The following is a 144,179-nucleotide window of genomic DNA, read 5'->3' as shown; positions in this document are numbered from 1 at the left end:
TTAGTTAGTGTCAAATTTTCCTCTACAGTAATAGAAATACAATATTTCAAGATCTCTCCTCACACTCTTCTTTTCTCTCCCTCTCTCTCACATTGTAAAGAAGAAATTTACTCAAAATACATATATTGCTGGGCATCAGTGGCTCACACCTGTAATCCTAGCTACACAGCAGGCTGACATTTGAGGACTGCAGTTCAATGCCAGCCCAGGCAGAAAAGTCTGTGAGACTCTAATCTCCAATTAACCACAAAAAGCAGGAAGTGAAGCTGTGGCTCCAGTGATAGAATGCTAGCCTTGTTCACAAAAGCTCAAAGATAGCACCTAGACCCAAAGTTCAAGCAACAGATCGGGCAAAAAAAAACAAACAAAAACTTTTAATGTGTATGTTTTATAAACCAAAATAGTGAAAGCAGCAGAATTTAAAGTGGGCTTTGGTGCTGTAGAATAGGATACCATGGCTCTGGATTCTACTTGACTCTTCTGTAATCTTCTGTAATACTCTTTCCATCTTCCCACATCAGTTCTGAATCTGAGTGTCCAACTCTGCAGCAGACACACACACACACACACACACACACACACACACACACACACACACACACACACACACACACATCTTGTTCTTCCTTTCAAGTCTTCCTCATGCCTTTGGCAAGAAAGAACATAGGAATCAAAGCATTTCCTTGAAAAATGGAAGCCAAGATAAATCCATTTATTGTAAGAACAATGGAGATGAAGTTTCCCCTGGGATCATACTCAGCATAGTGGATGGGAATTTCTTCCACACTGAGTATTTGCCTGAGGTTAGAAGATGAGTATCCATTAGCCATTCTATTAAACATGAACATTCACCAAAAAGCAATCAACTTGTGTTGTACCTCTGCAAAGGCCCGTTCTCCATAATCAGCACTACAAATCCTCTCTTGGGCCAGAGTTTTGTTTTGTTTTCACATTTTTCCAGTTTTCCAGTAAGAGGCTCATTCCACCAGCAGAAAACCAGACCACCCAGCAACTTGCTGTTAGGTCTTGCAGAAACCTTTTTTCCTCTTCCTTGTGTTATATTGTGCCTCCAGTCCATCTTCACTAGCAAGTTTATCCCGTTCATGACCCACATTTTGAGTTGCAGTTTTTATTTAATACAACCTATGGGAGCAGCAGTGCATACTAGAATACTCATATGTCTATGAAAAAGAGAACTAAACTTGCTTATGCTCCTAGTACCCAATATTTAATCATCATATTCTTTTCAATCTATCTGGCATTTAAATTCAAGTGCTTTGATTAATCTGCTATTGTGATTAAGTTAGACCTAACCAAGTCCTGTTGGTGCCACAGATCTTAATTATTCGGTTTTTCCTAATTTCCAGTAGTTGTACAGAGGGCCATCAATTCAATGAGTCAATTTATGAGTATAATGCATCTACAAACCACAGGTAGTATGTGATTATATGCATACATATTTTCCATCGTGAGTGTCTTCTCTTTTCTCTCTTGGCTACTTTTTCTGTTGTTGTTCACGGTATTGGGGATTGAACTCAAAGCATTGCACTCTACTATTTGAGCCACACCCCCAGCTCCTTCTGCCTTAGATTACTTTTCAAATGGGGTCTTGCTAATGATTGGCCTGTGCTAGCCTCAGACCACAGCCTATGCCAAGTAGCTGGGATTACAAATGTGCACCACCATGCTTGGCCCCTAAAATACTCATCCTTAGTATCGGATCTTGGGTGTCAGTAAATGACTTTGCTTCATCCTTGGTCCTGACTTTAATTCTGCATGACTTTATACCCTAGGTTCACTTTGTTTTGTGGCTTAGGTCTCAACTCTCTGACTGTAAACCACTGTAGTGGTTCACTTCAAGACATTTCCAGGTCTTCAGAGCTCTGCTTGCTGTTCTCTTCCTAACTACACAGTTTCTTCCTTTTTGGCATCCACCACTGTCTTCAGTAAGATTATCCTGCATCAGCCCTCACCATCAGTCAGTCTAGAAATTTGCATCAAAAGCAACACCTCCACAATCTTACCCTGAAACCTGCTGACTGGAGCATGGTAGAAAAGCATTGGTTATTATATGCCCAGCATCCGACACAGATAGGCACATATTAGATTCTTTATCGACACATAGCAACTGAATGACTCTCCAGGACAGTCACAAAAGGAAGGTATTCTACCATCTACCCACATAATTAAACCAACAGTTCTGATTCATTGGCAAGACACCAGACACCTCCTCTGTTATTGACTTTCCTGCCTTGCATTTTCCAGGCACGCCATGCAGCATCGAGTCCTCACACACAAAGAACGCGGTGGATTTATCTTGGTCTCATTAACATCACTTTCTGGGAAGAAAACATCCCATTGAAAACCATGCAGCTGCCCTGTCTGGGTGATTGTTATGAAATCTGAAGTTGTTCAAAATAATGGTTAGTAAAAGAAATTAGAGATGCTTCTGGAGATCTGCTGTCTTCATTATCTTTCCACACGAGAAAGAACACTGGGCTGAGCTACTGTGCACAGGCCTGTCCTATTAATTTCCTAAGGCCTCCGTTTTCTTAGGTGAGCTTGCACTAATCTAGTCTGGCTGTCATAACGAAATACCAGAGATGAGAGGCTTCTGAACAATACAGATCCCATTTTTTTCCTAGTTCTGGGGATTGGAAAGTCTAAGATGTAGGCGCTTCCCCGGGGTGTCTGGTAAGGGGTCACTTTTTCATGAATGACAGATTTTCCTTGACTGTTCCCAGGGTGGAAGGGGCCCACAGCTCCATGAGTCTCTTCTCTGAAGGCACTCATTCCACGTCTCTGAAGGTCCCCACTCATGACCTCATCACCCCCCACATGCTACACCTCTTAGTACCATCACCCTGCAGCTCAGGGCTTCAGCCTGTGAATCTGAGAGAAGTACCCACACTCAAACCAGAGCCTCGCTTTAATAGGACTCTCAACCTTGACATCAAATATTCCCTGCCTAAGACAAAGATGTAGAAGTAAATATATTTGGAGGGAAAAGTTCTAGAATATGTGGTTCCTTGGGAAAATACAATTCAAACAGCATGGCCAAGATGATTCTATTTCTGGAAAAAAAAACTATAAGTAGATCTGGAAAAAAATTTAATAATATATAAAATGCCAACAGCAAAGTGAATGCATCTTAAGCATAAAGCTTAGAGAATTTTCCCTTCTCGTTTTCCCAGTTGACTGCAAACCAGGAAAAAAACATTTACATTCTGAGAACTACAAGAGATGCCCTTCTGCTCCTCCTCAGAGGACTGTCTCCTGAAACCTTTAGTGGGTGCCCACTTGGAGAGATGTGGGGGTGATTTTCTATCTATCTTACAAAGTTCTGTTGCTTGAGTTTTCTACATTAATATTACCTTATAGTCATAAAAATAGAAAATTCAGTCAGGTGCTGGTGGCTTCCCCTGTAATCCCAGCTACTGGAGAAGCTGAAATCTGAGGATCACTGTTTGAAGCTAGCTTGGGCAAGAAAGTCTGTGAGACTCTTATCTCGAATTAACTGCCCCCCCCCAAAAAAGCTGGAACTGGAGTTGTGGCTCAAGGGACAGAACACTAGTTTTGAGCACAAAAGCTCAGGGACAGCATTCAGGACAAGAGTTCAAACCCCAGGACTGGCATACACACACACACACACACACACACACACACACACACACACACCAGCACATTGCTGGGGCCGGGCAGTGTGCAGCCATCCAAAATCAACGTGCAGTGAACCAGTCACAAAAGAGTCGGGAGAAAAAAAGATCAACCTGCAAGATGAGTTACGGGTAGAGGGTGATGGATAGATCTGGAGCCCCAGCAACCTCCTGGTTCCTGGGGTGTGAGTTCCCACCAGGAGCCCATCTCGCTGAGACAGCTTTCATGTTCAACAAGCCTTCCTCCACCTGCAGCACCACTGACCCAAGAAAGAGGGAGACGGACAGAGGGAGTGGTTGAGTGTCTAGGACCTGCTTCTCATCCCCGGGAGTGGACACATCGCCAAAGAGATGTATCAGAAAAGGACAGACGTTAAGACCCTCTCAGGAACTATCTGGAAGCTTTCTTCTTGCAAACATGGAGACACAGAAGTGTGGTCCCCCAGGTCCCTGGATGCACAGGTGATAGAAGGACATTGAAAATCTCCATTCATTTGGCTCTTGTGATTCCAGAGATTTCTATCCTTCCTCTACAGGGCTTCTGCAAGCACATTTGTAGGTAAATAAACAAGCAAGCAAATAAGTGCCCATGAAGAGAAACTACAGAATAAGGGATCTTGTAAGAAGAGATGGGTTTCGGTCATGTGTGAGCTGGAAAGCCACTGGGGATCTCTGCATTATTGAAGAGCCACCACACAGAGGGGCGGGCTTGCGGGTAACTGAGCCCTCTGGTGTCCCAGTGGCCCAGCTCATTTAATCTCATTGTCACCACCTGAGATGATGAGTCACGACGGAATTTCTAAATCAAGTGCAGTTGGCAGTCGATCAGACGCTGGGGCTGACATTCCCACCCAGCCTGTTTTTGTAAGCTGTGAAGCACTTTCAAACAATTCAGGACCCATTTCCTGAGAGGATATTCTCTACTTTCCAGCTACCCCTGCAAACTTCAAGTCCGCCTCAACCCACCTTCAACTGGACAGGGTGAAGATTCTGAAAAAGGAAACAAACTTTTCTCCAAGTTAAAAAAAAAAAAAAAGCCAGGCGCCAGTGGCTCACGCCTGTCATCCTAGCTACTCAGGAGGCTGAGATCTGAAGATCACAGTTCAAAGCCAGCCCAGGCAAGAAAGTCCATGAGACTCTTATCTCCAATTAACCACTCAGAAAACCAGAAGTAACGCTGTGGCTCAAGTGGTAGAGCATTTGCATTGAGCTGAAGAGCTGAGGGACAGCGCCCAGGCCCAGAGTTCAAGCCCCACAACTGACAGAAAAAAAAGCAGTGCGGGGGGGGGGGGGGGGAGTTTATTCCATAATGACTTATTTCCCTTTCAAAGCATTCTCCAAAAGACTTCATACATGCAAAGTACTGATAGTCAGAGTGAACAACTTGATGGTTTTGTTTTTGTTTTTGTTTTTTTAGCATGAGCACACCTAGGTGGCCAAACCAAGATAGAGAACATTTCCTGCACCGCCACCACTCCATGTCTGCTCATCTCCCCCAAACAGAGCCACTGCTGTGACCTCCGACGCCGCCCGGAAACTGGACTCTGGCCACAGTGTGTGCTTCAGTGAATCGGAAGGGTCACATTCCTTCCATGTTATACTTGAGAGATTCATCCTTGCAATGATAGCAGGAACTTCTGGATTCTCATGAGAGCTGACTATTTTCAGCCCCAGCTCACGCATTCATTCACTTATTCATCCCTTCGTTCTTTGTCATGTTGATGGTGCTACCACGTGTCCTCTGGGTTATGTCTGGTGGTGAGCACGGGTGCATGTGTTGGTTGGGACTCTTCCAGACAATCTGTCTCAGGTGGCTGGGTTGGTGGTGACTTCCACAGCAGCAGGACCACATTGAGGCCCTCGTCTGTTTATCGGCTTGTGGTTATCATTTCCATGCGGCGCCGACCTGTGATGCCTTCCATTTACTTCTGAAAATTCTACTGTCTTTCTTGTTGTTTTGATTTTCCAGGAGTTTCTTATGTCATCTGTGATGGAAGTTGTTATTCCTCATACATTGTCTTGCTCTGTAGCTTATTTTATTCTCTTAGTGATATGTTTTAAGAAAACAGTTTCCAGTTTCAGTCATGTTCACTGTACCTACTATTGAAGGATCTGTCTGTATGATGAGTGCCTTTTCTGCCTGTTTAAGAAAACCTTGTGGAAGTGGCGCTGTGGCTCAAGTGGTAGAGCACTCGCTTTGAGCTGAAGAGCTGAGGGACAGCACCCAGGCCCAGAGTTCAAGCCCCCCAACTAACAAAAAAAAGGCAGAAGTAGTCTAAGAGTACTAATCTTGAGCAAAAAAAAAAAAAAAAAAAAGAAGCTCAGGGACAGTGCCCAGGCCGAGTTCAAGCCCCAGGACTGGCAAAAGAAAAGAAAAGAAAAGAGAAAACTTGTCTCCAGGGGTGTGAACACAGTTAGTGCTGATATTTGGGACTGGTATTCGGACGTCACGTGAGCTAGATTCCAGGTGGCTTGAGCCACCTCTGCTGCGCTTGTGTCGTTCTGGAAGTGATCATTAGACTGGGGATCACACAGCTGGAGATTCTGCATGCGTGGCCCGTCTGTGAGATGCCCACGCATGGCTGCCACCCTGCCCAGTGGCCAGCATGCAGAAGGAGTAAGAATAATTCTGATGGCAGCAGAGGAGGCCTTCTTAAGTGTTCTAAATGGATTATAGCCTACGTACACAGACGACCAATTCCCAGATAAATGGCCATTCTCACCAAGGGCCCAGCTTGCTTAATAACCTGGGTGAGATGCCCTAACCATGCGTGAGTGAATACGTCCACGACTCAGCGAGTAAAATCTTTTCTCAGGAGAGTTGTCTAGTGACAATACCCGAACTTTGGGAAAGGTGCACAGGGAGTGGGAGGCTCAGCCCACTGGACACACAACATGTATTCGAGAATGGTGAGTCACTCACCGCACAGAGGGAGACCTGACAGAAATTCATGCCACACACACACACACACACACCAGACACATGGCTCAGCAGAGCCGTTAGCAATAAATGCTTTATTTATAAAGAGGAACAGTTGAAATGTGGAGGGAAATGATGACATGACTGGATTTCCTGGAAGACACGTGGACAGAGCCATGGAACACAAGGTGCCCTTGGAAACTGCACGGCTCCGTTTTGCATAAATGCCTGCCGGGACCTTTTGTGCTTCAGAGCGACTTCAATTACAGTAACACCAGAGAAGGGAGCCAAAAGCATTTCCTAGAAAACCCTAATGTTTTCCTGTTAGTGCAAGTCAATGCGTGAAAACCAAAGCACACCTCATGCTCCAGCTCAGAACATGCTATACACAGGCACGCACGCACATACGTGTGTTCTTGTGACCTCAGTTACTGGATAAGGATGTACAGTGGTAGACCACTATTCAAGTAATACAGTGAGGGAAGGAACGAACAGCCTTCACAGAGAAGTTAAGACACGTGGGTTTCATGGACCTAGGGACATGGAGGGATGGGTGGGGTTGGAAGGATGAAGGGGAAGGAGGGGTATTGATCGAGTTGCATTGCACTTGCAAACAGACATGTTGAACCGAAAACCCTTTGTATAACTACTTAAATTTAATTTTATACTTAATTTTATTTTTTTAAAAATGGACCTCAAGCCGGGCGCTGGTGGCTCACGCCTGTAACCCTAGCTACTCAGGAGGCTGAGATCTGAGGATCGCGGTTCAAAGCCAGCCAGGGCAAGAAAGACCGTGAGACTCCTATCTCCAATAAACCACCAGAAAACTGGAAGTGGCGCTGTAGCTCAAGTGGTAGAGCGCTTGCCTTGAGCTGAAGATCTGAGGGACAGCACCCAGGCCCAGAGTTCAAGCCCCACGACCGACAAAAAAAAAAAAAAAAAAAAAATGGACCTCAAAAGAGCATTCCTAAGTTCTAGAAGACCAAAGACTTCCACAAGCTTTGTCCCAACCAATTAACAAATCAAACTCTTTGGTCACTGGATTGCTATCAAGAAAAGCAATTTCCTTTAGAAGTTAACGCTGCCGCACGAAGCTTTTCCCGTGAGTTATGTGGATGGTGTCGGGATTGTGGTCTTACCCCACAGTCACCGGGAAGCCGGGCACTGGTGAGAGAGGCCAGGGGAGAGAATGGAAAGTGTTTAGACACCCAAGTCTCAGTGAGGAAGGCACATCAGACATCATTCATGCAGAGCCGTCTCAAAAACCCAGGCCTGGGGGGCCAGCCCTGAGATCCGAGTCACTTCGGGTCATTCATTCATTCATTCATTCGTTCATGTAGGAAAACATGCCAACATTTATTTGCTAAGGTGGTAGCTCACTAGCTAAAGGATCTCTACTTTGTTTCTACCTGGTTCTGCATAGACCACCACCAGAAAAACCAGGCAGGGGGTTCTTCCAATTTCCAGAATCTGCTGGGCGCACTGGCAATTTTTTCTTTTTATACAGGCAAGATGAAGAGTAGAGGATGCTGGGGGCAGGGCAGGCAGGCAGGAGAGGCCGGCCACGGGGCCACAAGGCCACGTGTTGGGCATGGCCCGTTTTGCCTGCAGGATGTGCACCTCTGAGGTTAAAGCACCAGTGAGGTTTTTTCCCCCTTTGGGGGCTGGATGCTCACCAGATGGGAAGGGAGGATGTCTTCCTGTGACATGAATGGCTGAGCCAGAGGTAGTATGGTTCAGGCTGCGAAGGGACTGCACGGGAACCAACCGTGACACTAACCCAGGAGTCCACCCTGCCACCCAGCACCTGCTCTAGCCTTAAGCACAAAATATCTCAGGGATAACACCCAGGCCCTGATTTCAAACCCCCCAACCAGCAAAAGAAATAAACCAAGAAACAAATGAAAGATTAAATTGTAACATATTAAAACAATTAGAAAGATAAAAATCTTTTAAATGTAATTTACAATAGCATCAAACATGTAAATACCCATGAATAAATTGAATGAATAAGGTTGGTACTTTACCATGAAAGGTATAAAACAAAGAAATCAGAGTAGAGCCAAATAAAGCTAAATAAAAACACAACAAAGCTTATAGATTATACTCAATACTGATAGTTAGATTCAACACAATCTCAATTTAAAAAAAAAATCTTAACATTTATTTATAGGTTCAATGCAATTCTAACTTTTAAAAAATCTCACTGGATCAGAGCTTTGTTTGGGGTTTTGTTTTGTTTAGGTAATGGGAGAATTGGGGCTTTTGGGGGGGTTTGGGTTTTTTGGGTAAAAACTGACATGATTCTTTTTTTTTTTTTTTTTTTTTTTGGTCCGGTCGTGGGGCCTGAACTCTGGGCCTGGGCACTGTCCCTCAGCTCTTCAGCTCAAGGCTAGTGCTCTACCACTTGAGCCACAGCGCCACTTCCGGCTTTTTTTCTTTTTGCTTATGTGATGCTGTGGAATTGAACCCAGGGACTCAGGCATGCAAGGCAAGCGCTCTACCACTGAGCCACCTTCCCAGCCCCACTGACATGATTCTTAAATGTGTGTGTGTGTGTGTGTGCAAAAATAGAAGATCTGGATTAGCCAAAGCAATATGGAGTAGGAGGAAGTGGAGGAACAGAAAGAAAGAGAAGAGTACTGATGAAGATACACTCCTCAGAGGTCAGAAGGCTGGCCTCTTGTTACTCAGTTCTATGGTATTTCAACATAAATCAACCCAGGCATGCAAAATGATACATCCATAACTCAGGCTATCGTCATCAAAAGTGTCTTACATTTATAAGGATCTTTTCTGCCAAACAAAAATAATATTTTATTGACATTGCAATGCACTCAAAATAGTTACTATTTTGCCGCTCGTCCTCTAAAATTGTGAATTGCCCCAATGACACACTGAATCTTCATAAATTCAATTTGAAAGAAAAGTTCCAAGGTGTGATCACTAGAGGTCGCCCTCCTGACTGTGGATTGGGTTTTGGTCTTTGTTACTAAGGGAAGATGTTGGAGTCAGCATGGGGCATGGTGGCAAACACCTGTGTAGCCAGCAGGTGGCACCACAACCCCATGGATCCTTGATTAAACAACTCCCACTGATAAAGAACCATTCCACATCTGTCGGGGCAGACTGTGCTAACTTCACTGTGTTATACTTGAAGGCAACACTATTAACTTGTCATGCTAGTCCATCACGCATACAACTCACTTCTCTCCTTGGGGAAGAAAACAAAATAGGTTGCTTGAAATAACAAAGCATCTAAGGAAGAAAATTCCAAGAGAATTACAGATCGAAATGACAACTCAAATTGGATTTTAAGGTTCTCTTCTTGGTGGTGTTCACCCAAAACCACGATCACACCTACAACTAGGGGTGTAAGCAGTGCCCACGGCTTCCTGTGTCCTGCATTGTCCATCCTCCAGGTGTTCCCATCCTTGGAGGTCAGCAGAGGGGGCCAGTACAGCCTAGATGTGACAGAAGAGCCCAGAACGTGAGTTCACAGCTTTTTATACCACATGAAGTTCCTCTCTGTCATCTGAGCCCAAAGCCTCCGCCCACTACCTTAAGAGGCCTTTCTTACAGCGCTGGCTTACAGCAGAGTTCTCCATCCTAGGCAGCTGCAGTCCTGGCACACTTGCTTGATGGATCTGGAAGTCGTCTCGATTGCTCACTTCCAAGGACAACTTCTATTGCAGATGTGGTCTTCGGCCGCCCACCCCGGGGCCTGGTGTAGGAGGTGCTCTGCTAACAGCTGGTTTCATCAGGAGCAAAAGCCTTGCCCGTAAGGTGTGATCATGGGGATACATGTTAGCGTTATGGGGGGGGGTGAGGTTTACTGGGGACTGGAACTCAGGGCCTTGCGCTCACTAGTCAGGTGGCCGTACTCCTGAGCCCTGCCTCCAGCCCCGGAGGGGAGGCCCCCCCCACCGCTGGGGTGTGGGTCTGAACGGCCATCCGCCTCCCCTCAGGCTTCCCACGGTCTCTGGGATCGCAGGCTCCCTCCACACACCGACTCCTGAGGGCTTGTCCTCTCAGGCTGCCTGGCTCCACAATCCTCCCAATCTCAGCCTCTCTCCTAGCTTGGGATGACAGGCGTATGCCACCGCCCCTGGCTATGCATTGAGGAGGGGTCTCATAAACACCGCTGCGTGGAGCTGCCTTGAACCCTGATCCTCGTGTTCGCTCAAGTAAGTGGAATGGCAGGCTCGAGCCCCAGCGCCTGGCGGCGTTCTCGTATTTTATAATGATGAGTTGTGAAGTAATTAAGACTTCCAGTTCCTAGTGTACAAGCTAACTCCGTTTGTCCACACTGGGGAAAGGGCTGGGTCTCGCCACAGGGTGAAAAATAGACTTTGGTTCTCTCGAAGCCCCTCCCTCCATCTGTGGTGTTTTATGACAACTCCAAGCAGAGGGTGACAATATCCCCTCCCTGCATGCAGGACATAATTCTCGTCTGTTTCACACTTAGCACTCTAAAGAGACTACTAATTAGAGGGAGGAGGAGGAGGAGGAGGAGGAGGAGGAGGAGGAGGAAGAGGAGGAGGAGCCCTTCCATGTTCCCTGAGTCATGTCTCCTCCAAGGTTGGTTCGTCCCTCGACGCTGTCAGCTCCAGGATCCGTGCTCATCATCACTTCGCCAGCTGTGGGCCAGGAGGGTGAATCAGCTGGCAGGCTCTGTGATTTAGCCAGTGTCCTCTTGTCAGATGCCAGGGCAGCCCTGATTGGCCCAGACACGTCATCCGAACTCTGCAGGTGCCACCTGTTTTATGAAATGTCTTTAAAGCAAATGGGGGAAAATGGGTGCCAGAGGCTCACACCCTAGCTACTCAGGAGGCTGAAATCTGACGATCACAGCCTGGGCAGGAAAGTCTGTGAGACTCTATCTCCAATGAACCACCAGAAAACCGGAAGTGGCATTGTGGATCAGGTGGTAGAGCACTAGCCTTGAGCTGAAAAACTCAGGCCCAGAGTTCAAGCCCCATGACCAACGAAAAGAAAGAGAGACAGAGACAGAGAAGGAAAGGAAGAAAGAAGAAAGAAAGGAAGAAAGAAAGAAAGAAAGAAAGAAAGAAAGAAAGAAAGAAAGAAAGAAGGAAAGAAGGAAGGAAGGAAAGAAAGAAGGAAAGAGAGAGAGAAAGAGTAAGGAAGGAAGGAAGGAAGGAGAGAAAGAAGGAAGGAAGGGAGGGAAGGAGAGAAAAGAGGAAAAAAGAGAAGCGGCTGTTATTCTTTGCATCAGTATGTTTATTTTAAGCATCATCTAATAGACCTGATTTCTAGTTTGCAGGTCACATTTCGTCTTTTCTATGATTATTGTATATCAGATTCCATCTTTCCAAAGCAAGCTAAAATGCTGCTCATCTTTCCTCTTCTTTGTTGTGATGATATTATACCCTTTTACCATAGTTAGAAGTTATCATATCAATTCAGAACAAAAAGATTAAAATAAGAAAAAAGCCTATGTCCCTTCACCAACTTGAACCAGAAGTCTCAACACTGATTTGATTTTTGAAGGTAAATGTGTATCCTTAACTAATGGGCTTACATTATTTATATATAACTAAGGTACTATTTTTTTTCTCAAACTAGTGCGTTTATTCTTTTTTTTTATTGTGAAAATACCGTAGAGAGGGGTTACAATTACATGGGCAAGGTAATGAGTACATTTCTTATCAAGCATTGTTGCCTCCTCCTTTGTTTCCCCTTCCCATCCCTGCCCATCTTCCCCCCCACCCCCCCACCCCTACGCCAAAGTTGTAAAGTTTATTTTTGACATAGTATCTTGTACATCTCATTGTTGCAATGGGTCCACCTGTATCCCTATTTAAACAATTTGTTTTTTTCCCTTCCCCTCCACAAATTATACCAACATCAAATACAGTGAAAACAGGGGTTATACCGTGGGAGAGGGACATACAAAGCAACAAAGAAATATCTTATAAATATGTTAGAAACAACAGCAAGAAAGAAAAAACATTTTAATCCTTATCTTGGGGTTCATTTCACCTAACATCAACTTATCTGCCCGTTTCTGCTTGTCTCAGACATATACTAGTCATTGCAAATAAAGGAAACCATGGGACCTATGCTAAGGTACTATTGAGCCATGCATAGTGGGTAATGTCTATAATCCCAGCACTTGGGAGCCTGAGACAATGTTATGTGCCAATGGGCAGATATCACTGCAGAAACCCTGTCTCAACAATGGAGGAGCAAGGAAGGAGCTCAGTGGTAGGGCATCACTGCCTAGAGCGTGCAAGCCTGGGTTCATTCCTCGCCACCACCAAAAAGAATAGGAATATTGCTCAGGTAGTATTAGATCTTACAAAAGTACAATCCGTCATATTGTAGGCAAAAGCACATCGCTGTCGAAGAGTTCTTTTCCACGTGCTTGGGGATGGATCTGGGGTCTTGCTCTCTGCACTGAGCCGTCTCCCTCGCCTTAGTTCTGTTGTAGTGTTTGTTGATACTGGACTCGAACCCAGGCCTGAGCACCAATCCTTAGCCATCTTCAAAATGTTTTGAAGATTGATAATTCACATCTGAAGACTTTTTAACACAAAAGGTCCATGCCATGCTAATTTGTGAGGTGTCAACTTAGAATTTTTCTCCTGTAACGCCTTATAGTCTAGAAAGATCCAATCACTTCTGGAAGTTTCCAAATGTGGCATGCTCTTTCAATTCTTTGGTTTTTTGTTTGTTTTGTTTTTCTTTTTTGCTGTTTGTCAGTTGTGGGGCTTGAACTCTGGGCCTGAGCGCTGTCCCTCAGCTCTCAGCCCAGTATCTTTGTGTGTTTTTAAATGCCATTTGAGCCAGGCAGCTCACATCTGTATTTCTAGCCACACAATCTGAGGATTGAAATGCAGAGCCAGCCCAGGCAGGAACGTCTGTGAAACTCTCACCTAAAATTAACCAAAAATAAAATAAAATGGCTGGGCATGGAGTTGTTGTTGTAAAATACATTTATTCCTTTCCTGTGATGGTTGCTTTTTATTTTACTTTATTGGCAGATTTTATTCAGAGAACTCTTCCCTGTGTCGCCCAAGCTGGCCTTGAACTCACCATCAAGTGAGTTAATACCCGCTCCCATGTGCTGGGAATACAGATGTGCGCACGATGGCCAGCTATCTTACTGCAAAGGCATTGGTGCTGCAAAGTGTCATCATGACAGCAGCCTTCTGCAGACTGATCAGCAGATATTCAGAACAAATGCAGGGGCGCGGCCGGCAGTGTGAGCAGCCTCACTCCGTCACGTACTTAGCCAGTGGGCAGTGAGCACCCAGATGTCTGAACTCCCCTTTGCTAAATTGGAAGAGACACAGTTGTAAAACCCCAACAGCAGGCGGAACCACACACCAGTGCTGTGAGCGGCCGGCCAGCCGTCCTGTCGGTTAACTAGCCTCTCTCTGGGAAGCCCAACTTGATTGAAGCCTCGGCCGCCCGCCCGTGTTCAGTTCTGTTTTGATGCTAATTTGCCTGGCTCGCTGGAGCATCTGCAATTAAAATGTTCTATGCAATTGTTAGCAAACCACTCTGTGAGATGAAAACCAGTTTTGTTCAAACCAAAATATATGGGGGGGGGGAGGAGAGAAGGAAAGACAGAGAGGGAGGAAGGCGGAGGAGAGGGAGAAGGAGAGACAAAAATAGTAAAGCTATCTGGAGTGCCAGGAAGCTGTTAGGAGCTGAGGGCTGGCCTCAGCTTTGGAGAAGACCCTGTCTCAAGCAAAGAAAGCCCTGTCGGGGGTTAAGTGGATGTAGGAACCCTGAGGTTAAGGAAAACTGGCTTAATGCTAATGTGCCTGTCGGAACTGGAGGAGTCAGCCCCCGGAGGGACTGAAGTTGAGTGGAGGGGCTATTGGCTGAGCCCAAGCCGCTTGGTGCTTGCCCCTAGAGTGCGTCAGATACTGTACTGCCGAGTTGTCCAACTCATACAAAGAGGAGGCACAGCCAGACTCCAGATTGTTATAAGTTATTTGTTTTTTTGTTTTTGTCGGTTGTGGGGCTTGAACTCTGGGCCTGGGCGCTGTTCCTGCACTCTTCAGCTCAAGGTGAGTGCTCTACCGCTTGAGCCATAGCATCATTTCCAGTTTTCTAGTGGTTTATTGGAGATAAGAGTCTCATGGATTTTCCTTCCCGGGCTGGCTTTGAACCATGATCCTCAGATCTCAGCCTCCTGAGTAGCTGGGATTACAGGCATGAGCCACTGGCACCAGGCTGTCATGAGTTATTGTATCACACATTCCAAATAGTAAGAAATAGGAAACGTCTTTCTCCATTGTCCTTAAGTCCCCTCTGAGAGCCACCCCACCCCCATACCCAAACATTTGATGAGGACAAGGGAGAGAAGGACAGATCCCTAACTTTGGGGCCAACGAAGCAAATATGGTACCAGGAAGTTAAACCAGCTAAACCACCCCAGTCCTCGCATTTGGCAAGACACAAACATAAGGAAAGAAAAAGAAAATTTTCTTCAAAGGGAAATATGAGACGGAAAAAGAGCCTGGGCACGGGCCTGCCACAGGGAAGGCCGGAGGTTAGCCGTGCCCGCCATCTTGGTTCATCGCCCTGGTTACAGAGCTTGGCCACTCGGTTCAATAGTGATGATCGGATGGCTTTCTGATGAATGGGCCTTCTGTTTTCTGTCAGGTTTTGACAGTCTTTTGCCCTCTTGGATTCTTATTCTCTTGGAGCCCCCTGTCCCCATTTCATTGTCAGACAGGTTTTGGTTTATCAGTGTAACCTGCTGCATTGTAGAAGCCACAACCGGGAGTCTCTGCTGCCAGATTGCTGCCAGACACAGCCACAGTGTATAGTGCCTGTCACGTGATGGCAGAATGAATCTGAACTGTCATCTGTGATAAATGTCACAAGAACCAGAGCCATATCTGTAACAGACATCCTAAATTGGGGCCCAGCCGCCTGAACTTCATTCCTGGTTGTTTCTTTGGTCCACAGAGTATGGATTGTAAGTAAATAGAACTCTAAACAAGCTTTCGTGTAAAATTTGTATCTGAGGCTCTCTTACACAGTCAGATCTGGAATTGTTTTGTCTCCTGTAATTCTTGGCAACTAGAGTTTCTGTCTCTTTTATAGGGCTAGTTTCTAATCATGTGCCGCTGTCTATATTAGATCTTCAGAGAGACTCATAGACAACCTAGGACACACACACACACACACACACACACACACACACACACACATACACACACACACACACACACACACACACACACACACACAAACTTACCCAGATGGCAAGAACTAGAGCTTGAGATCCTCCTGGATCACATTCCCAATCAAAGTCGCTCAGGTCCTCCTAACCACAGCTAAACATATGGAATTACAACACCAACTGAAGAAAGACGGCATTACCACAAAAGCAGAATTCATGGTATGTACTGATTGCTATTTCAAAACCAGCCTCTTTCAAAGGAATAATAAAGGGTTTTCAGCAATATAGAGCAGGAATGGTCAGAAAGCATAGCCCGACGGAAATATATGACATGAAATGTAATTATGGAGACCAGGAACTAAGTAGGTAGCAAATGTGAAAAGGAAAAAAAAAATGGGTGCTCGCTTTGGCAGCACATACACTAAAATTGGAACGATACAGAGAAGATCAGCATGGCCCCTGCACAAGGATGACACGCACATTCGCGAAGCGTTCCACATTTTTTTTGCGGCTTTGTATGTCCCTCCCCCACAGTATAACCCCTGCTTTCACTGTATTTGATGTTGTTATAATTTGTGGGGGGGAAGGGATAAAACAAATCGTTTAACTAGGGATACAGGTGGATCCATTGCAACAATGAGATGTACAAGTCGTTATGTCAAAAACGAACTTTACAGCTTTGGTGGGGGAGGAGAAGGATTGGGGGGGGGCCAGGGGAGGATGAGAAGGGATGGGAAGGGGAAACAAAGGAGGAGGTTACAATGCTTGATAAGAAATGTACTCATTATCTTGCCCATGTAACTGTAACCCCTCTGTATAATATTTTTACACACACACACAAAAATGGGCCCAACTTGTCTTACCTAGAAGTAGGGTATACTACCATCCTGAACTCACAGAGCTGAGGATTTCCTGGGTTGCAGAACTTTTGAGATAAAACCAAGAAGTCTCAGGGAAACGCAAACTAAAAAAAAATAATAATAAAGAAGTCTGAAATTTCTTGAAAAGTTACAAAAGCTAGCAGTAACACTGTCAGCACTTACATAACAGGAAATCCAAAGGAGAAAAGATTTTAAGAAATAATAATGAGTAATTTTCCAAAATTAAAGATCTGAGATCAGAAAAAGTCTAAACCCTCAAAGAAGTGGATATGTTGATTTTAATCACCCAAGACAGGGGGAAAACTTTTAAGGCATCTGGGGAAAGAACAATGGGCTGGGAAGGTGGCTCAATGGTAGAGCGCTTGCCTTGCATGCCTGAGGCCCTGAGTTCGATTCCTCAGCACCACATAAAGCAGAAAAAGCTGGAAGTGGTACTGTGGCTCCAGTGGTAGAGTGCTAGCCTTGAGCTGACAAGCTGAAGGACAGTGCTCAAGCCCAGACTTCAAGCCCCACAACCAGAAAAAAAAAAAAAGCTTACAAAAGCCCAAGCATGAAATATCAGCAAACTTCTCAACAGCATCCTTGGTGGCAGCAAAGCCAGTGGTCATGATTTTGTTTTGTTTTTTTTTAAAGTATTAAGAAGCAACAAACCTCAAACTTAGCATTTCATTCCACTCAACTTTCTGGACATGAAGTATACAATAAGTACACTTAGGTATAGAAGACCTCAGTAAATACACTTGGGTATAGAAGACCTCAGTAAATACACGGGTATGGAAGACCTCAGTAAATTTGTCACACAAGGTCCCCTCGCAGTGAGCTGTTGGGGGAAGATATGTTTCGGTGGGAAGAAAAAATAAATATCAGAGCATATCAGAACATATATGGACATACAGGCATTTAAATATCTTGGTAATGCCTGTATACTATGTTCTAGAGGAAGAAGCAAACATGTGTAGTGTAATAATTCAGAGCATAAATCCCCACTCTGAACATAGCAAGGGCTGAAGAGGATTGAGAAACTGGGCTGAGAACAGATAAAAGTAGATGTTGATCCGCATAAAGAATTAATAGAGAAAACTGCAGGGCACCGGTAGGGCATACCTGTAATCCTACTTCTAGAATCAGCCATCAGCCATTTCTCCAAGGAAGAGGGTTCATTTTCTTTTTTAATTAGACAGTGATATTAGAATCTAAGATCCTGACATTAGAAGTACTTTTTGAAGGTTCTGGAGTATTATTAGGTTATATTAAGGCAATAGACTCCTGGAAGTGTGTGTGTGAACCCAAATATGCATACTATTTATAAATTTTCCACAGACAACCATCCGTATCTGTTAATATGATGTTGCCAACCCTAATCCATCACTACACACATGGATCATTCCAGACTTTTCTTCTTGCTTATGTTTAAACTCCCACTCAAACATCCACTACCCGTTCATGTACTTAATTTTTCCAAGTAATGGGTACATTAAATTCAGTACTATTTTTATGTTTTTTGCCATTATTTTCATGTTTTTTAGTCTGTGTGTTTATAATAGCTAGTATAATCATGTCTGATATTTCTGGACTTGTCTATCAAATCATACATATTCTATATCCCTCTTAGTCAAAGTTTGACTCAGCAAGTCTTAGATGTTCAAACCTGGCATATTGCTTAGAAATGTCTCAGCCTTGATCAGATCCTGGCCAATGACCCCTGAGTCCTTAGAACTTCCTGCCTTAGGGGCTGGGAAGGTGGCTCAGTGGTAGAGCGCTTGCCTTGCATGCATGAGGCCCTGGGTTCAATTCCTCAGCACCACATAAGCAAAAAGAAAAAAGCCAGAGTGGCACTGTGGCTCAAGTGGTAGAGAGCTGGTCTTGAGCTGAAGAGCTGAGGGACAGCGCCCAGGCCCAGAGTTCAGTCCCCACGACTGGACCCAAAAAAATAATAATAAATAAAATAAAGAATTTCCTGCCTTATTCAAGAGGCGTTATTCCATGTGTGGAAAGGGAACAGGGAAATCTTCCCTGGATAACTAATATGTGCTATTTTTTTGAATGCATTGTTTAGTCAGACACTGATGGCTCACTGCTGTAATTCTAGCTACTCAAGGAGGTGAAAATCACAGTTCAAAGCCAGAAAAGTCCACGAGACTCTTACCTCCAATTATCCACCAGACAATTGGAAGTGGTACCGTGGCTCACTTTGAGCAAAAAAGCTCAGGGTTAGTGCTCAGGCTCTGAGTTCAAGCCCCATGAAGAAAGAAAAGAAAAGAGAATAGAAGAAAAGAAAAAAAGAAAAAGAGAGAGAGAGGGAAAGAAAGAGACAGAGAAAGAGACAGACAGAGAAAGAGGGAGGGAGAGGGAGGGAGGGAGGGAGGGAGGGAATGAAGCAGGCAGGCAGGCAAGAGCAAAGCATTGTTCATTGTGGTGCTGCACCAGTCAGCTTATGCTGACACTGGTTTGATCTGTGGTGGGGCCTCAGGTCGTGCTGCTGTGGTGAGTGGTCTGTGGTGGAGCTGGAGACAGTGTGGTCAGCTAGGGGACGCTGTGCATCTACATGACTGGTCCCCTTTGCCTGCAAAACTGCTGGCTATCAAGGCTTGAGGAAGCTGTCTTGGACAGCTACCCCTAACTTTGCGGGATACAGCATTGCTGAAAGAACGAAGTGCTATCCCCTGGCCCCAAGGCCCTGAGAATTAGAAACTTGTGCCTGAATTTCCCTAGACATTCGCGGATGGGTCTTTTGCCTTTACTGGCTTGAGTCTGTATAGTTACAAGGTAACAAACAAGAGGTAACTATAAGTAAAGTAGTTACTCTGATTTCTGTTGAGAGATTTCCTGGTTAATAATTGAACCCAAGTGTAGGTTTGGCGTTCTACTGACAAGGATCACACATTTTCCGTATTTCATACTTGATCCTTCTAAACTTATTGGCTGTGGGCACTTTGAACGTTATTTTGACAAGGATCTAGGTGGGGGAGTCTTCCACGAAAGAGGGCTGAGTTGTGTTTTGCAGGCAGGCAAATTTCTTGCTTTATTAGAGGGCACTGAGTTGTTCTTGGGCCAGACACGACTCTATGTGTTCAACAAGATTTCTCAAACATTTCCCAGCTCTGGGGTTGTTTGGCTGTCATCTCCTAAGTCGTTTTCTCTGCCTGACTTTCTGTCCCATGCTGAGTGCTGCATTGTACCATAGTTCTTCCTTCTTCTGGTTTAAATTTACAGTGTTTCAGTTAACCATGGTCTAGAAAATGTCTAGAAATAAGCAATTTATGAATTTTAAGTCGCATGCCATTCTGAGTCGTGTGGTGAGATCTCCCACCATCTCACCTGCCCACAAACCAGCCTTCTATCCCGAATATCTGTAATAGACGTGCCAGCGGCCCATAATGCCAGCCAGTGGATGTTTCAGTTACTACACTGACAACTTAAGTATCATGGTGTTTGTTTCCAATAGCTGTCAATTTCATCAATAAAGTCTCCAAAGGGCAAGAATAATGTTTGGAATTTTAGAAATATCAAAGAGAAGCTGCAAAGTGGAAGCTTTCATTTAATAAGAAGCTGTGTGCAGTAGTGCATGTCTATAACCCACTCAGAAGGCGAGAGGAAGGCAGCAAAGGAGCGAGTCTGAGCTATGTATCAAGACCTTGTTTCACAAAACAAACTCAAATATTACACACACAGCACTAGGATGTAGCTCAGCAAGCAAAAAGCTTGCCTAACTGCAATGGGTTCGATTCCCAGTACTAAAAAAGAGAAGACACCCCCCCCCCCAAAATACAGCTAAAAACACATTAATAAGGACAGCAAACATCATATGCTGTGTTTGCTAAGTGTAGACACTAGAAACAAATCTTCAGGAAATTGTGAGGATGGAAGAAGAATTCTGTGCTCCATTTCACGTTGTGTCTGAAGCAGCACAAGTTACAGCCATTGTGTGTGATGAGTGCCAATTCACATGGAAAAGGCTCCAGTGTTTTACGTGGAACACACGGCAAATGGGATGGCAGTGCACTGTACCAGAAAGCACCGGACCCACACAAACCAAGGCACACGCTAAGGCTCAGCCCTGATCTGCAAATGTAAGGAAGATAACGTGCGTTTTGCCACTGAGGTTCCAGCATCCCCTGGGTGTCTTGGAACAGCTCTCTCAGATTAAGGGGACCACTGTATTCAGACAAAGCCTCAAGGTGGCCCCTATGAAGACGGCTGGAATGCTCTCTTACTTACAGCCCGTTCCTCCTCCACCCTGCAAATCCCACCAACCTCAACCCTTCCAAAACCTGGTCTCTGTCTCATCAACTCAGTCAGACTCCTAAGTCTGTTGCTGGGCACTGGCTCTCTCACTCGCATTGTGGTCCACGAAGAACGGCCAGGTAGAAAGCAGAGTTCTATTGGATCTAAAGGTGCTCATGTACTTTATGCATTACCTAGTCATATATGTAAAAAGGCAAATGTGGCCCCCCCATACTCTATCCTGGCGGGACACAGAATGTGATCTACTGTTCTATTTGCAGGGGATTGTTTAGATTAATTGCACTGTGTAATACAAATTCTGCATGCATATAGAAATGAATTTTTGAATGCTTATGAATTCTATAATGTATTATGTTATTCTGTATAGATATTTATGTCAACGGTAATGTTTTTTCTCAGTTTTTTGATTTTTTTCTTCTCATGCATCAGTTTGGGCTTCCAGGAATAAGAATTGGTAATAATAGATGTTCCTTCTCATGTTTTAAAAGGACTACTTAACTAATTTCCATGTTTGTGTCTCAGTGTTGTCTAAGTCCTACATTGTGGTTGAGAAAAACACTACATAATTTTATGGTACTACAGATGAATGACTGCCTGACCAGCCTAGCTAACCAATCAGGTGCATGTATCCTTTCCACTAACATATACTTGTCTAGCATACAGGTTGTCCAATCAACTGATCATGTGACAGGGACATGTCCCCAGTCGCTGGGCTTGCAGTGAGAATTGTGTGGGTCTGGGTAGCCTGAATGGCAAAGGTTTCTAACCTCTGTAGCATTTGCATTGCTCCTGCATACAACTACCTGCTGCTGATATAGGCCTCCATCTTAAAAGACTGAGAGTGAGCTATGCAAGTCATTACAGCTTAATTTAGTAACAAGTATTACTGTAGAGTGATTACGTGTAGACATGTTAGCTGTCACCCGGTGTGTGTGTGTATGTGTAGGGTTAGGAATCATCCATTGCCAGGAACCACTGGCAGTAGTGTCACCGGGCACATGAACACAGGTGCTTGGGACTGACATTGCCAGCACGTTCAGCTCTGTAATGTTCTCCTGTTTTTAGTGACATTTATTTTTATTAAATAAATTTTATATAAAAAGGAGTGCTTCTGTATGATTTTTGCTGTAACTGATTTTTTAGATACAACAGAAATTGAAATTGAAGTTGTCTTTTACTAGTTTATAGTCTGAGTAAATGGAAAACGCCTTTCCAATAATGCTGATTTTCTGATCTCCAGAACCTGTAAGTACTTGATACAGCAAAAGCAGAAAATTGGTTCTCTTTCCTCCTCCCCCTTGCCAATGCCAGGTCTTGAACTCACTGGCTCAGTTCATTCACAGCTGGTACTCCACCACCTGAGTCATGCCTCCATGGCAGGTTTTTACTGGCTATTTAGACAGAAGAGGCTGCCTGGGAAGGCTTCAAACCATGATCCTCAGATCTCAGCTTCCTGAATTACAGGATTACAAGTAAGTGCTACTGGTGCTTAGCTGGCAAACTTTTTTTTTTTTTGTGGGTCGTGGGGCTTGAACTTTGGGCCTGAACACTGTCCCTCAGCTCTTCAGCTCAAGGCTAGTGCTCTACCACTTGAGCTACAGTGCCACTTCCGGTTTTCTGGTGGTTTATTGGAGAAAAGAGTCTCACGGACTTTCCTGCCCAGGCTGGCTTTGAACTGCGATCCTCAGATCTCAGCCTCCTGAGTAGCTAGGATTACAGGCATGAGCCACCAGTGCCCGGCTTGGCAAACTTTTTATGGTAATAGATGTGATTGCTAAGAATCTTGAGTTGGGGAGATTATTCTGATTTGTCTGGGGGTAGGCCCACATACATTGGCTCATGAGTAAATGGCAAGGAAAGCAAGAGATGTGAGAGGAGTGCTGAGCCAGGAAACTACAGCAGACTGGGATTCCATGCAAAATTCCACCTGTCCTGATGATATAGGGAGGGCTGATTGACAAGGAATTCAGGAGGCCTCTGGAAGATAGGAAGGAAATAAGACTCACCCCTAGAGGGGGATGGGAAGGTGGCTCAGTGGTAGAGCACTTGCCGTGCATGCATGAGGCCCTGGGTTCAATTCCTCAGCACCATATAAGAAAAAAGCTGGAAGTGGCACTGTGGCTCAGGTGGTAGAGTGCTAGCCTTGAGCTGAAGAGCTGAGGGACAGCGCCCAGGCCTAGAATTCAGGCCCCACGACCGGACCCAAAACAACAACAAAAGACTCATGCCTAGAGCCTCCAGTTGAGTTCAAAGCAGCCTTGCCAAAATCTTGATTTCAGCCCAAGTGAGACTGAACTTGGACTTCTGATCTCCAGGATGATACATTGGTGTTGCTTTAAGGTAGTACAGCTTAAGAAGTTGTTAGAGCAGCAGTGAGAAATGAATATACTATTATGCTTGGGGATTTATTACAGGATTTCCTTAGGGCTCTAAGAGCAGTCCTTGGGAGGTGGCTGATCAGGCTGCTCCCAGGTGCCTGTGCGTGCTTCTCTTGCAAGGACACAATGGGGTCTTGGGGCAGCAAGTCCCTGCCTGGAGCTGGATTATGCTTGTCTCTGAGAAACTTTCTACTTGCCGTTTTTGGAAAAGGAATTTTTCTCATAGTTCCCTGGGCTATAGGGAGAAATGTCTTTATTTCCATTTCATTCTAATTCTGCATTGTGGTCCTTTGAGGGTCCAGCTTGACATGAAGAGACTCTCCTTTTAGATTTCTTCACTGAGCAACTCTAGGCTTTGCCCAGGAGGCTATAAGCCTGAAGTTCAAGTTCACATGAAATTCAAGTTTACATGGAATGAAGTTCAGGTCTGCAGAGAAAGTGTTCCCGAGGCAAAATCAACTTGGGGATTGTGCTTGTCTTTCTGAGTTTTGCGTTTAACATTTTAACTGATTTTGTTTCTTTTGGCCAGCATTTGATGTTTGTTTTCAGTAGCAGGACTGGTTTTGAGTTCATCATATTGCAGAAATCTGTTAAAACTTTTTATACTCTGAATTTGTCCAATCCAACTTTTTGCTCATTTGACTCTACAGTCTTTTCTTCCTTCTGGCTTCTTCTTGCTATGTTTTCTTTAAATATAATCTTATTTGCAATTGATTTTTTTGGGGGGGTTAGATTTCTCTGATGATTGCTTTCCTTTCAGTGACTTTACCTTGTCAGTTGCCTGGCAGAGAGCCAACCCATTATCAACTTAAAACACTCTCGGCTTGAGGTTTTCACATCACCCAGGTATTGTGAGTTGGACCACAAGCCTGTTAGAGGTCTGACCTGTGGTCACAAATATTCAGGAGAACGTTTCCCCTATCTATACTTAGTCCCAATGTCATGGCAGGCAGAGATCCCCGCTTCCCTTTCCTACTAGGTCTGCCACCTCCCTTCCCATTCCCAGCCCCGTGCTAGTGATAACGTTTGGCCTCAGTTCTCTGCAAAGTTCTCCTGCGATTCTGTATAATCTGCTCACCTTGAGCCCCACGCACTTACCTTGATCAAAGCATGGGAGGACGAGGCCAGAGCCTGACCAGCAGAAACTGGTCAATGCCCTGGCTTTCTGGGCTTGCTGGAGTCTCGCTTCTGTTTGGGCTGCTGAGGGTTGCTTTTCCTTCCTACTCAGTGACAGACTTTTAAAACATAAATACTTAAAATATTGACAGATGAGAAGTACTTTGAGGGGGGTTAAGATCTGCCATCATATTAGAAATCTATCATTTCAAAATGTTGGCTGTTCCTAGGATACGGAGGAGATAAAAGGCCATGGCGCTGGGTCCTCCTGACCTCCAGGAGTCTCACTCACCCTTTGGATAAGATTAGGTTGTATTCTACTACCCGTTCCCACCCTGGAGGGTCATTTCTTCCTCCTTCACCTTCCATTCGCTTTTATAACTCTTCATTACCAGTGCACTCTTCCCTACAAAGAATTTAATGTGAGAAATAAGACAAAGTGACACGGCACATACCTTTTATGGGTCAGTTGTGGGGCCTGAACTCAGGGCTTGAGTGCGGTCCTTGAGCTTTTTCCACTCAAAGCTAGCATTCTACTACTATGAGCCACAGCACCACTTCCGGTTTTCTGGTGGTTAACTGGAGATGAGTCTCATGGACTGCCTCCTGAGAAGCTAGGCTTACAGGTATAAGCTACCAGCACCCAGTGACACAGGAAAGTTTGTGTGTATGTGTGTGTGTAGGTACTTGTGCCTCATGCCTGTAATCCTAGCTACTCAGGAAGGTGAGATCTGAGGCTCATAGTTTGAAGCCAGCTTGAGGAATAAAGTTTGTGAGACTACTTTTTTTTGTTTTTTGTTTTTGGGTCTGGTCGTGGGGCCTGAACTCTGGGCCTGGGCGCTGTCCCTCAGCTCTTCAGCTCAAGATTAGCGCTCTACCACTTGAGGCACAGTGCCACTTCCGGCTTTTTCTTTTTTGCTTATGTGGTGCTGAGGAATTAAACCCAGGGCCTCAGGCATGCAAGGCAAGCGCTCTACCACTGAGCCACCTTCCCAGCCCCAAGTTTGTGAGACTTTTATCTCCAATTAATCATCAAAAAAGCCAGATTGAGGTTCAAAGCCAGCCCCAACAGGAAAGTCTGTCAGAATCTTTTTGTGTTGTGCCAGTCATGGGGCTTGAATTCAGTATACTGTCCCTGACTTTTTTTCTTAAGGCTAGTGCTTTACCACTTGAGCCACAGCTCCACCTCTGGCCTCTTTGTACTTAAGAGATAAGAAACTCATGGACTTTGCTCAGGCTGGCTTTGAACCTTGAGCATCAGATCTCAGTAGCTGGGAGTACAGATGTGAGCCACCAACACCCAGTTTAGGAGAATCCTATCTCCACAAAACCAGCAAAAACTCGGAAGTGGAGCTCTGACTTAAGTTACTGGGAATGACAGGTGTGTCCACCACACCCAAGCTTTCAACTTCCCTCGTAGCTGTGATAATAGGCCTGTACTACCACACCCAGTCATTGGTTGGATGAGATGTAGTCTAGTATAATTGTGATCCTCTGATCCCTACCTAGCTAGGATTATAGGGTTGAGCGTCACTCGTAGCCACCATCAGCTTTTAATACTTCCTGTTGGATATACTCCATTTTGTTTCTGTACTTTAAATTGTTAAAACATCCCAGAAAGTACATTTTCTGACAAATCTCAAATTTTCATTTCCCAAATTGGAAGAGTATGATTAGTTTTGGCTAAACAATGCTTGAGGTTTTTCCTCTGGTTAAAAAAAAAAACAGTATCAGGGCTGGGAAGGTGGCTCAGTGGTAGAGCGCTTGCCGTGCATGCCTGAGGGCCTGGGTTCGATTCCTCAGCACCATATAAGCAAAAAGAAAAAAGCCGGAAGTGGTGCTGTGGCTCAAGTGGTAGAGTGCTAGCCTTGAGCTGAAGAGTGGAGGGACAGCGCCCAGGCCCAGAGTTCAGGCCCCACGACCGGACCAAAAAACAAACAAAAAACAAAAACAGTATCAGGTGCCAGTGGCTCATGCTTGTAAATCATAGCTACTCAGGGAGGCTAAGATTTGAAGCTAGCCTGGGCAGGAAAGTCCTTGAGATCCTTATCTCCATTTAAGGGGGAGGTGGGGGTGGTGGGTGGGGAGGGAGATGGGGCCAGAGGAGTAGCCAGAAGTGAAGCTGTGGCTCTAGTGGTAGAGCACTAGCCTTGAGCAAAGCTCAGGGCAGCAGAGTTCAAGCTCCAGGGACAATGCCCAGGCCCCCAGTTTAAGCAGTAGGGCAGCACCTAGGACCTGAGATCAAGCTCAGGACCAGCACGTGTGCACACATGCATGTGGGCGCATACACACATTCCAATAGCCAGTAATTATCAAGTTGCTTCTTATACATACGCACAATTCTTCCAGTTATACTGAGCTTCCCAACAGAACTAGCCAGATAGTTAATCTTTTTTATTTTTATTTTTTGTCGGTCCTGGGGCTTGAACTCTGGGTTTGGGTGCTGTCCTCAGCTCTTCAGCTCAAGGCTAGCACTCTACCACCTGAGCCACAGTGCCACTTCTGGCTTTTTTCTTTTTGCTTATGTGGTGCTGAGGAATTGAACCCAGGGCTTCATGCATGCAAGGCAAGCACTCTAGCACTGAGCCACCTTCCCAGCCCCCATGAATTCTTTTAGGCTTAAGCTAGCTCAGATTCGTTCCATGTATTAGGAGAAGCAGAATCCTAACTACAACATGTACATGCATACCATATACAGTATAGAGGAATATTGACATTTTCACATTGTGTACAAACTTTGTGTCTACTTTGCCCCTGGATGTCCTATCTTTCACTTTGTTTTTGACACAGGTCCTGCAATCCCTTTGCCGGTGCTGGACCTGACTGGCAATGCCTCTGCCTGCCTAGAAGCTGTGATGGTGGGTGTGGGTCAGCTTACCTGCTTTCCTTCTCACCTTGAGTCCCCTTCTGCTTCCCTCTTCACCCTCCCCCCCCCCCCCCACATTAAGCTATGCCCTCTGCTATCTTTTTGGACATGGAAGCTTTAGTGGGTCAAATTTGGTAACATGTTAACTGACTTGTTATCTTGTGTTGCATTTTAATCTCAGGCTCCAGTTATTCAGTAACCACTGCTCTCAGGTACAATTGAATAAATACTTCTTATTGGCCAGAGCAGGGAGTTTTGACTATGGAGAGACTGGCTTGAGCACACCAGCATGCTTTAGGTCATGGAATGACTAAGAGACACAGCTTCCGGGGTCAGCTATGAAAGGCAGCAACCATGCTGAACGAAGCCTCACTCTCGGGAGGTTGAAAGCCCTGCTGGCAGCTAAGCTAGAGAGGAGACCACCTTGGAAGTGCCAGGAGCTGGGGGTGGCAGGCAGGGCCTCCGGGCCCTTAGAAGAGTTTCTCTTGTCTCAACAGCACTTGGAGAGTTGTTACGGGGATTTGAGGCGGCAGTGATCCGATGTGATGGATCTGGAAAAGGCCTTTTTGGGTACTTACTGTCTGCAGAATGAATTATGGCGAGCTAAGCCATAATTAGTTAGCAGGCAGATGACCACAGCTCTGCCAGGGAGGCACTCAGGCAAGGGGAGGTGCTGGTGCTGGAGATTCAGAGGGTGGAAATGCCCAAATCTTACTGTTCAGATGAGCTCTTACCTGTTAAGTAGTCATCCCATAGTCAAGCTGTCAGTGAGTAGATTTAAGACTCTAAAAACATCAGAGCCTTTTTCCCCCCACCTTCACGTGGCTCAGAGCTGGGCTCTTAAAACCTACGTGGACTCAAATAGGGCCCCCGGCTTAGACCTGCAGTCGTTTTCAGCTCCCTCTTTGGACAGAACTAACTTGGGAACAGTGTTGAAAACTGGCATTCAACAAGAAGACAGCTGGGGACCCCAGCAATACACCCTGAGCTTTTTTTTTTTTGTAGGTCGTGGGGCTTGAACTCTGGGCCTGGGTGCTGTCCCTCAGCTCTTCAGCTCAAGGCCAGCAACTCTACCACTTGAGCCACAGCGCCACTTCCGGTTGGTTTTCTGGTTCATTGGAGAGAAAGAGTCTCACGGACTTTCCTGCCCGAGCTGGCCTTGAACCGCGATCCTCAGATCTCAGCCTCCTGAGTAGCTAGGATGACAGGCGTGAGCCGCGGGCGCCCGGCCGACAGACACCCTGAACTTTTACACGTCCACTACGCGTTCGTCCAAGGGACACAACGGACACGACTCACTTCGGACCCCGGTGCCAAGGAGTGAGGGCCGCTCTGCGCTCTTAACCCACCCGAGCCGCGCCGTGTGCACCCTGTGGACCGACCTCGGGCCGAGCGCCTTCCCCGGGAAGCTCGGGCTCCTCTGCCGCCAGCTCCGTGCCCCCGCCCCGCTTCCCGGGTCCCGCACAGTGCCCGGGGACCTTCCCGGCTGTCCACCGAGCTCGGGGAGCAGCGGGACGCAGCGGCGGGCGCGGGACGCCGCAGAGACCGAGACCACGCCGCTTCCTTGGCGCCCAGGCCCGGGCTCCCGACGTTCCCGCCGGGACCTCCGGGGCCACCGCCGCGGCCGTTTGCTGCTTTTTGTTGTTGTTGTTGCGGCGGTCCACCGCGCCGCAGCCTCGCGCCCGAAGCCGTGCGTGCGTGCGTGCGTGCGTGCGTGCGTGCGCGCGCACGCGGGCAGGCGGGCGGCCCGGACTCGCGTCACCGAGCCCGCGTCACCGAGCCGAGCGCGGCCCGCGCCGCTCTGGCCCGCGCCGGCTCGATGGTCTCCGCGCGGCCCCGGGGCCCGCGCGGCCTCGTCGCCAGGGGGCGCGCTGGCCGGCGCCGCCGACTCGGAGGTGCGCGGCCCGGCCGGGTCCGCCATATTGGATGCCGCAGCCGCCGCGGCCAGCGCTTCCTCTTGTGTCTTCGCGGTGCGCCGCTGGTTCCTGCGGCCCGAGCGGCGGGAGAGGCGAAGCGAGAACCTCCGGGAGGAAAAGGAAGAAGGAGCGGGGTGGGGCGCGCGGGGACCCGGGCCTGAGCGCGGGACACCGAGCCCGAGCGGGGCGGAGAAGAGAAGGCGCCGCGCCAGCCCCTCCCCCGCCGCGGCCCGCCCGCCCCGGCAGCCCGCGCCCAGCCCGCCGCTGCGCCCGCCCCGCGGCCATGCCGGGGCCCGGCCGCCCCTGAGGGAGCCGCGCCCGCCCGCCCGCCCGCCCGCCCGCCCGCGCCCGCCGCCGCCGCCGCCGCCGCGTCCCCCGCCGGCCCCGTCCTGCGCTTCCCACCCGCTGCGGCGGCCGCCGCCTCTTCCGCCGCCGGGCCCGGGCCTCCGCGCAGACAACATGGAGGCCGTGAAGACCTTCAACAGCGAGGTTGGTACCGCGATCGGGCCTCCCTCCTGCCCGCCCCGGCCCGGCGGCGCTCGGGGTTCCCCCCTTCCCCCCCCCCCCGGCCCCGCGCGGAGGGTGGGCGCGGGCCTTCCCGGGCGGGGCGGCCGGGCCCCGCCGCGGCGGGGGGGAGGGGAGGGGAGCGGGCAGCGCCGCCCCGCGGAGGGCGGTTCCGGGGCGGAGAGGTTCCGGGGCGGCCGGCGGTCCGCGGGCGGCGGCGGCGGCGCGGGTCCCAGGCCCGGCCCCCCCCCCCCGGGACCTCCCGCTCCCCCCCACCCCCAGGCCCCGCGCGGCACGGGGCGCGCGCGCCGGCCGCGGGACCTCCCTCTGCAGACCTTCCCGGCCTGCTCCGGCCGGGCTGCTCGACGGGGCCCGGAGGACCCCGGAGGACCCCGGGCGCTGGTGCGCGGTGGTAACCCGCACCGCTCAGTGCGGGAGCGGTGGCGGGGCTCCGTGATTCCTCCCCGCCCCGTGCTGTCATCACCCATGAGAGGGGAGACTCGGTTCCCGCGGGCTCTTCCCGGTCCCACCGGAGCCCCGGGCTCGTCGATTTACTTTTCATGTTTTGTAAACATGCAGGTGTGGGGTTTTCTCTGTGTAATCGAACTTACCGATCCGGAAGACAGACTTGAATACACAGTCTACATGGCTGTTAGCATGCATGTCCGACGTGTGTATTGCACGTGCACGTGTAGCGCACGTAACGTGCACATCACACAGGTGCATATGCGCACATACACTCGATTGCATATCGATATAGACACATTTAGCGTTTGATTTCTTTTGAAGATGTGATTTCAGTTTAGTTGCCACATGAAATGGAGCAAGTACGCATCCGGACAGCATTATTTCTTACCTTTAACTCTTAAATGTGATGCTAACTGAGTTGCCATAGTTTCTATGAACTTCTGATTTGGAAGTGGTCATACTCTATTCGATGATGGTTGTGAAATGTCTCAAGTACCGCCTTCAGAACATACCAGACTGTGATTACCGAAACAGACCACAGCTTTTAAATGCCCTTTACACCACGTGTGGTGCCACATTACATAACCTTTTTTGTAAAGGATTTTTTTTAAGGCTTTTATCTTTAAAAATATCTTTTTCAGGGGCTGGGAAGGTGGCTCAGTGGTAGAGCACTTGCCTTGCATGCTTGAGGCCCTGGGTTCAATTCCTCAGCACCACATAAGAAAAAAGCCGGAAGTGGTGCTGTGGCTCAAGTGGTAGAGCGCTAGCCTTGACCTGAAGAGCTGAAGGACAGCGCCCAGGCCCAGAGTTCAGGCCCTACAACTGGACCAAAAAAAAAAATTATCTTTTTCATACATAACTAGAAGATTTGAGATTTTTATGGATTCACAGCTGACAACTTGGGATGGGGAAGCTATCTCTATTTGTAAAATCTGGTTCTCCTACCCAATACATTGTAGTACTTAGGATATAGAATAGAAAGAACTTAGTGATGAAATGATACAATGTGTCCAGTTCTTGTTAGTGGTTTTGAAAGAACCACGTAGCTTTTGCATTTGCTACACACAATGCTACAATTACTACACACGAAGATTTTTAAATTATAAAAAAAATCCTTATTTCCACAGCAATTTAATTAGACATAACGGTCTTGTAAAGTTTTAATGTCTGTGTTTAGGAGGTCTCCGGAAATACATGCCCTCGTCCTTGCCGTCCTGGGTGTTTTCAGCAGAACTCCACCCTGGGGATGGAAACTAGTGCTAGTGCCCTCTCTTCACAGAAGAGCACAGTGCAGAAGAAATAGTACTTTCTAGTTTTTTTAAAATTCTGATTAAAGATAAGAGGCCTGACATGTACATGCCTAGCTAGGTGAGCCACCACACACCTAATTTTTGCAGGACGGTGCAATTTCTGGTAGTTCCATTTTAATGTGTGTAGTCCCCTCACCTCCATGGATTTCAAAGAATTTTTAACGTTTTTTGGCTTTACTAACATGCTGTGTGTTTATCATGTTTTAAATTAGAGATTACTTAAATAGGATGAAATTTTGAAGTGAAGTTCATCTAGAAGATTCAGAAAAACAGACATTAATTGTCTTGTTTAGACAGCCTTGTTAACTTAAGCATTAGAGCTTTTTGTATTTGCAATGTACTATTATTGTTATTGCAAGTAGGCATATACTGAGAAGTTCAGTAAGTACTGTATTCCATTAAGTTGTATTGCTAAGTACAAAAATATGAAAAAGTATCTGAGTGACAGGATTAGGAAAAACTGTACTGTGAATTTGGCTTTTAGAAGCCTTTATTCTTAGGTTAGTTTATCTCAACTTTACTGCTAAGTTTCAAAGTATTTTTGAAGGACAATTACTGTGAAATTCTGTTTGCCACAACAAGGTCCCACAATTTAGCCTCAGGATCATTGCACGTGTTTTTCAACAAGACATTTTTGTGCCTTAAAATGTTTCAAATATGAAATGCTTTTATGGCTTGCTAATCCTCAGTTTCCAAGCCTGAACTTTACCACTCAGTTTTCAACTTAACAGAGAACATTAGCTTGAAAATAACAGCATGCCTGAGTTTCCTAAGATAAGAATATGCAAAATATGGATGTTTCTCAGTGTGAAAGCCCTTGGCCTCCCTGGTATGGTGGGTGTGAATCCTCACTGCTGTCTGTCTCCCCCCTACAGTTTCTTAACGTGTGGAAAATTACTATGTCAGAAGATTACTTGATTGTGTAAGAATTTTGGTAAATTTCTCTTAATCATGACTTGAGTGAGATTTGGGTTCTAGAATTCTTTTTTTTTTTTTAAGTGCCCAGTTTGCTGATTGTGTGTGGAAGCCACAATTTTTATTTCAGCCCCAACACAGTGATGAAAGTTAAATTACCACAACTGAGGTGGAATTTTTAGATCTCAGGCCCAAACACCTGAGATTCCACCATGTCAGGTCTGGCCGTTTGACCCTGCACATGAGATAAAGAGACATGGTGATGGACAGAGAAAGGAGATTTATTACATGGCCTGGGCATGCCTTGGGAAGACAGTATTCATTTCTTTTTTTGGTCCAGTCATGGGGCCTGAAATCTGGGTTTGGACGCTGTCCCTCAGCTCTTCAGCTCAAGGCTAGTGCTCTACCACTTGAGCCACAGCGCCACTTCTGATTTTTTTCTGTTTCGCTTATGTGGTGCTGAGGAATCGAACCCAGGGCCCTCATGCATGCAAGGCAAGTGCTCTACCACTGAGCCACCTTCCCAGCCTCACTTCATTTCTAGCCAACTTAAATGGACAAAAAAATTGGGAGCAAGGAGATAGAGGAAACATAAACAGTCCCAATCACTGGTGTGTTGTGGTAGTCTGAGGTGACAGGCCTGGTCTCAGAATTGGTTAGGTGGAGCCTTGTTAAAATAAGAGTCATTGGTGCAGTGTAGAGTAGCCTGCTGTTCTTTCTGCTCCTCCCTAGGCCAGAGAGCATGACTCAAGGCAGAGGACACAGATACAGAGCTAAGGCTGGGATAACAGGCTTCTATCTGCTTTCAACTAATACATGGACCAGTAAGGAGTTGGTGTTACTCATCAAAAGCTGCTGTTGAGCCCTTTATGTGATGACTATTGTCAATTTTGAAATGATGAAAGGAGTTTGTCAAGATTGGATGATAAGATTCTTTAAGAGTTGATGTTTGGAGTAGTTAATGAAACAAGTTAATTTTTGGATTTATCTTGGTTTATAAATTCAGAAAGGATTCTATTACCTTTTATCATCCTTAGATTACTTAAATCCGTGGTGGCTTTTGTCCTTAGAATCCTGTAATTAGCCAGATAAGTAGCTCTGTAAACTGTTCAAGAATACAAAGTTTCCAGATGCAACATTCAGTACATTTTCTTTCATGTTCTATCTTATTTCTGTTTTACTTCATTTTCAGTTTCATCCAGAGTGTACATTCTGTCTAACTCTAGGACTTTTTATAATCTTTCCAGCAATATCTAGTAGTAGACATGGGATAGAAGGGAAAAGTGAAAAAGGCAGATAGAAAAACTTTTCTTTTTAGTTTATTTTCCCTTTGTGGTTTGGGAAAGAACATTATCTGAAGCATCCATAAAACATGACACTTCTCTTTGATTTTCATGACACTTCTCTTTGATTTTCGTCCATCAGGGTGGATGTTTCCTTTTTCTTTGCTGGTTGTATTTATTTATTTATTCGTCAGTCCTGGGGCTTGAACTCAGGGCCTGGGCACTATCCCTGAGCTGCTTTTTGCTCAAGGTTAGCACTCTACCACTTGAGCCACAGCACCACTGTTCATGTGATACTGAGGAATCAAACCCAGGGCTTATGCATGCTAGACAAACACTCTACCGTTAAGCCACATCCCAGTTCCTGCTGGTTGTATTTTCTAGTGACTGCATTGTAATTGTTAGTTGCTAATTTTTTTTTTCCATCTTGTTGAAAATCCCTTGCAAGAAGGAAGAATTCCACTAGCCTCTCCCTGCCCTAGTTGTTTACATTAGGGTTTCTTAATCGTGACTCCTTTGCTTCTTTGAGGTGGATAATTTTTGTGGGTAGCAGTTTTTTGCATAGTAGGATGTTTGGAAGCATCCCTGCCTTTACCCTCTATGTAGATACCATTGGCATCTTACCCATTGTCTTAACCAGAACGCTCTCTCGGAATACTAAATAAATGTCCTTTGTGGGACAATAAAATCTTGGTTGACAATGATTGATTTACATCCTCTCAGCTGTCTAGAGAACACTTGTGTGCTTTCCCTGTAGTGATCAACATCATTCTAGGTACATAGTCTTTATCTTGGTCTGTAAGTTCTGTGAGAATGGTGGCCATGTAGCCTTATTGCTTCATATCCTTGGTGCATAGCCCAATTTTTCATACCTTGGGTTGTATATGTATGGTACCCAGCACAGGTTTTCATACCTGGTAAATACATGTGGTCTATAGCATAGATTTTTTTTTTTATACTTAGCACATATGAAAGAGAGAGAGACAGACAGACAGACAGACTGTGTGTGTGTGTCCTGGATCTTGAACTCAGGGTCTAGATGCTGTTCCTGAGAATTTTTGCTCAAGGCTGGTGCTCTATAATTTGAGTCACATTGCTGCTTCCAGCGTTTTGGTGGTTAATTGGTGATAAGGGTCTCATGCACTTTCCTGTTTGGACTATGATCCTCAAATCTCAGCCTACTAAGTAGCTGGGATTACAGGCCTGAGCCATTGGTGCCCAGTAGTTTCTTGAATAAATGAATGGATAATATACCAGGAAACTGACCAAGCTAATTAACTTTTCTAGTCATTTGGCTTTAAAATGCATATAAGTTCTCTACTGGTAGGTAGCTTGTCTAATTTAATACCAGCCCAACTTGGAGGACTTAGTATGCCTAAGCATTACTTGAGAGGTAGTTATTTGTTTGTTTTTTTGGGGGGGAAGGGGGGTCCGGTCGTGGGACCTGAACTCTGGGCCTGGGCGCTGTCCCTCAGCTCTTCAGCTTAAGGCTAGCGTTCTACTACTTGAGCCACAGCGCCACTTCCAGCTTTTTTCTTATGTGGTGCTGAGGAATCAAACCCAGGGCCTTATGCATGCAAGGCAAGTGCTCTACCACTGAGCCACCTTCCCAGCCCTGAGGTATTTTTTATGGGTACTGTAGGAATATAGATTAACTATGTAGATCAGAAATTTAGATCAGTATTCTGATCTGTTAATCATTTTCACTTCTTTACTATGGGATGATGAGGAGGGTTGGGACTTCTATTGGTGATTTTGGTTAGGCTAAATCGATTCGAGTTTTATGTTGTATAGTAATCACATTACTTTCAAGTGTTTTAAATTGATTTAAAAATGATTGCCTAGCAATAGATTTTTATTTTATCCAGATTAAAAATTTTAGAATAGAAAGGCAATTGAGATTGGTAGTACTTTCGAAACTGCATGATTTGAATGTGTTAAAATCTAAATCCTTCATGATTGCATGTAAAAAAAATTGACAAGATTAAAATCTGTATTATAGGTATGGTCAAGCCATTTTATTCTAGACTAGTATTGTGGTTTTGATGAACATTTCCTTAATCACTTGCTGCTTTTTTAGAAAGGTATAGATAACTTATAGAACTGGCAATGATGTTATGTATTTACATTATATTTATGCAACTTCAGATACCTGTTTCTAGAGCCAGTTTTGCTGTTACTGGACAGTAACTCAGTGGTGTGAGAGAATGTAATCATTGACCTTGTACACTGGCTGAGCTCCTAAATTCTTAAGTGAGCTCATTTTGTCTGGTTTTGTTTTCTCAACATCTTTCTCTGCTCCTCTCTCTCAGGATTGTGCCTCTACTCCTGCTTGTACAGACTGCTTTTCCAGCAGCATGGACACAAGAAGCATAGTAAGATGATCATAATCCACATAAGGCAGGCTCTTTGGAAAATACTAGGTTTAAATTGGTAGTGAAATGTATTGAATATATGGGTATAGACTGGGAAGTAGGAATTTCTTTCAAAAAATGGGATGCTGTTCTTATCAGTGACCATAAGTTATAAACTCAAGATTGTATTCTACTCCACATAATTTTACAGTGTTTTTAGTAAGACAGTACAGCATAATTTAACTGCAGATGACTTAATTTGATGGTTGGAAATGAAATCTTTTTTTTTAGGAAGTTTTTCAAATTATTTAAAAATACACTATAGGGATATAGATTACATGAAAGTTTAGATTTTCTAATTTTACAAGAGCAAAGTGTGGTAGATATGCTTCAGTTATGAGACATGAATTCTGATGAGAAGTACTTACAGCATGTGGTTTCTTATTTGAATTAGTTTTATCTCAAGTATCATGGTAAACATGATACATTTGTTCCTTCTGATTTTGATTTTATGTATTTATTTCATCTTTATAATTCTCTTATGAGAGTGTCTGATAAAGCCATATTTTAAATTCAGGGGAGAATAACTGTATTATAATACCTGTTGTAGGAGAAATATCTGTCATTGACATTACCTTTTTTATTTAAGATGAGAATTTGATCATTCATGTTCTCTAAAGGTACTTAAGACTACTAAGTTAATGTGTACCAAGTTTGTTTTTAAAATAATTTTGCAACTTAATGCAGTTTATTTAGGATGACTTGGAAGGATTTTGTTCTTTCATTCATTCATTTAATTCTTAGTAAATGATTATTAAATGCCAGGCTGTTTTCTATCTTGGACACAGTGGTAAACCACACAAAGTCTTGCCCTTTCAGAGCTGAGCTTCTTGTGATTTTTTTTCTTTTTTTTTTTGGCTCTTCAGGATTGTTCCTAGGGCCCATGCTGCAGAGCTGGGAGTGGGGCAGCATTCTGACTTCAGGCTTCTTGCAAAGAGTTGGCTGTACTTCTTTCCAGGCCCAGTTCTACAGTTCTGTATGACTTACTCTGGGTATCTTCCTCAGAGCCTGATTGCTCTGCTGGGCTTCTGCTCAGAAATGGCTGAGCAGGTAGATGATTTTCATTTTCCAGCAATGGGAATGTATGACTAGTGCCATTACTTTTTATGTTATCTAAATTTTCTGTTATGTGTTTCATAAAGTCACATTTGATGTTTTAGGATGACAACTATTTCTTGTAAAATACAGCTCTATGGATTTTTGTCAGTGAGGTAAAATTAGTCTCCACATGCTTTTGGAATTTAGATTGAATTAAAAAATTTTTATTTTAAAAACAAACTCTTGATTTAAGTATGAAAAGATTTGTTATTCCTTCTATAAATTTATTTCCTGAATTTGGACTGATTCCCCAGAGCTCATTTCATCCTCTTTTGAGTAAAGGCCAAAGCACTTTGGGTCATATATACATTTCTTATGTAGTATCTCAAAAGTCGACAACAATTTTTATTTAATGATCTTCTTTAATAATGTTTTTGATACTATAAGATTTTATGGAAAAAATTGAAGTGTTCTGAATTCAACAAAATACTGGAAGCAAATGGTTTAAAAAATCTGCCGGTTGCTGGTGGCTCATGCCTGTAATCCTAGCTACTCAGGAGGCTGAGATGTGAGGATCTTGGTTCAAAGCCAGCCAGGGCAGGAAAGTCTGTGAGACTCTTAACTCCAGTTAACCACCAGAAAACTGGAAGTGGCGCTGTGGCTCAAGTGGTAGAGTGCTAGCTTTTAGCCGAAGAGCTGAGGGACAGCGCCCAGGCTCAGAGTTTAAACCCCACGGCCAACAACAACAACAACAAAATGTCTGGAGTAAAATTATTTTTGTTGGTGCTGGGATTGGACCCAGGATCATGGGCACAGTGAGCATGTCCTCTGCTACTGCTAGTTGTGGAATAAAGGATTTCTTTATCTTTGCTCTCTCCTTGAGTCTACAAATCTTGAATAAGAATTTTTTTGTCAATCTTTTTTTCCCTCATGGAATTCATAGGAACCTTTAATAAGTTTCTAAAACCAAAATATCTGATATTTACACTGGGTAGTAGTTTATGTGGCAGTTGATAACTGTAATGGAGAAATGTCTAGGTAATGTCTTTTGAAATTCTATTCTCAACATTTGTTGGAATTGTGCAACTTTAAAATACATTGTCCCAGGGTATGCCTTCTGAATGTGGGAGGTGGAGGGGTCCAAAACAATACCTCCCTACTCTTGCACTACCCAAGACTGCAGATGGTCGTTTCTTTCATAGAGAAGTATAGTATTTGCATATAGTCCACACACATCCTCCTGTATACTTTATTACTGTTATTGTTACTATTATTTGTCGGTCATGGGACTTGAACTTGGGGCCTGGGCACTGTCCCTGAGCTCTTTTGTTCAAGGCTAGTGCTCTAACACTTTGAGCCACAGCTCCATTTCTGGTTTTCTAGTGGTTAATTGGAGATATCATGGACTTTCCTTCCCAGGCTGGCTTTTGAACCACGATCCTTAGATCTGTGTCTTGAGCAATTAGGATTACAGGCGTGAGCTGCCAGTACCCTGCCTGCATGTGCTTTAAATTACCTCTGTTGGTACCTAGTGCAAGTCAATGGCATGTAAATATCTTGTTGTATGTTTGTAGATTAATGACAGAGACAGACATAACAGGAACTGAACATAACATGATCAGTGTAGATGTACATTTTTGCCTGAATATTTTAAATTGGTGATTGGTTGGGTTCACAGATGAAGAACCCATAGATACTGAGGATCATCTGTGTATAAGTGTTTCATGCTCTTCTTTTCCCCTGCTCCAAATCATCATTTTTCAGCAAACCTTTTACGAAAACTTGAGTGAAGAGTAGATTAGATTGATTTTTACAGACAGTACAACTGAGGTCCAGTATTGCGACTTCTTTGGAGATTAGAACAGCAGGGGCCTCGTTCTCAAACCCTTCCTTCTGAGGACAGCCAGCACTCAGGCTCTCATAATTCCTCTTACTGGCATCATATCCAAATGTAAATTAACTTGATATTTTTTCTTATTATTTGAAACTTCATAATTTCATATTTATAGAAAAGTTGTAAGGAAGATATTTTTATATATATTTTTACCCAGATTCTTGTGTGTCATATTAACCTTATTCTGATTCTACACATACATGCACATAAATACTTTTTTTTTTTTTTTTGGTTGGCCATGGGGCTTGAACTTCTGGGCCTGGGCACTGTCCCTCAGCTCAAGGCTAGTCCTCTACCACTTGAGCCACAGCGCCACTTCCAGTTTTCTGGAGGTTTATTAGAGATAACAGTCTCACGGATTTTCCTGCCCAGTCTGGCTTTGAACCAAGATCCTCAGATCTCAGCCTCCTGAGTAGCTAGGACTACAGGCGTGAGCCACCAATGCCCGGCATTTTTTTTCTATTTTGAGAGTAAATTCCAATGCATGGTGCCCTAAATTGCTGTTTCTTTTCTTTTAAAAAAAAAAAAAACAAACAAACCAGAAAAACAGATTCATTTATTTAATCATAGAACGGCTTTTAAAATTGGGAAATTGGGGCTGGGAAGGTGGCTCAGTGGTAGAGTGTTTGCCTTGCATGCATGAGGCCCTGGGTTCCATCCTTCAGCATAACATAAGCAGAAAAAGCTTCAAGTGGCGCTGTGGCTCAAGTGATAGAGTGCTAGCCTTGAGTTGAGGGACAGCACCCAGGCCCAGAGTTCAGGCCTCACACGTGACAAAAAAAAACAACAACAAAAAAACAAGCATGGGGAAATTGACAATGACAGGTTGTGTGAATAAGTCCTATATCACATCTTAACATTCATTTATCTTATCTCTTTTAATCCAGTGCAGTTACCCTTTAGGAACTTTGAGATAATATTTGGTAGGACAAGGTGTCAATTTTTGCAGTTCCCTTCATATTTATTTGTCTACCATTTCTGCAGTAATAATAGGTCCAGATTGTACATTTTGGGCAGCAAGACTCCAGAAATGATACTAAACCCTCAATGCACTATACCTGGTTGCCCATGTTTAACCTATTAATAGGCTTTTTTTCCTTTGGTGCCCATGCTGGGACTTGAACTCAGGACCCTGAGCAGTGTCTCTTAGCTTTTTCTCAAGGCTAGTGTTCTCCACTTGAGCTACAACTCTACTTCTGAATTTTTAGTGATTAACTGGAGTTGAGAGTCTCATGGACTTTCCTGCCTGGCTGACTTCAAACCACGATCTCAGCCACCCTCCTCCCTTTTCCCCAGTAGCTAGGATTACAGGTATGAGCCACTGGCACCCTGTTTCTTACATCTGTTTTAAAAGCCAGTTTCAGACCAGCAGTGGAGAGTTCGTTTTGTAGTTCCTTTCTAAATCTGTAGTTTCTTACCCTGACAATGAGAAATCTGTCATTTATAGTATGTTTACTAAAATATGCAGCAGACAGTGCTCCCAAGGTCACAGAAGCTTATGTCTGTGAAAGAGGCTTTATCAACTAGAGTTCAGAATTTTATGGTATTTTGCTTAACCCGATGGTTAACAATCAGAATACTGACAGGAATGTTACTTGGTTAGTTTTTCCTCTTTATAATGGCTTTGCTATTCATATGGAGTATAACACGTGTTTTTCACTAAAATTCTATTTTGACTTTCTTTTTCATGTTTGTTTGTTGTTGTTCAAGTCATTAAAGACAAATGAGCTTTAATTCTCATTTTCCTAGCTTCAGCTTTGTTACCACTTAGCGGTGGTAAAAATATAAAACAAGGAGCCATTCATTGGATGCTCTTCAAAACATCACTGAATTTAGAGGGTTAGACATGGAGAAGGGCTTAGGTTGGGTCTAATGGTGCAGATTCTACTGAGAGTTGAAAGAACATCTATCTCTCTGCAGAGAGCTCTTGTCTTGGGGTAGAATCCGGGGCCCCATAAGTTACCAAACTTTTTCTGAAGGATAGTATCTGCAGTCTATAAAGCCTGGTTTTCACTTTGACTTCAAATGTCAGACATGATTACCAGTTGTGAAGATGGGCAATTCTGGGGCCAAGGAAGTTAAAGAGAAATGAAGTATAGTGGGTGGTGGTGGTGGTGGTGATAGTTCCAATGTTTGGAGGGTTTTTTTCCAAAACGCCACCAAGATAAATTTCCTCACTGTGAAATGAGGGTTAAAAATCACCCACTTCAAACACCTTAGGACTATCCTTATTACTATTTGGTCAGATAGAGTAGTTTGGTACAACTTAAATAATTATGGTCTCTGAAAAGATGGAGATGCTGAGAATAGGTATGAACCTTTAGAAGAGTGTGCAGTTGTTAGGTGTCTGAGTTTTGTAGAATCCTTTTTTCTTTAGGTTGGAGTGTGGTTGGTTTCTTCCGTCTCTTTCCATCTTTTTGATGTTGTACTATGAGAGTATAAAGATATTTAAAAATGATTATGGGATATACTTGGTTTTAAATTTTACTTATATAGTGAACTGTTCTTGTATATGATTAAAGTTTTGGTAAATTGAAAAGCAAATTGAACAAAGAACATTTACATTTTGTTCAGTGCTGGTTATTAGAAATTATTAATGTTAAGCCTACTCATACCCTTTAACATTTTATTTAGCACATAAAGTAAGTATTCTGCTAAATATTGTACAGTCTTTCTGTTACTAGAAATGCTTGCTTTTTCTGTCATATAGTTTACCTTAGTTGTATCATACCTATTTATTGTGAACATGAAATGGTGAATTTATGATTATTGCTAGAAATAAAGTTCACAATTATTTCAGAAATTCTAGCTAACACTGTGGATTTGCTATGAAAAAGTTTATAAATGAGTGATTGTTTTTCTAGTCTGATTTTGGCCATTTCAGTATTACTGCTCTAAAACAAAAAAAGCAATATTTAAAAGTTGTGTTTGAATCTTGGAAAATGTAAACTGAAGACATTCATTTCATGTGTGCACATACATGTTTTCTTTCTTGGAGAGTAGCTTCTACATGCTTTGGTTGTAGAATTCGGTTGCTAAAGACCATCATAGTCTCTTCAGGAGATAGGTATAGCTCAAAATTATGGTTCTGTAATTGGATTCCTTGTTTACATGTCAAACTTGATTTCCAAAATCTGCCCTGAAAATTTTAGTCCTGAAAGATTCTGTCATTCAGAAATTAATTTGACAATGAGGCATCACCACTCAGAAACGATAAAACTTGTTCAGAATCACAGCTTATCAAAGGCAAGTACTTTGGGCCAAATTAGAATGCATTTATGGCCTTTACATCTCAATTCTCTGCTTTTGTTTTTTTCAGAATGGATTTATTTGAATGGAATATTGGAAGTTTTTGTTAGTTGGAGGTGGAGGGTAGAAGTTGGTAATTTTTCTATCACTGTGAGTGCACACTAGAACAGGTTAATAATGTGCTGCTCTTGTTCATAGAGTAGTAAGCCATAGAAAAGTATTCAGTGGCACTTTCCCAGCTACTCAAACTAAACTCTTCAGAAAACCAAGACAAGCTAGACAACCATGGTTGTCTTAGCAACCTGTAGGTTAGGCTTCTTCTTTTTCACCTTTTAATAATGGTGGCTATTTTGTGTCGATTTCATTTAGACTTATGCTAAATGCTGTTTAGAAGGCTCCAATGTTTTAAAGCTACAAAATCAGTGTGGCTGCTGTCAAAAACAGATGTGGCAGATAACAGACAGCAAAGGAAGAGAAGGTAGGAGGTGTATCATCACAAAATGGTGTTAGACAAGTTAAGTATTAATTTTGATTAATAAGGTTTCTAATTAAGGTTTTTTTGGTTCTAGCTCTTTAAAATTTTTTAATTAAAAATTGGTTCTAGAAGGCTGGGAAGGTGGCTCAGTGGTAGAGTGCTTGCCTTGCATGCAGGAGGCCCTGGGTTCGATTCCTCAGTACCACATAAGCAAAAAGAAAAAAGTCAGATGTGGTGCTGTGGTTCAGTTGGTAGAGTGTTAGCCTTGAGCTGAAGAGCTGAGGGACGCGCCCAGGCCCAGAGTTCAGGCCCCATGACTGGACCCCCCCCCAAAAAAAAATTGGTTATAGAGGTATGTACAGAGTGGGTTACAGTTACATAAGTCAGGTAAAGAGTATTTCTTTTAGTACAGTTGTCACCCCTTTCCTCACTCTGTTTTCTAGTTATTCTATAAAAAATAGAAATAGTGACATTTCTCTCAGGATTGATGTGAATATTTAAAAATCTAATAGCTTTATGAAGTATTAAAAGCTAACTACTTTTAGTGGGCGCAGTTGTTAGCTCACTTCTATAATTCTAGTACTCAGGAGGCTGAGATCTGAGGATTGTGGTTTGAAGCCCATTCCTTAAGGCAAACCATCAAAAAAAAAAAAATGGAAGCAGAGTTGTGCCTCAAATAGTACAGAACTATCCTTGACAATAAAGCTCAAAGACAATATCTAACTAGGTCCCAGAGTTCAAGCTCCAGGACCGGCAACAAAAGATAGCAAGGGGGAGGCATGAGGGAGAGTTGAGGAGGTGGGGAGGGAAGGGATGGTAGGGGAAAAACAAAGGAGGACGTAACAATTCTTGATAGGAAATGTACTCATTACCTTACTCATTTAAGTGTAACTCCTGTGTACAGTATCTTTACAATAAAAAAAATATATAAAAAAGTAATAAAAATGAGCAAGAAGGGAAGGGGAAGAAGTCATTAGTTTTCTCTAAAGTAAAAATTTGTTTCAAGATAGTATTTATATTGTCAAAGTTTGAAAATAGTTGAACAATTCTGGTACTGGACTTGATTGAACCCAGTGCCTGGGCAATGCTGCTTAGCTTTTTCACTCAAGGCTGGTGCTCTACCACTTGAGCCACAGCTTCATTTCTGGCTTTTTGGTGACTAATTGGAAATAAGACATGAGTTTTCCTGCCCTTGCTGGCTTTGAACCATAATCTTCAGATTTTATTCAGCCTCCTGAGTATCTAGTGATACAGGAGTGAGCCACTGGTACCTAGCCTGAACAGAATACCACAATAAACTTCAGACCATTACTGACAAGTATTTTATTGTTAGTTGAGCATGTAATAATCCCAGGGGACCGTGTGGAGGGAAGCAGGCACAGGAGAAATATTACTGTAAGGTTTATTGGAGGGGCCATATCTCCCAGGAGAGGGAGCTCATGGCCTCTGCCCCCGTCTGAGTGGCAGGTAGGTCTGGAGCTGGTAGCAAGGTAGGTGCAGAGCTCAGGTTTGGGTGGAGCTAAGGACCAGAGGTGGGGATAATACAGCAAGGCTTTTAAGAAAATCACTTTTACCCCTTGTACAACTAATCAATTAAAAAATAAACACCACCGCTTCCACTAGCATTATTTACACAGGCACATTTATAATATATGTAATATAATATACATATTATATACATTACATTATATGTAATATATAATATAGTATATATAATGTAATATTATATAATATATATTATATTACATATATAATAGATACAAGCATATGAAAATTGTCAGGCTTTTAATGGTTATTTTCTGAAGAGAGCAGTAGGTGGATTAGCCTGGCGAATGGAACTTTTAATAGCTTAAAATTTTTCATGAGCATTTACTGTTATATTATTTATATAGTACTTTCTCTGAACCCAGAAGAGCGTGTTGTCTTACTTAGCTTTTGGGAAAATGGCAGAGTTATCCTGGTTACCGTTCTTTAAATTTTTTTTTGTGTGTGTGTGTTAGAGGCAATGACCTTTTTGTTAAGCTTAGATTTGAAGCCCTTAAGCCTTACTGAAGATTGAGTAAAATTTATGTTTAAATGGAATATGTCTGGTTGTTATTTAATAAAATTTTATAATTCTTTGCTTGTAGGCTCCTGCTGTTACCTGGTTGATGGTTTTTGCTGCTGTTAGAGTATGTGTCTTCAGTCCTCTGCCATCTTACTTCCGGTCTCAGCTGTCTGTGTTTACATGGTTGTGAGCTGGTGGCTTTGTTCTGTTTTTGGAAGCTGTGTCACATGAGTGGGTAGCCAGAAGAATTGGGCTTGAGAGATGGTTCTATAACCTACTTAACATGGTTCTATAGCCATTTGAATTCAGTTGTTAACTTAAATGGATAAATCTGTCAAATTAGAAGAAAAAACTGTTTGGTGATACTGGTTTTTTACCTCAAGACCTTAGTGCTTACTAGGCAGTGTATACTAGACATTCAACCACTTGAGCCACCCTTGCAGCCCTTTGTGTTGTTTATTACTGAGATAGGGTCCTGCGTCATGCCTGTGCTATTTCTGCCTTCCTGTTTGTGCTCCTCATTTGGCTGGGATGATAGGCACTGTTCCCAGCCATTGGGTGAGATAGTGCCTTATGAACTTTTTGCCTTGGCTGATGTTAACCCTCAGTCTTCTAGAATTCCTCTTCTTGTGTAACCAGGATTACAGGCTTGAGCCACTGTGACTGGTAAAGAATACCAACCTTATCAGGCCATTCTGACAGTAGAATGTGATTCAATAGTGGCAGTGGTGTTTAACAATTGACAAAGTGCCAGGGCTGGGAAGGTGGCTCAGTGGTAGAGCGCTTGCCTTGCATGCATGAGGCCCTGGGTTTGATTCCTCAGCACCACATAAACAAAAAAAAAAAGCTGAAAGTGGCGCTGTGGCTCATGTGGTAGAGTCCTAGCCTTGAGCTGAAGAACTGAGGGACAGCGCCCAGACCCAGAGTTCAGGCCCCACGACTGGACCCAAAAGAAAAAAACAAACAGTTGACAAAGTGCCTTAGGTGTGAAAAGTAATACTTTTTCTTTCTTCTCTGTTGCCATGTGACTACCTTTCTTATTTACTCTTTCTAGGATGCTTAGTTCTTAGCATTTGTTCCTTGTTTCTTTGTTAACTCTTCAGGAGTGAGTGACTTTCATTTTTTAAAAATTTATTTATTTATTTATTTATTTGCTTCTGGGATTCTGTCTCTTGTCTTCTAAGTACTTTAGATGTATTTGCACCTAAAATCATACTGCTGTCGCTTCAAATTTAAACTTAATTTTTCTTCAACGGACTTTTTGCTTTTAGACTTATGTTTATATCACTAATAAGACCACTTTTCAAAGTACCCATTCTCAAAAAATTGGAATCTTCTAGATATTTCTTTCTCCATTTCTTATCAGTCATGAAATTCAGTGAAATTATTTTATTCTAATGTATTTTATTTTATTATTGTTGTTGTTGTTGGTTGTGGGGCTTGAACTCTGGGCTTGGGCGCTGTCCCTGAGCTGTTCAGCTCAAGGCAAGCTCTCTAGCACTTGAGCCACAGTGCCACTTCCAGTTTTCTGATGGTTAATTGAGATAGGAGTCTCATGGGTGAGATTTTTTTTTTCCCTGTGCCGCCTGGCTTTGAACCGCAATCATCAGAGCTCAGCCTCCTCTTGAGTATAGGATACAGGCATGAGCCACTGGTGACTGGCTGTATTTTATTTTATTTGTGCTGTCCTGGGGCTTGAACTCAGGGCCTAGACGCTGTCTCTGAGCTCTTCTGCTCAAGGCTACTGCAGAGCCAAAGCTTCACTTCTTGCTTTTTGGTGGTTAATTGGAAATAACCAATGGACTTTTTTTCATGGATTTTTCCACTTAGCCTGACTTGGAGCCACATGTTTCAGATCTCAGCCTCCTGAGTAGCTAGGATTATGGGGATGAGCCACTGGTGCCTGGCTCCAGTCATTTAAAAAAAAAAAAATACAGTATTTTTGAATCAGTGGTTATAGTTCCAAGGAGGCCACCATTGAGGAAGAAGCTAGGTGTTTTTGTTGTACAAAGCTGGCACTCAAGTTTTTTCCATACCTTTTATGCCGTGGTCTGAAACCACCTGGAATGGGCTACATTCCTATAGAAAATAAGAGTAGACATTAAAAGTAGATCTCAATTCATGCTCTTTACCTCAGATAAATGATGCCTGCAGATGCTTGATTCATTTTTTTTCCCCATAATGTTGTCCAGTTTCCCCAAATATACCACTTTTCAACAAATCTAATGTTTTCCCTTTATGACTTCAATTTAGGACATTACATGCCCTTTTTGGCTCGAGAGAATTACTTTCTATCATGCTTTTTGGGGAGACATATTTTTACAAAAGTAAAGGTAGGGAAACTTGGCAGATCACATGACAACTTAAGTGCTCTGTTAAAAAATGTGTGACTGACAGGAGTGCTTTTCCACGTTGCTTTTTAAATTTCTTCTGATTTTGACCACTTGGTCAAAACCATGTGTAATACATCTAAATAAGCCTGGCCTATTAGGAACATTTGCATCCTTCCTTTCCTTTTTTTTTTAAATTAAGTTTTTTATTGTGAAAATACTGTACAGAGGGGTTACAGTTACATGAACAAGGTAATGAGTACATTTCTTTTTTTTTTTTTTTGGTCGGTCATGGGGCCTGAACTCTGGGCCTGGGCGCTGTCCCTCAGATCTTCAGCTGAAGGCTAGCGTCAACCCCACTTCCGGCATTTTCTGCTTATGTGGTGCTGAGGAATCGAACCGAGGCCTCATGCATGCAAGGCAAGCACTCTACCACTGAGCCACCTTACCAGCCCCATGAGTACATTTCTTATTCAGCATTGTTGCCTCCTCCTTTGTTTTTCCTCCACCATCCCTTCCCTCCCATCTCCCTCCTCAGGTACATATCCCCCCCCCCCCCCAAGCCAGATTGTAAAGTTTGTTTTTCGACATAGCGTCTTGTACATCTCTGTTGCAATAGGTCAATCTGTGTCCCTATTTAAACAATTTGTTTTTTTCCCTTCCCCTCCCCAAATTATACCAACATCAAATACAGTGAAAACAGGGGTTATACTGTGGGGGAGGGACATACAAAGCACCAAAAAAAAAAAAAATCACATGGTACCTTATAACTATGTTAGAAACAATGGCAAGGAAGAAAAAAACACTTGTGTCTCTATCTTGGGGATCATTTCGCTTAATATCATCTTATCTGACCTTCTCTGCTTGTCCCAGACAAATACTAGTTATTGCAAATAAGGGAAATCATGGTACCTGTGTTTCTTTGGGCCTGGCTTACTTTACTTAATATAATTTTTTTCTAGGTCTTTATATTTCCTATCAAATGGGGTGATATCATTCTTTCTGATGGAGGCATAGAATTCCATTGTGTATATATACCACATTTTCTTGATCAATTCATCTACTGAGGGGCATCTGGGTTGGTTCCATATCTTAGCTATGGGAAATAGTGCTGCAATAAACATAGTTGTGCTGGTCCTTCCTTTCCTTTTATTCTTGATGGTAATACTTCAGTTTTTTGATTTGTTGTAGTCAGTTTTTAATTTGTTCACTTTCTAGTTTATATAGTAGAACTGATTTTTTAGATTATTAGATTATTTCTTTTACGTCACACTAAAAATTCACACTTTTTTAAGTATATACTTTTTTAGCATAAATATAAGGAAGGCTTTATAAGACAGTGTAAAACCATATTTATAAATATGCTTGTCATCTGCATGTCCTAGACATGATGCTATGAGCAGGCAGGGCTTACTGCATGGGAAGCTATGCCCTGTGTATATTTCCAGCTTTGTTCTTAATGGTATAGAAACCACCATTTTCCAGGAGTAAAGCAGAGCTGTCTATGCATCTCTTAACACATTCCCTTTCTTTTCTCTTTCATTTTAATTTTTGGAGGTACTGGGTCTAACCTAACCTCAACCTTGTTTGCTTCACTGGAATTCTACCATTTGAACCACATCTCTAGTCCTGCTTTTTGCTGCTTATGGAGATGGAATCTCAAGACTGTTTCTGCTTGGGTTTTCCTTAAGCCTCCATCGTCTGGATCTCAGCCTCTTGAATAGCTAGGATTATAGGCATGAGGTCCTCTCCCTTGTAATCGGCATTTGTAAAGATGTGCTGTGCAGTTAGAATCGTAGTTGCAGCAGGAGTCAGTCAACCCACCTCACTTTGTTTTCTTCATTAAGTCTGTGCCTGCTGTTTGCAGCTGTGTGTGTCTTTATTTGTAATCTGAATGCCTCCTCCAGAAGCACTTTTTAAAAATTACCTTTAAACATTTGTTCAAGCGTTTCAATTCGACGTGTACACGGCATCTTCCCTTCCTTCCATCCACTCCTACGCAGAAGCAGTTATTTCCTTTGGTTATTTTTCCTTGTGGTAAACTGAGGTTCTGCATCATCTACATTTTCAATAAAACATTAGTTTATTATTATTTTGTTAGATGCATATGGTAATGTGAGGAGAGAGTGAATAACAAAATATGCTCAAGTACTGAGGGTTAAGTTTAATGTACGCATTTCAAATAAGTATTAGCCTGTGATTACATTTTACATCATTATAACCTGTTGTAGCTACTGAGAATTTATAACATACTATGCATATGACTCCTTCCACTTCAGTAGTTTGGTAGGTGTGTGTGGGGAGAATCTTCATGCTGTTTTAGTTTCAGAAGGCCCATCATATATTACTGTGCTTATTTTACTGTGGCTTGATTTCATGTAAGTTGTCATTTACCTTGGAGCTTATTAATCAGTTGGTTTTGATTTTGTATTTTCTTTTTTTTTTTCTTTTTTTGTTTGTTTTGTTGGTTGTGGGACTTAAACTCAGGTCCTATGCACACATTGTCCCTGAGTTTTTTTGCTAAAGGCTAGCATTCTACCACTTTGAGCCACAGCATCACTTACAATTTTCTGGTAGTTAATTAGAGATAGGAGTCTCTTGGACTTTCCTGCCTGGCTGGCTTTACCGCGATTCTCAGATCTCAGCCTCCTGAGTAGCTAGGATTACAGGCATGAGCCACTGTTACCTGGCTTCCTATTTGGTTTTATTTGACTTTACCTTAATAGCAAAACTGTCATAGTAATGCTTAATTATTTAACTCTGAAAATTGTATGCAACTGTGGTTATTTTTATTATATAATATTACCCGTGATATTGGGAATTACTGCAGAGTAAAACATATTACAATGAACTAGTTTATTTTTGTTGGTTGTGGGGCTTTAACTCTGGGCCTGGGTTAGCTCAGGGCTAGCACTCTACCACTTGATCCACAGTGTCACTTCCCGTTTTTTCTGGTGGTTTCATTGGAGATAAGAGCCTCCCAAACTTTCCTGCCCAGGCTGGCTTTGAACCATGATCCTCAGATCTCAGCCTCCTGAGTTGCTAGGATTACAGGCATGAGCCACCGGCACCCAGCTTGCAATATTTTATGCTCTTTATTTCCTTACTGATTTCAGTGCTGGGGCATGTACCCAAAATCACCGAGCTACATCCCGAAAGTTTCTGATTTTGAGACAGGATCTTGTCAAGCTGCCAGGCTGGTCTCATCCCCAAAGTAGCTAGAGTTACAAACATAACCCTCCATCCTCAGGCCTGAATATGTTTTGTAGCTATAATTTCTTGTTGTTAGGATTATAGCCATAGGATTATAAAATATTTTAAACATAAAATTCTTAGTGGGAATAATTGAGAGGGCTTCCTTGGTCTGAACATTGTATGTAATATGAAATTACTTAGGTTACTACTTTTAGAACCAATTATTAACACCTAGTAACTGTTTTAGGCTTTGTGATGATATGGAAAAAAATACTCTGCTTGGCTACTAAGACTTCCAAAGGGAATGGAGAAGTATGGAGAGGTTGGTATATCTATACTTCAGTGTCCACACTGGTGGAGTACATCCCCTGCTGTGGCCTCAGTTTTTGGCAAGCAGTAGTCTCTAGAGAATTTAATGTTTTCTTTTTCTTGTAATTAATGCACTAATATTACATTCTCATAACTGTAAGCTAAAACAATGTTTTTCAAACAATATATGTATACGTTGTCGCAGTATTCAGGTTTGAACTCATGGCTTCACACTTACTAGATAGGTGCATGTGTGCATATATGTATACCATACATGTATTCATGTGTGGGTTCTTTTTATTACCAAAATATAAAACAAAGTGTCATACTCCCAAGATTTGCATTTGTAAATGTCATAGAAAAGTATTGTTAAGATTGGTTACTGCACTCCATTGTCTTCTGGTTTTGTTTTTTGATTTTAACTGGGTAAGAATTGTCTTGAAAATGTTTTTGTTTATGGCTTAAATAGATGATGGTTTGGAAGCCATCTAGATGGAAAGAGTGCCATGAAATAAATGTACGGGAAGGTTTTCTTTTCCCTTCAATGTAAAGAAAAGTGTTAAGGATTATGAAATTGTATTCAGTAGCTGTGACAGATTTCATTCTGAATATTTTTTCTTGTTTTTGTGTTACATTTAGGAAGTTAATAGTTACTGAAATATTTTAGATTTGTCATTTAATATTAGACATTCTGTTATTTCTACATTAATAATGTGTATTGGGTTAGCTTACTAAATCTTCACTGAATTTTTCTTCAGTAGGCTAAATGAACATTTTATGGTGATGGTGATGATATTGATGTTGGTGATAATGTAGTTGCACAAAGGGGTTATAGTTCCATAAGTCAGGGTTTGAGAACAGTGCTTCTCAGTAAATATCACTCCTTCCTTCATTCTCCCCTGCTTTCCACCTCTCATTACTACTCTCAAGTTACATAGTGTTTTTTACATATGTAAGTTGACTACAATGACTACATTTGCTCACCTTTCTTTACTCCATTCCTATGTGCTCCTCCCCTTGCCTACTTCCCCAAAATACATTTCTACTTCCTGATACTTGTTTTGATAATTAGTACATTAGTCCAAAGGAGTTGTACTGTTGGATTCTTCCCCTAAGTATACCTTCTTTAAGCATCTAAAGTGACCTTCTGGTACTGTTTTTGTTTCTGGTTGTTCTTTTTTTTCCCCCACTTCTAAGGTTTTTTTTTTTTTTTTTTTTTTTTTTTGGGTCAGTTGTGGGGCTTGAACTCTGGGCTTGGGCGTTGTCCCTCAGCTCTTCAGCTCAAGGTGAGTGCTCTAGCACTTGAGCCACAGCACCACTTTTGGCTTTCTGGTGGTTAATTGGAGATTAGAGTCTCATGGACTTTCCTGCCCAGACTGGCTTTGAACAGCAACCCTCACATCTCAGCCTCCTGAGTAGCTAGGATTACAGGTGTGAGCTACTGGCACACGGCTCATTGATTCTTTTCTGTAGCTTCTCTTTCAGGTTTTTTTTTTTTTTTGGTCGGTCGTGGGCCTGAACTCTGGGCCTGGGCACTGTCCCTCAGCTCTTCAGCTCAAGGCAAGTGGTCTACCACTTGAGCCATAGCGCCACTTCCGGCTTTTTCTGTTTTATGTGGTGCTGAGGGATTGAACCCAGGGCCTCATGCATGCAAGGCAAGTACTCTACTACCACTGAGCCACCTTCCCAGCCCCCTCTTTTGGTTTTTGAAAGCATCTCTATTCAGAAGTGTTCCCATTTTTCTTATTGAAGATGATTGTAGCTTCCTTGAAGTCTTTCTGTAATTCTAGTGTTGGTATCATTGTCTTCTCCCTTATTCAGTGAATAGATTTCCTCATGTGTACACACATACACATGTTGATAGTTCAGTGGGTTTCACCTCCATAGTGGACATTTTCACCTTTATGTCAAAAGACCTCAAGTTTAAATTGTCTAAGGACTGCTGGTAATTGTTGATGAGCCTATGGACTTGGATCAGTTCAAGATGCAAGGTCTGTCTTCCTTTTTTGTGGTTTCAGTGTAATTGCAGGTTTTGAAAGTGCTTGTTGTTCTGCTTATAGATGTATCTAGAAACATTCCATTCATGACTTAGTCCAGAAGTTGGGTAGTACTTGACATGGAATTTAGTTTTTAGAGCTTTTACTGTGGATCTTTTTAATGCAGGCACCAATTTCAGGATGGACCCAAAATTCAGGTTAGTTCATACTCAAACTTCTCCTGTTTTCTCTGGGACTCCCATATCCTACAGGCTACAGGGTGCACTCACTCCCTCTCTTCCACCATGAGTGAGGCAGTGCAAAATAAGAAAGCGAGCCCTTCCCCCGTTCTTTGGACAGTAGGTGTTTCTGTTCTGTTTCCATGTTGATGTGCACCATAAAGCCCATGTGCTTTTTTAGAGTATTTTAATCCCTCTAATACAAGCATTTGGAAAGGGTATGTTTTTTGGATTTAATTAAAGAACTTATACAGATAAGGTGGGGTTTTTTTTTGGTTTAAATTTAGCTATTTAATATTTCTTTTTGGAAGGAGGCTTGGTTATAGTTTTTCTTTATTACCAATGCAGTTGAGATTCTAAAATAATTGCCTTCTTTTTTAAACACTAATCAAAAATGTAATGTTAACCTTAGGCAGTTGCCATGCTTGAGAGATTTGGAATATTCTACTGAATGATATAATATGTAGGAAAGGATAACTAATTATAAGAATTTGTCATAGTAATTGTGTTAGCTTATTTATTTTTTGGTGCTAGGAACTGAGACTAATTGAGCATGCTAAGCACAAAGTCTACACCAAGCCCTCTTGTCAGCAAAGATAATTTTATCAAGCCAGATGTGTTAGTACACACCTGTAATCAGCATTAGGTGTAAAGACAGTGTGTTTCATGCCAATCTGGGATTCACACAAAGCAAGTTTGAGGGTGGCTTGGACCTTACAGTGAAATCCTCCCTGCCTCAAAAATATCAACAAAAAGAACATAACTAGTGAAATAAATCTGAATATTTACTTTTAACTCATATGTCTAAAATCTTAAAACAAACCTACTGCTAGTATTAGGGCTTTAATGCAGAGTCTTGTGCTTTGGCTTTGCTTTTTGCCCATAGCTGGCACTCTACTGAAACATACCTCCATTTCCCAAAATAGTGGATTTCTGTTTTTTTGCTTTTTAAACAATCAGAAAAACATAAAAAATATTTTCACCTGTGGGACTTGAACTTGGGTTTGGACACTGTCTCTGAGCTTTTTTGCTCAGGACTGTAGCTCTAGCACTTTGAGCCACAGCTCCACTTTGGTTTTCTGGGGCTTACTTGGAGAACAAGACCGAGCTGGCTTCAATCTGTGATCCTCAGATCTTAGCCTCCTGAATAGGTAGGGTTACAGGTGTGAGCCCCCAGCACCCAGATGATAAACATCTTAAATTTTAACTTTTGACTTTGAATTATTAGTAAAAGTAATTTTCATAAAAATATTTATGAAAACCTAAAATTCCATTCACATGCTAGACAAAGACAAAAAAAACAAAACAAAAAAAACCCCCAAACATCCCAGGTTTGTTTTAGTATGCTAGCTTTCTGACACTTTTCCAGTTTCTGGGGTCATGCTCAGCTCTTAGCCATGGGCCCCTCTTATATCCTACCTCCTGATCTGCTCCACTAGAAACCCACCCATCAAGTTCATAAAACCCACCCACACTCAGCAGCAGTGCAGTTATTTGGAGAGGGGAGCTATATAGGACATGTGCCATCACGTGTAAACAGTTACATTATTTCCTGTTGTGAAGCAAAACATGCTATTAAGAGTTCAAGCATCAAGTTTAACCTCATGGTGATTTAGAAGATTGTCAATAAGAAGGACCAGAGGTAAGAAGGCCTTCAAAACCCTGTATGTTACTTTTTTTTTTTGTCAGTCATGGGGCTTGAACTTAGGGCCTGGGTGTTGTCGGAGAGCTCTTTTTTTTTTTTTTTTTTTTTGGGGTCCGTTCATGGGGCCTGAACTCTGGGCCTGGGTGCTGCCCCTCAGCTCTTCAGCTCAAGGCTAGCGCTCTACCATTTGAGCCACAGCGCCACTTCTGGCTTCTTTTCTTTTTGCTGAGGAATCTGAACCCAGGGCCTCATGCATGCAAGGCAAGCGCTCTACCACTGAGCGCTCTACCACTTCCCACCCCCTCTTGGAGAGCTCTTTAGCACAAGGCTAGTAGTCTACCACTTTTGTCCACAGCTCATCTGGTTTTCTGGTGGTTGATTGGAGATAAGAGTTTCATAGACTTTGCTGCCAGGACTGGCTTTGAACTGTGATCCTCAGATCATAGCCTCCTGAGTAGCTAGGATTACAGATAGACTTGAGCCACTGGTGCCTAGTGAACTTTTTTTTTTTTTTTTTGGCTTTGTCTTTCAAAACTCTAATAGATTTCTACCCAGAATTGACTAGTTAGATAGAAAAGTTATCTATGACATTTTTTAAAAAGTAAAGTTTGTCTTTTTACATTTTATTGGGTCCCTAGGGGAATTCTTCCTGCAGATCCCTTCACTGTCTCCCAGGGGAGTTGTGTGAACTGGCACCAGGGTGTGTCAAGGAGAACTTCATGGCCTGCTCCTGTTGGAGCAGGCCTTCTGTACTTGTGACCTCTTACAACCTCATTACCTTCAAAGAGACCCGATTTCTGAATATGACTTTGGTACCTGGGGCTTCAGCAAAGAGTTTTGGAATGAAAAATCAATGTAGGGGGCAAGGGTGTGTGGGGGGAGATGGGAAGGGATAGGAAGGGGAAACAAAGGAGGAGGCAACAATGCTTGATAAGAAATGTACTCATTAGATAGCCCATGTAATTGTAACTCCTCTGTACAGTATTTTCACAATAAAAAAATTATTGAGGAAAAAAATCAATGTGGAGGTTACTGTTGGCAGTGGAATAAGAATAGAATGGTATCAAAATAGAATTAATTTTCACAGTAGCATATGTGCTTGGGTCCTCCAAAGGAACAGTGTTTTAATTGTTAATGGTTCAATTCTTCTGATAATTATCTTCACAATCATTAGGTATTTTCAATACTGCTGTTTCTTGAACTTGTTTCTTGACTTGTTACAGTAGAAGTAAAGTAGAAGTAGGAGGCATTTGTTTAGTTGTGGTGTGCTTCCTGCCTTCTGTGTTGAGTGACAAGATTGGAATTCTGATTCACTAGACATTTCATATGTGCTGTCTTCTCTTGCTACTTTTCATTGTGAGATTTTTATTCCTCTTACCAAAAAAAAAAAAGTCCTTTATTATCTTCCTAACGGGAGGAAGAAGAAAAAAAAAGGCTGATCAGCATGTTATTATAGATTATTTACATTGTATTCATGGCAGAAACTTTTGTGAGACTTCTGATTCCTTTGGAGATTTGAGGGATCCTAATAATTACTTTGGGAAAGATGGGCTAGATAGTTTAGTGAGATTATTCTAGATCCACTCTTTCTATTAATTCCATTGGCACCTTTGAAGGTTGAGTCTTTGTGAGGGAGGTGGTTTTGGTTCTCTGGAATATAGCACCTAATAGACTGTTGTGTACTATTCCTGTGTCATAGAACTTACTTACTATAAATTGAAAAGGGCATTAATTTTCTTAAAAATGTTGAAAAAGTTTTGCTTGAAGTGGTATGATTACAACCGTTTTGGGTAGTGAGTCTCAAAATTCATAGATAGGAGGGCAGGAAAATATTCTCCAGGGATGTGAAAGGACATTGACAAAACAAAGCAGCTATCTATAGAGTTGAGAATATTACTCAATTTTAAGGATGAGTTTTGGCAATAAGTACATTTACAACACAATGCCCATTCAAGTACAAATTAGCAGCAAGAGCCTGCTACCTGGAGCAGTGAACTGTATGGGTTCTGCTCCCCTTTAGGCCTCTTTTGGCTACTTCACATTGGAGAAGATGCTGATGGGAGGATGGTGGGATCGCTGTGGGGGCATTTGTAGGTACAAGAGAGTGTGTGGTGAGACAGAGAGCTTTTGTTATGACTATTTGAGAGCTACCAAGGTTTCACCCAGTAAGTATATCCTCTGAAGACTGTTTCCCGGTGATACCTGGACCCCTTAAATCTCCTCACCCCAGTGGGCATTACACTCTCAGTACTTTGGCGACACAAACCACATCTAAATCATAATACCCACAAAGCCCAAAGTACTGTCTGACCCATGACATAAACGGTATGCAGGTACCTGGCCTGATTGATAATAAAGTGAATGTCATATGGAGAGTGAAGTAGCCAGCAGCAACTGACAAACTGGTAAAAGATTCCTCAAATCGGACTGGGAATGTGGCCTAGTGGTAGAGTGCTTGCCTAACATGCATGAAGCCTGGGGTTTGATTCCTCAGTACCACATAAACAGAAAACACCAGAAGTGGCACTGTGATTCATGTGGTAGAGTGCTAGCCTGGAGTAAAAGCAGCTCAGGGACAGTGCCCAGGCCCTGAGTTCAAGCCCCAGAACTAGAAAAACAAAAACAAAAAAACAAAACTCAAATCTTGCTTACAGTCCTTAAAAACTGATTTGACATGAAGGAATGTTCAGATTTAAAGTACGCATATGCTATGGTAGGGCTGGGAAGATGGCTCAGTGGTAGAGTGCTTGCCTTTCACACATGAGGCCCTCGGTTTGATTCCACAGCACCACATAAGCAGAAAAAGCTGGAAGTAGCGCTATGGTTCAAGTGGTAGAGCGCTAGCCTTGAGCTGAAATGCTGAGGGACAGTGCCCAGACCCAGAGTTCAGGCCCCATGACCGACCAAAAAAAAAAGAACATATGCTATGATAGCACACATGATAGAGACATTAAAGTCTCTCTCTTTTATAGGCTGTGGTTAGGAGTTTAAGGTCAACTGGCAGAGCATTTATCTAGTGTCCTTGAGGCCCTGAGTTTAAGTCCTCAGCACCACCAAAAAATAAGTAAAATTTACATGTTTAAGAAGGCTCTTCAGAGTACATTAAGGGGAGTTGAAACAGTGAATGAACGAGTCAAAATGAAAACACTAATTTGGTATCCTTCCATGGAAGTTATGTCTTAGTGGCCACAGGAAGTGGCAGGTTGGCACTGGGACTTTTATTTCAATCACTGAGGTTAGATGGGTGGGGTTTGTGTGAGAGTTTTGTCTCTAGATTATTTTAGAAATTTATGTGTGGGAAGCAGAGTTCAGTCTGAACAATAGCAGGGGACTTAACAAAAATTACAGTAGTTTCAAACAATGAAGAACTTAATGAAGCAAAGTATCTGGGGTCAGCACCCACTTGAGACTTTAGGAATAACAGCAGCAGGAAGCTCCTCCAAAAATGCACTGGTGAAATTATAACCAATAGAGGAGAAACCTTGTGACTGGGAGCCCAAGCTCAGAGCATGACACTGCGGTCTCCTGACCCCAGTGGAATGCAGAGATGGGGAATGGTGTGTAAGACAAAGAAAGAGGAAGATGCATTCTTCTCCAGCACTTTCTATTGTAAGACCAGCATTTAGATTTTAATAATGTGGAGAGAAATCTATTCCCAATTCTTGGTGGCTGGTTGGCATACCTGATTGGAATGAGCTCAAATAAAGCCTGGCTATTCTAATAGCAAGGAATATTATAGATCAACTTTTTATATTATATGATACATTATATGATCTACTTTTGGAGACTGATTATAAAAAAAATGAAAGGAGAAATGTGTCACTCATGAGATTAGCTGGTGGTGCTTCATAACCACTACAGAACGTACTTCTGAATGGCCCAGCCAGTAATGTTGTGGATCCTTTACCATTACTCTTTTCAGTGGAGAAGGCCTTGTACCAGGGAAATGGATTTAGTAATGACTATAGGTGGAGGACTTTAGGGTACTCATTATGTACAGTGTTTTTGTTTGGTTTGTGTTTTATATTTTTATTATATGAGTCCCCCCATCTCTCCCAATCCCTTTTATTGTTTTTTTTTTAAATTTCATAGGATATGCATTCAATATTATGACTACATTTTCCTGCTTCTTCATTTGTCTACCTATCTCATATGTACAATCCTTTTGTAAAGTGATTGTTTTATTTTGATAAAACGAAGGTGTCAGAGATTTCAAAACTTTTTTTTTTTTTTTTTTTGGATCCAGTCATGGGGCCTGAACTCTGAGCCTGGGTGCTGTCCCTCAGCTCTTCAGCTCAAGGCTAGCGCTCTACCACTTGAGCCACTGCGCCACTTCCAGCTTTTTTTTTTTTTTTTGCTTATGTGGTGCTGAGGAATCGAACTCAGGACCTCATGCATGCAAGGCAAGTGCTCTACCACTGAGCCACCTTCCCAGCCCTTCAAAACTTTTTTTATTGTTGGTCATGGGACTTGAACTCAGGGCCTGTGTGTTGTCCCTGGGTTCTTTTTGGTCAAGGTTAGCACTCTACCACTCTGAGCCACTGCACCATTCCTGATTTTCTGGTGGTTAAAATGGAGGTAAGAGTCTCACAGTCTTTTCTGCCTGGCCTAGCTTTGAACTGCACTACTCATGTCTCAATATCCCGAGTAGCTAGGATTATAGACATGAGTCACTAGCTCCTGCCTTAAAAACTCTTAATAAGATCAGATAGTTGGAATTAAAATTCAAGTCTTTCAACCAAGCTTATGAATAGCTATGTCTTGTATATGATTATTTATATTGATTTAATTTACAACACCTATCTCGTCTCAGGCAATAACAGTTCAGTTTAAATATAAGGAGAAAAGTAAAATCCCAACACAAAAAAAGTCTGTTGTTATTCTCTAGTGGGAGAGGACATGAGTAGATCTTCTGTGGGTCCTCTAAGAAATTCTGAGAAATTGATCTTTGTTTTACCTGGTTTATGATATGCCATACAATATGGTGTTATTTTGTACCTGATGATTACACTGATAGGGAGAGAGAGACACAGAGATATCTTATGGGTCTTATCTTTAAAATTCTTACAAAGTATCTGGAAGCTGGGGCTGGTGACCTGTAATTCTGGCTATTCAGGAGGCTGAGATCTGAAGCTCAAGCTACCTGCCTAGGTAGGAAAAGTCATGGAAGTCCTATCTCCAATTAATCAGCAAAAGCTGAAAGGGAGCTGTGAATCAAGTAGTAGCCAGCCTTGAGTGAAAAAGCTAAGGGACAGCATCTAGACCCTGAGTTCAAGCCCTAGTAGTAAGGAGGGGTATTTCCTTCTCTTAAACAAAAAAGAAAGAAAGAAAGAAAAAACAGCTGGCTCATGGCTCAATCCCTGTTCAAACCCCAGTATTGCCAAAAACAAAACACAAACCAGTGATTATTAGTAGCCATTCTGAATTTTCTTCTTTAATTTAGGATACTATCAGTGTTTCATGCCTGTATTCCCAGCCTATAATCTACACTGAGGCGGAGGCTTGCCATTGTAAGGCCTGCCTGGGCAATTGAGTGATACTCCATTAAAAAAAATTCTAGGGGAGTGGTGCTGTAGCTCAAGTGATAGAGTGCTTGCCTTGAGCTCAGGGACAGCACCTAGGTCCAGAGTTCAAGCCCCACAACTGGCAAAAAAAAAAAAAAATTCTAGGATTCATTTATGTTCATTTGTATTGTAGCATATCATATCATATATTAATATAGTTGTCCATTCCTTTCTGTAACCAGAATTTCATATTTCATTGAATAGATATTATACATTTATTCCTTCATTCCTATCTGATGGATCTTTGAGTTATTCTTTTTTTAAATGACTTATATTTTGTTAGTGATGCTGCAGTGAGCATTTATACAACGGTGTGTGTGTGTGTGTGTGTGTACCTGTGTGTGTGTGTACCTGTGTGTGTGTGTGTGTACCTGTGTGTGTGTGTGTGTGTGTGTGTGTGTGTGTGTGTGTGTGTGTGAACTTAGGGCCTGCTACTCCCACTTGGCTTTTTCTCATAAGGTTCTACCACTTAAGCCACCAGTCTACTTCTATTTTTTTATTGGTTACTTGAAAGCAAGAGTTTTTCAGATTTTTCTGTCTGGGTGGGTCTTGATCCAGGATCTTCAGATCTCAGCCTGCTGAGTAGCTAGTATTATGGTGTGAGACATGTTGCCTTGCCCAGTTTTTATGTGGATGTTTGTTTTCAGCGAGTTTGAAGATATACGTAGGTGTAGAATTGGTCATGTGGTAACTGTGTTTTAAGTTTCTTACAAACTGATGTGTAAAGTTCCTGTACTCTTACTTCCCACCAGCAATGCCTGAGGACTCCAGTTCTTCCCCATCCTTGCTAACACTTGTTATTGTCTGTTTTGCTTATCAGCAAGTAAATATGGAGGGACAGCTTATTGTAATTTTAATGAAGTTTCTTGATGGGAAATGATATTGAGCTTGTTTTTTTTTTTTTTTTTTTTAAAGAACAGAAACCCTTTTATGCTTTGAGGATATTTAGTTCTGCTAGATTTACAGCTTTTCCTTCTTTTTTTTCGCCTTCAGTTGTATTCCCTGAATGACTATAAACCACCCATTTCTAAAGCGAAAATGACCCAGATTACAAAAGCGGCCATCAAAGCTATTAAGGTGAGTACTGCATGTGACAGCTGGGTTTTCAAAATGCTTCTCTAATATGTAGAAGGTAAATGATTTTTATAGAGCACAGGCTTTACAGTATTCATGCTTGTTCATTGTGGAGAACAACAAAAGCCTGTCATCTATTCTCCTACATAGACACACACAGTGTTTGAAATACTGTTTTCAAGATTTCCACAAATTTGGAAGTAACGATCGTTCCTTACCCAGCTAGGCAGGTCAGAATTCATAGTTTTAACACTGTTGACTTTCCAGAATCTTAAAGAAAAGTTGATAAACACTTTCTAGATAAAAAGTATTCATGTTCTTTTGGCTGATTCTATACATATTTGAACATGGGCCATTATTGGAAATTAATGGGCCTAACTGTGTGTGTAAGGTACTTGAACTGTGAGAAGAGCCAGATTTGGTAGCTCTGATGTGGTAGGTTTTGAGCATATGTTGTCTTGGCATTGCTGAAAATCTCAGGGAGAGGTTGATTCCTTTATGGAAAATGCACATCTGCACAGAAATTTGCCTGAGATTTCCTGGGTAATGTTCAACCATGGATACTTTCCCAAGAAGTTCTTGTCCCCAGATGAAGTCTCCCTGCTTTCATAGGGCTCTTCAAAATGAGGATGAATGAGTGCTTATTTCAATTAATATCTAAGTGGATAGTAACTTATGAGTATTATGAGTGACTACCTACTCTAAATTACAAAGAAGCCATAACCAGAAGCATCAAGTATTTAAATGATCTTTTGACAATAGTGATAAATTTAGCAAATTTATATCCACTAGTTATTACTGGGAGAAATTCAAGACAGTCTGTTGATTGAACAGGTTTTTTTTTTTTTTTAATAGGCAACCCTTACTAGAAACACAGTTAGGGTCTTAGGTGATTATAGTTCAAAATCCTTTTCTTGAAGAAAATCATGGCTACAGCACATTAAGCCAAAGAATTCTTCAAATATGCCATGTTTTCAATGTATCTGATAAGCTAACAGAGAATGAATTTACTCTTAGTACTGTTTATATTAGTCTCCATTATGATTTGATTTGTATGATCACAATCCTGAGACCATATAAACATATAGTATTATTTTTTTCTGTGAATTAATAATGGGGACATTTTATAGAACTGTTAAGCAGAATTTCTTTTTAACAAAAAGACCCAATTAAGTACAGGTTCTAAATTTCCCTTTTTTTCTTTTTCTGGTCGATCAAGGTTCTTGAACTCTGGTCTTGGGCGCTGTCCCTGTGCTCTTCAGCTCAAGGCGAGCACTCTACCACTTGAGCTACAGCCCCACTTCCAGTTTTCTAGTGGTTTATTGGAGATAAGAGTCTCACGGACTTTCCTGCCCTTTCTTGCCTGGGCTGGCTTTGAACCACGATCCTCAGATCTCAGCTTCCTGAGTAGCTAGGATTACAGGCATGAGCCACCGATGCCTGGCTTAAATTTCCCATTTCCTGATGTCATAGTCCTAAGAGAAATTACTTTGCTAAATGAAATCTTTTGAGTTCAGATTTCTGTCAGTTGGGAGTCTAAATCTTGGCTTTCATGATACACTATACTACTTTGATTTATTAATAACTGTCTTGAACGTTTTTAGCTTTGAAAAAACTGAAATGAGCCATAAAATAATTGTGAACTTAGCTCTTTTAAGTGTTGTGTTTGCTTGTCTTGTGATGTTTTCTACAATTAATAGTTTGAGTTCCTTTGGAACTGGTAAAGATAGTGGTTAGCAGGAAGTTCTAATCTACTTTGATTCAAAAACTGCTCTTTTTCCCTCTCTTTCAGTTTTATAAACATGTGGTCCAAAGTGTTGAGAAATTCATTCAGAAAGTGAGTATGTACTTTTTAATACAAGGGCTAAATGCACTATAATGAGGTATTAATGTCTCTGTTCTTTTTAAAGTAAAATACCTTTGTTTAAGTTGTTTTGATAAACTTATTAAAATGATCACTGTTATTTGACCTTTAAGAAATAAAATTAGGGTTGGGAATGTGGCTTAGTGGTAGTTTGCCCAGCATGCATGAAGCCCTGGGTTCAATTCCTTAACACCACATACACAGAAAAAGCTGGAAGTAGTGCTGTGGCTCAGGTTTGGCTCAAGTGGTAGAGTGCTAGCCTTGAGCAAAAGAAACTCAGGAACAGTGCCCAAGCCCTGGGTCCAAGCCCCAGGACTGGCAAAAAACCAAAATGAAACAAAAAATAATTAAAATTATATAGTCACATTTGTACAATTCTGGGTTTTGCTACATTTGCATTGGATTAGTGTAGCATCTGTCCCTTGAAGAAAGTTAGATCAGTGTGATTAATTTTTAATGGAATTGCAAATTTTTTGCTATTTAAGGAAATTCTTTTATCGTCTTTAATGGCTATTTCACATTTTATGTTTTGAAAGCAGCTCTGTCTTTATATAGGCATTGATAAACATACTGCATTCTAGCTGTTTTTTTCTTCTGATTCACTGACTGTAATCCACCAGGGTAAATCTTACATAGGTGGATGGCTCTGTTGTCCTAAGTAGAGCGGATAGAAGGAGATAAAGTCAAGCAGCTGTCTTGTTGCACTTAGGAATGTTTTTGTAACCAATTTCAGGAGACTAGAATATCTTCTTTAAGTTTCGTTAATTCTTAAAGTGAAGGTTAAACATATTATTAAGTCAAACTGTGGAATAAAAATAGTTATCAAAAAATGTTTCAGGGCTAGGAAGTTGGCTCAGTGGTAGCGTGCTTGACTTGCATGCATGAGGCCCTGGGTTCGATTCCTCAGCACCACATAAGCAAAAAGAAAAAAGCCGGAAGTGGCGCTGTGGCTCAAGTGGTAGAGCGCTAGCCTTGAACTGAAGAGCTGAGGGACAGTGCCCAGGCCCATAGCTCAGGCCCGACCAGACTCAAAAAAAAAAAAAAATGTTTCACAGCCAGGTACTGATGGGTCACGCCTATAATCCTAGTTACTCAGGAGGCTGAGATCTGAGGATTGTGGTTCAAAGCCAGCCTGAGCAGGAAAGTCCGTGAAACTTTCTTTTTTTTTTTTTTTTTTTTTGGTCAGTCGTGGGGCCTGAACTCTGGGCTCAAGGAGAGTGCTCTACCACTTGAGCCACAATGCCACTTCCGGTTTTCTAGTGGTTTATTGGAGATAAGATTCTCACGGACTTTCCTGCTCCTTTCCTGGGCGGGCTTGCTTTGAACCATGATCCTTAGATTTCAGCCTCCTGAGTAGCTAGGATTATAGGCATGAGCCACCAGCACCCCTGGCCTCTGTGAAAATCTTAACTCCAATAAACCACCAGAAAACTGGAAGTGGCACTGTGGCTCAAGTGGTAGAGAGCTTGCCTTGAGCTGAAGAGCTGAAGGACAGTGCCCAGGCCCAGAGTTCAAGCCCCACGACCAACAACAAAAAAATGTTTCACTGCTCTAAAACTTAAAATTTCTTTCTTTCTTTCTTTTTTTTTGTAATGGGTCTTGAACTCTGGGCGTGGACACTGTCCCTCAGACATGAACCACTGGTTCCTGGCAGAAGTACTTTTAGTAAGTTATTTAGGACCTTGGAAGACCTAGGGAGAGATAATTGTATATATAATCTGCACAAGCAGGTTTCTGTCTCAGGAAAATTTTAATTGCTTCTTTACCCTATTTAAACCAAAGATTAAACAATGGACCTGTGCAATGGTTAAATTAAGTTGTATATGTAATTGCAGATTTACTTGTAATTGACACTCAGTGAAGCGTAGATCATAACAGGAGGTTGCATGGAACCTCTGCCCCATTTCAGCTTACACAGGCTGAACCAGTCTAGTCTGAAAATCCAAACTCCTGAATTCCACTGGTACAACAGAATTGGAAAATTACACCTTCGATTGTATGCACATACGCTGAAAAATCCCAAAATACAAAAAAGTCCAATGTCCACAAGATTTCTGCTCCTAGTCTTTTCGAATAATAGATGTGTGTATAACTAGTTCAGTATTATTATATTAATATAGGCAGTCACTTTCTTGACATAACATCATTTTTTAATAGCTTAGCATAGACTCAATTGTATCTGTAGTTCTGTGCAGCCTGACTGAATCTGCACTCATGTAACTACTGGGTAACCAAAACCTCACCACCAGATCTCTGTTTCCTTGTATCAAGCTTCACTCAGCTCTTCTGTCATCCTTGCTATTTGGCAGTCACTAATCTACTATTCATTGTATAAGTGAAATCATAGGATATATCTTTTTTGGGGGGGGTTGGTTGTGGGGCCTGAACTCGGCCTGAGTGCTGTCCCTCAGCTATTCAGCTCAAGACTAGCACTCTACCACTTGAGCCACAGCGCCATTCCAGCTTTTTCTGCTTATGTGGTGCTGAGGAATCGAACCCAGGGCCTCATGCATGCAAGGCAAGCACTATCTACCACTGAGCCACCTTCCCAGCCCCGTATGTATCCTTTTGAGGTGGTCATGTTGTGCTTTAGCACAGTTCCCTTGCCATCTAGCCAAACACTTGCATATATCAAGTGGTTGCTCTCATTTTTGAGTAGTATCATATTGTATGGATGGATGTAGCACAATGAAAAGCCTTCACTTATTGAAGGTCACTTGCTCTTTCCAGCTTTTGGCTGTTATGAATGATTCTGCTAGGAACTTTCATTCATGTTTTGAGATGAACATATGTTTTCCTTTTTCTGGGATAATAAATTATGTTTTAGTTTCATATTTTAGAGTAAGTGTATTCTGTATTCCTTTCACACATCATAACCAAATTATGCAAGTCGGAGAGAAGTGTGTCTGCTGTTAGACAGTGTATTATCTGTGATTCTTTGTGTTATGAAGAATTAACAATAAAGATGATGTCCTCTAGGCAAGAGAAAAACTACTTGAACAAATACTTCAGCCATTAGTTTTTGTCATAATGAGTTTGGCCAAAAAACAAAAAAAATGTATAGTCTCTGATTGTATTTTACCTTTATGAAACACATGAGCAAAGACCCAGACCACAAACAGATACTAGGACATTTTCAAGACCACCCTGTACTAACATTAGCTATCAACTTTTTCCCCCCTGGTCTTGGAGCTTGAACTCAGGTCCTAGGTTCTCTCCCTGAGCCTCTCTGTTCAAGGCTAGCGCTCTACCACTTGAGCCACACCACCGCTTCTGGCCTTTTCTGTTTATTGGTACTGAGGAGTTGAACCCAGGGCTTCATGCATGCTAGTCAGGCACTCTACCACTAAGCCACATTCCCAGCCTCTTAATTATCTTGAGTCATCAAGAATAAATTGTATTTGGAATCTGATACCTCTGGACTTGCTGGCTTTGTATCACCTATATCTAACCATGCTAGTTTGAAATGCAGAAGTGAAATCTTTCACTCCATTGTTAAAATACGTAGAGTTTAGCCAACTGTGAGATCTGCCTTTTTGAATGAGTATTGCAAATAAATCTGTCCAGTAAATTAAGAATACAATTGAATATTGTCATTCAGTACTGTTTATTTTTATACAGTCTGAATGCTGTATTTTAATTAGCTACATCCAGTGGCACAGTGTCTGCTGTTAGGTACCCTAACACAGGCTTTCTACACTCTGCTCATGAACTCCACTGGGTTAATAAGATTAGGCTATAGGTAACCCTCTTTAGGTTTACTACTACATTATTACATCAGTGACTTCAGGGAAAGTAGTTTGCTTATTGTCATTTTAATGTAATAAATGTTCAGTAATTATGTTTGCAAAAATTGCACTGTATACTCTAAGAATTACTATAATGCAGTTTTCCAGGTACTTGATCTGATAGTTTTATGTAGGTAGTTGATACTTTGCAGTGAATATATTTAATGAGATCAAAACACTTTCTCATCTTTAGTGTTTTTTTTTTGTTGTTGTTGTTGTTTTGCCCTTTGTTACTTCTCCAAAGGAAGAGTGGCATCCATCCATAGTGAAAGCCAGCAGTTCCCTATACTTGTCTTGTTTAACTGTAGATACACTTTTTTTTTTGTCAGTTGTGGGGCTTGAACTCTGGGTCTGGGTGCTATCCCTCAGCTCTTCAACTCAAGGCGAGGGCTCTACTGCTTGAGCTATAGCTCCACTTCCAGTTTTCTAGTGGTTTATTGGAGATAAGAGCTTTTACCATGGGTATTCCTTCAACCTGAGGGTGGTGCGTGATGTCTGAAAGGAGTAACTTGCCAACCCTCAACTTCCCATGTGTACTTTTATTAAACACTCTTTGCCCTTTACACTTATATTTCGTATGATTCTGGATCATTATGATGAACCATTACCTGTTGTGTTTGACTTAAGAAGCTAGGGGTGTTTATATTATTTTTGTGTTTATATTTGTGTTTTATTTGTGTTTATATTATTTTTGTTGTGAAATATAAATAGTAAAGTGCAAAAAGCAATATATGTCATAATTTGCAATTTGATCCTTTAGTATAGAAACTTCTTTTTTTCATGCTTCAGATGAAATCTAGTACATGCAACAATTCATCTTCTAGAATCCTCTCCTGAGTTTGCTTCTTCCATGTTGCTTTGTAAAATATTAAACAGTTTTAAGCATTATAACAGAATCTTCTTTATCAGATTTTTTTTTCATTTAAGCCAGTTATGCCCAGTACTATTTTGGAACATGGGGGACTGGCAGCTAACTGAATATATGTGGTGTAGCCAATGCCTTTCTAGAGACATGGTTTAGAATAAGCAATGTCTGAATATTCATTACAACATGAGCAATATTTCTTAATTGTGTAAGATTTCTCTATCAAGAATTTTACTTCTATTTTCTTCCCTTGTTACTCCTTTGTTTTTTTCTCAACAGTGCAAGCCAGAATATAAGGTACCAGGACTCTATGTTATCGACTCCATTGTGCGACAGTCCCGACATCAGTTTGGTCAAGAAAAGGATGTGTTTGCACCCAGATTTAGTAATAACATCATTAGCACTTTCCAGAATTTATATCGTTGCCCTGGGGACGACAAGGTATGCTGCTGTTTTGTTTTAGGAGATAGCTTACCCTTTGGATCTTAAGTAGAGTCTTTAGATTATCTTAACATTATGGCCTTATGTTACTATTTACTGTTATTCTGGATTCGAATATTTAATTATTGAGCATCTATATGCCTTTTTAGAGTTTACAGGATGGAAAGATGAAGTTAACTTTGCTCCTTAATTTATTAAGGCAACTGCTATTTATTTTATTTATTTATTTATTTATTTATTTTTGGGTCCAGTCGTGGGGCTTGAACTCTGGGCCTGGGCGCTGTCCCTCAGCTCTTCAGCTCAAGGCTAGCGCTCTATCACTTGAGCCACAACACCACTTCTGGCTTTTTTTTTCCTTTTTGCTTATGTGGTGCTGAGAAATCGAACCCAGGGCCTCATGCATGCAAGGCAAGCGCTCTACCACGGAGCCACCTTCCCGAAGGCAACTGCTATTTAATTGGATGCAATGAGCTAAATTCTCATTTATTCACATATAAAACCAGTTCAAGATTGTGATTAATTTGAGGTTTTTTTTTTTAACTCTTTCAGTATTTGTGACCAGGAGATTTTCCAAGCAATTAGTATAAAATAACTACATGTTGACATTTTTCTATTACAATACAAAGTTGTACCATAATTTAACAGAATTATTGTTAGAAACCCATACATGTGTAATGTCTGCTAAATCTGAATATATAAATTTTCTGTAATTACCAAAAGAAGCGTATTAAAAGGAGTTGCTTATCATGGCTGACCTAATTACTAGGTGCCTGAGGTGCTAGGTGGTTACTGATTTCTGAAGCTGATTTGAGATTTAGACGTGATTTTCCGTAAAGGTTGAATGCTTTATTGTTTTACTAGAAAAAGGTAAGAATTGAGTGAAAACTTGCTATAAGGAAGAACCATAAAACTTGAAAGCTCCACACAAAACTTTCTACCTTTTTTTTTGTTGTTTTTTGTTTTTTGCCAGCCCTGGGCCTTGAACTCAGCCTGGGCTGGCTATTACTCTCCTACTTGAGCCACTGTGCCACTTCTGGCTTTTTCTGTTTATATGGTACTGGGGAATCGAACCCAGGGCTTTTATGCATGCTAAGCAAGCACTCTACCACTAAGCCATATTCCCAGCCCAAACTTTCCTTTTTTGATAGCTTTTACCACTTTTTCTGCTCATAGCTGGTGCTCTTACTACTTGAGCTACACCTCTACTTACAGATTTTGTTTATTTTTAATTATTTTGGTACTTTAATATTTGTATGTGGACTTAAAAGAATGTTTGTAATTTAAAGGGGCCTACCTGAATATTTTTCAAATTACTATTTAGAATTCCATGCAAAATAATTTACTAATTGACGTTTATAAAAGTGTTTTAAAGGTTACCTATTAGAAATACAAAAAAATTGTTCCCTAATATATCTTAGAATGATTTTAAAATATATCAGCCTATAATATTGAGGGATTTAAAGATGAGCCGTTTTTTTCTTTAAAAATTTCTGTTTTAGTAATAGATTCTAACCAGTGTTCTTCTAAAAGTGAATGATATCCTGTTAGTTAACTTTTTCCTAATGTAAGTATGATCTCAGAATAGTAGTAACTTAATACTTCATTATTATTTTTTTAAGTTTTGTGTTAAATGCTTGTGAATTGCTTTATTACTGATATCATGGAGAGATTATTGTACTTTTACCAGTGACACTGGGGTCAGCATACTGTTACTCTCACTTAAGTGCATGCTTTGGGTGAAATATTTATTTCAAGAAGCAAGGCCTAGTTGTTCAGTTGATGTTTCTCATGAACTGGTATAGAGCATCTTGAAACATTCTGCCTGTAAGTTTGGAGCTTGAAACCTGAAGGATTGGTAAAGCTGTTGTACAACCAAGGAAGATATTAAATAGGATTTTTTTCTGGTCAACAAGTTCTTAGTATTGCTGAACATTGTATTAGATTTCAGAGTTAGATGAGCAAAAAAATTTTTTTCAAGTTTATAATACTCAGAAAACAATGCAACAATGTAATTGAATAGAATTTCACAAAGAAATGGAATTCTATAAGATATCTTTTTTTTTTTTTTTTTTTTTGGAGAAAATGTAGGGTATAAGGAACTACACTGAAGTTGTTTGTATTGTTGCTATAAGAACTAAATCTCATTATAATTCTGTCTGACAATGTCCAAAATTTGGCAGTAGTTAAGACCTTGGAAATCCTGGCCATGTTCATTTGAGAATGACCATGAAAACTCTTTTACTACACAGTCTCATTTTACAAATGAAGGAAATGAGGGTTTAAAACATTTTGTAATTCACTGACACTGCTTAAAACCAAAGGTAATAAGAAGGGTTATGTAGATAGCATATATTTCACGCGTTTTATGGCATCTGCATAAATGGCTAGATCTTTACCAAAAATCGAAAGTGCTTTGAATGCTGAAGCAATCCAGAAAAGGGTGAAGTTAATTGAAAAATAGAGATATACATGTAGTAATTATTCAAGAGCTTAATCTGTTATATGCAGTACTCCAGTAAAGGGCTCCAGGAGGAGAAAACATGATGGTGTGGAGACTTTTGTTTTGTTTTTCTTCATAGGATGGCAAAACCTCAGGTTAGTAGAGGAATGAATGTATAGAATATTATTTACATAGAGTGTGTATTATTTGGGGCCAGTATGGCATGGATGAGAGGAGAAGATAGAGGGAAGAATAATGAAAAGAGAGAACAAGTATGAAAAGATTGTATGGAAAAAAAATTTTTTTTTTTTTTTGTTTGACAGTCATGGGCCACTGGTGCTCAGCTATATAGAGGTTTTGAAGCAAAAAAAAATCAAGATGTCACTTTCCTTTGTTCTTACAGAGTAAAATAGTGAGAGTATTAAACTTGTGGCAGAAGAACAATGTATTTAAGAGTGAGATCATTCAGCCCCTTTTGGACATGGCAGCTGGGATTCCTCCCCCAGTTGTCACACCTGTGTTGGCCGGTACTGCAGCCATGAGCAACACTCCAGGTATGTGACTGCAAGGTAACCTAGTAGTGGATTGATTTATTTGTGCTTTACCACTGATTACCCACCTGTAACATTAGATGTCTGGCATTAGATAGTTGTCTAACATTAAATAGTTGAAAGAAGCTGTCATTTCAAAGAAAACAATAAAAATCAGATATTATGTTCATATGTAATTGTTTCTAAAGTTTAGAAAATTTAGTGAACTTTAGAACATGTGCTTGTCAATTAGGGTTCTGATTTAGACTGTAACCTCTTTACATCTTTATCTAAAGCAGGTTGGTATTTAAAGACAATCAGGGGGACTTAATTTTTATAAATACCCTGAAAAAACATTTTTAATAAAACCAAGACTGTTTTAACAATAATTTAAAGTTTTTTGTTTGTGGCATGTAAATGCCATTTAAAAGTATTTGTCTCAGTCCGAAGAAATACTTAATATTTGGTAAATATTTAGTTTTTGTTTTACATAAACACATATGTGCACATATATAAACTTTGTGTGTGTGGGGGGGAGGGGTCATGGGGATTGAACCCTGAGCCTGGGAGCTGTCCCTCAGCTCTTCAGCTCAAGGCTAGCGCTTTACCACTTGAGCCACAGCGCCAGTTCCAGTTTCTGAGTGGTTTATTGGAGATAAGAGTTTCACTTTGCTGCCCGGGTTGGCTTTAAACTGCGATCCTCAGATCTCAGCTTCCTGAGTAGCTAGGATTACAGGAGTGAGCCACTGATGCTCGGCTATATAAACATTTTTAGTAGAAATGATTTTGTAATATTGTTACGATTTTCATCAAAAATTGTCTCTGGATTATTTCCCTCATATTAAGGAGTTTTCTCTCAAGTGAGATTTTTAATGGCTCTTTAGCAATACAGGCTTTGTTATTGTACCTTAGTTTATTAGCCAGGTACATTTTGGGCTTTGTAGGAGGTATTTTGTTTTTAAATCTACCAAATTGTATAAAAGGGTTTGAACTGGTTTTCCAAATAAGGTCTTAAAATTAAAACATATTAATCTGTATATATTTTATAAAAGCAATTGGACAGATCCCTCTATCTTTTCAAGTTACTTGTTTACTTACATATTTATTTGGGGGGGGTCATTTATAAAAGGAACTCCTGTGACACCTGTTACTCCGGCCAATGTGGTCCAGGGCCTGCCTGACCCTTGGGTATCTCAGATCGCAAATACAGATACACTTGCAGCTGTCGCTCAGATCTTACAAAGTCCTCAAGGCCAGCAGGTGAGCAGCTTTTCTACTATATTAAAAGTGATTGAGAATTCATTATTTTCCTAATGTATTATATGATCTAAAGTATATGCATTTTTGTCTTATTTTTATAAAACTGAGGTCACTGTACAATTACTTTGTAAATTTCATTTTTCATTCAGTAATTCAGCACAAACATATTTGTGTTGTTCAAGATTGTTTTAGCTGAGCACCAGTAGCTCATACCTATAATACTAATTACTCTGGAGGCTGAGATCTGAGGATTGCAGTTCAAAGCCAGCCCTATCTCTAATTAACTACCAAAAAAATCAAAAGTGGAGCTGTGGCTCAGTGGTATCACACTTTTTTTTTTTTTTTTTTTTTTTTTGTCGGTCGTGGGGCTTGAACTGCTGGGCCTGGTCACTGTCCCTCAGCTCTTCAGCTCAAGGCGAGTGCTCTACCACTTGAGCTACAGCGCCACTTCCGGTTTTCTGGTGGTTTATTGGAGATAGGAGTCTCACGGTCTCTCCTGCCCAGGCTGGCTTTGAACCGCGATCCTCAGATCTCAGCCTCCTGAGTAGCTAGGATTACAGGCGTGAGCCACCAGCGCCCGGCTGGTATCACACTTTCTGAGGACACAAGCTTGGGGACATCACCCAGCTCCTAAGTTCAAGCCCCAGGATGGCACATACAAACAGAAAAAAAGAGTACCATATAAGAAATGCATTCTTTACCAAAGTATTCACTTAACAGTTTGTGCCAAAATTAAGTGTATTGCTACCCCCGTAACATGACAAGTCTTCTATCTGAGGGGAAACACACAATTTTAACATGACAAAATGACATTAGACAGTGGTAAATAGCTTAGCTCAAGAAAAGCTCTGTTGTGTAAGTGACAATTTGATTTTCAAAGGATAGGTAAGAAAAACGTGCTAAAGAGGAGCTATATGAAGTCTTTCAAATAAAACTTGCTTCATCTGCAGCTTCCTCTCAGTAGAAATACTGTTCTTGCTGCTGATTTGAAACCTTAGAGTTGTTTAGAGTTTGATTCTTTCTTCTCATTCTTTACAAGCAATCTTTTGAGAAATCCTTCAGCTTTGGCACAGCTCCTGAATCAAACCCCTTCTTAGTACCTCTTCTCACAAGTTCCTAGATACGCCAGCATTACTTCTCTCACTTGTGTTGCAGTGGTCTTTCTTCCTTTTTTAAAGTGTGTGTGTGTGTGTGTGTGTGTGTGTGTGTGTTCTCACTTGTGTTGCAGTGGTCATTCTTCCTTTTTTAAAGCGTGTGTGTGTGTGTGTGCGCGTGTGCGCGTGTGCGCACGTGCCCAAGGGTTGCATGTGTATGCATGCATGTATATATGTATGTGTGTATATGCATTGCTGGTACTAAGGCTTGAATTCAGGACCTCACACTCTCACTTTTTCACTCAAGGCTGCCCTGTAATTTGAGCCATACCTCCACTTCCAGCTTATTCCTAGCTAATTGGAGACAAGAGTCTCTTATGTTTGTCTGCCTAGGCTAGCATTGAACTGGGATTCTCAATCTCAGCCTCCTGAGTAGCTAGGATTACAGGTGTGAGGTATAGTACCTAGTTGCAGTAGTCTTAGTGGGGCCTCCACCCTGTTCCACTGCAGTTTACCTATAATCTCAGGCAGTTGCCCTTACAAAACTAAGTGGTCATGTGGCTTTGTTGCCCAGGAGTGCTTTCCACAGTTTTACTTCCTTTACTAAGCTTTGTATGTTCTTCATGTAATAATACTCCCTGCTCAACATGTCTTTGTCTTTCTCATTTGAGCCATTCTCACCATTTTATTATCACGATTCCCATCCTCACTCTTTTCCCCATTTGGTTTCAGCAACAGTGGCCTTTCTACTTTAAATAGTACTATTTAGAATCCTGACCCAGCATTTTTCTTCCTAATGTTTCTCTTCCCACATAATAATATGGTTTCAACTTCAGTATTGTTTTTCTTTGTCTCTTCCTTCTGGAGTAGATATTATGCTAGTTCAGCATTTTTGTTTCTCCTCTCTCCCTCCCTACACACTTGTGTATGCTAAGACAATATCCATACATTTTTTGTGGAATGAATGATATACAAAAGCATAGGCACAGGAAAGATATAGTGGAGGCACTTATTAGTGACACAGTTGAAATGCAAGCCCAGCAAGACCTAGGTTTTGGATGCTGTTTACTTAAATGGAAAGTTAAGAAAAGTTGTGTTGTTTTATTTTTTAATTTTTTTTTTTTGGTGGCAGTGTGGGTTTAAATCTAGGTCTCACAAGGCTTGCTAAGGAGGTGCTCTGTCACTTGAGCCTTTATTCCCTTTTTGCTTTGTTATTTTTGAATAAGGGCTTGTGTTTATGCCTAGGGCAGTCTGCGCTTCTTGTATAGCTGAGATAACAGGCATACACCACCATGCCCAGCTGTTTGCTGCGATAGGGGGAGGGGGAGTCTCTCTTTCCCCAAGATCGCCACTCTTCACTCTCCCAATCTTCACTCTCAAGTAACTGGAATTAGAGGAGGGAGCCACTGTGGTTCCCAGCAACAAAGATTTTTATGTTTAAATCATATGATCTAAAATAGTACTTCAATGGGTTGGAGGAAGTAATATCTGAAGACAGTGAATATTGTCATTTTGCTAGCAGTAATCCTGGAAGAGAGACAGTGAATATGTGAAAAATAGTAAATATGGAATGTTTGCTGTAAACAGCCTAACATAGACCGTTCCAGACTTTGGAAAACATAAAAACCAAATTAATATATACTTTTGGATTTGAACTGGTTTATACATTTTGTCTACTAAATATTTTTGAGAGCAGAAGGAATTTTGAAGGAGCAAATACAGAGAATAATATAAAAAGTAGTTTCTGTTACTTTCCAAAGAAATAGTATGGAGAGCAAGCATGAGAGTAATAGAGTGCATGTGAGGTCATTGGACAGGAAAGTCACATTCTGTGGGGATTTTTAACTTGGGCATTGAAAGATAACTGTCCTGATGGGAAAATGGAAATGTCAGAATGGGAGAGTTTGTTAAAATGTGTCAAAGAGAAAATATGGTCTCTATCCATCCTTCCTTCCCTTCCTACTTTCCTCTCTCCCTGACAGAATGATAGGAAAAATTATTTTCTTTTATGGGAAAGATTTCCCTCCATCACCCTCCCCCCCCCGCCCCCCCCCGGGTTGTGGGGCCTGAACTCTGGGCCTGGGTGCTGACCCTGAGCACTCTTCTCCTTGAGGCCCAGCGCCCACTTCCAGCTTCTTCTATTTATGTGGTGCTGAGGACTCCAAACCCAGGGCTTCACACCTGCAAGGCAAGCGCTCTACCACTGAGCCAACTTCCCAGACCTGTTTTCTTTTATGTACCTGTTACAGTCTTAGCACTTTGGGAGCTTTCTGAGTGCAGCAAATTAACTCTGGTATATTTTTCTTTTTGAATATATTAATGGTTCTATAGGAAATACTCGATAGTTAAACTAGTTTTTCCTAATGTTGCTGTTTTAGAATGGACACTTTAGAGTCATTTGCACAGTGTTTGTGTCTTCTCATACTACAAACTGAACTTAAGTACATATACTATAACTCTCACAGTTTTGCTGTTTTTATTTTCCTAAACTGACAATTATTAGATGTAACTCACGTTTAAAACTTCTAAAATAATTATGTAAATTTTCATTTTAATTGGCATATAATCTGTGTTTAGAATATAGTGTGACATTTCACTATATATAATATGTGATGATCATATCAAACACATTATCATTTCTTTCTAGTAGGAATATTCAAAATCCTCCTTCCTAGCTATTTTGAAGTATTCAGTTAATTTTTGTCAACCATAGTGACGCTACTGTGTGGTAGAATATTAGAAATTATTCTTCCTATCCATCTGTACAAGTGTGCCTATCATCAGGTTTATAGCTTGATTATTACTTACTTTGGATGTAATTATATAGGACTTTCTTGCTTATGAAATATTACTGTTGCATATTTTTTTCAAACAAGAGTGGTGGATAGTGGAAACAAATCTTGCCTTAACTTTGGTTGATACTGTTCAACTGTTCCTCATTCATAACTGGTTTCCTTTGCCTCACTTGCTCAACACGAGAATAGATTAATCAGTGAGTCTCCTGCCCTGGGGATGTGTGTTCTCTGGTGGTAAATATGAAGGGACAAAGCTGGTTCTGTTAGTGGTGTTCATTGCAGGAAGCTAAGTGAACAGCACTGGTCAACTTATGAGGATTTGTTTATGTGTGCTTTATTGCCTGATTGTTTTGCTTAAAATTCTTTGACTGCCAAAGAAGAACAGAGCTAATAAGGACTGCGTTATATAAATTTACAAAGAAAGACTTTCATGATCACAAAAGACTGTACATAGTAGGAGTAAGTTTATTTACTAAATTTTTTAGACAGGTACTCTTAGGAATAAAACCCAACCCTGTTTTGTAATCATTTTTCCTCTGCAGCTTCAGCAGTTAATACAGACCTTACAGATACAGCAGCAGAAGCCTCAGCCCTCCATCCTGCAGGCATTGGATGCGGGACTTGTGGTTCAGTTGCAGGCGCTCACTGCACAGCTTACAGCTGCAGCTGCAGCGGCCAGCACTCTGACCCCCTTGGATCAAGGAGTCTCTTTCAATAAGGTACCAATGGAAAATGTTCAGTGTTTCGCAATAACATGGGGATTCTAATCCTATAAATTATATTTTGTCATAAGCTATTTTTGTTGTTTTGTTTGAGACAAGATCTTGCTACGTTGTTCAGTGTAGCCTGGAACTTGCTATCCTCTCCACTTGAGATCCCCCTGCCTCTGCTTCCTCAGTGCTGGGATTACAAGGTGGACATCAGTACTCAGCTCACAGACTTACTTTAATTTTAGTGTGTTTGAATCATGTTACCTCAGGCTAGCCTTGAGCCATTTGCCTCAGCCTTCTAGTGCTCAGATTGTAGGTGTGTGCCATCACACCTGTTCATGGACTCTTCTAATATACGCTTTTGTGTAAGACATTCTACATTTTATAAAGGGCTCAAGCTTCTGAAAGAAATTAATTTAAAATTTCCTTTTGCTTGGGGGACAGGGGGGAGTCAAGGAGAATGGGAGAAAATGAGGGAGGGGGTAAAACTGTTTAAAAAGAAATGTAGGGGGCTGGGAAGGTGGCTCAGTGGTAGAGCGCTTGCCTTGCATGCATGAGGCCCTGGGTTCGATTCCTCAGCACCACATAAGCAAAAAGAAAAAAAAAGCCGGAAGTGGCGCTGTGGCTCAAGTGGTAGAGCGCTAGCCTTGAGCTGAAGAGCTGAGGGACAGCGCCCAGGCCCAGAGTTCAAGCCCCACGACTGGACCCCTCCCCCCCCAAAAAAAAAAATGTAGGAAGTGGCACTGTGGCTCGAGAGATAGAGCGCTCACCTTGAGCTGAAGAGCTGAGGGATAGTGCCTAAGCCCAGAATTCAAGCTCCACAATTGACAAAAACCAAAACAGTAATCTACTCATTAGCTTACTTATGTAACATCGTGATAAATAAACATGTTAAAAATCCCTTTTGGGGATTTTTGGGCCCAAACTCTGGGCCCGGGCACTGTCCCTCAGCTCTTCAGCTCAAGGCTAACGCTCTACCACTTGAGCCACAGCGCCACTTGCGGCTTTTTTTTTCTTTTTGCTTATGTGTTGCTGAGGAATCGAACCCAGGGCCTCATGCATGCAAGGCAAGCGCTCTACCACTGAGCCACCTTCCCAGCCCTAAAAATCCCTTTGAAGCATTTAAAATCCTTGCTTTTGTAAAGATAAGTGGTCAATTTATTCTTAATTGAGGCAAGTGATTGTTTTTCAAGTTTTCTTACTCCTTCTATTGATGCTTCGTTACATTAATTGTGATGTATCTATATTTTGTAATTTTAATCTTTTAAAATTATAATATGTTTAAGTTCAAAGGAAAACTTCTCTAAAAATTGAAACTGTGCTATATATAAGTTTTGGTCTAAGATAGTGGGGTTGTTGTTGTTACTGTTTTATTTATTTATTTATTTTTGTCATGGGGATTGAACTCAGGTCCTGGGCACTGTACAACAAGTACTCTACCATGTTGAGCCACAGTTCTACTTATGGTTTTAAGAATCTCATGGAGGGGCTGGGAAGATGGCTCAGTGGTAGAGTGCTTGCCTTGAATAGATGAGGCCCTGGGTTCAATTCCTCAGCACCACATAAGCAAAAAAAAGCCAGAAGTGGTGCTGTGGCTCAAGTGGTAGAGCGCTAGCCTTGAGCTGAAGAGCTGAGGGACAGCACCCAGGCCCAGAGTTCAGGCCCCATGACTGGCAAAAAAAAAAAAAAAAAAAAAAAGAATCTCATGGACTTTGCTGGCTGGGCCAGCTTTGAACTGCAGTCCTCAGATCTCAGTTTCCTGAGTAGCTAGGATTTATAGGTGTGAGCCACCAGTGCCTGGCATAAGATACTATTGTAAAAATTGAGTATCCTTTTGAATTTATTATGCCACATCTTAAGTACGCTTGCTCATTATGGAAATACTATACTTTGGCAGTGGTATCTTTTTTAAAAGTTTTGCTATTATTTGTATAGGAAAGCAAATCCTGATTTGTTCTATTAGTGCTGAATATTCAAAAGAGATAGCACTTTAAGGTGAGAATCTTGGTAGGAATGGATACATTGATTATGATCCTAGGTTTTTTTTTTTTTTAAATCGGCTATATTACCAAGGGCAGACCTCTTAGTTATTTTAATCTGTAGGCTTCACTTCTGGAAAACTGGACTTTTGGTGTTTGTATTTCCTGTGTCAGAATTTGTTTTGTTATAAGGCGATGCAGTAGTAGTCTTCTCCACATCGTAGGACATCCTGTGGGTGCTGACAGCCCAGAGTAACATATCAGTATGGATTGGCACTGTGTACACTCATAGGGACATACACTGATTTTATTATACATACGTAACAGTGAAGTCTAATTTACAAATTAGGCCCAGTAAAAAACTAATCAAATAGAATAATTATAACAACATATAAAATCTGCATTTGTTATCTCTTGAAAGAAAGCATAGGAGTATTTCCTACTACATTTGCTAGATAGGTGTAGCTGCAGAAAGCAGAACTCTCAGGGAGAATGCATATTATATGTGTGCAGGTGTTTTAAGAAAAACTAAAGGTCTTCTAAAATGCTGTATTCTGTTCACAACATAGTAGTTAAAGCTACAGACAAACCAGCGTTTGTAACTTGTATTTGTGTGAAGTGCAACTTAATTTAATGTGTCTCTTTTTCCCATTCCCTAGAAGTTGATGGATAGATTTGATTTTGGGGAAGACTCTGAGCATAGCGAAGAACCCAAAAAGGATATCCCAACTCCTCAACTGTAAGAATTCTCTTTATTTTCTTTATGACAACACTTTCTTCTGTTCATGTTTTATACATATTGGGTAGTTTCCCTCTGACCTACAAGTATGCTTGGCCTGAGTTGGGGTTGTTACTCCTAACATTACAAAAGATGCAAGCGTTGTTCTCTTACTGCCTCCCTAGATTATTTGGACTGTTTTTCAGATCTTTGCAAATAGTTGGGATATGTCAAAGTTTCCTAGGAAAATTGATAAATATTGGTAAGTGTAGCACAGTTCTGTTTTTCTTTTACTTAGCTAGTTGTAAGAATATCTGCAGTGTGAGAATAGGAGCTCTGGGAGACCCAGACAGGGTGTGTGAGACTGTGGAGAAGGAAAATTGGGCTTAGACATAGCCTGTGCTTTATTGAAAGAAACAGTAGTCTGCAGAGCCCTTGCAAGGTTCTGTGAGGACACATGGGAAGATGAGTAGGAGGATGGCTATGGGAGACGGGAAATGGCAGGTGGGAGAAGAATGAGGGAGGAAGCCTCTAGGACTTACTTCAGACAGGTTAGGAGCTTTGGAGCTTTATAAATTATGGTCATCAATAAAGATATGTCACTACAATGCGTGAAATACCTTTCATTAAAGAGATTTTCCTTACCACAATTAAAATCTAGTACTTTAGATAACAAAGTGGGAAGGGATATTTGAAGATGTGTAGATGAGTGACTTAAAGCAATCTAAGAGTCTCCTTTATGTATCCTTCTGAAACAAGAATTGAAACTTTGCTTTCTGAAGCAAGGGAACAAATTTACTCCATTATCTTTTGGGACATAGCTTTTCAGTATTTGAAGATAGGTATCATTCTTCCCTATAGGTTTATTTGCTCCAGATGAAGTACACTTTTCCCCACCGTTCCAAGACTTCTCACCATCCTGCTTGCCCCTTTTGGGATGCCCTCTTTTTTGTTCATGTCTTACCTTATGGCACCCAGAATTCCAGGTGCACTCCAGGTGTGAATTTCCCAGAGTATAGTTAAATCACTGTTTCTATGCTGTTTGCTTCTGTTAACATCCTTAATAATGTATATGCTTTTATAAGGGAAGCATGTTAATTTCATAAAGTGTAAGGTCAGTTATAATTATAGATTGTACATGTATTGGTTGGTAGCCCATTTCCCCACTATGTTATTAAATAGAAAAGGAGTTAAGTGTATAAATTCTTTTGTGTTTTATTGAGATTTTGCTTAAAATGCTCCAATGAAAATTACTAAATGTATTTAATAAGAGACAGTAATATCAGATCTCCCACAGAGCATACAGCATTGTCTGTCCAAACACTGTTGAGTATATTTCACTCTTAATGTATTAATGTGATATATTGTTTTGAATGTCAGTATTTTGAAAGCAAGGCATTGTAATAGAATATGCTGTATTAAGGTGGCATTTTTTGTTTTCATTAGGTAGTTATCTTCATTGTTATCTTTAGTATGTCTTAAAATACTTGTTTTTCTTTTTAGTTCTCACGTTTCAGAGTCTGTGAACAATTCCATTTTTCATCAGATTGCAGAGCAGCTGCAACAGCAAAACATTGAACATCTTAGACAGCAGCTCCTGGAGCAGCAGCCTCAGAAGGTCTGTAGCCCATCCTGTGGTCTTGGATTGTCTCTGTGGTCTGAAAAATAATTCTGTGGGGTGGTTGGTTTTGGGGGCTTAATATTTTCTCATCTATTTAGAGTTTTTATCAGCCACTTTATTCACTCCCTATTGTATAGTGATATATCTTTATCTCTTTATTCTTAGGAAGGTTAGTATTATTCAAGAGCTGTATAACTTTTTCTGTAATCAGAATGTGTTCTGGCAACTTAGGGAATCCATGTTATGGAAATTGATTTCTACAATGGCTAGAAAGGACAAAAACAGGAAGTAAAGGTGGAGTTGCAGAATTACCACTAAACACTTTTGACTGATGTATCTTCTTCACCATTCTCTTGTCTTTCCAGGCACTGACAGTTGTGTAGTGATGATAGTCACAAAACAGACTGTTCTTTAGTTTAAAAGAATGTAATTGCTGTTACCATTTGACAGAACTTTATTAAATGTGTGAGGCAAAATTGACACTTAGTTCACACGAGGAAGGCATTAAGACTCCTTTATCTTCAGACTCAAAAGTTTAAGCATAGACTAAATATCTAATGCAAAAAATAGAGAGCTCATCATCGTCATCATTAGATTTGGATTGTACTACTTTGCATTCCTCTTCTGCTTTTTAAAATTAGTATAGGGTTGGGAACGTGGCTTAGTGGTAGAATGCTTGCCTAGCTTGCATAAAGCCCTGGGTTCGATTCCTCAGTACCACATACACAGAAAAAGCTGGAAGTGGTAAAGTGGTAAAGTGCTAGCCTTGAGCAGAAGCTCAGAGACAGGGCCCAGGCTCTGAGTTCCAGTCCCAGGGCAGGCAAAAATAAAATTACTGTGTAGTGGATTTCCTGTCAGTTTTCTTTCTTTTGCCATTATAGGCTGAAAGTTAAAGATCTGAATTTTCAACTATTGAAAGAAGAATAACAGCAGACTACAAAAATGATTTTTTTTATCTTGAAATATAATACAGTATTTTTGGTAATGAATTTATTGCAACTAAACAATAACATTTCACTTTATTAAATTCTGTTTTGTTGTGTTTTTTGTTTTGCTTTAGTTTAGTTTAGTTTTGCCAGGCCTGTGGGTTAAGCTCAAGGCTGGGACCCTAATACTTGAGTCAGCACTACATCTCGCTTTTTCTCAAGAGGCTAAGACTGAGGATGGCAGTTTGAAGCCAGCCCAGCCAGGAAAGTCTAGGAGACTCTTATATCCAGTTAACCAGCAAAAAAAAGCCAAAAGTGGGCTGGGAAGGTAGCTCAGTGGTAGAGCGCTTGCCTTGCATGCCTGAGGCCCTGGGTTTGATTCCTCAGCACCACATAAGAAAAAAGCCAGAAGTGGCGCTGTGGCTCAAATGGTAGAGTGCTAGCCTTGAGCTGAAGAGCTGAGGGACAGCGCCCAGGCCCAGAGTTGAGGCCCCACGACTGGACCCAAAAAAAAAAAAAAAAAAAAGCCAAAAGTGGAGCTATAGTTCAAGTTGGTAGAGTGCTAGCCTTTCAGGGGCAGTACTCAGGACCTGAGTTCCAAGCCCCATGATGGGCATCCAAAAACAAAAAGAAAATCACATATACTAAGGCTATTTAATTTAGAGCTTCCTCAGGCTAGAACACTACATAAAAGAACTCTTGATACTTTTAGTGTATTGTACTGCTGCTGAATGTGTGTTTGAAATTCCCCACTGGGGTTTGGTTTATTTATTTATTTATTGAGATGATGCAACTTAAATATATCTGACCAAATCTGTTTCTTGTTTTTTGATATTAGTAGTTTCTAAGACTAGAACTAAAGTCTTAAGGTCCAGTTGGACCTTTCTACAATAGGACTAAGTTCATTGATAGTGTTTACCCTCCTGTGGTTTCTTTAGTCCTGTAAACTCTTAAATCTCATTAGAACCGTTTTTCCTCTCCCTAAACTAACACTGGTCATGTACATTTTCTGCTTTTGATAGAATGTTTTCTTGTGTTGCTGTTTTCTTCATTGCTTTTGCAGTTCTCAACTACAGATAGGCATTTCGATTCCTTTTAGATTGAAACGCAGAGTTAAGCAGATTGTTTGTGGACACAGTTGTGACTGTTACCATAGTATTATTTAGTCTGTACCACCAGGAACTGCTGTGTGTGGGTCCTGGATATCCACACATCCTGTCTTACACTTTTTCTACCAAATCATTTTCCCTAATGATAACCTAATCTCTCTTTTTTTAAGTTTCAAGAAAAACACTAGTGGTAAGCATCAAATAAGCATTATATTATCATTGTATCAACTTATGGTAATTCTTGTGCCAGAGAGAAGAAGCATACATTTATTTGTTCCTATAATTAGGTCTTTTTACTTTTCTTAGAACTTTTGAAGTGTTTTATATGTCTATAAGTACTTTTTACTGTTATCTTAATAAAGTAGAAAGAAGGTAAGAATGGTTTTGCTAAATAAAATTTTATTGCAATTTACATATATGTATTTATATTTTATTCTTTTTTACTACAAATATTTCATTTTTACTATTTTGTCAGTGCTACTTACTGGTGAAATTCTAGATTCATATAATTTACTGCCATTAGCATCATTCATTGTATAACCCTTTGTCTAAACCTCTGTAGTTTGTACTTTCCATTTTCATTCTACTCAAAAATTACATTCCCTTCTTTGGTTTTCTCTTGCTTTTTAAGTAAAGTTTAATTTATGTAAAACTGTGATTTTAGATTGATTACTTTATAATTTAGCATTTTAATTGTATGTTTACCATATTTAAGTTTTCATTTGTAATGAAATTGTTGTGTACTATTTTTGTTTCCAATAGGCAACTCCCCAGGATAGTCAAGAAGGAACATTTGGGTCAGAGCATTCGGCATCACCATCACAAGGAAGCAGCCAGCAACATTTCCTTGAACCTGAAGCAAATTTGGATGATTCCATAGATATTCAGCAACAGGTAAAAGTATTTTTGTGAGTTACAAATTTCTAAAATTATTTAAGGAAATATTGTTTAATGGTAATGTCTGAATATATTTTTCCTTAAACTCTACACCCTGTTTCACCTATTGAATATTAATGCAACATTGCTGGCTGTAGTATGGCTCAAGTGTATAGCACTAAGTAAGCAAGCTGAGCCTGAGCCAGAATGTGAGTTCAACCTCAGTACTACACCCCACCGCTCAAATGGGCAGAATGGTCAAGATGTAACTATCTAAGCACGGTTTGTTTGCCTTTCTTTTGACTTTCAAGGATATGGATATAGATGAAGGGCAAGATGCAGTGGAAGAGGAGATCTTTGAACAAGAAGCTAAGAAAGTAGCCGTTCGCTCAAGATCAAGAACTCACTCGAGATCTCGTTCAAGGTTCTACATTCTTACTTAACAGTAGTTATGTTGGCTTTATTTGTTTGTATCAAAATGAAAAATGCTTTTCTTGAAATAATATTTACTATCCTAAGAATAAAGTAATTGTAAATTAGAAACAAGAGAAGCTCGTTCACATGTCTGTCTGCCACATATTGTAGTAATAGCCTAGGGGGTTTTGGATTACACTGGATTTTTGTTGATGCTAAAATGTTACCTAGTAGGAGTATAAATGCCCCTGACTGTATACAGTTACATCAGCTGTATTTTTTGCATTCCATTTTATCTCATAATGCTATAAAAAATGGCCCCAAAACCCCTACAAAAATTACCATCATCCCCTTTTAACATTTCATACTCCAGGGTTGGGAAATTGAGTCAGTGGTAGAGTGCTTGCCTTACATGCAGAGGCCCTGAGTTCGATTCATCAGCACCACATAAACAGAAAAAGCCAGAAGTGGCACTGTGGCTCAGGTGGTAGAGTGCTAGCCTTGAGCTGAAGAGCTGAGGGATAGCGCCCAGGCCTGGAGTTCAGGCCCCACAGCTGACCAAAAACCCGAAAAACAAAAACCAAAACATTTCATACTCCACACTTTTGTAGGAATAGCCTGGAAATCTGCACGGTAAACATTGAACTGTTTTAGTGTCACCTGTTGTAAATTTAAGAACCAGAAAATTTTAGACCCTTCAAAACGATGAAGCGTAACTATGTAATCGCCTCATGCACTGTTGGAAACAGTCTGGTTTGTTGTTTGTTTGTTTGTTGTTTTGGTAAATCATGGGGCTTGAGCTTAGAGCCTGGCACTGTCCCTGAGCTTTTCTGCTCAAGGCTAGTGTTCTGTCACTTTGAGCCATAGCTCCACTTCCAGTTTTCTGGTGGTTAGTTGGAGATGAAGAATCTCATGGATTTCCCTGTCTGGGCTGGCAAGAATGTACTATTTTTGTCATAAGTATAGTTCTAAATTCCTGTTGGACAGTGATCAGAAGAGTCTTAAGAATCAGTGAAGGCCTTTCTTGAATCTAGCCCTTCTCTTCCTCTCGTGAATAATCACCTAGATTCAGAATCACTAGACAAATATTTGTGGTCACCGTGAACCTCCATAGGACAAAAATTTAGTCAGAAAGCATGTTTGATAATGGATGATCTATTAAAACATCCTAAGAGACAGCTAAATATAAGACATTCTTCCCACTCCTCACTTAAAATGTGAAGATTTGACAGAAAGTTGATGCTGTCAGTACAAGTGAAGTTTTATAGTTATGGTTTTGTTTTGTTTTAGATCACCAAGAAAACGAAGGTCCAGGTCACGATCTGGTTCTCGAAAGCGTAAGCACAGAAAGCGATCACGCTCCCGCTCCAGAGAAAGGAAGAGGAAGTCATCACGTTCCTACTCAAGTGAAAGGAGAGCCAGAGAAAGAGAAAAAGAACGGCAGAAAAAGGGATTACCTCCAATTAGATCTAAAACATTAAGTGGTGAGTAACACACAAGTATTACAAACTAGTTTCCTGGTATAAAATCTCTAAACCAAATTTAATTTGAGGCTTAAGAATTAAGAAGGGGCCTGCTATATAAGTAATTTTATCCCAAAATTTTGTAATTTATTTGAGAAGTAAAAGGAAGACAGACTATACTCAAATGCTAAGGTCATTGAGAGTTGAATTTTTTTTAATGCAGATTAGAAAATGACTGCTAATGATCCTGACACACACCAAGTTGATATCTGTAGCATGACACCTTGACTTTGCTAACCAGTGGTGAACAGTGAGGGGTAGGAGTAATTACCATACAGAGTATATACTTTGTTTTCTCAGTGCTGGAAACTGAACTCAGGTACTCTGTACCTGAGCTACATTCTCAGCCCAATTTTACTATAAATTTTTATGCAAATGATAAATTATGGCTTAGTAGTAGAGGAGCAGTTCCTGTTCACAAACCTTTTCAGTCTTTGTATGTTAGTCTATTATATATAATTAGAACAGCTGATATTATTGTGGGTTTGTTTTGTAGTAGACTAGGGGAGCAGGGAGGGTGTTTGTGTTAAGTACAACAAAGTAAGTTTGCGTTTCTCCAAATTCTGGCCCATTATTAATGAGCTACGATTTCTAAGGTGAGCTAACATACTACAGATATAGAAGTACGTAATATGTAACAATTGTAATTTTTTTTTTTTTTGCCAAGAGCTAAACATTGGTCATTTTACCTATTTCTGAAGGTCTCAATAAATTCCTTCTGTCTGCGAGAAAAGTGAATAATTGGTGTAATTTACGCTGCTAGAGCATCTTGGAAACCCAGGCCTAAAATCAAAGGCAACAGCCATCTGCTTAGTAAGTTTTGGCAATTTGAGTTGGCCATGGTTATCTTTCCAGAATCTTACCTGGTATTGAGAGCTAGTGTTAATAGTATTTGTATTTCTAACTTCTAAAGGTTCTGTGGTCCTTTATGGTAAAGGACTAGATGCAACTATTTTAATGTTGGCTGATGAATAATATCCAGCCTGTGGCCATGAAACCTCTATTAAACTTCTTCACGGGATTGCCACTAGGACATTCATAACTATTAGCTTTATTTGCTAATATTAGGTAGAATTTTTATGTGGAAACTCTTTTATTTAGTTCTTCATTTTGTTGTTGTCACTATGTGTTTATTGACCAGTGAATCTATTTTTAGCACTTATTATTTTATTGGGAGTATAATCTGATACTTCCATTCACATATGTGTGATGATCAGACATATCCAGCACCTCAAATAATTTTCACTTTTGTTGAGAAAGTTCAGAATCCTTTCTTTTGTTTTGAAACACAGTTAATTTTTGCTAAATGTAGTCACTCTGCTTTTGAACTCCAAGACTTACTTGTTTTTTTATCTAAGCATATAGCAAATCCAGAGAAGGCCAAATCTCCCTTAGTTTACTTCTTCTCGCTGAGCAGTAGTAGTGTACTGTGGTCACTATTCTCTCAACACTTGTTTAATTTTGTGAGGAACTATTGCCCACTATTATTCTTTCACATGTATTTATGAACAAAGTTTAGCTGGGTGTTCATGGTCATGCCTGTAATCACAGTTACTCAGGCTAAGATCAGAAGATTGTGGTTTGAAGCCAGCTCTGGGCAGAAAAGACTCCAATTAAGTCCACTTCTAATTAACTAGCCAAATGATGAATTGGAGTTATGATTTAAGTGGTAGAGTACCAACCATGAGCAATAAAGCTGAGCAAGATCTAAATGCCCTGAATCCAAGCCTTCATACTAACATGAAAAGGGGAGACAAAGTTTTCATGAACAGTCCAGGGGTTGTAAAGCATCAAAGTAACACTTCAGGAATCAGGTGATCCCTGATCCCTCTGTATGGATGGAGATAAATAATTATTGTTTCTTAGAAAAAAAATAAAAGTATAGAGCAATAAAAGTGAAAGACATAGGGATTGTGAAACAGTGTTAAGGGGAGGTGATGGTAGCTGGAAAATGTATGACAGGGAAATGAGTAAGGAAGTAGTCAAAGAGCTCCAGAAATTTATCTAGGGCTTTTTGGTAAGTTGAGTAATCTCCCTGCCTTTCAAGCAGTTTACATCCAAACCTGTGGGACTTGTAAAGCAGCTTCATTAGATGGTGTGTTGGTCAGAATCTTAAGTTATTTTTTAAAAAAATCAAGGATCTTGAGGTAAATTGAGACGTGTTGAATATTACATGTGTTCAGAGTAGATTGCATGAAACAAAACACAGCAGGAAAAGATCACTTACAAGAGTCTGTGCATTATATAAATGATTCCTAAAGCTTACACAGGTCTGGAAGATGTTTGAGTTCTGACCAGCTAGAGTAGAGACATCTGGTAGGGATCTTTCCAAGGACTATACTTCATTGTCAAGTTAAATTATCCCTAAAGCCTGCTGTAGGCTTGCTCTGTCAAGATCAGAATGCTGGGAATTTTTTTAAAATTATGACATTGTCATAAATCCAAATATGGTACATTACATTGATACAAAAGTGTTGCCTCAAATTTTAAAATATTTCTTCTATAAGGGGAGGTTTTCAAGAAAACATGAACAGCATAGCTGCTAAGGGTTTACCAGGATCTCATGGTCAGTATTTGTTAATTAAAAAGAAGAGGCTTTCAATACTCACGTATCTTCGTCTTTGATGATAACAAATGGAAGTGTTCTAATTCACTCATCTCCTCTAGTTAATCTGCACAGTCTTATTTCCCTAAAGGTGACATAGGAGGTAGTATAATTTTCAAATTTATCTTGATTGGGGACCACCTACACTGAAAGGTGTTTTAAAAGGTTCACAGGTAGTCTTGCATTGAGAGTGATTTTGAAACTTTGTTGTGTTTCAGAATCATGTTGGGGACTTCATTTCCCAGTCTCAAACCCCATCCTTGTCCTCATCCCCTAGAGCACGGGAGTCTACCACCCTTCATGCTCCTCCTAGATGGTATAGACATACAGCCACCCTCCACTGTCAGAAAATAAACAGACACAGGAGAGAGACAGGAGGTTTCATTGAGGCACTTTTCTTCTGTGCTGAAGAGTGCTCTGCCACTCTCCTCATAGCTAGGCAGGAGTACCGGCGGTGGTCTGCTCAGTTTTTGTCCTAACCCAAGGAGTGGTGATATCCTCTCTCCTTGTTGCTAAGGAGTCAGGCTCACAATTTTTTTTCCCCCACAACTGGTTATCAGGGTGATGAAGTAATACAGGGAAGTTAGATAGCACTCTTATCATCAGTGAAGAGTTCCTATTTGGGGGAGGTCATGTTTTTGCAGGCAGAGGTGCACAGTTTTATGTCATCATCACTTGGGAATGGGGCTGCTGATGGCTGCAGGTGGAGGAGGTTGGTAAAGTTGGTGGAAAGTTCCCATTCAAGGCCGGGGTCTGTTTAACTCCATTGACAAAAGAGTCAAGAAGATGACAGACACAACTGGATGGCTGATTGGTCACATTATGTAATTGGAATCAAGAAGCAAGTAATTCTTGAAAATATCAGTACACAATGGTGATTGGTTACAAGATGGAGGCTTTAGTTTGACAGTAGGCACCCTCCATTCCCAGTGTGGCACACCCATCCCAGCATTCTCAGGTGGACCACCCTGTGTTGCAAAGCGCAAGAACAAAAGATGTGGTAGAAGTTGACTCTTAGGTATGACTCTTATGTATCCCTTACCAAGTATCTGTTATCTGCAGTAGTACCTTTTTGCTAGAATTGTTTTATTTTGAGCTTCTTGAAAGAAGAGACCCTGTTTGTGACTTAGGTTGTTTGTCTCTTATTTCTTGACAGTATGTAGTACTACTCTCTGGGTTGGTCAGGTGGACAAGAAGGCAACACAACAAGATTTAACCAACCTTTTTGAAGAGTTTGGACAAATTGAATCTATTAATGTAAGTATCACTTAAAAGGAATTTAAGGTTAAAAAATAGGTAATTTTCACTTGTAATCACTTCAATTCCTAGTTAAGCCTGTAGCATCTAGCTTTATAATGAGCATCTCTACAAGAATTGTTTACTTTGATCATTTTTGTGTTTACTCTGAACCTGCTTATCTCCCTAAGTTGTCTTTCCTTTTTAGTGGAATTCTTACAAAATATTGATACCAGATTTGTAGACATAATATAGTACTTGAATCCATAAAAACATCAACTGCTTGAGTTAGCAGCAAACTTAACCTGTGGTGGTTAAATTTCTTAAAAATGAATTGTAGTTACCTATACATAAGTACTTTAGTAGGAGTAGAGACAGAGTGAACCTGGGACTCCAGTTTCTCATGTAAGATTTTATTGTTCCCTTTGCTCTCATTCTCCTTCTCCCTCCTTTTGCTTTCTTATGAAATGAAGTAAAGTATTGATCAAGAAAAGCAACATGGCCAAGGAATTGCACCTAACTTGAGCATAACTGTTTCTTCTACTTGATTTTTTTCACTCTTTGTGCACCAGCCCATCTCCTTTAGATATTTCTTTCAGGGACCTGTTTTTGTTTTTTTGTTTTTTTTTTCTTGGAAGTTAGACACCTTAATTAGCCATTTTAGTTGCTTTTATCCCTTCTGTCTCTCTTCTATTATGTAAAGTTTGGTCCTTTGATGAGACTTTGTAATTCATTTCAACTTCTGATTTTATTAGAACAGTTGCACTTTTACGTGTGTTGGACCTTTTATTACAAATTACCTAAAAACAGTTTTCTTTTTCAGTCTGAATTCCTAATACTCTGTATGTGACCAAACGTGGCTTTTTTTTTATCTTAGTCAGAGCACTCTTCATTTGAATTGCATTTGACCATTTGGAATTTTTCCAAGTGTGTGTGATCTCATTGGATCCTCTAAGAAGCTGGTTAAGTAAATCAGATATTACCATTTTACAGTGAGGACACTGACTTGCTTGATTACACAGATAAACAAAGATAATTAATTGGGAACTTCAGCTTGGGATTTTAAATTTTTACTTGTCTGAGCATAGCCAACTTTCAGAAAACATCATTCATAGTTCATCATGTTAGAACCTTTTGGAATGTTTTCAGATTCAGATTTTCCTCTACCTTTAAACTAGTAGGTGTTACCTTTAAATTCTATCAAAGTAGCTGAGTCCACAGGGGATTTTGAGCCACAGCAGTCACAGTGGCAAATTCCAAGAAGTCAGAAGTTACGTGATACATAACCCATTCCCTAAGACTGCCTTTTGAATTTCTCAAAAACAAAACTGTACAGTTTTCTGAATTAATTCATTCAGGATAATTGGATGATCTGGTAGTTTATAGAATGATTCAAATGCTTCGTAAATAAGCCTTCAGATATCCTTGCACTGAGAATATTTTCCTGTTCATGTTAAAACCTTTATGCATAAACACTTGAACAAGTAAATTTTTATAAAACATTTATCTTTATCATATTGTCAACTATATATTTTATATTAAAGCTATGATATTTCCCTAAAACAAAAACCCTCCACACACAGCTCATCATTTGGAAAAAATTGAAAATACTGCTAGGAATAAGTTATTTGCCATAAAATATACAATATTACTTCTCTTGTACTTGGTGGTGTTTTGTATATGGACCATACATTCTTTTGTTTTTATTGTTCTTCAGTATTCAAGAAATTTTTTATGTTTGGTACTCAAGATTTGTATAAATCATGGCTTAGGATGGAGTCACATTAAAATCAAGTCTTAATTTGTGTATAAATGAAGAAAGGGGAAATATGTTCAATAGTTTGCCAAAACTGAATTGAAACAGTCTGTAGTCAAAACTTACCGTTTTTCTAAAACCACAAAATGCTAGAATGAATTTCCAACCTTATGCTGTTTCTAAAAAAATATATTTTTTTTTAAATAGATGATTCCTCCCAGGGGCTGCGCTTATGTCTGTATGGTTCATCGGCAAGATGCTTTTCGAGCTCTTCAGAAACTGAGTTCAGGGTCCTATAAAATTGGTTCCAAGGTCATTAAGGTAAGATTATGCGGGGGGGGGGGGGGGGCGTTGTGTTGTTCAAGTGGCCAATGTTTGAATGTCTCTTACATTAAAGTCTATAGTTTTTGTAGGAAATGGTTACATGCTCTTATTTTATTGGATTATTAGATTTTTCCTTTTTTTTTTTTTTTTTTTTGGTGCTGGGAACTGACTGAGCATGCTGAGCACATGCTGTACCACTGAGTTGTAACCTGAGCCTCATCTTTTTTTTTTTTTTTTTAAGCATTTTGGACAAACTTTATCAGAAACTTCAGGATTTACAGAATCAGATATAAGTTTACTAATCCCAGTAGCCAAAACTTTAATCAGATTGTTCCAGAAATCACACTGGTACAAAACCATTTTATTAGTAGAATTTTTTCATATTTACACATTAGTCTTTTATTTACTTTCTCCTCCCCAGACTTCTAACTACATTTCCTATTAATGTTAGTTACTTCTTTTGTAAGTCTTTTTTCACAGAAGTCAGGCTTTGTGAGGAGACTAATTTAAAAGCTGTATTTTTCCTCTTACTTGAACATAAATTATTTTCTGTTACTTCCCATGGTTGATGCACAATTTCATTTTTGCTCTTTAGATGGAGTTTATTCCATTGGTTTAAACTTCAAATAAAATTTGAGGAAGTTAGTGCATCCCCATCTCTGTTTTTTCATGTCAAAGAAAATTTCTCTCACAGTTGCTTTGTGTAAACTTAAGCGTTGCTTATCTCATTTTTCCTGGTATACAGGGTTTTACGATTGTAACAGCTGTCCTGAGTATTGCTCGTGTAAATCCCCCTTCCTGGGGTGCCACTACTGGAACTTGAAGTCAGCGCCTCATTCTCTTGTTTGGCTAAGATTCTTAAGGCCTCATCTGCCTGGGATGACCTCAAACCATAGTCCTCAGATATCAACCTCTTTATATCTAGTAAGAATTACATGCGTGAGCCATTGATACCTGTCATAAATCGAGATTTGGAGCTAGCTGGGCTAGCTAACTAGCTGGTGGTTTATGCCTGTAATCCTAGATACTTAAGAGGCTGAGATCTAAGGATTATGATTTGAAGCCAGCCTACGCAGGAAAAGTCTCTGAGACTAAATTAACCACCAGTAAGCTGGAAGTGAAGCTATGGCTCAAAGTGATAAACAACTAGCCTTGAGCAAAAATGCTCAGGTACAGTGCCCAGACCCTGAGTTCAAGCTCCACACACACACTTAAAAAACCCACAAAAAATAAAACTAAATTTGGAATGTTTTTGTACGTATATCATTTAGAATTAACAAGTGGTCACACAAGTTTCATCTTACAAATAATGTCTTTAATGAAGACATGAAACAATTCCAAAAGCAAAACTAAGTTTGTTTTGACTTGTTTGAATATAATTTTGAGCTTTTTACATGATTGTTACAGTATAAATTTGAGTTTTGCTTTCCTCCCTCTTCCCAATAGATTGCTTGGGCTCTAAACAAAGGTGTAAAAACTGAATACAAACAGTTTTGGGATGTAGATCTTGGAGTTACATATATACCATGGGAAAAAGTTAAAGTGGATGACTTGGACGGTTTTGCAGAAGGAGGCATGATTGATCAGGAAACTGTAAATACTGGTAAGAACTCTAAAGTCATCTCATTACTTTGCTAACTATGACTTGAAGGTTAGTGTCAGCTGTGTTTATTTTCTGGATTCAACTCTATGTTTATTACTCCTGTGTTTAACATGTTCTATTTCATAGGTGTCAAAATATATCTTTAAAAAGGTATGAATTAGAAGTCTGTAAATGTAACTTTTTCCTGAATGTTCTCTAGAAGTACAACTATGGAGGCTTATTGAGCCTCCATACATCTTATTATTATATTATTTACTCCTTGCACTCATGTGGGAATTGAGCACTTGAGGATCTTGAGAGTCTTAAGTAGTCCGTGTTGAAGACAGGAGGAACAGAGTTGGCACATGGAGCTGAATGGCAGACTCCTGCGCTGAGTCAGTAATAACAGCCCTCACCATACCCATAGCTAGATGATTATCAGACTTGTTTTTTAAAATCTGTCTCATTTTTAAAGATTCTCATACATGTAAAAGGTCATCAGTTATAGACAGAAAATATAATTGATTCCTGGAAAGAACTGAAATGTGATATATACCTTATTTCTTTACATCTTAGCCCTCATCACTAATTTCAGAGTATTTTAGTTTTCAGTCTAATAAGGAAAATTTCAACATTTTAAGTTGTGTTTGGGCTTTAGTTTTCAGTCTAATAAGGAAAATTTCAACATTTTAAGTTGTGTTTGGGCTGGGTATATAGCTTAATAGCAGAGCATGTGCTTAGTTTGAATGAGGCTGTGAGTTCTGTTCCAGTCTTATCACTACACCCCCCAAAAAACATTTTAGTTCTTGGTGTGTCAGGCCTAATTTCAGGAACTGGAATTATGGCAGAGGGACAGAAAGCAAAAATAATTACTCTCGAGGAGCACAGAGGTTGACAAATCATAGTCATAGGCCTAATCCAGCCAGTATCCTGTCCTGCAAAAAGAGTGTGGTTGAAATAGCCACACTCATTTATTGACCTGTTTTGTGTGACTTTCTTTTTGTAATACCATCTGTTCAACAGGACATGGCCCACAAAGCCAGTAATACCTAATATAGAAAATACCTTATGTTCTAGTGAAAGAAATAGAGCTAAATGGGATTTCTGTGTTGATAAGATGAGGAGAAGAGCAGAGAGGGACACACACTGCATGGATGTCTAGGTACTATGGTGTTTTCAATGGATAGAATCTGTTGGAGAAAGTGGTACGTGGAGGGGTGCCTGCCATTTGGGGAAAGATCCTTCTATTCAGAGGGAACAGAAAGTGCATAGTCTGTATTCAGAATGCAGAGGTCGGTGTAGTTCAAACAGCATGAGCAGGATTAGTAGGAGATGAAGCCAAGGTTCATGGGGCAGCCTTACTAGTGTTACTTGGAAGATGTCTTAGATCCTCTCTGATTTGCGGAGATGTACTTCAGGAGGACATTTATGTATTGGGTTCATACTTTCTTTTTTGTCTCCCATGTAATAATTATGTTGGCCTTTGTATCAGAAAGCCTTTGAGATGTGTTTCCCATTATGCCTCTTCCAAGTGTTCTTTAGACTAAACATTTTAAGATCTTGGGTTTGTTTCTTAGGTGTCATTCTTTAGGACTCCTTAGTGTGTACCTTAAATAAAATTTTGGGCAAGATTTTTGTGGTAGATGAAGGATTTAGGTGTGAAATAGATACATGTATACATAGGAAAAATTGAAAAGGTATATTTGTCCAAATGAAATCAATTTCAAATATTTTGTTTAGAGTGGGAAACAGTGAAAAGTTCAGAACCAGTTAAAGAGACTGTCCAGACCACACAGAGTCCAACTCCAGTTGAAAAGGAGACTGTGGTCACAACGCAGGCAGAGGTTTTCCCTCCACCGGTTGCCATGTTGCAGGTCAGTGATGGGGGGCTTTGTAAATGTGTTGTTTCACATTTCTGCTTGACTCCTGTGTAGAACTTGGAGGAAAATGTCCAAACTCGAACGAGTTCTTGTCCAGGAGTGTTAGGCAAAGAATTTTTCTTTTAAAAAAGTTCTACTTGGGCTGGGAAGGTGGCTCAGTGTTAGAGCGCTTGCCTTGCATGCATGAGGCCCTGGGTTTGATTCCCCAGCACCACATAAGCAAAAAAAATAAAAAAGTTCTACTTGCTGGGTGCTGGTGGCTCACGCCTGTAATCCTATTCAGGAGGCTGAGATCTGAGGCTTGTGTATCAAAGCCAGCTCAGGCAGGAGCTGTGGCTCAGGTGGTAGAGCATTAGCCTTGAGCAAAAAAGCTAAGTTTGAGCCCCAGTACCAGCTCTAACAAAAAAGTTTTGTTAGTTATAGTATTGTGCTAAATAAATGATCTCTATTTTGATGATAGTTTTGTTTAGATTTGTTTTTCTGAAAAATCAAATTGATAAAACAATAAGTTATATCAGTGAGCTTTCTCGAAACATTTTTAAGCCGGGTGCCAGTGGCTCACCCTGTAATCCTAGCTACTCAGGAGGCTGAGGTCTGAGGATCATGGTTCAAAGCCAGCCTGGGCAGGAAAGTCCGTGAAACTCTTATCTCCAATAAAACCACCAGAAAATCGGAAGTGGTGCTGTAGCTCAAGTGGTAGGAGCACTAGCCTTGAGCTGAAGAGCTGAGGGACAGCATTCAGGCACAGAGTTCAAGCCCCACAACCTACAAAAAAAAATTGAAAGAAATTATTTTTAGAAATGGCTTCATTCATATTTAAGTGTTTATTAGATGTTTATTGAGTGCAGTCATGAGGCCTGTACTGTTCTAGGAACCTTAGGAGTTAGAGATACATCAGTGAAAACCAAGTCCCTGCCCTGACAGGATTCCCATTTCTAATAGATGAGATAGGAACGTAAATTGAGAGTATGAGATCCTATGTAACACTACTGAGGAGTGGCTGACAGGTGCTTAGAATTTTTAAAACAATGGTCAGAATAGGTCATTGCATTATTAAGAAGGCAACATTTGAGCAACAACTTAAAGGTGCTACAGAAGAAACCACGTTGATATCTAAGGAGGAGCCTTCCCGCTTGAGGGAGTGTCAGGGAGAAGGCCCTTGCTAGGAGCACAGTTCGTGTGCTCCAGGAAGATGAGAGCATAGAAATTGCAGGAATAAAGCCAATGAGAAGGTTGAAGAGAAACCTCTCCAATGGGCTTTGTTTGGGTTTGTTCCTCATGAAGTGAGCCATGGGGGATTTTAATCAGAGGAATGATATTACCTGATCTGGCACCTGTAAAAAATTACACTGGCTACTGTTTGGAAAATAGGCTGTAGTGAGATCTGATCATAGTAGCTGTCCAGCCAAAATGACAGCAATCTGGGAGACTGACTAACAAGACTGCTTGCCATGCAAGCAACCTGAAATGCTGCACACTAGACGTGTTCTGGAAGTACCATTGCTCGTTCATACTAAGTGTTTCAAATTTGTTTGGAGTTGTGAAAATAAGGCAGGGACCACATTTGTGGTCTGAGACATTGCAAGGATTGAGCTCCCGTTATCTGAGAATAGTAAATAACTTGGTGAAGAATACTTTTGGGGGAAAACATGGGAATTTATTTGTCTAATACATGTAAGTTTGAAGTATCTGCCTTTTAGGTAGCAAGGTAAGATCTTGTTAGATAGTTGATAATATGTGACATTGAGAAAGAGAGATAAAGCTATGCTACAGATGATTACTTGGGCTTAAGTTCCTAGGATGAGTAAGAGATGTTTATGCTGAAACTGGAAATTATGTGGGAAAGTTAAGCTATCTCAAAGCTTTTACTGAAATTGTTCTGTGGGGGTAAAACATACACAGGTGTTACTAAACTTAGTGAGAGATGGCTGTGGAAAATTGAGCTTGATATTCCAGTGCATCTGAAAACAAAAAAGTCCTCACAATCTCTTAAGTAAATTGTTGAATAATATTGCCTGGGTCTGAATCATGAATGTATAAGGTGTTGAAGCAAGAGCTTAACTTCATACAACTGCATCTTAGTCATGACAGGACGTAATCATTGCAGGTGAAGAAGCCAATTAATAGACCTTTTTTTCTACCTACAAAGATTCCAGTAGCACCTGCAGTGCCGACAGTTAGTTTAGTCCCACCAACGTTTCCTGTGTCAATGCCTGTGCCCCCTCCTGGATTCAGTCCTATCCCTCCGCCTCCTTTTCTGCGAGCAAGCTTTAACCCTTCACAGCCACCTCCTGGTAAGTAATTTTCATCTCATTATTCAAATTTCATTGAAAATGTCTCTAAACTGTTCTTTCTCCATGTTTCAGTGCCATACAGCTATGCTTCTCTGACCTATTCAGCACACATCAAGACAGCCTTCAGGGTTTGCTTGAGCACAAATTGCTAGATGCAGTCAACAGTTTTTGGTTTCCCCCAGATCTGAGAGAGAGGGGCCATGGAGCCTCATTGCTAACTTACTTTCAGCATTCAAGTGGCTAGGAGAAGGAAACCCCCAAAATCCTTATACATGATCTAAAGTTTATATGCTAATAATAATTGTTGATAAAAGTTCCCTGAATCAGTGTTTCCAGGTTAAAACTGAGTTAAATGACACACATCGTAATCTTGAGCTATACATAATGGCTTATATAATTTAGAACTAGTGATTTTACATCACACTGTGAGAAGTTCGAAGAATGAAGGGGAGAGGTACAGGGATTAAATGATCTAATTCTCAAAATTCAGAAAGTTTTTTAGCCTCCAGATTGTTAGGATATTAAAGAGTACTTTGCTTTCTGGAATTTTAATTCTTTACCATTGGATAGCCAAGTTCCTAAAAACTCAACAAAAATCTGAAGTATACAACAAATGGTAGTTCTTGCCTGTAGTCCCAACAATTGGGAGGTGGAACAATAAATTCATCACCTGAGAGCAGTTGTAATTTATTTGTTGGGGTAACAAAAAATTTTTAAATTACCATATTACACATAATTTGAACTTGAAAGATGTTACTAAGAATTTTATCTTTTTCATAGTTTAATTTTTAAATTTTTTTTTTTTTTTTCAGTCATGGACCTTGAACTCTGGGCCTGGGTGCTGTCCCTGAGCTCTTCAGCTCAAGGCCAGTGCTCTGCCACTTGAGCCACAGTGCTACTTCCAGTTTTCTGGTAGTTAATTGGAGATAAGAATCTCACAGACTTTCCTGCCTGGGCTGGCTTTGAACCATGTCCTCAGATCTCAGCCTCCCTAGTAGCTAGGCTTACAGGTGTAAGCCACTGGTCCCTGGCTAGTTTAATTTTTTATATTTAATGTTTTTGTATTTAAAATTTTGACTTTAAAAAGTGATTTTGTCATTGTCTTTTTTTTTTTTACTTATAATGACATACTTTATTTCAGTGTTTCAAGACAAACCACTATTATTCAAGGAACAGCTAAGTTCAGATTTAGAATAATAATAGTATATGCCATTTATTTCTTTAAAAAATTACATCTTTAAGCCAGGTGCTGGTGGCTCACGCCTATAATCCTAGGTACTCAGGAGGCTGAGATCTGAGGATCACGGTTCAAACCCAGCCCAGGCAGGAAAGTCCATGAGACTCTTATCTCCAATAAACCACTAGGAAACCAGAAGTGGCTCTGTGGCACTGTGGCTCAAGCGGTAGAGAGCTTGCCTTGAACTGAAGAGCACAGGCACAGTGCCCAGGCCCAGAGTTCAAGCCCCACAACTGACCCCCTCTCCCCCCCAAAAAATTACATCTTTAAATTTTATTTTTAATCTCTGTGTAATGGACTGTAGTAGTAGCTGTGTTTAAAATGCAAAGAGCCAGGTTTATAGTTTGGTCATTTGATCTGTCATCATCTGCCAGTATTCAGATAAATAATCTTACTCTAGTACTGAAAACATAAGAGTGTCATCTAAGCCTCTGAAAAGTTATTTGATATAGAAGGTAAACAGCATGTATATCAAAGTAGCATGTTTGACAGATGACATAATTACATGTAATATGATTAAGCTCCATGCAGAGGTTGTATCTTTTGGTACTGGGGTTTGAACTCAGGACTTCACTCACGCTAAACAGCTCTTGTCCTGACTTAAACAGATTACCTGGCTTGTATTAGCCTTTGATTTTAGAGCAGCAATACAGCATATTCCAGGACTTGAGTGAATAAACAAATAAAATGTACTTAAGATCAGAATCTTTCTTTTATCTAGCTTAGTAGGGCTCAAATAAGGCAGTATTCCATTTTTTTAATGGAAAGTATAAGCACAAATATAAGGACATGAAGTAAAAGGCTACTTTAAGAATGTGTAGGCTGGGAATGTGGCATAGTTGTAGAGTGCTTGCCTAGCATGCATGAAGCCCTGAGTTCAATTCCTAAGTACCACATAAGTAGAAAAGGCCAGAAGTGTTACTGTGGCTCAAGTGGTCCAGTGTTAGCCTTGAGTAAAAGAAGCTCAGGGACAGTGCCCATGCCCTGAGTTCAAGCCCCAAGACTGTCAAAAAAAAAAGAATACGTGATTTAACATATTACACAGCTCCTCAGGAAACTAAGGCAGAAGAATCCACTAGTTCAGTCCAGGAATTCAACCTGGACAGCATAACTAGACAACACCCTGCGCCCTCCCCCGCCCCCCACTCCCAACTCAAAAAGAGCAGTGTAGAACTTTACAGCTGTTAAGATCTTGATCTAAAACCAGTAATTTTTTTTCTTGTGCTGTCTTGTTTCTGCTATTCTTGTTTCCATGTAGGTTTCATGCCACCTCCAGTCCCTCCACCTGTGGTACCACCCCCTGCAATCCCTCCAGTAGTACCAACATGTGAGTTTTCTACTGACAGATTTCTCTTTCTTTCAGTGGTATTGTTATGTTGGCTCTCATTCCTGTGGCTATGGTTAGTTTTTAAAATTATGAATGTTTTTAAACAAATGCATTTGTTAGGTGAGTTTTGAAAGTTAAATATCATGATAGTTTTTAATTTATGTTTGCTATTGTCTCGAAGCATCATTTTATAATTGACTTATTTCGGTGCAAATTCAGAGTGTCTTCTCATCATATTTCTGTTTTGTTTTGCCCTGTTTATTATAAATGTCTTCATCTAGGGGTATCCTTCAATCCTCCTTTGCTTTTCATAATTCTTCATGATGAGCAAAATGCCCAAAACTTAGTATTTCATTACATCAGGAGCCATGCAGTGTCTTTTCTGTTCCATTAAAAAATAAAATAGGCTTCAGAGCCAGTAGACACTCAGTAAAGTTGAACGGCAAGTACAGAAATTTCCCACGTGCCCATCTTCCCCGGTTATCATCGCCCACCCCAGAGAGGTACATAGTCACAACTGATGAACCCACAGTGACATGCCATGTTACCCACATCCAGAGTTGATGTTGGAGAGAATATACTCCTGGGGGCTTGCACCACATTAATGTTGTTAAGATGGACCGGAGCATTCTAGCAGGAACTTGCTTGTTTCTAGTGCTTCTCTTTGATTTTTAGATAATGGCTTTATCCAGTGATCAGTGGTCCCTAAGTCAGTTTGTCATTAATAGCAGAGGGCTCTCTTTCAATAGTTCCTATTACATTTTTTGTTTAAAAAAATGCTTGGCAAAGAAAAATGATCTCTTATCAGTTAATGGTAGTTATGTTGAAGTTCTGATAGGAAAGCCGAGTTAGATGCTAAACCTTTGCTTTATTTGCTATTTTTTGATGGTGAATTAGTTCTGTGGGTGATGCTAGCAGTGATTGAAAGGGAAAGATTGATTCTTCTAATTTCCTCTCTTCCATTCCCTACCTCATCCTTCCTTCCTCCTCCTCCTTCTTCTTCCTTTTTCTTACTCCTCCTCCTTTTTCTTCTTGTGTGTGCTGTATGAATAGATTTTTAACTCCCAGTCATTCATTGTTACTTTTAAGTTTCTAATTGTTTCATCTTTGGGCATTGGGAGATCTTTGACTGTTTTGTCCATGCTTTTGCAATACCTACATTTGTGTTATAATTAGTTTTTTTTAAGGGCATTATAGTATTTTTGCCCATTAGGTCTCTAGTTGACACTGTCTTTCTGCTGTGGTCTAAGAATCAGCCATTTCTCTAAATGGGATTAACACTCTCCCCACCTCCCACACACACAGTTGAAAGACCACTGTCTGATACCAGATTTTTAGTTTTTTCTTGGGATTTCATTTGACCCTACAAGTTTTCAGTGACCAAAGCTAGAAAATACATACCTTGAAAAGAAAAAAGTAATAGGACTCTAACCTATTGAACAAATACAATTTGTAGTACTTATAACTACTTTACAGCTGCCTCTTTTCCTGCTAAAAAAACGCACAGTTATTTTCATTCTCCTGTACTATATACTTACATATACAATCACAGTCCATTTCAAGACTTCAGGATGAAACTAGGTTTCTCGGCTGTTCCCTATCCTCTACATATTCACTATGTATAACCAAACTGCTGTTACCCAGGGTCCCCTGAATTCATTTCGCCTTGTAGTTGTGGCACCTTCATACACAACTTTTTTTTTTTTTTAAACATTTCCATGGAATGTGTATCTCCCCCTACCTGGTTTTACATCTATATTTTCTTATTAGAATAAATACTTCAAAAGGAATGCAAGTCTCAAATGTAAATATTTACAGACATACTAACTTTCTAATTCCTGTTTCCTTTTCCCTGTTGTTGGACATTTCACAAATGTTAAACACACCCTTTTATTCATTTTTTCCCTTCTATTCTACTTTTTATCTACAGTAATTCTTCAGGCTTCTGAACAAACCTTCAGTAATTTGGGCGAGCCTACTTCAAAAATTAGACCCCCAAAGGCCCTTATTATAAAGAGTATGTATAATAAATAGAGATCTTAACTTTTTAAAACTGAATCCATTTTCCATGTATTCTTAAATGCTTTCCTCTCAGTGTTTAGGTAGCTTTGGAATCCTTCCTTTTTTATTGTTTGTTAATTTGGAAGTATTATTTCTGAAAATTAGACAAAGTGTTCAAAATCTGAATTCATTATTCTCATAGGCTAGTGCTAGAGCCTGCCTTTTGGTTATTCCTGCTTTATTATTAACTTTGGGAAACCTGTGCTCAGCTACAGAGAAGGATTTGATGATGCACTGCTCCTTTAAATCTGGTGCTTCCTGTTTGTGATTACAGGCAGCTCCCCCCTTCCTAGTTCTGTTCTGTGCTAAGCCTGTCCAGGTGATACTGGCAGTGAATGTGAGGAAAAAGCAGGACTCTATGCAGGACTCTCTTAACGCTCCACACAGGACATACTGTGTTGTGATATAGCTGGAGATTTATATTCTACTAGTTCTGCTTTAAAAAGAAAAAAAGAAAAAATATATAAGGGGGGGGGCTATGTATGTACTTAGGGATTTTATAAATTCTTTAAGACAGAATGCATATAACTTTATATTTGTAGTCTTACCTTGCCTGTTCTGATCAGTTTCTAATTTCACCAGATAAAAATGCAATGAATATGACCCTAGATGTGATCGTTCCTAGGAGATTTTGATACTTATTTTTCAGTGTGTGCTAATTGTTTCTTTATATGTAGAGATAGTTACCTGACTTCCTTGAGAGAATAACTTTTTTATTTCTAGAATTTGCTTCTTCACTACTAGTTTTTATTTTATTGACCATTTCTGGTGAAAAAATGGTTTTAAAAAGAGTTGGTTTTCCATTTTTAGAAAGTAAAACTTTGTAAATATGTAATGTTGTCTTTTCATGATGACAAGTCATTTTGAGCATTAGTTTATTAGAGTAGTGCCTGTAATACAGAGATGCTGTTAAGGAAAGCTCTCAAACTGCCAGCAAACTTAGACATGAATCGATCAGCTGATTCAATCTGAAATACATTTTCCTCCCTTTCAAACAGCTTTAGTGCAACCGCCATTGTCCATGGCCCCAGAAACTGTGAAAGATGTTGGCTTTGGTAGCCTTGTTCTGCCAGGTGGTTCTGTTGCCGGCAGTCTAGCTCCTTCCGCTCTACCAGCTGGAAATGTTTTTAATCCTCCAACTAAACAAGCAGAGCCTGAAGACAAAGTACCTCATCTTATAGAACATCAGATTTCCTCTGGTGAAAACACCAGACCAGGTAAAAAGAAACAAAGTCTTTAGAAATGCATAAACTCCATAAGCATTTCTTTTCAATTTGCTATCTGGGGTGTTCATTGCACACATGTTGAAATAGCGTAGTTTTTTTGTTTGTTTGCTTTTTGTTTTTTGAAAAAGGTTACTGGTGTCCTGTAACTTGGATTTCTTTAAAAAACTGACCACCTTTCTGATACAGATTTTAATTTTTCCTTTAAGATTCCTTCTCACACACTTTTTGGCCTATTCCTGTCAAAATAAGACTACAACAGAATCTGCATATGTATAGTGACAGTTAAAAGGAATAAATACTATGTATGAAAAACTTTTCTACCAGGTGCTATGCAGCTAAAACTAGAAAATTAAATGTACTGTATGAAAGCCTTAAGTCCTTTGGTTATGGTCCTGTTATTGCTGTATTAAGAATTACTCTGTAGAAAGGCTGTTAGAAGTAGAGAAGCACTATGAAATCTGAAATTTTGTTTAAAAAGATTTTGTGAGAAATTAGATAACACTTCTGCTTGGGTATTTGTTTGTTTTGATGATACTGGCATTGGAGCCTAGGATCTTATGCAGCATAGACAAGTTCTGTATGTACCATTGAATTATATCATAAAATCCTTCCTAAGTTTTCTTCAGTGTCAAGTGTAGCTTGATTCTTGGGGGATAAAAATCGCTGATTAACTGTAAGGTGATTACTAGAGGTTGTTGCATGAGTAATTTATAAATGCAATTTCTTCATATGAGAATAAGTAATATTTTGGATTATTTCTCTTTCTGTCTTAGCGATTCCAAATGATATTCCAACTAATGCTGCGATTTTAGGAGGACAGCCACCTAATGTGACGAGTAATTCTGGAATTCTGGGAGCCCAAAGACCAAATGTACCAAGTAATTCTGAAATTCTTGGGGTTCGGCCAGCAAATGTTTCCAGCAGTTCTGGGATTATTGGAGCACAACCACCACATATCTTAAATCATTCTGGAATTTTGGGAATACAGCCACCAAATGTGTCGAGTAGTTCTGGACTTCTGGGTGTGCTGCCTCCTGGTCTGCCTAACAGTTCTGGACTTGGAGGGATACAGCCACCAAGTGTCACAAATACTTCCGGACTTTTGGGAACGCAGCCACCAGCTGGACCTCAAAACTTGCCCCCTCTGAATATCCCTAGTCAAAGGATGCCTGCATTGCCAATGTTGGACATTCGTCCAGGACTAATACCACAGGCACCTGGACCAAGATTCCCTTTAATTCAGCCTGGAATTCCGCCCCAGCGGGGTATCCCTCCCCCAGTGGTCCTGGACTCAGCTCTTCACCCACCGCCCCGGGGACCTTTTCCTCCAGGAGATATTTTCAGTCATCCAGAAAGACCTTTTCTAGCGCCTGGAAGACAAAACGTAGACCACGTTACCAATCCAGACAAAAGAATTCCACTTGGGAATGACAGTGTTCAACAAGAAGGAGATCGAGATTACCGGTTTCCTCCGGTAGAAAGCAGGGAAGGCATTAGTAGGCCTCCTGCAATGGATGTTAGGGATGTGGTTGGACGGCCTATAGATCCAAGAGAAGGTCCTGGAAGGCCTCCAGTAGATGGTAGGGATCATTTTGGACGACCTCCTATAGACATAAGGGAGAATCTCGTAAGACCAGGTATAGATCACCTTGGTCGAAGAGACCACTTTGCTTTTACTCCAGAGAAGCCTTGGGGGCAGAGAGGAGATTTTGACGAGAGAGAGCATCGGGTTCTCCCTGTTTTTGGTGGTCCAAAAGGCTTACATGAAGAAAGAGGAAGGTTTCGGGCTGGAACCTTTCGCTTTGATCCTAGAAGTGGTCCTTGGAACCGAGGATTTGGACAAGAAGTTCACAGAGATTTTGATGACCGCAGAAGACCCTGGGAAAGGCAAAGGGATAGGGACGACAGAGATTTTGATTTCTGCAGAGAAATGAACGGAAATCGTCTTGGACGTGATAGAATTCAAAACACTTGGGTCCCCCCTCCTCATGCTCGGGTTTTTGATTATTTTGAAGGGGCCACTTCCCAACGTAAAGTTGATAACGTGCCTCAGGTTAATGGTGAAAATACAGAGAGACATGCTCAGCCACCGCCTTTGCCAGTTCCAGTACAGAACGATCCTGAACTTTATGAAAAACTGACATCTTCAAATGAGATAAACAAGGAGAAGAGTGACACAGTTGCTGATGTAGAAAGTGAACCAGTGGTGGTAGAAAGCACAGAAACTGAGGGGACATAATCATCACTCAGTAGGTAAAAGATACCTTTTGTAAAGTTGTCATCCCTGTAATAGATTGATGGCTGACCGGACCGTAGTTGTTCACTTTTGTCTGCCACAATTAAGTTAATCTGATGTTCATGTCACCTTGCTCTTACAATAATTGTACAACTGACTTGTATAGACATTGTTCTTAGTATGAACATGGTAGGTAAACATTTTTTTTTTTATTTTTCGGATAAAAATATAAATGTTGCCCCAGATTCTTTTAATGTTGAGGAAATGAATAACAGCTTGTCAGAGACTTCCTATGGAAGAAAGAGTTTTTTAGATTCTATCATTAGGTTGGATATGGTAATCGATATATTTCGAACTAGCAAGTGGTAGTATATCTTACCCATATCTCTAGGCTGCTGCAGAATTTTAAGGTAATAGACAAAGCTGTGATATTTTATGCGAAGACTGGCTGTAGATATTTGAGGAGCATAATACAGAGATTTTTTAAAAAGTGATTTTGTAAAATCTACACTATGGTCTCTGTTACTCCAAAGTAAGTGTGTATGATTTGTTCCTCATACTGCAGTAAGTTAAAAAAAAAAAAAGAAAATAACATAAATATTAAAGTACGTTTCAATGTTGGGTGAATTTTGTTTTTAGATGCCAATAAAACTTACTTGTTTGATAACAATGTTCTAGGAATTGTATTTTTTTGACCTATAAATTCTTAAAACCATGAATCATTAGTAGCATGTACTGAGTTGTGAAACTTTTATCACTCCTATATTAAGAATGATGAACAGTGGTAGAAGCACGTGTAGGTGTAAAAATCATGCAGTCTCATTAGTGTATGTGTACTATTGTGTACGTTTATTATGTCATGAGGACTTTTTCTGTTTCTCTAAGTCTTTGTGCACATACAGAGAAACCTAGAAAGTTAAGAAAAAGTTTAGGTAATAAAATGTTCTTTAAAACTTGATAGAAAATTGGCAAATTTGGCAAATAGTGATTTACCTTTAATTCTTAGTCTTGATGAAGGTAGAGTAAGAAATATTGTAAAGGAATACATTGGCAGGTGGCAGTTCGTTCTTAGTACAGTTATGCCTGAAGCCAGATGGTAGCATGGAGGCAGATTGCACATAAAGGCTGTATTGTATGTGCTATTCTTCATAGAACTAGCACTGAAGAACTTACTAGTTCTTATGGATTTCTTAATTGCCCAGGATGTGTACTGGTGATACTAAAGGTGTCCTAGCTTCTATACAAGGAACCAAGTGTCCATTGTTTGTTCTGTAGGCTGTGGGCCACACTTGTTCAGGTTAGCCTCCAGGGTAAACTGGGGTTGGTTCCTAATTAAGTTTTATTTGCTGTTCATTTTCTTTTGAGTTTCCCATATAGAGTAAATATATAGGTTAAGCATCAGTGCTTTTCCGTTTCTTTATGGAAGGCTTTCATTTAATTCTGTGAATGGCTACTTATTTGCTTTCCTATGCATTTCCAACAAAGTCATGTTGTCTATTTGTCTGAAATTCCTAAGCTATGTTTATAAAGTCTCCAAAAATGACAGACTATGCTAAACACTTCCTTTAGCTTCCTTAAATGATCAAGAGAGCTCTAAGAACTTTCAAGTCCTTGGCCAAAAATAACATCTTCCTTACAGGGTTTAAATAAAAGTAGTACTTGATACATTTTGTTATCTGGATAAGCATGTGACAGTAGAAATATTTAAGTGGTATTTATTTCTTAGTAATTTGAGTTTTCAGATCTTTGTCTTAATTAGTGAGAAAGAGCCAAGACATTTGTGCAAAGATTTGATATTCAGGAAGATAAAGACCTTGTCCTGAAGGAAACTATATTAACCAGAATTCCTCTCCATTTATCTAAGTTGCATTTACTGTTATTAAAACTAAGTGATATTCACTTCACCTGGACTAAGCAGTACTTTTTAAAATACCAAACTTTTTAGTGATGTTTTGATCCCAAAGTTCTCATCACTATTTGACCTTCATGTGGCTTATTTTGTGAACAAAGTAAGTGAATTGTAGTAGTTTGAAGGTTCTAGAGGGTAAAAGTTATCCAATCAGTTGTTAATGCTGTATCTGGAAAACATGACACTTCCAAAAGCGCTAACTAGAAATTGCTGTGTGTGTGTTCCTGCTTTGTCTTTTGATTTGTTACATAGTGTTTAAGTGAAAGGAAATTATTCAGTTTTGTGCTAAATTTCCTAAATTGGTATTTCCATTCTCAGTTTTTTTTTCAGTGCAGGAGAAAGAAATTTACTGTTGCACTTAGATCAGTTTGGCCTAGGACCTACCACACTTTAATGCTTTTGTTTACCATTCTGTCACTAGAATGATGGCAATTAGGAATACTTAAAGAAGAAACCAGCTACTTACTCCAGTAATTGGGGGTGCTGCAGCCAGCAACTACATGAGGCACTGAGTCACATGGAGGTACATGTTTTGTTTTGTGCTAGGGATTGAACTCAGGGCCTTGGGCTTACTAAGCTTGTGCTGTGTAAGTGAACTATAGCCACAGGTTTTAAAAAGTAAGAGCACTATTTTTTGGGGGGAGAGGGGTGGTGGTGATGGTCCTAGGGCTTGAATTCAGGGCCTGGGAGTTCAAAGCTAGTTCTGTACCACATGAGCCACAGCTTCTCTTCTGGCTGTGTGTGTGTGGCGGGGGGGGGGGGGGGGAATGGTCTCTCCTCCCTAGGCTAACTTCTAATAGGAATCCTCAGATCTCAGCTTCCTGAGTAGCTGGGATTTCAAGCATGAGGCATTGGTACCTGGCAAGATCACTTTTTTGTGCCAGTGCTGGTGGCTCATGACTGTAATCTTGGCTACTCAGGAGGCTGAGATCTGAGGTTTGAGGTTCAAAGCCAGCCCAGACAGGAAGGTCCAGGAGACTTTATCACCAACTAACCACCAAAAAACTGGAAGTGGAGCTGTGGCTCAAATTGGTAGAATACGATCCTTGATCAGGAAAGCTCAGGGACAGTGCCAGGCCCTGAGTTGAAGCCCCATGATTAACCAAAAAAAAACCAACAAAAACAGACGGTTTCCAACAGTGCATGAGGCCAGTTGATCACAGAAAAAGCCAACAGTGATGCTGTAGCTGAAGTGGTCGAGTGCTAGCCTGAGCAAAAGGCGCTTAGGAAGAGTGCCCAGGACTGACCAAAAGAAAAAAAAAATCACTTTTCTTGTATTGTAGACGGAACCACAATTTTTTAATGTCTTTCAACATTTTGTGCATGGACTTAAGTTCAGTGTATGTAATACGCTAGACAGAGTATAAATAAAAACTGATTTTATACCTAAGTGGTCTTAATCTGGATCATATGATGAGTAGAATGCTCTATTACAATTTCATTTCAGTATAGAGTAGACAATTTTTAAGTATTTCAAAAAAGCCAACCAGTGGCTTATTCTTGTAATCTTAGCTACTCAGGAGGCTAATATCTCCTAATGGAGGTTCAAAGCCAGCCAAGTTTGAAGAATTGGGAGACTCCATCTCCAATTAACCAGCAAAAAGCTGGGCTAAGCTGGGCTCTGGTGGCTCACATCTGTAAGCCTAGCTACTCAAGAAATCTGAGGATTGTGGTTCAAAGCCAACCTGGGCAAGAAAGTCCATGAGACTCTTCTTTCTTTTTCAAATTTTTTATTGTGATTAAGTGGTTACATAATTTCCCCAATTTCACAGTATTGTGGGATAGTGATGCTTAGTTAAAGTCACAGTCACATTCTAACTTTCCTGGAGCAAATTGTCTATCACGGTCTATAACATTTATGAGTTCTGTGAGCTTTGTGATACAGCTACTTCCTCCACATTGGGTGGTATGTACATTTCTTTTGTTTTGCATAGCACCAACTGTTCCCTCTTTCCCACTTGTTCCCTCCTTCCCATCGCTGCCATTAAGTTGCTTAGTTCAGTTTGGTCAATGTCCAGTGCAGCTGATGGGTCCCGCTGTTATATGTTTTTCCCTGATTCCCTCTAGTTCTGTGTCATCTTCCTGGTTTCCCTCCGGTGTACATATATATATATATATATATATATATATATATATATATATATACACCATACATGTGATCAGCAGCATGGGGTTATTTAGTAGTGATTCGACCGGATGAGTGGAAGTCCTTTGTTTCTTAAGTCCTGTTAATTTTGTCGTATCAACTAACATTTTGGATTTAACATCACTTATCAGGGAGACCATATACCTTTTGTCTCTTTGCTCTTGGCTTACCTCGCTCAACATGATTTCTTCTAGCTCCATCCATTTCCCTGCAAAGAGACTCTTATTTCTAATAAACTGTTCAGCAAAGGCCGGAAGTAGCACTGTGGCTCAAGTGGTAGAGCACTAGTCTTGAACACAAAGAAAGAAGCTCAGGGTCAGTGCCTAGGCCCTGAGTTATAGCCCCAGAACTCCCCCCCCCCCAAAAAAAAAGGGCTAGGCATGATTTAAGTGGTAGTATTGGTAGTATGCCAGCAGTGAGCAAGAAAGCTGAATGAGAGCATGATTTGGCCCTGAGTTGAAGCCCTGCTGGTACTGGCACAGAAGTGGCAAGGGGTGGGGGGAGGGAGTATTACGAGATAGAAATAGTTTGAAATTATGAACTTAAAACTCTGGAAATAACTTCATGTATTATTGCATTGATAAAAAATCTTTTCATTATGATTAATTCATTCTACCAAAGCAAGTCCTCTTGTCCGATGATTTTCATTGCTTCACTTAATTTATTTAGTATTTTTAACTTAAAGATCACACTTTATAGAGCTGCACATTTAAACTTGTTTCATGGCAACATTGTATTTCATTGAATATGAGATGCCATTGGTGTAAGAAGCCATTCAGAATTAGAAAATGCCCAAATATCTGGCTAATTCTGAGATGTTAATAGTTAAAAAGGGTCATAGAATCAGAGAAATGTGAGATTTACTATTGAAACAGACATTCAGTTCAAAGAGAATGTATGAATATTACCATCATACAATGAATTGGTTAGATTTTTCTGCCCACCTAAACTTTTATACACAGTACTTTGTTGTTTTTCCTCACTATGTTCAGATGGGCTATATTATTTATGAGATTATATATTAACGAAATGTTTTAGTGCCTTTTACCTTCTTTTAAATAAAATAGTATTTTTCTTTTTAAAAAATAGTTTACCTAATACAGGAGGGGAGAGCAAGTATCTTTAAGATAGCCAAAAACAAAACACTGTGACCCCCCCCTTTTTTTTTTTTGCCAGTACTGGGGCTTGAACTCAGGGCCTGGGCACTGTCCCTGAGCTTCTTTTGCTCAAGTCTAGCACTCTCCACTTGAACCATAGTGCCACTTCTGGCCTTTTCTGTTTATGTGACACTAAGGAATCAAACCCAAGGCTTCATGCATGCTAGGTAAGCACTACCACTAAGCCACATTCCCAGCCCTCCTTTTTTTTTTTTTTTTTTGCCAGTAGTGGGGCTTGAACTTAGGGCTTGGACATGTTCTGAGCTTCTTTTGCTGAAGGCTAGCATTCTACCACACGGAAATGGCCACAGTGCCACTTCTGGCTTTTTCTGTGTAATTGGTACTGAGGAATCGAACCCAGGGCCTCATGCATGCTAGGCAAGCACTCTACCACTAAGCCTTATTTCCAGCCCCATGAACTATTTTTAAGTAATCATAGACAATACAGTGTAGCAGTAATTATGTTTCTTTAATTGGTCTTGCTGTGGTTTTATTTTACTTCTGTAAAACATCTTCTAAACCATAACTTTTAAGCTATAGGAACTAAATTTTTTTCTCTTATGTAAAAATATACTTGATCAGTATAACTTTGTATGGAGCTCTCAAGACACAGATAGGGCAAAACGCCTGGAAGCCAGAAATTAAAATGAAGCAAATGACACCAATTTCTTGGTGTGGGGGAGGGGTGTGCGTTGACTAGAGACACATAGGTATGGAAAGCAATCATTTTGAATGTGCTCTCGTGGGTTTCAGCCAGGAAATTGTAGAGCAGTATCACCCGGAGAACTTGAAAACTGTAGGAGAGTGGGCAGGAGCACCAGTCTTACCAGTGAGATGTACTCATGTGCATGAACACACATACTCACGAACTTCACCATTGGTTTATGTTGCATTGCACCTTTAACCACAAAGAAAATCTTAAGTCCCTTTTACCTTTGGAGTATTTTGTAAAACAGTAACTCCAGATTCGGATTTGGGGTGGCAGCTGCTTTGTAAATCTTGGCATTTATACAGTCTATACAACCAAAGCATAGTGTTTTCACTTCTATAAAACTTTAGGAATATTGCCTTGTTTTGTTTTGTTTTGTTTTCTACTTGAATTCATAGGAAAAGTTTGGTGTTTAGTCTTTGACCCTGGTAGTAATGGCTAATTTGCAATTACTTGTACCTCATGAGAATTTGTAGCCTGATGGTAGGCCTTTTTTCTCTTCAAGTCTTCATTTAGATCCCTAAAGTAGACTTGCATACAGTTTAACCCGTGGCAGACCGTGGTGCTGGTCTTGATACTTTTTTTCAGTCCTTTTGCAAGTTATTCCCAGCATGGCCATGTTACCGCCTGATGCACACTGCTGGGGCCGAGTCCCCCTACTGCTATGCCAGAGGTAATCATTCTGTGATCAAGAATGTTGTATTTTTGAACAAGCAGTTTTTGTTTTTTTAAATAATGATTGTTTATTGAGTGAGGTTTTTGTTATACATTTGCTAAGGTAATAGAGTTATTAGTAAAATCAGAGGACTTTTATTAAGATATTCTTTGAAGACGTAACGGACAGCTGCTGTTTTAAGAAGTAGACCTTTCCTTGTGTTTTGGTTGAAATTGTTTTGAGCCTTTTAAATAGAAGGGGGTAGAATTTATTATAGTGTGGTCAGACCCAATGTAATTGCAAGGAAGAGGTTTCCAAACAGCAACACTTCAATTATAGCCCTCTTTCTAAATATATTACTTTCTGAATCATTACCCCAGTGGTCTGCAGCCCTGGGCTTAACTGCATTTTTGTTACAGGAAAAGTTGTGCGGTAGAGACACTAATATTTTCATATTGGGATACAGCTGCTGTCCTCCATATCTGTGTTTCTAGAAATACCATATTTGGTAGCTGGATTTTGTAATCCTTGACAAATAGAACAAATGCAGATGCCAGTGACAGCCCAGCTCCTCATGTATTTATTTGCACATGTGTGCTCTCATCACCTAGACAGAGCCTTGCTGTCCTTCTCAATGATTGCTCTTTTGGAAGGGCAGGTGTTTCTATGTGATCAGATCGGTGGGGTTTCTTGGGCTGCTGTAACAATATACCAAACACCACTTAGACAATAGAAAAATATTCTCTCAGAGTTTCAAGGCCTAAAGGTGGAAATCAAGATGTTAACAGAGCCTTGCTTTCCCTGAAGGCTCTAGAAAAAAAAAAATCATCTCCTCCAAACTCCCGGCAGCCTTCATCAAGTGGTCTTCACTCCAGATCTTCCTGCATCATGGCGGGCCTCTTCTTGTATGTCTAAACCTCATCTTCCTCAGTGCACACCTATCCCTGTATCTGGCAAGCACATTAGGGCACCAGGGCACTACAGCAGCTTGTGACTAATGTACAACTACCTTGACATCTGAGAGAACTGACCTGCTATCTGGACATGAGAGTGGAAGGACCAGACACATGATAGACTGACAAACTACATCTGTGTGCAGCTCTATCTTACAATTTCTTTGGGTGTTACCACGAGTAAATTCAGATTCCTAAAAGACATCGTAAACCACTAAACAGGTTAGTTAGCACTGTCTACCTTTTTTAAATGAATGGATGATGCCCATACTCTGTGTTTCTCATTAATTCTTGGTCTAGAGGAAATTGTAAAGAACACCCAGTAAAGTTTAAATCCAATAAAGTGTAAAAATCTGAATTCTTCATTTAAAAAATAATAGGCTGAGAGGATAGCTCAGTGATAACAGCACTTGTCTAATATGAACGAAGACCTAATCACTACCCAACTACAAAGAGCGAGAGGGAAGGAGGGAGAGGTGGGGAGCAGGGGCACTCTCTTCCAGTGACAGTTTTAGAATTTGTTAAGCAGAGCTTTCCATTTCACTCTAGATGGTGTTTCAAAAAGAACCGACCATATTAAAGCATTTGCATTGTCTGCCTGCTCAACTTGTCTCTACTGTTGATTGCACCATCACTTTGCCATTTCAGTGGCTTATTAGAAGTGGATTTTTTTAATGGGCCAAATAAATTCTCTATTATATAGCATTATAGCATTGTAACCTTAATACATTTCTCTACTGTTTTCAAAAGATTAATAATCAGTTCATCCTTTGATTAAAAAAAAACAACAGCTTCATGTCAGACTAAAAATCCAAGTTAACTATATGTACATAGGTCCTTTCTAAGTAGGTGTCTTTTAACAATGGCCCAGATGACTTTATAGAAAGTTCTATAGAAACTTGGGTTGAAAATTCTTCTAGATTGAAGAGCGTCAAACAGTTTAAGCAGTACTTGGCATTTGTAGCATTCACTATGACTATTGTGGACATCAGGCTCATTCAAAACAGTTCTCATATAATTTATACAGTTTTGAGTGTTGGCAAATGTAAAGCCAAGGTAGAAATTAAATTGCAGGGTTCTTGGAGTCACAGGGGTTTCTGTTTTGTTTTTAACCTTCCTGTGCCTCCGAAGCCTAAACTCCACCTTGTTTATGTTGCCAGCCATGGACACCTGCCTTTCCCACTTGTCAGATGGGTTAGGCCAGAGGCAGGCAGCTTGCCACCAATCTGAGAGGCTGGCTGTGGTCTGGTGATGACAGAGCTTCCTTCCTTTTGTTCATTGTCTAAATATGTCCAGATAGTGGCAGTTGAGTGAGTTCCATCGTATAGTTAATTTTTCTGAACAGGAAGTTAGGTTCTTCATGTAGGTTTTAAAAAAGCCTGATTTTTTTCAATGGAAAGGAAAGATTTTTTTTCCCCATGAGTATTATTCATGCTAAAAAAGTTCTTAAACACTAGAATAAATTGTGTTAATTACTTCCTTAAGTTGTGTGTGACTCAATTGTATAGGAAATAAAAAATGAGGTTTTTGTTTTTTGTTTTTTTGTTTGTTTGTTTTTTGACTGATCCTGGGGCTTCAACTCAGGGCCCGGGTGCTGTCACTGAGCCTTTTTATGCTAAAGGCTAGCACTCTACCATTTGAGTCACAGTACCACTGCCAGCTTTTTCTATGTAGTTTATTGGAGGTAAGAGTCTCAAACCACAATCCTCAGCTCTTAGCCTCCTGAGTAGCGTAACTAGGATTATAGGTGTGAGACACTCATGCCCAGCAGAGAAAAAAAATTTTTTTTGTCAGTCATGGGGCTTGAACTCTGGGCCTGGGCACTGTCCCTCAGCTCTTCAGCTCAAGGCGAGCGCTCTACCACTTGAGCTACAGCGCCACTTCCGGTTTTCTGGTGGTTTATTGGAGATAAGAGTTTCCTGCCCGGCCTGGCTTTGAACTGTGATCCTCAGATCTCAGCCTCCTGAGTAGCTAGGATGACAGACATGAGCCACCGATGCCCAGCACAACTTTAGTCTTTTGAAATAAGTAAGCACTGCAGGCAGTCTGTGCAGATGTGTAATGTGGGGTTTTAGATGTATCTATTCTAATTTTTGAATCTAGTTTATAAGACATAGTAGGGATCTTGGCCATTGGTAGTCACAAAATGCCACAACAGTGGTAATTGTCTTTTACATGTTAATTAGTTATTTGATTTCTTATCAAAACCTTAGAATCAAACACCTGGACTCTGGAGGAGGTAGTGTAGAAAGTCAAGCATGGAAATAAACAATCTCTTCAGCTGGGTTAGGATGTCATTACCACATTGGTTATTTATTGACTGAACTTCTAGATGGAGAACTTCAAGTCGAGAGGATAAATGCCTAGTTACCTGCCCAGAATTCATTATCCCAAAGCCTCCATACACTTGGTAAGGAAAATTTACAATCTCTATTTTAATTTATATGTTGTCTAAATTGTATCATGAGCCTGTGGATCTTCAACTTTCTTAGGAAAATGAGAGATTGTTGGAACACATATTCCATCAGTAAGATCTGTTCAGCAGATGAAGTTTAAGAGAGATACAGTACTTCATTCTCATGTTTAACAACAACAAAGGTTTTGTTATTTTCTAGTTACTAGTTATTGGTCTCTTGAATCTCCTCGCGAGATCTTTGCAAAGACTTTTCATTTCTTAATTTTGTTGTTCAGAACTCAGGCTCCCCCTGGTGTGGGGAAGGCCTCTCCCACTTGGCTTGTCAACTTCAGCTATTTTGAGAATAGAGTCCCTTTTCACCACTGACCACAGTCCTCCTACCCCTACCTCCTGCCTGACTGGGGTGACACATGTGTGGCACCATACCCCGCTTATTCTTTGCCAATCCCAGACCACCTCAGTCCTCCGCCTCTGAAGTAGCTGGGATTATAGTGATGAACTACTGTTGTGGCTTGGTTTCTTCATCTTTTTATTCCTCCTCGCCCTGGAGTCAGCTTCTGGCCTCAGCACCACACGTGTTCTTTCTAGAGTCACTGGTGCTGTTTACCAAATCCAGCTGGTGATGATTACTCAGTCACCCAGCAGCATTTAATGCCAGTAATAACTTGTGATTTATTATTATTCTCAAGTTTTTGGACAGAGGATATTCTCTCCTGAAACTGCAACCGAGGCTTTGTAGACCACTGTCTCCTGGGTCCCTCTCAGCCTCTCTTGCCCCCCTCCTTCATTTCCAGGACTTTCTGTGTGATTTTCCTTGATCATAGGTCACACCTCTGATCCTTGGGTCCACCCAACTTTGCCCAGATGGTATCCACAAGAACCCAGGCATAACACCACTTTCTCTCACAGATCCCTGTTAACACACACACCAAATTAAAGAATTGTTTTCCTTTTTTCACTGCTTGGCACTAGAGTTCTTTCCGTGTCCCAAGCTGGAAACCTGCAAGTCCTCCTGTGTGCCTGTGATGCATGGCCTCCATTCCTCGCTGTCTGCGCTTCTGTCCCGGCAGCTTTGCATCTGTGCTTCACCCCAACACTGGCCAGTGTGTCCCTCACAGTGCTTACCCAGAGTACACTTTTCCAGAATTTTCCAGGAGCGAGTGGCCCTTGGAGCCACGTTTGAATGGAGGGCAAATGTTTGTTGGCTTCGCAGGTCTGTGGGGTTGCACATGGGCCCATCTTAAGAGAGTTGGTGTGTAGGGTTAGGTGAGAAAATACCTGTAAAGCACTTAGAACAATTCCTTCCACATAGATAGCTACACAAATGTTACTGTAGTGCCGTTCTTATTGATACAGCAGTGCACATGGCTCTACCAAAAGGCCTTTACACGCACAGTAACTTCTCAAATAAAAACCAGGACCACTGTGCCTCATGCCTGAGGTGCTGGCTTCCTTGTGAGCTAGCAGCTTACCTCCTGGTAAGCACCACATATCTCAGTGTTTTGACAAGATCTGCGGTCTCCAGTGCATTGTTGTTGCAGACTCGTGCTTACCTTCTAGTCAGGTTCTCACCGTGTGCCTTTTATTACAGTCCTTCCTTCTTGTCAAGTTGTTACCAGTGCCTTTATTACAGTCCTTGGCAGAAAAGTGCAGTTATTTGTTGACTTTATCAGTGGGCTCTTGGAAAGCCAAAAACTCTGATCTTATTTGGCAGTGAGGGTGGGGTTCGTGGCACACACTTAAAAATTGGTGAAGGAATGAAGATTCAAAAGAAATCAAGATACAGAAAAATCATTTGCTGCACCAAGCCTTGGACCAGCAACTTCATCAACACCTGGAAACTTGTTAGAAACTCTGAATCTCAGTCCCCTCCCAGATTTACTGAGTTCTGGGATTTGTACTTTTCAAAGCTTCGTGAGCCAGCTTGAGAACTGACTAGCACGTATCTGTTCTTCCCACTTAATACAATTGTATATGCTCAAGTCTTACATTTGTTGTTGGTAGAAGTTTTTTAATAGGTATTTTTTTTTAATATAATCATTGGCAAAAGTCCTGGATAGTCTTTGCTTCTAATGTGGACAGGAGGTGACTGATGAACTACAAGTTCTCCTTGGCCCGTTGAAGAATTATGCCATTCATCTCTGATAGTATTTGTAAGAAGAGCCTGCAGGGAGTATAATGATTCTTGTCTGAATATCTTCATGTACTAGTAGATTGCATTTTCATTGTCTTGAGTGGAAGAGGTTTAAATGGAGGGAGCATTTCCTGGACTGCTGGGCTGTGGTTGTGGGATTGGGTTTGTTTGTTTTGGTGGGCTTCACCGAGTTTGCCTTTGGACTCCCTTTGTTTAGTAGAAACTGGCAGTGTGCCCACGTGGAGTGGATATGATTTAATAAAGCATGGAAAGCTTTTGAAAAAGGTGCCATTGTTAATGAGAGGAAAGGACCTCGCCACTGAGGAAGCTTTGGTATTTATATTTACCATAAGCACTGCTGGCCCAAGCACATTGCACGGTGTGTGATCTGCAAATGAGAAAGTGCAGACCGTGGACCCTCTTTTGCCTTTTCTTGGTGTGTGTACCTATGTGTGTGTACATACGGGTGTGCATACGCACACACGTGTCTATGTGTTTACTAGTCCTAGGGCTTGACCTCAGGACCTAGTCTCTGTCCCTGAACTTTTTTTTTTTTTTTTTTTGGTCTGGTTGTGGGGCCTGAACTCTGGGCCTGAGCGCTGTCCCTCAGCTCTTCAGCTCAAGGCTAGAGCTCTACCACTTGAGCCACAGCGCCACTTCCGGCTTTTTCATTTTGCTTATGTGGTGCTGAGGAATCAAACCCAGGGCCTCAGGCATGCAAGGCAAGCGCTCTACCACTGAGCCATCTTCCCAGCCTGTCCCTGAACTTTTTTGACCAAAGCTAATGCCCTCCCACTTGAGCCATAGCTCTAGACTTCTGGCTTTTTGGTGATTAATTGGAAAGTCAGACATTTCCTTGCTAAGCTGGCTTTGAACCATGATCCTCAAATCTCAGCCTCCTGAGTAGCTAGGATTACAGGCGTCAGCCACCAGCACCCAGCTAATATGCCTATCAGATTCTAAACAAGGCACAGAGGGAGTAAACTCTACTGTACAGTAATTTCAAGGTGCCAATGTCATAAGACACAGAACCAGAGCTTGTGTGAGCAACATAATTCCTTTCTTAGCTGTGACTTTGGTGCCTGTAACTTACGCAGGTAGGAAACACTGATTGGCTTCTGTAATCTGCAGTGCTGTAGAGCATCATGGGAGGCTGGCAGCAACAAGAAAATCAATAGTTTCCATTTAAGGACTTTCCTAAAGGGCAAAGGCAGTTCACTAAGTGCAGCCCCAGGGCCTCGGGATAGTTCTGATGGATGAGAACTACTCAGGCATTTGTTTAATACGAATGCATCCACGTTCACTGGGGTAGAATTTGTGCTGTGAAGCGTGATGGTGTGGCAGCTGTCCATCAAGCCATTTCTGTATCTGGGAAGGGATGGAGAGGCTAGAAATCCTGTAAACACTCTGGCCTGCATGGACATGGATGGTTGCAGGTGAAGTGGATATGAAAAAAGGAGTAGCAAGACAGGTTGAACATGGACATGTGCTTCTGTCAGTCAGATTTGGGATTGGGGCTGGGCCTTGCTGGGCTGCTACCTTGGAGCAGAGAATGGGTGACAGGCATTCCACAGTGGGTACAGACTAAGTAGCAGAGCAAGGAGAACAGAAGTGGCCTCAGAGTCAGCCTTCAGCCACCAGTGCCCAACCCACACTGGTTTTTAAAAGGACATTTTCCAGTGGACCATACCGTACATGGCATCTTATTCTCAAGTGGCAGCCAAAGGGATATTAAGTAATCTGATGTTTGGGGGCCAATGTTGTGCTATTTCTTACTGTACACACAATTGCTTTCTAGGGTTTCCCTCTGAAAAGCTGGGTGCTAATTTACAGGGAAAAATGGAGCATGTGTAATTGTTCTTTTTTTGGGGGGGGTCCAATCGTGGGGCCTGAACTCTGGGCCTGGGCGCTGTCCCTCAGCTCTTCAACTCAAGGCTACCGCCCCACCTCTTGAGCCACAGCGCCACTTCTGGCTTTTTTCTTTTTCTTTTTTTTTTTGGCGGGGGGGGTTTCAGTCGTGGGGCCTGAACTCTGGGCCTTGGTGCTATCCCTCAGCTCTTCAGCTCAAGACTAGCACTGTACCACTTGAGCCACAGCACCACTTCTGGCTTTTTTCTTTTTGCTTATATGGTGCTGAGGACTCGAACCCAGGGCCTCATGTATGCAAGGCAAGCGCTCTACCACTGAGCCACCTTCCCAGCCCCTGTAATTGTTCTTTATGTTCAAGTGCTCCTACAAAACTTTTGTCACCTGAATTGTCTGTCCTATTTGTAAAAAATTGAGTGATTAAAGAGCCTAGAATTCTTAAAAAAAAAAAAAAAAGTAACAGGAATTCTAGCTCTATAGCACTGAGGAGTGAGGGGAGGCTGCCTGAAAGGCGGTGTCTGGAGCAGGGTGTAAGGACAGACCAGGGGTCACTAGGGGCAGGGTGTGAGGACAGATCGGGGGTCACTAGGAGCAGGGTGTGAGGACAGATCGGGGGTCACTAGGAGGAATTTACCTGGGTAGAAATTCCACCCTGGACCCTCAAGCTGCTCTCTAGTTTTCTTGACCTTAGATTGTATCTCTAAACTGAGACTTCGCTTCTTATTATTTGACTCACAGCAAATTAATACTTCACAGAAAGACAATGAATTTGTTTATTTGTTGGTTTTAGTTGGGGTTGGGAATGGAGCGTAGAAAGGTTTTTTTTCCCCTTGGATGTAACATGTAACTTTTTGTTCCATTTTCTTGGAGACATGGAAACTAAGATGTCTTGTAATCTGGTCACCGTGACCTTTCTTCCTCTGGAGAGCAGTAGGAGGAAAAGTTAATAGTAGAAACTAAGCAGTTTATTTGTCATCAAATTAGTCTGTAAGCTGGATTTGTTTAAAAGAGGGAGAAACAGCACTATTGTGCAGTGTACTGGGGGAGTTCTGCGCAAAGGTACAGCCTATTTTCTTCCTATAAAAGTCTCTTTAAAGAAAAGACAGCGTGTATTGTAGTTAATGGGATTTCAGGACTCTATCATAATGAATGCAGATTGATAATACATGGGACTACATAGGGCAGTTGTTTGTAGACTGTTAACTCAGTATGCCTTTAAATAAGAAGTGGCTAACACAGAAGGTATTTAAAACCTTGTGAAAGATCTAACCAGCACATTTCCAAGTAGAAACGATTTTGAAACATGCTTGTTGTCAAGAATAAAATGTGGCTGGACATGGTGGCCAATGCCCCCAATCCCAGTTGGATTTCAAGTTTGAGCCTGGGCTGTATAACAGCAAGAATGTGTCTCAAAAATAAGTTGAAAAATAGGAAATGCTCCTACCACAGCATTGTTACCAGGTGGAAAAGGGGAAGGCAAAAATCAGAAGTCACTTTGACTTTCAAATCTGCCGAAATAACTGCACTGTGATTAAAATTGTGATTAAAATCTGAAGGGTATGCTGTGAAACTCAAAATGGAGATGTGTCCATGAAATGTGGCTATAGTGACATGAGTGCATTAGCTGAACCAAAGCCATTTTGAATCCTTTAGAAGGATAACCTCTCACATCTTTAGCACTGTTAACTTGTTTTTCCTGCTATTGGATCCATCCTCTATGGAGTGTACTGTGACCCTTCAAGTTCTTCATTTGACTCAGTCTTACTTCGAATCTCCAGCTGTCTCAACAGTAGGCACCATGGGTTGCCCAGACCAGCTTTGAATTCATCATCCTCCTGCCTTCTGCCTCTAGAGTTGCTGACATGTACCACCAAGCCAACTTTGAATCTCTGTATTTTTCTAAAACAAGGCCTAGCTATATTGCCCAGATTGGCCTCAAGCTCCTGGCCTTAAGCTAAGTGCGTAGCAGCTGGGACTCCATGCATATAGTTTTAGTTTTTAAAGCTCCTAGTTTGGAGTTCTGTGAGGGTCCTGTCCTTTTGTGATCTCCAGCTGAATTTTGCCATTGTCACGGGGTTTGGGTGGTGTGGCAGAACTTGCCAGAAAATGTGAGACATAGTTTCCCAAAGAAATGAATTCTATTTAGTTAAATGTTTTTCAAGTACTATTTTCAAATAGAAGGAAACCATTTTCTGGAGTAGCAGTTTGACATTGTAACACACACGTAGATTTGAGGCGACAGCTCCACCTGGTTTTGCTTTCTTCCTGACTCCCCTAAAACAATTTATCTCTCCCTAGACTAGTTGCTAGGCTGAAAATTCGTGGAATTCCATCCAACTGCTGTTTGAACTATATTGTCAAAAAGTAAGGTGGGGGGGCTGTAAGGCATCTCTCAAGTACAGTATTTTAGAACCTTTCAATTTATGTGTAAAAGCAGAGTTTTCTATTTCTGAATTGTGATCGTTCTTGAAATTTTCTTACGGCCATCTTGGTCCTGCTGAGGAATTCTGTCCCGAGCACAGGACTTGTTCTCTGAGTAGCTTGAGGGCTGCCACACATGACTGGTCCTGTGATACCACATGCTTCAATGCTTACTAGTTTCTTCCTGAGACAAAGCTTTTGAATTTATTCAACACTAGCTTCCACCCGTGGAGGAGGGTGCCTTTCTGCTCAGAGTTTACCAGCAGGATTAATGTTTGAACTAACATGAACTCTTGGTTTCTTTGTGTTCTATAATACTATATTTGTGGCCTACTTCAGTTGGAATTTTTGTAGAGAGAGATTTCTTTATGAACAGCAAAAGTTTCCAAAGGAAACATGTTTGAAAATTTACTTGGGGAGAAAAGTGCATGTCAGGATTTTCTCTTTCTACCAGTAGAGGTCACTGTGCCACCATGGAAGGAAACAGAGCTCCCCCCCCCCCCCCCCCCCCCGCGGCTCACAGATGATGTAGTCATCATCAGTCAATCTGGGAATTTGTTACACACCCCACAACACACACATAGTACACACTAGCACAGTACACACTAGCACAGCCGCTGCCTGTTGTCATCCAAGAGTCATTTGCTATTGTCTGTCACATATCCTGATGGATACATTCACTGGAGACACAGCACATCTTCCCCCAGTGTCTTTAGATGCGTCAAAAGTCACGATCTCAACAGACATTCTGATTTCACAGGTAAAAATATTGAATCTCAGAGTTTGAAAGACCATTAACTTTCATCCAATGAAGTAGGCTAGGGAGACATCATTTAATTTGCTATCTACACTGGACTTTTGCTTATTAAAACTATATTGGGGCCAGGTGCTAGTGGCTCATCCCTGTAATCCTAGCTACTCAGGAAGCTGAGACTAGAGTATTAGGGTTCCAGGCCAGCAAGGGTAAGAAAGTCTGTGAGATTTTCATCTCCAATTAACCGCCAAAAAGTCAGAAGTGGAGTTGTGGCTCAATTGATATAGTGCTAGCCTTGAGTGAAAGAGCTCAGGGACAGCACCCAGGCCCATGATTTCAAACACCTGGACCAGCACCAAAAATGACCCCAAAAACCTATATTGGGTTTGTAGAACGCCTGCCTAGCAAGTGCAAGGCTCCAAGTTCAATCCCTAGGACTGCCAAAAACAACATAAGGAAATAAGCCTGTGCATTACATTTCTGAGCATAGCAACAGGATTTCATAGAACAGTATTCTGTAAGGCTACCTTCAGAGATGTATTTGCTAATTACAGGAATACTTAATACGAAACAGTGCTGGTTTGTGATGAAATCTAATAGTGTTGGTAGAAATTATACTTCTCTGTGTCCCTGAGGGAGTCCGCTTTGGGCAAGTAACTTGATGGCTTTGTGCTTCCATTTCTCCATTGTGTGAGAGGGTTTGTAACAGCACATTACAGTGCGGCATCATAGAGATGGCCGGGCATGTGGAAATGCCCCAAGTATCTGGCAGCTATTGTTATTATTGTCAGTATTCATCCTTAAAAGAAGTGTCCTAGACAATATCTGGAAATGGAAATTGGGCGGGGGGGGTTGCTACTTAGAGCTAACTGGACACCCTGTATTTCATCTTGCATTTTTTAGTTTAAAACCTACAATTGTAGCCGGGAGCTGGTGACTCACGCCTGTGATCCTAGCTACTCAGGAGGCTGAGATCTGAGGATCACGGTTCAAAGCCAGCCTGGGCAGGAAAGTCCGTGAGACTCTTATCTCCAATAAACCACTCAGAAAACCAGAAGTGGTGCTGTGGCTCAAGTGGTAGAGCGCTAGCCTTGAGCTGAAGAGCTGAGGGACAAAAGTAGGATTGCAGTTGATGAGAGCACTGAGGCTGGCGTGCCTGCGTGCATTCACCCTAGAAGACAAGGGATGGCCTCGGGGCCGCCACCTGCTTTCCAGCATCTCTGGCAGGGACGGTGGCTCTCGCGCTCTCCTCTCACCCGCATGGGCCATGAGGACCCGGCTGTATAAACTGTTCACTAAGTTATATCAAGACAAAGAATGGAAACCCGTTGTTGAAAAATACTTTACCCATCAAATGTTATATCAATCAACTTGAAACTGTTTTTACTAGCTTTCAGCTCTGACACACAAGCATCTTCTCCTTCTGATTTCTCTCTTTGCCATGTTCTTAGTTACAAGGATTTTAGAAAGATGACAGTTGACCACAAAATTTATAGACTCTTGTTTTTACTTAAGATCATTGATTTTGATAGATTTAAGGAATACAATGTTTTATTTGTTTGTGTGACCATACCTACCTAGTTAAGTTCTGATCCACAGCATTTTCAGTTTTCCTGGTGCTTAGCTTGATTTAATTGAATTTGTAGAGAGATTTTTATTTATGAGAACTTAAAATTTTTCTGTACTTCTCCACAAATAATGTTAGTCTCTGTGCCCAAGTTGGAAGCTCCAGTGTGAGCTCCCGGGAGTTCTGAGTCCTGCAGGGCTTTGCCTGCCATCTTCCCAACAGCTGGCTGTGACAGTTGGAAGTCACTGTCAGTGCCTGTCCTTTGGGTCTCAATAGCCAATTTAAATAGGAAACATATCCTTATATGATTTTTAGTTGAAGGCATTTGCATTCAGGATCTTTTGCATAAGGAGTAAAGTGAGTATACTGTGACTAAGATCCAATTTTGCTAATGATGTTTTGGTAACGTTTTGGTAAGGGGTATAGGAAATATTTGAGTACAATTCCTGTATAAACTCAAAATACAACCATAATATCTGTAAATCTGAATTAGCTGAATTGTGATACCTAGTTCAGAAAGTTAAGGTATATAATAGTGTCATTCTCACAGATCACATTTACCTGTGAGTTCTGAAGTATAATAACTACATGTTCTAACAAAACCACTCATGACAAAAGTGATCAAGAAACAGATTTTACAAATAGCAGGGTAGGCATTGGATTTCTACCACATGCATGATAGCTTGTACTGGTGATTGAATCTATTGTCGCTTAGAAGTATTTACTCTTAATTAGTTTACTAGATAATTTCTTTCCACTGGTTATTGTAGATTCTTTATCATTTGGGGAACTATGAGTCATCGTTTTTTAACTTCACTATCATATCTGTGAGCTAGTTTGATACTACTGGGATACTACTTTCCATCTCTGATGCTGAACAGAATGCCCAACCTTGCCTTTCTGTTGGTGAACATCGGTTGAATTTAAATTAAATAGTCTGGTTGAGGTCTTCATATTCATTACATTTAAGAAATAAAAATTTTTAATTTCACTTTACATGTTCCTTTATTAAGAAGTGTAGAATATTTCAGTGGATCATCAATACAACTAGTATTTTTAGAAATATTTTCTCAAAAAATTCTAGCCTAGCACCAGTGGCTCATACCTAGAATTTTAGTGACTTAGGAGGCTGAGATCTGAGTGTTACGGTTCTGAGTCAGTCTGGGAAGACACATCTATGAGATTTTTATTTCCAATTAACCAACAAAAAGCTGGAAGTGGAAGTATGGCTCAGGTAGTAGAATGTTAGCCGTGAGCAAAGAAAACCAAGCAAGAATGTGAGGTCCTGAGTTCAAGCCCAGATGTTGGCAAAAAAATATTAATAAAGTCAGGGATTTTTTTCTATTAAAAAGGTTTTTTTTTTTCTCTTAAAATTCATACTAATATACTCACCTCTTTACACATAGTTGTTATAGAAATGAGAAAAAATAAGCCAGATGCCAGTGGTCCGAGCCTTGAAATACTAACTACTTGAAAGACTAACATCCAAAACAGTTCACGAGACCACGTCTCAACCCATAGCTGGACATGGTGAAATATGCTTCATCTCAAATTGAGAGGTTGAAATTGGGAGGTTTCAGTTCTGGGACAGTCCGGGCACAGAAGTCCTCGAGACTATCCCTGACCTTACCCTTTGGGGCTTTTTAAGCCCGTTACACAAATAACACTGTCTCTGCATTGGGGAACTTTTCTGCCACTATTTTGTTGAATAGTTTCTCAATGACATTTTTATTCTTACTCATCTGTGCTTATAATTTTCAAGTTTCCTCTTTTGACAGTCTGAGAAGTCTTGTAAGTCTCCTTGGTATGTAGTTGTGTGTGTGTGTGTGTGTGTGTGTGTGTGTGTGTGTGTGTGTGTGTGTGTGTGTGTGTGTGTGTGTGTGTGTGTGTGTGTGTGTGTGTGTGTGTGTGTGTGTGTGTGTGTGTGGTTTTTTTCAGGTCCTGGGGCTTGAACTCAGGGCCTGGGATCTGTCCCTGAGCCTCTCTGTGCTCAAAGCTAGCGCTCTACCACTTCAGCCACAGCACCACTTCCAGCCTTTTTATCTAGTACTGAGGAATCGAACTCAGGGCTTCATGCATGCTAGGCAAGCACTCCACCACTAAGCGACATTTCTAGCTCCATATGTATTTTTCAGTGTCTTTTGACTGACCTAATTCCTCTGCTTCCTCTTCACTCTCGGAACCTTCTTTTCAAGTTCCTTTTCTGTTGTATTATCTAGCCTTTCACTTGAGTTTTACATTTGGGCAATCAGACTCTTTATTTTCTAGGATTTCAATTTGGTTTCTATCTCTTTATTGATTCCCTCATGTCCTGTATTGCCTTTTTTTAGTTTATTTAATTTGTTTGAATTTTCTTTGTATCCATTTTTTTCAAACATCTGTTCCTTTATTTCATTACCAATCCTTCCTCCCTCCCCCCACCCCCCCATCACTGTTTTGTTGAACTCATGGTTCAGACTTTCTACCTCTTCACTCAAGTCCTTCACATTCCCGGTTTTTGAGGGAGACACCTTGCCTTATTCATTCATGAATATCATGATCTTTCACTGAGCTGGTTGCATTTAGGGTTAGCATTTGTTGAGGTTTTCATCTCTTGTCTCAGTTGACGATTTCTTGCTGCTTCCTTGGGGAATGATGGGGGTGGGGGGTGCTGTGAATCGACAAGGTAGGTTTTGATTGGCGAGTAGTTGATTCCAGTGCCAAGACACTGTGTATGAGGCTCTTCTCCACATATGACGAGGACTCTGGTTTCATAGCCCATTGCAGGTGGTAACCCACAGCCTTGGGTTTCTACTGAGTTCTAATGAAGATGAGTCACTGCTATGGCTGCACGATTTTTAGGTAGATAGGAAGCAAGATGTCCTTTCATGCTCTAGGTGACCTTCCTTAACCAGGACAGTGTGGGGAAAGGGAAAAGAGGTAGTTCCATTGTAATAATACTAGATGTTTGGCTACATAGGGTGAGGCAGTATGTGGGGGCTAAGCTATGAAGGACAGCTTAATTGGAAGGTGGAGTGAGGAAAGTAGAAAATAATTTAGTGAATATATGGGGCTACTAAAAGACAGGTGGTTAGATTCAGGAGTGTGATATAAGCTTGTATGGACAGGGGTTACAGGTCTGTGCTGGAATGTATTAAGTTGTACATAGAAAGGTTTCATCTGGACATTTCCCTGCACCACTTTATGCTTCCAATCAATGCAGATCTTAACCATAAGCATTCCTGTAGTGTAACCCTTAGAACCTGCCTGCCTCCTGTCTTTAGCATCTCTCCTTCTGATGATATATCCTGAACTAGAACAAGGCTGTGCCTTTGTCTCATTCAGCTGCCTGCCGTCAACATTCCTCTAATCTTAAGTATAGCTTAAGACCCAAGCTATGTAAGTGAAAATCATCTTAATCACATTGCTTAAAGTGAAGCGTGACCAAACATCCTGTTTCCTACCCTGTCCCGCAGTGCCTCTTGTCTTCCATAGTCATGGTATTTTGTAACTAGTGAACCGGGTGAATGTGCTAGCCTGCAGTAGAGTTGGACAGCCTGACTTAGAAAGGAGGCAGAGTGGGCAGACTGCAGGTGCATGTCCTCAGACTCTGTGGCCTTGCTAATCTGCCACCTCCACGGTGGAAGGCAGAGCGCAGTTCTGGTTTATGTAAGGAGGACGGACGCCGGGGACCCAGTACCCTGGACAGCTTTCCGCCTTGGGCCTTCCAGGTCCCGGGAGCCCTGGACAGCTTTCCGCCTTGGGCCTTCCAGGTCCCAGGAGCCCTGGACAGCTTTCCGCCTTGGGCCTTCCAGGTCCCGGGAGCCCTGGGGAGCCATTGGCGTGGAGGCAGCAGTGAACAAGACAGTTAATCCTGCCCTGCGGAGGCAGCAGGAATGGTCCACACTTGACTGTCCATCTGTGTGAATCAGGCATTGGAAGGCTTCTTGCCTGTTTTATGAGTCAAGGATGAAACTACATAAGCCTGGTGTGCAGGAGAAGTTCATGTCCCTAACGCACCTGTGCTGGGTCGTGAGGTTCGGTGTGGTGTTGCTGTGTGTGGAGTGCCTGGTGCGCAGAACCTCCATCGCTGCGAGCGCTGGAGAAAGAGCAAGCTTCCAAAATCATTCGCACAACTAGACGAGGCACATAAAATAAACACCTGACTTCTTTATAGCCTCTCGTGTAGGCCCTGTAACTATTCCTGTAGACATTCAGCAAAAGCACGAGTGAAGTAATCAGGCTTCACACAGCCAGATCTGTATGGGGCAAGGGAGGGTGTGAGGGGCCAAGCTGGGGAGACCGGGAGGTCATGGTGGAGGTGAAGCCAGTCCTGGAGCCTGTAGAGAAGGCCTCTGGGCCTTGAGTGTGTGAGTAGCTATGAGCCTCCCAGGGCTTTGCACATGTTTACAAGCAGACGGCAGGAGAGGGTCGAGGGATTTCTTTTTTTTTTTTTTGTCGGTCATGGGTCTTGAACTCTGGGCCTGGGCGCTGTCCCTCAGCTCTTCAGCTCAAGGCGAGCGCTCTACCACTTGAGCTACAGCGCCACTTCTGGTTTTCTGGTGATTTATTGGAGATAGGAGTCTCACGGTCTTTCCTGCCCGGGCTGGCTTTGAACCGCGATCCTCAGATCTCAGCCTCCTGAGTAGCTAGGATTACAGGCGTGAGCCACCAGCGCCCAGCTTCCAGGGATTTCTTATGAAGTGGTATTGGAAATCCAATGTGATGTATGTAGTAGAGAGTCCAATCAGGCTCATCTCATCTCTTAAGAATGCTGGCCAGGGCTGGGAAGGTGGCTCAGTGGTAGAGCACTTGCCTTGCATGCATGAGGCCCTGGGTTCGATTCCTCAGCACCACATAAACAAAAAGAAAAAAGCCAGAAGTGGCGCTGTGGCTCAAGTGGTAGAGCGCTAGCCTTGAACTGAAGAGCTGAGAGACAGCGCCCAGGCCCAGAGTTCAGACCCCACGACCGTATCCCCCCCCAAAAAAAAATAGAGATGAAGTTGGCGCAGTGTCCTGAAAGAGATGGACAAGCAAGCCCCCAGTCCATAGCTGGGCTGCACTTGGCGGGGGGAGCTGCCAGGCGTGAGCAGCGGGGCTGGTGGCTTTATTAGGAACGAAGCCAGTAAAGTGATCAAACTGTCCTGTGCGCCATCTCCCAGATCTCCACGTTGTAGAAAACTGAGATGGAATGCTCACCTGTTTACCTTCCAAGTTAGTCCCCTGGCTGAATGCAGTGCGAATGTGCGCTCAACTCGGGACCCTGACTTGGCTTTTCTCTGGCTGATTTACAAGGGAGCAGCTTCTCTCACTGAGGAGCTGGATGGAGCCTGTGGCTGGGGCTTCTGTTTCTGTCGCTGATGGGAACACTGGGTGCTGTTCTTTCTCCCCTCGATGCCAAACGGCTTTCTGAATGTGCGCCGCGTAATTGTCTTTCTCATTTGAAAGCACTGATGATCTTCCAATGTCATTAAGAAAGCTGATTTTTGTTGTTGTTGTCAAATAAAAACAGCAGCAAGTCTGTAGTACTGAAGTTTCGGTGTGCAGAGTGCTTCGTGTCCCACAGGTAGTATCGTGTTATGCTCAAAGCGTGGGCCTCTGAGGTTGGACTTCACACCCAGCGTCTGCCACCCAAAGGCTTTGAGTCTTCAGGAAGTTCCTCAGTGGCTAGATTTCAGCCTTGGCTCCTCAGAGGGGTGCCTGAGGACGCCATGAGACAGCGCCGGTCAGATTCTAGCACAGCACTGCCCGGTGCTGAGTACACATAAGTATGATTTTATTTAGCCATTTGTTTTGAGGGATTCCGTGTGCTGTAGACTTAACCACCATTTAAGTAAAGCTTTGTGAGCTCCCTTGCCCTCCCTTCTCCCAGGACCCTGCTCACAGCAGCTCTAGCAATCCAGCCTAGTCAGCCGGCCGGCCCTGACTTGACGGAAGATCAGAGGAGGAGCGCCACTGTGATGTGTGTTCACAGTGAGCACTGTTGGCCCGCCTGGAAAGCTGTGGAACAGTCAGGAGAGAATGAATGACAGGGAAGATGGGTATTGGACCTTGTGTAGTAAAGAAAAAGAACCCAGGGATAGGTGTGGTGGCTGATGTCTGTAATACCAACTTCTGGGGAGGCAGAGATTTGGAAGATCATAATCTGAGGCCACACCAGGCAAAAAATTAGCAAGACCCCACCTCAGCAAACACTAGATGTGGTGGTATGCCTCTGTAATCTCAGCTGGAAGACCATAGGTAGAAGCATTCTGGTCCAGGCCAGCCCGGAGTAAAAAGGCAAGGTCCTATCTGAAAAACCAACTTGAAGCAAAAAGAAGGGCTAGAGATAATCAGGACTTGTGTAGCAAGAGCAAGACCTTGAGTTCAATACTCAGTACATCCAGATAAAAAAATGAAGAAAAGAGATAAAGGCGTTGGTTCTTACTTTGGAAGATGAAATATAGCATGGCAAGTTGCAAGTTTTCCTAAACCATCACTGCGAGCTTCACTTCCCCAGCCTGGAAGCACTCTGCCCGCCTTAGGCCTGCAGACACATGGTTTACAGCTAAGTTATGCATGTGTGCATTTTTTTAGGAGGGGGAGCAGTCTGATTGTGGGCCTGAACTCTGGGCCTGGGCGCTGTCCCTCAGCTCTTCAGCTCAAGGCTAGCACTCTACCACTTGAGCCACAGCGCCACTTCTGGCTTTTTTTTTCTGCTTATGTGGTGCTGAGGAATTGAATCCAGGGCCTCATGCATGCAAGGCAAGCACTCTACCACTGAGCCACCTTCCCAGCCCTGCACGTGTGCATTGTATATACTCCTGCCTGAGGAGCAAGCCGTGGACCTGAGGGTAAAATGGGTGGGGCCTTGTTCTGACTCATTCCCCGAATTCAGCTATCTGTGGGGTCCAGTGGGTGGATTCAGTGGCTGTGGTCACTCCAGGCAGCAGGGTGTTTTATCTATGGAAAGTCCTGAATATTCCTCACAGTCCCCCCAGGAAGTTGTATTTACAATGACCGCTGTGCCTACTGAGCTGAAAAGCTTCATTACCTGTGCTCTGCATAAGTGAGCTTAGGCAGAGTGTACTTCAGTCCATGGAAGTGTGGACATAGATGTGTACAGTGGCAAGGGAGCCATGCTTAGGAATAAACACACCTCCTCCCTTACCTCCTCCCTTACTAGAAGAAGATCATTCAGCCATGCCAAGAGACACACTAATGCAATTGCATGGATTTGTTGTGGGACCACATTATTCCTTCCCCTTGTTTGTCAAGGGCCACATAGAATGGGCAGCTGGGCCATTCTGAATTTCAGGTGAGGGTTGATGTTTAGTCGCTCCATTAGAATGAATATCGCTCTACAGTACTTAAAATACGTTATTGGCCCAGGAGACTTAGTAGCTGAAGGAATGAGACATCATGTCTCACCAAGTTCTGTTTTGGTGTATCTGTCCTCGGCTCTGAGTTTTTGTTGTTGTTTTGTTTGTTTCTTTGCTTAAATCTAGTGCTCTACCCCCTTTGAGCCACAGCACCACTTCCAGCTGTTTTGGGTAGTTAATCGGAGATAAGGGTCTTACGGGGGGCTGGGAGTGTGGCTCAGTGGTAGAGTGCCTGCCTTGGATGCATGAAGCCCTAGATTTGATTCCTCAGTACCACATACACAGAAAAAGCCAGAAGTGGCACTGTGACTCTGTGGCTCAAGTGGTAGAGTGCTAGCCTTGAGCAAAAGAAGCTCAGGGACAGTGCGCAGGCCCTGAGTTCAAGCCCCAATACTGGCCAAAAAAAAGAATCTCATGGACTTTCTTGTCCAAGATGGCTTCAAATCATGATCCTCAGATTCAACCTCCTGAGTAGGCTTACAGACGTGAGCTACGGGCACCCAGCTTTCCAGATTTCACATTTAGGAAGTCCTTGAACTATTCCAGGTTGCTATGGTAGAAATTCTTGCACGCTGCTTAGAAGACTCTCTGCCCTTGAACACTGACCACACAAAGCTCGTCTGCTGCCAGCCAGCCGGGCTGCATTCACATCAGGTGGGGGAGGAGTCTGATGGGACGTTCACTGGGCACTGAGTGCCAGGACCGTCTGCAGAACTCCTTCTCTTCTTGCCCTCCCGTCTTTGCAAAACAGGTAGTAAGGCAGCCTGTGTGTGGGAGACACTCTCATGTAGTTCAAGCCTAAAGGCCTGGGCCAGAGCCAGAGTTTGATCTTTCCAGTCTCCCCCAACTCCCTTAAGAAGCCCCAAATCTGGTAGAGAAGAAAGCTGCTTTCCACCGGAAACTACTGAAAATCAACACCGCACAGCCCTGCCTCACCCCAGCAGAACCAGAGTGCAAATGAAAACATCATTAGCACAGATTTTCCGATTTTGTACATTGCAATTTGGTATTATTATTTGATGTTCATCATCAGTTTGGTCTTGGGTTTTGTTACTTACGTTAATTTATTTGTTCACCCACGTAGCCAAGGAGCTGTTGGGTGCCAGAGAAATTCAACAACCAGACAGGAAGAGCTGATTCCCACCCTCCCCCTCACCCCAGGTCCAGGAGGCAAAGTGGGGCCACCATGGTCTACAGTAGCGGGGTGCCCACAGGGATCCTCTGGAAGGATCCCTCATCCGGAAGGTTGAGCTCAGAAAATTCCAAGACTATAGAGTTGAAGCCTTATGGAAAGATGGCTGTGAAAGGCAGAAGGCAAGCCAAGAAACGGGAACTGTCTGGGCGGGTGGAGATCTCTGCCGTTTCTGTGGGCAAAAGACAAAGGAAAACTCCGTTAGAAGGGGGAATGAAATGAACATAACCTGGTAGTTGTTTAAATGTTTTAATAACTTTCTCCATCAGGTTGGAGAAAATTAAAGGCACATCACCTATTAAAGATTGCAAGTTGGAGGCCGGGCGCTGGTGGCTCACGCCTGTAATCCTAGCTACTCAGGAGGCTGAGATCTGAGGATCGCGGTTCAAAGCCAGCCCGGGCAGGAGAGACCGTGAGACTCCTATCTCCAATAAACCACCAGAAAACCGGAAGTGGCGCTGTAGCTCAAGTGGTAGAGCGCTCGCCTTGAGCTGAAGAGCTGAGGGACAGCGCCCAGGCCCAGAGTTCAAGCCCCACGACCCACAAAAAAAAAAAAAAAAAAAAAAAAAGATTGCAAGTTGGAGCTGGGAAGGTGGCTCAGTGGTAGAGCGCTTGCCTTGCATGCATGAGGCCCTGGGTTCGATTCCTCAGCACCACATACACAGAAAAAGCCGGAAGTGGCATTGTGGGCTCAAGTAGTAAACCACTAGCCTTGAGCTGAAGAGCTGAGGGACAGCGCCCAGACCCAAGTTCAGGCCCCATGAGCAACCAAAGAAAGAAAAGGAGAAAGAAAAAAAAAGATTGTGAGTTACACTTTTCTAGAAAGTCAAAGGAAACATTTTCAAGACTTACTGATAGTAGCCATCTATGAAAGGTTTATAATATAAAAGGGGAAAAAAAATCATGTTGGTACTTCACATAACTGAATCCCAGACAATGTTGGCTCTCCTTCTAAAAATCTTGAAAGAAACGTTTCTGGAACGTTAATTGGAAGACAGCTTGCTATCACCAACTTGTTCGTGTGCAGTAGAAATTCAAAACTGCTAACAGATGTACTGTACAGACTTGTTTGAACATGGACTTGTTTCAGCCAGCTGCCAAACCAGTGAACTCTGTAACTTCTGAAAATATGAAATGTACATAGAAATCTACATAACTGTTCAGCTGACAGCATGCCTCTTTGTACTATATGCCATAAACATCTGATCTCCAAGGGACTTGTGTAGGCTAGAACGTAACTGGCAAAACTGACTCTGTTATTCATCCTAAAACAATGTGGATAAAATTCAGTGTTTGAAAAGTAGAGTACGGGGATTTGAACTCAAGGCCTCACACTTGCTCGGCTTGAGCCGTGCCTCCACACCTTGAGTTCTACTTATCCTAAGTCTGTAACCGTGGATGGAACCCTTAGCAAGGCTAAGAATTTTCCATGCTCTTTTACGACTAAGTTTCTAGTGTGTGCGTATGACATTTACATAAAACACATCATCAGTATGTTATTAGCATATACTTAGGGAAAGATCCCCAGGTATTGTCACTAATGAGGTGATAAATGTACTGAAGCACGTGGGCCCAGTGCCCGGGCCCATGGTCCTATGCCCGTACACATTAATCATAATTGCTCCCAGAAGGTGCTAAACGGGGTGGGTGGGAAATAGTGTTTTGTTGGCTCCCATCCGGGACACGTTGGTTAAGCAAGCCCACGTCCCTTTGGGGTTTGTTCAAAATGGGATCCCAGCAGGGAGTGGTTTCCATTGATCCGTGGACCTGGGGCATGGTGGGGTGAGGAGCGTGTCCACGCGGGTCTGTGCCCCTCCCCGCCCACCTTGACAACGCCCTCTTAAAAATGAGCAGAATCATCCTCTCCTGGCTTTATTTCTTCGTTGTTTGGACTAGTTCTTTTATTAGGTATGTCTCTGGTAGCTATAATAGATTTCTAATAACAAGATTCCAAAATGGACTATTCCAGGAAAATAAAAAGATGGTAGGAAGAAAGAAAGAAAGACTCTCCTGTTTTTATAATAAGATTCCAATAATGAAGCATTTCAACTTTCCAAACCGTCTTTGTAATTAAAAAGTAATAATAAAACCAAAACTTTTGGTGAAGATGAGGCCTTACTGTTGCACTGTATAGGTAAAATTTGGTCTTGACCTACACATCTCCTGCTTGTTATTACAGTTCTATTTTTGAAATCATACACATAATGCATAGTGCAGAAAATGGCATAGGCTAGTGTAACTATGGACAGCATAAAACCAATTACAATTCTAAATCTGGACCTATCTTATTCCTAAAAATATAAAAGAAGAATTAATAAGCCCTGTGCATAGGAAACTGCTTGAAAGTGTAGCCAGGCCCCAGAAGAGCAAGTGGATCTCAGGAGTGTTCATGACACCTAGAGGTGGCAGCAGGAAGGTGGAGGAGCGAAACAAAATGGTAGATGAGTTCTGCATCTGAGTCTGTGGAGCTCCACTGCTCAGGTATGGAGAAGACGCTGTGTAATAGGGGCCCACGGGGATGAGGGTGAAGCCTAAAAGCGGGACAGTCCAGCGTGGCCGTGGGAGACGGAGGCAGGTAGGAGGGCCGTCAGCACAAACATATGGCTCTGGCTGGGCGGTGGCGGCTCACGCTTAGCTCTTTAGGAGGCTGAGATCTGAGGACCTGCGTGTGAAGCCATCCCAGCAAAAAATTCTGTGAGCCCCTTAACTCCATGCAACAGGCAAAATTCTGGAAATGGAGGTGCAGCACAAAGGGAGGTGTGCTAGCTAAGGGAAAGCTAAGCAGAGTGCCAGGCCCTGAGTTCAAGCCCCCAACACACACCATGAAAACGGTTCAAGCTGAGATGCATGACATTATTCTGTCCATACACATTCCAGATGGTTTTCGTCAGGGTCCCAGGTCCATACACTGAAACAGAGACAGATTTTGAATGCATCCGAAATAGAATGGTGCCTGGGGACGGTGTTTTTGAGTGGGGCTTGGCATGCCTGCCCTGGAGGCCACGTAGGTAGAATGAGGCCAGTCTTAAGATCTGTGCAGTGTGATGGAGGGCGCAGTCTGACCCTCCCTATCAGGGAGGGCACAGGGGTCTGGCTCCTCGCTACTGTTGCCATGGGAAAGGGAATTGTGGTCTTAGGGGAGTCGTCCTTCTGCCAGACAAGAGCCTGGGCACATCGATCTTTGGGGAGGCTAAAGACAGCCCAGGGATCCCGGTGGATGCCAGCTGATGGGGATGAGCCCCTTTGGACCCGAGATTATACGGCTCTGATTCTATCTTTTGTCCTTTCATGTTCGGTGGACCGCTGAGTCTTCACATGGAGTCTCAGAACGGTTGCTGTTGAAGCTATGATGTTTGAGATTGTCTCCAAATGGAGAAGTTTGGCTCACCTTGTGTGAGAAAAGGCATCGATTTCAGTCTGGCTCGTTTTGTGAGACTCATTATCCTCCTTTGTGGAGGAACGGGGAGGGAGCCCTCATTTACACATCTCCACTCCCACAGCCGGACTGCAAGAAGCGCTGGTGTGGCTTAGATTGAGCTGGGGTATGAACACATGACAATTTCTTCTCTTTTCCTTTTTCAGATGGGTTGGTTGGTAAGGATAGACGTTTTGTTCTGTTTTTAAATTTCCAAGTGGTCATTTGTCATAAATAGAAAGCCCCAGAGGGCTGCCATTCACCGAGCCGATGACTGATGGCAAGGGCTGGTTGTGCTCCGTGGTACCACCTCCATGACTAGGAGCAGATGTCATCCTGGTCCTTCTGAACAGGGGATTCCAGAGCCCTGGGAACATTGTTTCCACTCGTACCAGGGCAGGGGCAACACTTGGGCTGGTGCCGGGCAAGTGTGGGCTGCCCAGTGTGAGCACCTTCTTTCTGCACCCTTGATGGGTTACTGGGAGGGAAGAAGGGCCCTCCTAACATAGCTTGTGAGCTATGTTAGCTGTTGGCTTTCTAAAACCACACTGTGGAGCTTTCTGTCCATTTCTTTCTATTGACCCATCCATCTTTCCACCCATCCATACATCCATCCACCCACCCATTTAAACATCCATCCATCCATCCATCCATCCATCCATCCATCCATCCATCCATCCATCCATCCATAAGACTTAGTATCCCATCTCAACAAGGCCCCCAGTCCCTCTTGGGCCTCTCCACCCTGCTTCCTTTCCTTTTCTCTTCTTCCCTCTCTCCTGGTCCTTGTGGAAGCAGCTAACTGAGGACAGACAGTGTTTATTCACCTGTCTCCAGCTCTAGAACAGCCCAAGGCTCACAGCAACTGTCATAGAAAACTTGTAAAGGCCACAGTTCTCCAGTCAGGGGTCAGGAAGGACAGATGAGAATCCTGCAGTAAGTGTTCAGTTTTGCAGGATTCTGGGCAGAAAGCAGGGGATCAGTCCACATTAAACTTCAGGTAACACATAATTTTAGTGTAAGTCTATCCCATGAAATATTTACGATATATGTGTACATATGATTGGGGCTGGAATGTCGCTTAGTGGTAGAGTGCTTGCCTAGCGTACATGAAGCCCTGGGTTCAATTCCTCAGTACCACATACACAGAAAATGGTACTGTGGCTCAAGTGGTAGAGTGCTAGCCTTGAGCAAAAAGAAGCTCAGAGACAGTACCCAGGCCCTGAGTTCAAGCCCCAGATTGCCCCCTCACCCAAAAAAAAAAATAATGATGTAGTTTGTATTCCTGTTTGCTACTTTTGGTAATCTCCCCTGACACATGGTGATTGGCCTTACCTTAGGAATTTTAGTGTTCTCCCTGTTTGCCTAGCCCCTGGTATACAGTACCAGTGGTGAGAATATAGCACGTGGTATACAGTACCAGTGGTGAGAACGTAGCACGTGGTATACAGTACCAGTGGTGAGAACGTAGCACGTGGTATACAGTACCAGTGGTAAGAGAACATAGCACCTGGTATACAGTACCAGTGGTGAGAACGTAGCACCTGGTATACAGTACCAGTGGTGAGAACATAGCACATGATATATAGTACCAGTGGTGAGAACAAATGTCCGTTCAGAGCCTTTCTTAGGAGTCCAGGGTGTTATAGCACCCTTAGCTCCCCTGCTTCTCCACTCAGGAGACCGTCGGATGCAAGTGAGAATACCCTGGACCCTTCCTCACCTTGTCTCTAAAACCAAGCATAGAGAGATTTGAGCTTTATTGTTGTGGATGAACTTAGCAAATGACTCTGGGGCCTCTCAGCTGAACGATGTATTGTCACATGAAAATAGCAACTTTGGAGTTCAAAATGGGTGGTGCAGAATTTCATCCTAGACATTAAGGATTGTGAGTTTTACTTTACTCTTCAGAAGAGCATTCTATCCTTCACCATTGCCTAAAGTCTTCTGGAAAAGGTACCAGGCATCTGGACAGGCCAGATGGAATGCAGTGCTACATATGAGGGACCTGTGAAGTGGATTCTAGAAGGTTCCATGTTGCACCACCTCCTGAGCGTTCTGTGTACATCCTCTCAAGAGATGTGATTTGTGTAAGAGGGGCGGGGGGGGGGGTGCTCTCAAGAGGACCTTAGTGAAGAGAGATTGGCTCAAGACTGCCTGGCTTCTAAGAAACCAACAAATGTGACAAGAAGCTGTGTTTCTCAAGTCCAAATGAACTCCACAGATGGGGCCATTTCAGTAGTTGTGAGAATGAGATTTTTCAATGTACCAGCAGCCATAAGCAAGCAGGAACATACATACCTTTTCATGGCAATATTCATTACTGAGTTTATGAAAATTGCCTATGCTGTGTAAGCAATCAAGAGATTAGACACCTCAGACAAACCAAAAATAAATAACTATATCACCCAGATGATTTCTAAATTATTACTTTAAAATTTTTTTTTTTTTTTTTTGGGTCCGGTCGTGGGGCCTGAACTCTGGGCCTGGGCGCTGTCCCTCAGCTCTTCAGCTCAAGGCTAGCGCTCTACCACTATGAGCCACAGCTCCACTTCCAGCTTTTTTCTTTTTGCTTATGTGGTGCTGAGGAATCGAACCCAGGGCCTCGAGCATGCAAGGCAAGCGCTCTACCACTGAGCCACCTTCCCAGCCCTTACTTTAAAATTTTAAGGATTTGATATACTTTTAAAAAAAAATGTTAACCTAGCTGGGCGCCGGTGGCTCACGCTTGTAATCCTAGCTACTCAGGAGGCTGAGATCTGAGGATCATAGTTCAAAGTCAACCTGGACAGGAAAGTCTGTGAGACTCTTATCTCCACTTAACCACTGGAAAACCAGAAGCAGCTTTCTGGTTCAAGTGATAAAGCTCTCTCATTGAGCTGAAAAGCTCAGGACCAGTGCCCAGACCCAGAGTTCAAGCCCCACAACTGACAAAAAAAAAAAAAGGTAACATATTACCAGAACTAAATGATAGCTGGAGTTTCAGTTCTCTTTCTTGAGTAGAAAATAAATGAACAGGATGTGCAATCTTGAAGAGCTTTTGACTTTAATTGACAAAAGGTCCCCTGAGTTACAAGAAGAGAGGTCAGCCTAGGAAATCTGGGATTTCTGATGAAGAGTCCCAGGATAGGATGTCGTTGTGATCATGCCAAGTTCGAGCTAATTCTTTGTGAGTGCTGAGAACTATTTTAGTTGTTATGCTTCAGCTGGTAGTTCTTAGAATCAAGTAAGTTGTATGTATTATTAGATCGGAGCTTTCAACCTATTTCAGAGAAGGATGTGGGGGGTGGGGGCGAGCAGGGTCCTGTGCATCTCAGTTTTTACCTGAGCTACTCTGAATTCATGAGCTCTGGATGAGGCCCAGGTGAATGAAGCACAGCTCACCTCTCAAATGCTGCGAAGAAAGAAGTTTTCTTATCCCCTATCCTGACCAAGACCTCTAAAGAACACAGTTATGGAAAGCCACCCATTTGTAAAATCACGTCCTGTTCTATTCTGTTGTGCTTTTGGATCTGCCTGGGACAAATGTTCCTGAGACTGTGTTGTGTTTGGGCAAAAAGAAGATCTATTTATTACTGGTTTGTTCATTTGGATCATATTTGGTGTTCTCCATGAGAACTCCAAAATTAAACAGGACACTGCCTTCCGGATAACTTAAAACTTATTGAGAAAAAAGAACCCCTTTGCATGGTGCTCTTGGTCACATTGAGTGTGCCCACTTTCTGGAAACAGAGCCCCAGTTTCTGTCCTGATCAATCTGTGCGCACATGCGATCAGGGGAAATGAAAACTCTCCAGTCTGGGGTGGAAGCATTTTCTAGTCGGCCACTCCAGACACGTGATAAGTAAGTCCAGTCCCTGGGTCCCGCAGCAGCTCCTGCGGCCCGCTGTCCCCCCCAGCCATTGGTAGTCACTGTCTCAGTCCAATGGCCTGTCCCTTGGCCTGTATTTTCTGGCATCCAGGAGAAGTGGCTTGACATTTCTGGACTAAGATGTGTCCATTCTCTGCCACTCATTCAGTTTGCAAATTAGTTTCAACCATTAGAAAAGAAAAAAACAAATAGCATCTGCTCCATCAGGCCGCCACACCTCGCTTTTCCAGTTCAGCCATGATGCCAGCTGAGGACACGAGACTAGTTTGCTTTCCTCAAACTGAATACGTGAAAATTGACAATAAATTCATGTGGATGATTGTTCTCTTTTTCAAAAGGTTCCTTTGCTCCACAAAAGGACTAACAATAGGATTTCTCTTTTCAGTACATCAATGACAAGATTTCAAGCCAAGCGCCAGTGGCTCTCACTTCTACTCCTAGCTACTCAGGCCACTGAGATCTAAAGATCATGGTTTTAAGCCAGCCTGGGCCGGTTGTGCAGAGCCTCACGCTTGGTCCTTGAGACCCAATTCAGTGCTTCCCTGCCCCTCCTGTGTCCCCAGAGCTGCCTGAGACACGGCTGGCAGAAAGAGGAGAGGTCCCCCCTTCTTCTAGGTAGACTGTTCTCATACAGCCTCTCTCCGCTAGCCCTCAGTCAGCCTCAGCAGCGAGTATTAATCTCCATCTCACACTTGAGAAGACTTAGCGGCTAAGAGCTTGCCTAAGAGCTTGCCTAAGAGCTTGCTAAAGAAAAGCAGACTGGTGGTCCAGGGTGACTGGGGATGGCAGAGTACATTCGTTCACTCATTTACCTACCTCCTCTTGGCCAAGCTAGCTGCACAAACCATCCAAGGTCAGAGTCCTGCCCCAGGAGACCCCGTGCCTTTCTCCCATCCACTCACAGTACTCCTGGAAACAGCATGACAGGAGGCTCTAGAAGTCTGTTAATGGTCAGATCATTCATCTAGCAAATGATTGCCTTTGTGTTATTCTAATTATCTTTACAGTTGATACTTGGAAACACATAACTTCATGTTGTTCTCATCTAATGGATGTGATTCCTCACATTGGAAGGAGGTTTTCAGCTACAGAACAATAAAACATTGAGCAAATTGTGTTAGCACACTCCTGCGCACCCACCGCTATTCCCAGTGCTGTGCCAACCATCCTGCATCCATATGGGCTGACCAAACCCATCAGCTGGCCAAGGCAGATTGGGGACTGGCATCTGTGTGGAATTCTGGCACTCTCCTTCCCAACTTGGCTAGCCAGGCTGGTGAGCCTCAGGTCTGAACGTCTTTTGGAAACAAGCGTGTCCATCACAAGTGCCTTTGGTACCACTGTGTCATCTCCCTGGTTATTAGTGCAGTTTCATCCGTGCTGATGCAAATCAGCCCCTGGTTAGTCTTCTTCCCCGTGTGCCTTGGCCTCCTATCGAGGACAGAAGGGCAGGACATTGATTTCCAGGCTGTAACTTGCTGGTCACTGGCAGCCCTAATAAGAGATATACTGGGCTTGGGGAGGGAAGTTGCGAAAGGGGTCAGAGCTCTCTCTGTACTCTACCTCCACCATCTTGTTCTCCCTAACTTCTCTCTCTCAGCTGTCATTTAGAACTGGCTATCAGGCTGTGTGTAGCCTAAAGCCTGGTGGTTTTGGTGTCCTCTGTATTTTATCAGCCACAGAAAGATCAAATCAGAATTGCTCCAGTCTTTCAATTACTGAGGCTTAGTGATTTGTTATTACTGAGAACTGACAATTTTCAAATATTTAACCAGTTCTGGATTGTATGCAGCGGTGAAAAAATCATATGACATTTTCCATTCCCTGTCAGTTAATGAGAAGGTATATTTATCAGGTATAGGGAAAGAGTTTAACATCTGTCTTATGGTCAGTGTTCTCATGCTTTAATTTCATTGCTGATTACTAGATGTGACACAGTTACCTAAACTAATCTAACTCATTGACTTATCTAATTAAGCAGTATGCTGTTACAGAATGTTGCTGCATTGTCTTTCTTGCTAATGTAATTTTCAGTTTATTATAGTGTCAGAAATTTAGCAGGTGCTGGGTCATAGCTTAGTGGTAGAGTACTTGCCTAGCATGCTCAAGGCCCTGGGTTCAATCACAGCACTGAAAAAAAAAACAGACAAGGAGAGGAAATAGGGAGGGAGGTAGAGAGGGAGGGAAGGAAGGAAGAAAAGAGGGAAGGAAGGAAGGAAGGAAGATAGGAAGGAAGATATTTTAGGCCTTAAGATAGGAAAAGATGTGAAAATACAATTACTTTTTCAGAATTTCTACCCTAACAGAGGTAGCTTATTCACACTATCTCATTAGATTTTATGCGTGTGACTTCTGAAGCAACTAGATCTTTAGAAATTTTCCTGCAAATTGAGCTGGTTCTTAAAGCAGAGCTAGATCCTTTAACACCCAACTGTAGGTTATTAAGCCCGCCCATGGCCACAGACCCGTGTGGTTGTACCTGCTTGGGCTCTCTGAGGAGCCAGTTAAATATTAGCTTTGTATTACCTTTGTGGACATCCATGGTCGAACCCTTTGAAGTCTGTAAGTGAGGGAACCTCGACCAGGTCAGGGCCTGCCTTGGTTATGGTGCAGACATGGCTGCAGCTTGGGTCTGCTCACTTCCTGGACAGGCTCTCCTGACCCAGGCCAGCACTGGGGGAGAAATGGACACTGTACAGGCCTGATAGGTCTTCCTGACAAACCAGAAGACACAGAAATTCACATGGATGTATATGCTGTTATTTGCTACCATCTCTTCTTTACGAATTACCTAGAGAGAGAAAAAAAAAAAAAAACTAGGAAAAGTTATTCCTTTGACCAGTGATGACCCGTTATTGTTCCTTTTGTCAACAGGCAAGATGATGAAGTCCTGGCAGCTTCCTGTGTCCCAGGCCTTGTAGAAATAAATGAGACAGAAGTGCTTCAGAGTTCTAATGTGCATCCCATCGGATCTTGGTTCAGGAAGCGTTAAGAGGAAGGCGCCGCTGGCTGTTGCGAAGGCTCTGTGCTGGCAGGTGTTGCTTCTGATCGAAGTCAGAGGTTGCAGGCATGCATTCCCTCCCTGTATTACCTGTGGGAGCAGGTTTAATTTTATAAATTTTAAACACGAACTCTATGAGTTTCTAGTTCATAATTGTTCTTTTTGAGGATCCTCTCAGACAAACAGTATCGCATCTGTAAGAGTGACACACTCCTACAGGCCAAAGTTGGGTGGGTGGAAAAAAAAAATCAGTGCCAACCGACTCTACCTGTAGCTGTATCCAGTACCAGTGAAGGAAGGATGGAGGCCACGGAGACCCTTCTTGAAAAGTCGCCTGGCCTTGGAATTACCAGCACGGGGTGCAGCCATAGTGTTAGTACACTAAGGCTTTGCTCTTTTTTTTTTTTTTTTTTTTTTTTTTTTTCTGTTCCAGTACTGGGGCTTGAACTCAGGGCCTGAGCACCACTGTTCCTTAGCTTTTTGCTCAAGGATGATGCTCTACCACTTGAGCCACAGTTCCACTACCAGCTTTTTTGCTGGTTAATTGGAGATAAGAGTCTTACAGACTTTTTCTACCTGGGTTGGCTTCAAACCAAAATCCTCAGATCTCAGCTTCCTGAGTAGCTAAGATTACAGGTGTGAGCCACCGGTGCCCAGTTCGAGGCTACCTTCTTGACAATAGGCAAACTCCTTAAGCATTGAGGGTTTTAAGCTTTCATTAAAAAAAAATACATTTTTTGTTTTTTGTTTTTTTTTAATGAAGCTTTGGAAAAAAACCCAGGGTCAATACAGTCTTCTGAGTATTTCTCTCCAGCCTTCCTGCGCCGTTATCGCAAATAGCAGATGCAACTAGCAGGGCGTAGCCAGGAGCCTTGTGTGA

General features: G+C 41.6%; 1 protein-coding gene and 1 non-coding gene across 3 annotated transcripts; both read left to right on the top strand.

The window, feature by feature from the left end:
- Nucleotides 1-16,142: 16,142 nt before the first annotated feature.
- LOC138819562 (U6 spliceosomal RNA) lies at nucleotides 16,143-16,249 on the top strand. The gene has a single exon (XR_011369485.1). It is a non-coding gene; the product is annotated as a U6 spliceosomal RNA (small nuclear RNA).
- A 13,272-nt stretch (nucleotides 16,250-29,521) lies between these two features.
- On the top strand, nucleotides 29,522-106,460 carry Scaf8 (SR-related CTD associated factor 8). 2 transcript variants are annotated; one of them, XM_070010676.1, is made up of 21 exons: nucleotides 29,522-29,636; nucleotides 35,940-36,002; nucleotides 60,996-61,079; nucleotides 62,869-62,913; nucleotides 67,873-68,034; nucleotides 70,878-71,028; nucleotides 72,134-72,264; nucleotides 76,696-76,872; nucleotides 79,502-79,581; nucleotides 81,064-81,178; nucleotides 83,979-84,110; nucleotides 84,404-84,516; nucleotides 85,797-85,990; nucleotides 89,791-89,891; nucleotides 91,834-91,947; nucleotides 93,397-93,553; nucleotides 95,273-95,406; nucleotides 97,562-97,706; nucleotides 100,202-100,270; nucleotides 103,330-103,548; nucleotides 104,331-106,460. In XM_070010676.1, the coding sequence occupies exons 1-21, from the start codon at nucleotides 29,607-29,609 to the stop codon at nucleotides 105,794-105,796; spliced, it is 3,882 nt and encodes a 1,293-aa protein (XP_069866777.1). In that variant the 5' UTR covers nucleotides 29,522-29,606; the 3' UTR covers nucleotides 105,797-106,460. The 2 variants fall into 2 exon arrangements, with proteins under 2 accessions (XP_069866777.1, XP_069866778.1); XM_070010677.1 differs by lacking the exon at nucleotides 35,940-36,002 and having other exon boundaries at nucleotides 29,525-29,636.
- The last annotated feature ends 37,719 nt before the right edge of the window (nucleotides 106,461-144,179 follow it).

This window comes from Dipodomys merriami, unplaced genomic scaffold, assembly GCF_024711535.1.
Source record: "Dipodomys merriami isolate MVZ:Mamm:240054 unplaced genomic scaffold, mDipMer1.0.p SCAF_8, whole genome shotgun sequence".
NCBI lineage: Eukaryota > Metazoa > Chordata > Mammalia > Rodentia > Heteromyidae > Dipodomys > Dipodomys merriami.
The sequence above is the reverse complement of the archived record's forward strand: the minus strand, read 5'-3'. Positions and strand labels throughout refer to the sequence as shown.

Excerpts from the sequence above, each read along its gene's own strand:
- Scaf8 (XM_070010676.1), top strand. The coding sequence starts at position 29,607 with ATGGAGGCCGTGAAGACCTTCAACAGCGAG. Across the intron at positions 29,637-35,939 it reads TGAAGACCTTCAACAGCGAG|GATTGTGCCTCTACTCCTGC; the intron begins GTTGGTACCGCG and ends CCTCTCTCTCAG. Across the intron at positions 62,914-67,872 it reads TTGAGAAATTCATTCAGAAA|TGCAAGCCAGAATATAAGGT; the intron begins GTGAGTATGTAC and ends TTTTCTCAACAG.